This window comes from Globicephala melas, chromosome 1 (genome assembly GCF_963455315.2).
Source record: "Globicephala melas chromosome 1, mGloMel1.2, whole genome shotgun sequence".
Taxonomy (NCBI): Eukaryota; Metazoa; Chordata; class Mammalia; order Artiodactyla; family Delphinidae; genus Globicephala; species Globicephala melas.
This window is the reverse complement of record NC_083314.1, coordinates 104,276,670-104,398,565: the sequence shown is the minus strand read 5'-3', so window position 1 is coordinate 104,398,565 and position 121,896 is coordinate 104,276,670. Positions and strand designations below refer to the sequence as shown.

Sequence of the window (121,896 nt, the reverse complement as noted above, 5' to 3'; positions counted from 1 at the left end):
TGAAAGGGACTACTGGCTCCTGCTTCCACAGGATTAGTTCTGCGTCTGGATCGTCTCACTACTTGAAGTACCGTGTTCATCCTGCACTGTGTGCTGTAAGTGTCACCCATAAGCTCATGCTTCATGAGGGAGGGAGCCGGTATTTGAGCTGTATCTGATCAGACACCTATTTAGAACTCTCCTTTAAACAAACAAGCTAAAAACTTTCTTCTGTTTGGATGGATTCAGGAAGCTCCATTGTTTAGTATAAATGTTTAATATGTAATAAAATTAAATACAGGCACATCTTGTTCTATTGTGCTTCACTTTTTTTGCACTTGCAGATACTGCGTTTTTTACAAATTGAAAGTTTCTGGAAACCCTGTGTCAAGCAATTTTCTATCGGTACCATTTTTCCAACAGCATTTGCTCACTTTGTGTCTCTGTGTCCCATTTTGGTAAGTCTCACAATATTTCAAACTTTTTCCTCGTTATAGTTGTTATAGTGATCTTTGATGTTTGATGTGATCTTTGATGTTCCTATTGCAAAAAGATTATGACTCACTGAAGGCTCAAATGATGGTTTAGCATTTTTTAGCAATAAAGTATTTTAAAATTAAGATATGTACATTTTTTACACATAATGCTATTGCACACTTAATAGACTACAGCATGGTATAAACATAACTTTTATATGCACTGAGAAATGAAAAAAATTTGTGTGACTCGCTTTATTGCAATATTTATTTCATTATGATGGTCTGGAACTGAACTGACAATATCTCCAAGATATGCTGTTAATATTAAAAAAAACAGTGAAATGATAAGACTAATAGACAACATAAAGCAATGCTTAATTAGTTGGTAAATGCTGGATCTATACCAATGGACAGGTCAAACATCAGGTGTTCGTAACTTCTTGTCATTCTTAGAGTCACATAAGCACATAAGCAATAATATAAATACTTTTAGTATTTTACTTAGATATAGGAAAAAATATTGCCAATGCCCTCCAGCCAAAGACCACCAGGAACATACTTGTGGTTGAACAAGGAAGGTGGGTTTATTACTCATGGCAGAAAGGAAGAATGTACACCACGGGGAACTGTGCATCTCAGTAAGATGGTGTTAGAAAGGGTTTATTGTAGGATTGGGGTTCGGGTTAAGTGATTTCAGGAGAGTTTGAGGAAGTGGGGCTTTGCTTAGCATTAAATGTCAGAAAACAGGTAATTCTATGATTGAGTATGATTAATAAATCTTAACTCAAAGGAGAGAAGACTAGTTGGAGGCTAGCCTGTAATGGGTAAAGAAGCAGCAGTCACTCATATCAGCCAGGATAGGAGGATGTTTGGCCATTTTTGTGGTTTGGACACTGTTCATGTTATGTCTCTGTGCAGACATGTTTATGGAGTGGCCTTGTTTTTGTCCTGACCCATCACAGTCAAAGAGCAGCCTTGTCTCTTCCTGATGGTCTGTGAAACTGTTTGCGTTCAACAGTAGAGTCTTAAGGCATAGCTGATAGTAGCAGGCCAGCTCCTGGAGGTTGAGAGCTGCTTTTCTTTTTCTCAATAAATTTTAGAAGCAAAATATCATTAGCCTTGCTTTTTTTCTCAGAGCAGTGTAACATGGAACACTGTTTCAGATACACTACTTTGAACAATAGGAAAATAAATGATGAGTTTTAAGCTGTAGAGTAACATGATGTTTTAGAATCACATGTGGAGAATGGACTGTGGCGGATGGACTGGAGGGGGAAGACTAAAAGGCAGGAGCAAAAGTTAATGTTTATTCATTTATTTATTCATCAAATTATTAGATACCTACTGAGTGCTAGGCACTGTGCTGGACTTTGGGGCTGCCATGGTGAATGAGACAACCCCTCCCTCAGGAGCCCACAGTCTCCCAAGGACGATAAACAAGAACCGGGTACAGCGTGATAAGCACTGTGATAGGACATCTCACAAGAGAGGCCGCTAATCCTGACTTGGGACGTGAAGGAAGCCTTCTGGAGAAACCAATTATGAGTTGGAAAAGACAGATGCACACAGTGGGAAAATGGGAAGCATGTTTCAAATTGAGGAATTAGCATGCTTGGGGAAGTGTAAGACATCAAGAGGCAATTGCAAAGTCCAGGCAAGAAGAAGTGAGGGTCTGGATTAGTGCAAAGAAGGTGGCGAACAAGAGAAGGTGGTAAGAAGAGGAGAGATTAGATGTGGGAGGTGATGGAAAGGAGGCAACTAAGAAGAATCCCATATTTCTGTTTGGAGTAATGCCACTAGTAAGGGTAGGGGAATATGTTTTTTATGGGTGTGTGGGTGCACTTTGGGGAAGTACAATCATTTGTGGACAGGCTGCATTTGCAGTCCTATGGAACACCCAGATAAAGTTAAGAAGGCAGTTGGAGGTAATACATAGCTCAGAATCCTTTTTTCTAGATAGAGATATGGGAGACATTGGATAAAGGAGGTAATAAAGATACAGACTGGATGGAATTATCCAGGTGGAGTACAAAATTTTCAAAAATAGCAATATTTAAGGGTTAGGTAGAGTGAGCAGAACTTGTGTGGCTGGTGTGAACTTCAGAAATTTAGGGTACAAATATGATCACATCTTTTGTTTAACAAATTGACTGAGTCCATATTAGCAAGGTTTCATAATTTCCTTCCTCAAAAATGTCCATTAATGGCAGGTACTGATTCAGCCCAAGGATTGGGAGCTTTGTTGGTCAGTCTTCTTCCAAGCGTCAGGTGGAGAGAGCACTGGAGCCTGGTAAGTCCATTGCCTTTGTTTCTTGAGTCCACAGGGTATTACCATTGAAGACTAATCCTGCAGTTTGATGGATGGTGTTGGGATGCCCTTGCTGGCCTGTTAGATGACTGTGCAGACCACAGCGGTGGGTATTAGGGTCACAGCTACCCTTAATTCACACTTATGCGCAGCAATTTTCCCCCAACATGCAACAGCAATGGCAGGATGGTTGGGGAGGTAATTCTGCCACTGTGTGCTGAAAACAATGTACCCACTTTCCACCCCCATGAATTCTGGGGTCTTTGTGCTGCTGTATCTTATTTTCCTGGTATATTCAGCTCTTGGAATCCTTGGTCACTTCTCCCCTAGCAGACTTTACTCAGGACTCCTTGATGGATCCTTAACAGGCTTCCCTGACGTTGAACCATGGAGTCTGGAGTTTGGGGCTCTGATGTCTTTTCCTCAAGCAGGCCTTCAGTTCCTTGTAGGGACTGAGTCACCTCCTCCCCAGTGTCTAGCTCTGCACACCAATGGGAGAGACAGTTTTTGCTAAGACAAAAAAGTAAGTCATGCATGTCTACTTGCCCTATATCTGCACAACTAAATGACCCTTCTCCAGACCAAGAAGCTCAAGTTCTATCAGATTTAAAAAGAGATCAGCTTGGTGCTTTGTGACCACCTAGAGGGGTGGGATAGGGAGGGTGGGAGGGAGATGCAAGTGGGAGGGGATATGGGGATATATGTATATGTATAGCTGATTCACTTTGTTGTACAGCAGAAACTAACACACCATTGCAAAGCAATTATAGTCCAATAAAGACGTTAAAAAAAAAATAGTGGAGGGTGGATAGGCAGCTTTTTTAGCCAAGGAGAAGGAAAGTTAAGAGAACAGGAGAGACTGTGGCAAGGAAACTGGGAGTTATAAAGAAGTGAGTGATCAATACTTTCAATCTTTATCAGATTAAATAAGTGAAAACTGAGAAGGATCCACTGAATTTCGACTTGGAGTTATGGCTGGCTAGTCACATGACTGCAGTGGTTTGAAGAGTGAATGAAAGGTGGAGTAGAGGCGGTAAGTCTACACTCTTCTTACAAGAACCTTGGCTGTGAAACCAAAGTAGGATAAAGTAGGGGTGGTGGTGATGTAGGAGGTGGGCTTCCTGAGAACCAGCAAGGGTAGCTCCGAGGAATTCCAGCCTCATCTTATCTGCTTCTTTAGGAATTTTGAATTAACTGAAGGCCTGGTGTAGTGCGATCACCTACTGAAGTGTCAAAATGATAAATGAGTTATTTTCTTAAAATAAACTTCATTCTTTAGAACAATTTCAGATTGATAAAAAAAAGATTGCAAAGATAGTACAGAAGTTTTCCATGTACCTCACAAGATTTCCCCTATTATTAACATCTTTCGTTAGTATTGGTATATTTGTTACAATTAATGAACCAGTGTTCGTACATTATTATTAACTAAAGTTCCTACAATATTCAGATTTCCTTAGCATCTACCTCATATTTTTTTGTTGTTACAGGCTCCCATCCAAGATACATAACATTTAGTCATCATGTCTCCTTAGACTTCTCTTGGCTTTGACAATTTCTCAGACTTCCCTAGATTTTGATGACCGCAACCATTTTGAGCAGTACTGGTCAGGGTATTTTTTTGTAGAATGCCCCTCAACTGGGATTTGTCTAATGCTTTTCATGATTAGACTAGGGTTGTGAGTTTTGGAGGGGAAGACCCCAGAATGCCGGTTTTTGTTTTTTTGTTTTTCTTTTTTTTAAGGCAAGTAAAGCCGGCAGACCGAGAAGATGGCAGACTGGTGCCTCTGAGAAACCATGTTATCGGGGTTTGGATGCCAGTTTCTTTTATAGCACAGAGAGGGGGAGGAGATGAGGAAGTAAAGTAAAAAGGCCAGAAGTTTTGCAAATATCCCCTGGAATGGCCAGCCTCAGGGAGGGGATGTGTTAATTTCTTCTTTCTTGAAGCCATCCACAGGTGGGTGGGGTCGGATCCTCTCCCTGTGAGCTGAACAAAGGCACTTTAACATTCAGGCAGAGGGGCAGGGTTCCCTGAGGCAGGCCATTATGTATGATTAAAATAACAAGAGCAATGAAAAGGAAAGGTTAAAGTCAAAGAAACAGATTGAACATGGAGTCTGATTTAGCTCTTTCCTGTTACAATTCCCCACTGTCAATGTCCATTCCACAATCTTGTGGAAAAAGGGGTGACAACGTTTTAACTCTTCCGTCTGATGGATCTTTCTGGGAGTGTCCACCGTCGGGTGTCAGTGATCCAAATGTTGAGATTCGTGTTACACTTTGGAAGTGTCTACTCTATGCCTGTAGAGTTGAAAATATTTATAACCTAAAAGTTGAGAGTTATCAGGAATTTTGAGGTCTTCAAGCCCAGGAGGCCACATCTCAAGTTAAGGAATTTAGCATTTTTCTATGTATGGGAAGATGCAAGAGTCTGGGCTCACTGAAATCATTTCTTTGATATGCACCACAGCTATCTGGGGCCTGTATCCTGGATTTTCATATCTTGAGTTTCCTCAGAGCTCACCATAGGGAGTGGCTGCAGTCTGATGGCTGCTAGATGGCAGGTATTCTTCTCCTTCCTGCGTTTCCTCAGGGCTCACCGGCTCAGGTTGGAGGGCTGCGATCGCTGATGACTGATCCTCTCCTCTTGGTCACGAATTTGACCAATAGTTGGGAGACATTTCATGATCAAATTTTGTCCCACTGTGCTGGGAGGCTCATCGCAGGTCAGGCGAAAATTCTTGATATGTCACTCCAAGTGCTAATTTTCGGATTAGGCCCTATTGATAATTAAAGATTCTCTGGATCCTCTGTTTAATTATGATCCAGGAGACATTTTCCCTTGTTGCTTCTTCCTATACCTAGAATCGCATTATTACAATTATGTTATAAAAGTGATCTATTTCCTTAAGATGTTTAGCCATAGAAGTTTTGTTGGAGGCCTGGTTACACACTTGGTACTGCAAGAGACAACACTCATAAAATAGACAGGATATAAGTAATGCAGCTAGTAACATTGACAAAGACACAGTGCAGCAGGGAGATACAAAGCACAAACAATTTGGAAATAAAGAACTAATTAAAACAATGATTAGCATAGTATGAAGTCCACAGGAGAGCCAGCTGGAGAAAACAAATTCTGGCAGGGTCAGGTAGAGAGAAAAAGATAAACATTTCCTCTTTGTTTACAAAGGCATACTTTATCAACTGTTGTAGGTCACAGCATAAGAGAAAAGATTTTTCCGAAAAACAAAGATTAAAGCCAGAATATTTCCCAAAGTCATAAAATTATAAATCATGTTTACCAGTTCATTCATTCCCACGTAATTAATTCCCATTGATCTGGATGAAATAATCAGGTTTCCCTTTAGTTTTGTCATTTGTTACCCAGTCCAGTGATATTATCTAAAGGCTATCAGAAACTTATATTTGTTAAAAAGTTCCTTTTTATCAGTCTTCTTGAAGAATCTTCATTTTGTAAAAGCATCAGGACAAAAAACTTAAAATAGCATGGTTAAAGATTTGAGTACAATGTAATTTTGGATATAACATTTTAGAATAACTAGTATTATGATTGATAACATATCAGGACATATCAAATGTTAGGGACTCCATATAAAATTTGGAATATCTATATAAATGACATTTATCCATACTCTGTAATCTAAGGTTCATCTCCAGTCACTTGACAATGTTTTTGAAGTAATTTAACATACGAAATAAACTTAGTTTGACATCTCTCTCTGAGATGTTTCAGAGATGTTCTTTCGAAGTATACCGGGGTCAGATGGAGGCTAAAAAGCTTTAGTCAGATTTTGATATTTGGGAATTTTGTTAAAAATATCAGAAAGGTTTCAAAATACAACAGGATCGTAGGTCACTGTGAAAGAGTACTTATTCATTTAACCAAAGTCACAAAACGATTAAAAGAAAACAAATATGGATCACTTAAGGGCACAGAAACTTACATAATCTGATATCGAAAGAAGCACTTCTAACACAGAGAGATCAAATTCCAGTCTTGTATTAGCTTATCTAAAAAAAAAAAAATCCATTTACTTAGTTAACATCAATCTTAGTTAATCCTGATCATGTACAAAACTTTCTCAGCAAAATGTAATTCCATTCCTCATACATTCTTAACTGAAAACACACATTCTACCGTACTGAAATGTTTTATTATTTTCAGTAGCTTTAATTATATATTTAAATTAGAATCCCCAACTCTTGAAAACCTTAATTTCTAGTGACAACCAAGAGGCAAGTAATAGTTACCAAAATCTGGAGAACCTATTTTAGATGATTTTTAGAACACAATTATTCTTATAGTTTACCTAAAATCTCTTATTTTTATTTACTTTAAAGTTTCATCATATCAAGTTATTTTTCTTGCTGACAAATTTGCAACAGATCTAACAAGATTTCATTTAACTTCTATTAAACCTAGGTGCAGTGAAAGTACTATACTTAATGTTGATGGCTCTAAAGACATGTCTCTATTAATTAGATCAACAAACTTAAACATGAATACCAGGCATTAATTTAATACTAAATATTTCCCAGTTCACATGAACCTGAAACTCATTTAGCTTAATTTCTCTCGTATTTAGAATTGTTTGGTTTGTAAGCACTTTTCTTTAAGCCAGTTAAATAGAGCTCATTTACAGACTAACCTCAGCAATGTTACCCAAAGACAAAAACACATACAAACACACAAACAGACATCATAGTTCTCATTTCAAAATTCCAGCCCGAGTCAGGTACAGCAATGTAAACCCCATCAGTTTACAAAAGAGGTTGGATTAAAGTTGGGTTTCTGGCAGATGGAAAAAATTAAGCTCACTTGTTCAGATGGTTAAACCCTTTCTACTAATACTTATGGAAAACAAGTCAAGCTCTAAACTACTTTTTATTTAGTACCCTCTTTTTCAAAATTTGCATTTTAAAAAGATGGCAGAAATAAGTGTTTTTGAGAAGACCAGTTAGGACATTTGTATCTCAAAGATATAGGCAAGTTTCTCCTAGGATGACTTTGTTTCCCCTTTGTTTAATATTTATAAGTCTCTTAAGATCACCCGTATTTATTAGAAAATCAGTCACCTTGTTCCCCACTGTCAATGTTACCTGGGGCTCCTGTGGGGAAATCAGAATCGGACGCCTTAAGTCCAAGGGAGTCCCCTGGCCTTTTACAGGATATCGGGGCACGGGAAATTGCCTTGCTGCAGAAGTGGCCCCGGTCCAAATTGGGTGCCCTGTTGGGTCTTAGATGGTGATTCTAAACCAGGTCCCTGTGTCCTGGGGGTTACCATAGAAACTTGTATTTGATCCCCACAGGTAGGGGAAACAGGAGGTGGTGAATCTGTTGGCGGCACGGGGTGGGAGGGGGCGGGGTCAGTTGGAACAGCGGCCGGTGCAGCCTGCTCGGCCACTGGGGAGATGAACAGGCTGGGTTGGGGGGTTAAGTTTTGAAATAACATGTCCCCAGTCGCATTTTCTTTTTCTTTTCCCTTGTAGAACAGGTTTCCCTTTGTGTTTCCTTTCAGACCACTGCACCATAAGGTGGCAGCCCTCTGACTCCTTTTCCTCCTGATGCAATAGCATAAATGCTCCTACATATGGAATCTTATCTCTTTTCCCTGCTCTTTTGCAGAACATTTCTAACTGCGAGATTGTATAATAATTGAGTGAGCCATTCAGGGGCCATCGTTCTTCTGATCCTAACATATATTGGGTCCACATCTTATTACAATAGTATATCATGTCTTTCTTAGTTATAGGCTCACGGCTATGTTTTGCCCATTTATGTAATATATTCCCCAAAGGCCTCTCCTTAGGGATAGATGGAGTATTTTCCACCTTTAAAAGTTTGATAACACCAAGACACAAAAGACGCAGACAAATTCCAACACAAAAGGCACAAATTCTAGCCTCGATGCACACAAAACCAAGACAAAACCAATGAACTAGTTCCCAGATCGGGTAGACTTACCCTACAAAACCAACGAACTAGTTCCCAGCGAACCAGTTCCCAGGATCAGGTAGAGTCCAACAATTACCCCCTCCAACAGGGTACCCCAACCAGATTGGTTTGGTCCGTAAAGGAAAAGCCCAGATTATGGGGGGAATATGTTCCCGGCATGCACGCCGGTTCGACTTACCCTCCAGAATCAAATCGAGTCCATCGACTCATAGCCACAAACTGAAGTTTGTCGGTTCCTTGCTTCAACTGCCAAGCTCTGGGGTAGCCAGTGCCGCTGCAGGGAACTTTGGAGGGAAGATCCTCAGGACAAATGGTCCTGGCAGCTGCTAGGGCCTTGCCCCAGTATTCCCCTGACCGGGGCCAGTTAGCCAGGAGCAGCAAGGCTCCTGGCTGGCTAAGCCGAATTTGTTACTGAGTCCAAGCTCCCTCTGCTGGCCGCACGATAGACCAGTGAATCGGAGACAAGGTGTTGAGGCAAGGAGTAGGACTTTATTTGGAAAGCTGGCAGACCGGGAAGATCTGCGAGTCTCTGAAAAACCATCTTGCAGAATGCCATGTTAATCACATCATGTCAAAGGTACATACCATTAATGTGACTTATCACTTTTTTTAAAATACATTTATTTATTTTATTTATTTATTTTTGGCTGTGTTGGGTCTTTGTTGCTGCGCGCGGGCTTCCTCTAGTTGCAGCGAGCAGGGCCTACTCTTCTTTGCAGGCTTCTCACTGCGGTGGCTTCTTTCGTTGTGGAACATGGGCTCCAGGCGTGTGGGCTTCAGTAGTTGTGGCACGCAGGCTCAGTAGTGTCTCATGGGCTCTCGAGCACAGGCTCAGTAGCTGTGGTGCATGGGCTTAGTTGCTCCGCGGCATGTGGGATCTTCCCAGACCAGGGATCGAACCCGTGTCCCCTGCATTGGCAGGCAGATTCTCAACCACTGGGCCACCAGAGAAGCCCGACTTATCACTTTTGATTTTGACCTTGATCACCCGGATGAAATATTATTTGTCAGGTTTCTCCACTGTAAAGTTACTCCCTGCACACCAGCCTCCCCCATTCTGCCCTCTTTGGATGGAAATTACTATGCACAGCCTACACTCAAGGAATCAGGAGACAGGCTTCGCCTCTGTGAGGGTGGAGTATCTACATAGTTTTTGTGGAAGTCTTCTGAACCACAGCCTTTTCTTTCTAGGGTAAGTGAATTTTTAATCCTCCTATAAAAGACTCAATGACTTCATGCCTTGCTTTCTAAGATTAAACCTGTAGCATAAATTTCATCCAGGAAGTTAGCTATTTGGTTCATATTTTTCGATACAGATTAACATGCTGACAGTAGCAGAAGATGAGAGCAGTGAAGAAGAGCCTCACAAAAATATCACTGAAAGTGTCTTATGCACGTATTTCTTGTACTAGTCGTTAACATTTCCATAGGCCAAGAAAAAAGTCATTTAATAAGAACTGCTGGTAACTGAGTGACTTGAATAACATGAAGCTGAAGTACCGAATCAACATTTTTTGTCACTTTTTATTTTCTAATTTCTCAATAGATAGAACAGCTTAAAAAAAGTCAACGTTAGTGAGTTTCATGTCCTTATAATTAGCCCTAAGAATGAAAGAGAAACCACAGAATAAAACAAACTGGTTGTGTTAAGCAGCCGTAGGTAGTTTATCTAGGCTCTTTCCCTTACTAGTTGTGTGAGCTATGGCAAATTACTTAACTTCCGTAAGCCTCAATTTTCTAACCTATAAGTTAGAATGATAGTAATGCCTACATAACATAATTTTTGAGGATTAAGTGACATAATGTATTTCAAACTATATTTGTAACCTATAAAGCTGCACTAGTCACTCAAGCTACTATTCCTGGGGTGACACTCAGCCAGGGTGCACTGCTGCAGCCAGTATAGATCTTTATGCCTAATGTTTGTTAGATTGGTCAGAGCCCAAGCTGCATTAGTGTTTAACATTTTGATGATCACTGCTGCTAGCTGCTTGTGAGCTGCACGGAGAGCCTGCTTCCTCCTGGCCCTCACAGTCATTTACTTATGTACTGTTGGGACTAGCACAGTACCTGGGCCTCTCTACATGTGAATAATTAAGATGCTGTGATGCTTGGAGATCTGGGGTTGGGGAATTTGAAAGGCAATCTTTCCTCTTGCAGAATGTGTACTTGCGATGGCTGAGTCAGCAAGCCAGGTTGGTACAGCCCTTCCCAGTGTGTGGTCCTGTGGACCCCCATCTGTTGCTGTGAACATTTAAGGCTGTGTAGATTTAGTATTTAGTAAAGGTAGGTTTGTTTTTTCCTTGATTTCTTTTATTAAAATGCTACCCAAAGTACTGATCAAATGAGAGAAATTATGCCCCTGAATAATTTCTTGAGTATAAGAAAGTTAGGTATCATAGAAAGCGATAAAAAATTCCAAACCATAGTTGAACTGAGTTAGGAAATAGCTGCTCCAGGGAATTACATGACACCACAAATAAGAATAACATTGAGGAGTATCTCCTCAAATACATTATATATAACTTGAAGTTACTTTATTGAATCACTTCCACTTTTGCTGGAAAAAAATGCTTAGTGCTTTTGGAAGAAATATTTAATAATATAATTTTCCAATCACATTTCATGTTTTGTTTTTCCAAGTCACAATTTTGACTGAAGAGTTTAATTTTTGATTTATAAAATTGTACTGATTGTCTGAGATTGAATACACAAATATTTTTTAACAATTGCAAATCACTTATTAATATGTTTTTGTCCTGGCAGTGAAAGCTCCGAGTCCTAACCATTGGACCACCAGGAAATTCCCTTAATGTGCTTTTTTAAGGGCATCACTTTGGGAAAAAAGTCATCATATATTGTATTTTGTGCACATAATTGAAGGAAGAACTGTATCACCAGATCAAGGATGAAGCTGTCTTCAAGAACAACCTGAACAGAAACTGAATGATGCCCGGATTCTCATCTCTCTCTCTCTCCACCTTCTGTAAGCTTTCACTTTGAACTTATGGTGATGGTGGGGTGGGGGGAGAGGCAAGGGAAGAATCTACTATACAAAGATCAAGAACTTTGGGGGTCATTCAAAACTAGGTTCAGATTCGGTTTTGCAGACTTAACTTGGACATGTTATTTAATGGCTCAGAAGGGATAAAGGTCTGCTCAGTAACAACTCTCTCTCAGGCTTTTTGGGGAGAATTACATGTAATGATATACATAGGCACTTCGCATAGCAGCTGCCCATAGTAGCCACTCAGTACAAAGTATTGTTATTATTATAAATTTAAGATATTATTTGATGACAAGTCTTTCTTGCCTGCTCTTCTATCATCCCCCTGGCTGAAAAGCAAGCAGGCAAAAAGTGCAAAGATCAGCTTTAATAGATTCTAAGACGCCATCAGTTGTAAGATGGGTCATTATTTTATGTACCACTGCAAAACAAAACAAAATATGCTGCCAATTGTACTGTGGCTCACTTTCTTATCACTTGAAGTTTCTATTTTACACTTCTTGAAAAAGCTTTTTTAGACTTATGTAGATGTACATTATCAAATATCACTCTTGTGCACACATAAACAGGAAGATATAACCAAAATAACTAAAGTAGTCCTAAAACAACTTCACATTCTGTGTCTGTCGACTGTGAATCATACATCAACTCGGAGGCACTGGTGTCTGTTTTTTCACTGGTGTCTGTTTTTGTCATCCTTTGTTCCAACGAAAGCATCAGTGAGACAGTATTTCTTAAAAAAAAAAGATGCTCCACTAATGCTAGAGTTCTAGAACTTTTTCCAAGTTGCTGATACCCATTCTGCCATTCTGCAAATTTTGATGCTGCTATTTTCATGATCTCACCAGAAATCAAGTCATCAAGGAAAACAACCAAATTAATGCACGTGCAAGCCACATCAGTCTTCTCTGCTGCCTGGCCAATGGCCAATAGAAGGTACCATCCATGGTATAAAGCTTTTCAATTCCAGAGATGTTAAAATGTAAAAAACTATGTGCATCTAAGAATTGATGTACAAATGGTAGATGGTCTATGTCATTACACATTCCTCACCTAGCAGAAAAGTCATCATAAAATTATTTGTAATAGTGAGCTCATCTAGTGCATTAATAATATTTGAATAATTGCTCTTTAGTTTGTATAAAATGAGGTGTACTTGTATCGGTCTTTTTTTTTTTTTTTTTTTTTACATCAACAGACAATGGTAGGCTGAGCTTTTAGGCGAAAAACAACTTGCCCTGAGTGAAGGGATGGTCTTCCTCATTTGTATTAACATCTTACTCACAGAGAGACAAGTTGGTGCCATTTGAAGATACTTGAAACCTGCAGCTTTTTCTTGCCAAGATTTGTTGTTATACATAAAAATCAAGCAGCAGCAAGGTTTCAATATTTCAGTTATTTCAAGAATAATTCCCTTCAGCTTTCAAGTCGAGGGCATACTCAGGTCAAATTCAGAAAAATGAAGAAATCTTATAAAAATATTATATACTTTCTGTTCCCACCAATACTCTTTTTAAAAAATTGAGATATATTATACATAAAATAAAATGCACAGTTCTTAAAAGTATGGTTAAATGGCATAAACTCATGCAACTACCACCCCAATCAAGAAATAGAATGTTTCTATCGTGACAAAAAGTTCCCTGGGCCTCTCTCCCATCAATCCCCCATCCCTTCAACATAATCTATCTTTTAACTTAAATCATGGGTCAACAACATGTTGAAGTATCAGAAAAAGAAAAGAGAAAAGAAAAGAATCTTTTTAAATGATCATGAGTTACACAGTGGAAAATCTGAGTCCCATAACTTCGAATTAATTACTACAGCTGCATTGTTATATATAATACCCTGTTGTCAAGTGACATTTTTATTTTTAAAATAATGAGTATTGGGCTTTCCTGGTGGCGCAGTGGTTGAGGGTCCGCCTGCTGATGCAGGGGACACGGCTTCGTGCCCCGGTCCAGGAAGATCCCACATGCCACGGAGCAGCTGGGCCCGTGAGCCATGGCCGCTGAGCCTGCGCGTCCAGAGCCTGTGCTCCGCAACGGGAGAGGCCACAACAGTGAGAGGCCCGTGTACCGCAAAAAACAAAAAAAAACAAAAAAACTAAGGCTTAAAATGATGAGTATTAACCTGAATAATAAATAAAATATATACCCCAGTCACATATTCAGGTGGAAATGTGATATATTTCTAGCCAGACTGGATCATGTACCATGTGGGCTCCCATTTCAGTTTGGGACATAGACACTATATAGATTTACCTACCACGTGACTTCCCAACTTAGTATTGTGTATTAGCTGTAATAATTACTTTAAAATTCATTTTTTCTTTGTTCATAATATAGTCAAGCAAAATGATAACTGTGGACTACTGTTACTCACAGGTTAAAAGTTACTGTAAATGTGACAATATACTTCATCTCCCTTTTCACTCCCCTGTATGAAACTGTGGGGCTTCGTTAGGAGTAATCCACTCTTTCCTTTGCCCATTCATGCTTTCTTCATTCCTCTGAATGTGATTCAAGTAAAGACATCGGTAGTAATCTGCTTGCTTGATGTTGATGTGTATCAACATATTCAAGGGTGAAAAAAACTGGTGGGAATCAGAGTAGAGGTAACAAGAAAAACAAAGCACAGTCTATTTACTTTGACACTATGACCATGCATTCACTCATTTTCGATTTATTCTACAAATATCGAGTTCCTTTTGTATGCCAGTCACTGTGCTAAGAGTCGGAGATACTTTCAAAGATGGAAGAGAGACATCCCCTCCTCTCATGAAAGTCATACCCTACCAGGATTGTAGACGCATGAGCAACTATAATGCAGCCTGACAGGTGTGTAAATATGATAGGTGGAGGGGAAGTAGAGGAGGGGTCTTCAACTCAGACTCAGAAGGATGGGTGGGATTCAGACATGAAGAATGAATAAGAATTCACCAGGCAAAGATGTGGGAAAATATCTTACGAAAAAGGAGAATTGGAGCTAAGGACAAAGTATTTGGTAATATGATCCCAATAGTAGGAACCCTGGTTCTGCCTATTCCAGAAGTATAATGTTCCTTTTAAAAGTAATGAAGCTATCAATGAAGAAATTTCTGGCCAATTAATGTTTCAAAGGGCACTAAGAATCACATAAATATAGCAGGATTTTATCTGAAACAACAATAGACAAAGTATTCTAGCCCAGTGTTTTATTCTCAGATAGCTTTTATATTCCAAAGGAGAGAGAGACAGAGACCCTTCCAAGTGCTAATAGTGCCACAAAGGAAACTTTTTTCTGTTTTCTCGGCTTGATTTTTCTCCTCACTAAACACAGAGTAAAACAAATAAATGAAAACAACGGGGAAATACATAGACACTACCACAAAGCAACTATCGTTCTGACGCAGATTGTGTTAGAAACTGGCAAACCAGTGTTTCTCTGTTCCAACTGCTGAGAAATAACATCACCTTCATTGTGAAATTCTTGAGATGTGGGCAGGCAATCTCATCTACTCCATGATTTCAACAGGCTGCCCATTGCCAAATATGTGGTCTTTTAAGACCTGTCTCCCTCACTTCACTGCAACCACAGTTTCACCAGGACCCAGTGTAATACTCAGCACGTAGTAAGGCGCTCAATAAAGGCTTGTTAAGAATGAAAGCGGAGATCTCTCTCCAGCCATCTTTCCCTGTAGTTTTCCTCCTCCTCCCCTGGCCCTGTGATGGGGAACCTCTAACACAATAGCCAAACCAGGCTTTTCCTTGGCCTCCTCTGATGGCCTTCCGTTCACCTGGTAGGACACTCATCACCCCACCCCAGGAAAGGTTGATGTCTCCTAGACGATTTGGAGCTCCTGGAGGGCAGTGATGTCTTATTTAATAGTCTTGAATGCCTGAGTCCTCACGAAGTCACTAGCATATGGTAGGCACTGCGTGATCCAGTTGAATACGCAATTGTTATGAAGAGTTTATAAACTTTGCAGTGAGTTTATTTGTATTAAAATATATGTTTAGTGCATTCCTGATTTGCCAGGTGCTGTTTTAGACGTGGAGGATACCGAGGTGATAGGGCTCCTGGCTTCGTGGGAGTTAGAATGCTAGTGGAGATAGACAGTAGACATGCCTGACTCTGTTTTTGATGTTAGACTGCCCACAGCTTTCAAGCACCCCCCCACCCCACCTTTCCCCTCTGTCTCGCCTCTGGGAAAGTGGGTAAGAAAGTCTGGGCACTCCCTCTCTCCTTCAGACCACAGAAACCCCTGTGGTGCCGAGGAGAGCTCCAGCCCAGCCCCGCCCTTAACCAGATGAACCCCAGAGCCAATGGCCCCTGCCTTCATTCAGGCCCTGCTCTTCCCAGAAAATCTCAGCTTGTGAGTAACAGACCCTCTCAGACCCTTTTGGGGCCTGTGTGTCCTCGTCACTCTGGACATCTGAACCAATTTGGTGGTACTGGTGGGAGGCCATCCTGCTCTCTCTGGGGCAACCATGAGATGCTTGTCAGCAAATAAACGAGATTTCAGGTAATGGTAAATGTTGTGGGAAAAATAGAATGGGACAGTGAGACAAGGAGTAAAGGTGGGGGTCGAGGGACACGGAAAGGGTGAGCTCTACAGAATTATGGTATGTGACTACTTAACCTCTTGGTCAAAACTTGACTTCATGCGGGGACTGCCAGCTGTCTCCTGGTGCTGTTTTCCCTCTCTCCATAATAAGAAAGAAATAATGACGAGAATACTTCATTTCTTCCTCCACCTTTAGCTGGGTACATGGCCTCCAAGAATAAAAATGACATTTCCTGGCCCCCCTTTTAGCTGGGAGCACTCATGCGACTAAATTTCAGCCAGTGGGGTGTGCCTGAGCCCCATTCTCCTGACCACATGTAGACTTGGTGGTTGGGGCCCCAGTGGCCACCCCAGACCATGGCATGACCGAGGGGGTCCCAGCTGTGGGGAGCAGAGCCACAGAAGAAGAGTTTGGACAAATGAACTTATTTACAAAACAGGAGTCACAGATGTAGAAAACAAACTTATGGTTACCAGGGGATGGGCAGGGGGAGGGATAAGTTGGGAGATTGGGACTGACATATACACACTACTATATATAAAATAGATCACTAACCAGGACCTACTGTATAGCACAGGGAACTCTACTCAATACTCTGTAATGGCCAAATGGGAAAAGAATCTAAAGAAAGAGTGGATATATGTATATGTGTGACTGATTCACTTTGCTGTACACCTCAAACTAACACAACATCGTAAATCAAATATACTCCAATAAAAATTAAAAAACATTAAAATTAAGTCAATCCAAAAAACAAGAGGAGTTTGGAGCCTCACACGGAGGGGCCCAGCAGCTCTGCCTGCCTCCCTCTATTTGAAGGTCTAAGAGAAAACCACTTGTATCTTGTGAAAGACACCGAAGTTTTAGGTTCTGTGCTTCTCTCACCTGAACAAATTCTGAAGTCATGCATTTGTTGAACATATCACTTTAGAACCTGTTATCTTCTCTCTTCATGTCCTTCACCAACTCTGTTCTCTCTACTTAGCTCCAGTTCTTTTCTTCTTTTCCCTTCGCTCCTATTTATCCCTTTTACTTCTGTCCTTTTTTCCTTAATTGAGTACTGTGCAAATTTCAAGTATCTTGATATATTATCTACCAATCACATTTTAAAAATTAACTTTTATTATAGAGAGTATAAAATATACAAAAATAGAATAAAATGCCAAATCCTGTACCCACAACTCTGCCTCACCAATTATTTACCTACGGTCAAGTCAGCTCCATCCATTCCCCACCTTCTTCCCCCTTCCTATGTTATTATTTTATTTTATTTTATTTATTTATTCTTGGCTGCATTGGGTCTTTGTTGCTGCGCGCAGGCTTTCTCTAGTTGCAGTGAGCGGGGGCTACTCTTCGTTGTGGTGTGTGGGCTTCTCATTGTGGTGGCTTCTCTTGTTGCGGAGCACAGGGTCTAGGCACGTGGGCTTCCATAGTTGTGGCGTGCGGGCTCAGTAGTTGTGGCTCGCGGGCTCTAGAGCACAGGCTCAGTGTTTGTGGTGCATGGGCTTAGTTGCTCCGCGGCATGTGGGATCTTCCTGGACCAGGGCTCGAACCCGTGTCCCCTGCATTAGCAGGGAGATTCTTAACCACTGCGCCACCAGGGAGCCCCTTCCTACGTTATTTTGAAGCAAACCTCAGGCCTTGTATTATTACTGAATAAAGTTTCAGGTCTCTCTATGTGTAAAAAGCTGATAAATCAATCTTCTTCTAGAAATAAAGTCGAATTCCTAAATCCTGGTTTCCTTCACTTCATAAAAATCATCCTTTTCACATCACCTTCTAAAGCGTTCATCTTCCTAGTTCTCCTCTTTGCCCCTCCCCCTTCCTTCTTTTTTCCCTTTCTCTCTCCCTTTTCCCCTCCCTCTCTCTGTAGCTAATACATCTTCTGCTTATGGGGCCCCCACTCTTTTTTTTTTTAAGGAGATCCAGGTCTAATTTTCCCAGTCACAGTTTTGATTTTTTGATATACTCCCTTTTAATTGTCAACCACTGAGAATCTATTTTGCCAAAATGGCAGCATTTACTCATTTATAGTCCCTTTACGAGTTTGGAGAAAAAGATTTTTTATAAAATTCACATAGTCCCCAGCCCTGCGGACCCCCTCCCCCCATCCCGCCAGATAATAAAAACTCGCTAAACTAGTAATATGCACTGGCAAAATACAATGAATACAAAGGATACACTTACAGTAGTAATCAAAATTAACTATTGGGCATTAGACAAAGTCTAAATCCCTAATGATACTGAAGACTTGTTTTTATAACATTGATAAGGCATTGAACTTTTATGTCAGTGAACCTGGGCCATGTGGATGTTTTCCCACAAAGCAAGCTGAAACTGTTTTGGTATCACTCATGTGTGAGAATCAAGCATGTTTCTCCCAGGCAGAATGTGACCAATTTTTTGGAGGGAGTACAGATTACTTGGACAAGGTGGAGGCAGATCTTTCCACAAAAGGGTATGATTACAGTGTCAGTATCAAATTCTTACACATTTGACTTGCTTTTATTTTGTTATCTGGGTGAAAAATAAATTTGTGACTCGCACACGGTAACGGAACACAAATAACTAGGACCAATCAACACCACTGACTTTTTTGTCCTTTTGGAAACCTACTATGCTCCTGAGCATTACAGACATATTTCTCCTCTGGGAAGTTGTCAGAGTTACATGTCACGCAGCATCCCTTCGCTTTCACCTCTACCATGATAGTGAGCGTCACACCAGTCAGGGAATGTGGAAATTCTTGTAGCCTCAGCAGGATGAAAGAACTTGCAATTGCTGCATGTTGGGTTTACTTGTCTAGACCAAAGACTGAAGAGAGCAAAGGCTTGCTGCTTTCCTCTCTGTATCTTTTTTTTTTTTTTTTGCGTTACGCGGGCCTCTCTCTGTTGCAGCCTCTACCGTTGCGGAGCACAGGCTCCACACGCGCAGGCTCAGCGGCCATGGCCCACGGGCCCAGCCGCTCCGCGGCATGTGGGATCTTCCCGGACCGGGGCACGAACCCGTGTCCCCTGCATCAGCAGGCGGACTCTCAACCACTGCGCCACCAGGGAAGCCCCTCCTCTCTGTATCTTAAAACAGCTTGTCGAGCCGACCAACAGTCAACGAGCGCCCAAGAGCACTTATGAAGTGAGTAAATACAGAAAGCCTTTAGACAAAACCAGTAGCACACAGCTTATTGGAGTTCAGGTTCATTTGGCAAATGGGCATTTAATGCCTTTCTTGTTCTTTACTCTTAGTGGTTCTTATTTATTTATTTATTTTTGGCTGTGTCGGGTCTTAGCTGTGGCATGCGGGATCTTTTCGTGGCGGGGCTTTTTGTTGTGGCGCAGGGGCTTCTCTCTAGCTGTGGTGCATGGGCTCCAGAGCATGCAGGCTCAGTACTTGCGGCACGTGGGCTTAGTTGCCCCACAGCATGTGGGATCTCAGCTCTTCAACCAGGGATCGAACCCACGTCCCCTGCACTGGAAGGCAGATTCTCAACCACTGGACCACCAGGGAAGTCCCCTACTCGTAGTGGTTCCCCCCTCCAATTTATTTATTTATTTATTTTTGGCTGCGTTGGGTCTTCGTTGCTGCGTGTGGGCTTTCTCTAGCTGCGGCGAGCAGGGGGGCTACTCTTCGTTGTGGTGCGTGGGCTTTCATGGCGGTGGCTTCTTTTGTTGCAGACCACGGGCTATAGGCACTCGGGCTTCAGTAGTTGTGGTGCACGGGCTTAGTTGCTCTGCAGCATGTGGGATCTTCCTGGACCAGGGCTCGAACCCGTGTCCCCTGCACTGGGATTCTTAACCACTGGGATTCTTAACCACTGTGCCACCAGGGAAGCCCTCTTAGTGGTTCTTGAAGGCATTTTTACTTGCCTCATGGTCTTAATATGATCACTTTTCTTATCACACCCCCACTCACTTCAGAATTAGGATTCTCAGCTTTTTTGACATGATACTAACACTTAACCTCTCTTAATACTCTTAAAATTGTGTGTTCTCATGTCTATGCCCAATTCTACAAGGTTTGACTTAAAATTGCAGACAGAGTTGAATATTTAAGTCTACATACTACACATGATAAAGTGAGTAGAAACGTTTTCCTAGAAAAGTTAAAATAACTCTCTTGGGCAAGTGGTTTTAACTGCAGGTGAGAGATTTAAAGCTACTCCTTTGTATGGTCTTGGGAAAGCAACTATTTAGAAAAGTTGCATGTATAAATAATATTGTTCTAGGAAACCATACACTACTGGGGGCAGGTGAGTGGAGAGAGAAAGAGAAATGTTCTAACCAGACATTCATCCACATGTCTAGACATCATAGCACATTTAGATATTTAGAATTTTCAGTAGCTTATGAATACAAGAAAACTTATTGCTTTAAGGTAGGCTTTAGATATTTGACATGTAGCTGATATTTTCATAGTGTGAGAAATATCAAGCTGACATTATGCTTTCTCTGTGTTGATTACTTCCAAATGTCAGAGAGTAGTAACTTATTCATGGGACTTCAGGGCCTTAGGATAGTATCAATTTAAAAGACATTCATATCGACTTCTTTTTTATTTAAACATACTAAATGGAGTATGAGAAGCAGGTTAAGAAATCAATGAAGAAAGGAAGAGCAAAGAAGAAACCTACTGACAAGAAAATTTTAAATAGATTGAGGTACTCTTACATCACCTTGGTGACAGCAGGCTTTAGGGACTGCCTCCAAATATTTCTGACGGCTGTAGTCTTACTGTTCACATTATTTCACTCATACCACTTATACTGAATTTGGGAAATTAAAAATAAGAAATGAACTACTTGATTTTTGGTCAATCTTTAAAATTTGGTCAATCAACAACTAAATTAATATTTTCCTACCACTTTTTTTTTTTTTTGCAGTACGCGGGCCTCTCACTGTTGCGGCCTCTCCCGTTGCGGAGCACAGGCTCCGGACGCACAGGCTCAGCGGCCATGGCTCACGGGCCCAGCCGCTCCGCGGCATGTGGGATCTTCCCAGACCGGGGCATGAACCCTTGTCCCCTGCATCGGCAGGCGGACTCTCAACCACTGCGCCACCAGGGAAGCCCTTTCCTACCACTTTTAATACTAACATTGGACTTCAAGCTAAAATCAAAAAGAATTTAATGATATTTTAAATTAAAAATTTATTCTTTTGTTCACCAAACTCTTTAGCAGCTAATTATGAACCTACTGAACTGCTATTTTGGAAATAACTCAAAGGAGTTATTATTATTATTAAACAAAAATTGGCCACATCAGAGACAATTATGCGTTTAAATAAACCTTTGTCTTTCCAGTTATGTACACAGCAGTGCTCTTAATTGCTTGGGGTCACTGAAATCCCATGGCATCCTCTGAGAAGCATTTCTCCTGCAGTTTATCTTGTTGGATTTCCTTTCTGTTCTCGGAAGCCAGTATCTTTTCCTTTTTAAAACCTCTTTTTAGTAACAGTGGGAATGATGCTGATGATGGTAACATGAATCCAGTCTTCAAATCAGCCCCATTTTCCTGACTTCTGTAGGTCAATGTCAGGAGTCACTGTGTAGCCATCTACATCCCTTATTTATCTCAGAAAATGTTATCTCTGATACAAACAAAAAATTGTAGGACCTCCATGAGCTAGACCAGCTACTATCTGAGGCTGCAAAATTTTAAATTGTTACCTGACAAACAAAAGGACAAGCCAAAGATGCTGACTGACAGAACTATCACACACAATCACTGTAACCTTGTTCACGAAATCAAAGTTGAAACAGAATGGATTGATAATTCTGTTACCCTATTGGAACTGCAAACAATCTTAAATTTAAGTGCTGAGTTCAAGGATGAGCATTTCATTATTGATCTTCAAGAATCACATTGCTTTGTATGCATCAAATATCACAAAATAAGTAATACTGAAAAGCTAGCGTTTGCTACATTTTCATACTTTTTGTACCCCTAAAGGCCCAGGAGTTCTCCTGGCCGATTTCAGCAGGTCTGTCCCCTGTGAAGGCGGGAGACAAATGGGAAATTACGTCGTTGCTCCCAGCACCCGGGTGCATAGCTCCTCCAAAGGTTCTGGGTCACCCCAGTCACATCCTTAGAATGCCAGAGGTGGTAGGTCCAACCCTCCCCTTCTGCAATCGTTGTTAGGAGAAGGACGTCCCAGAAACCCGGTTCTGGTCCAGAGTCCGAGCTTCAGTTGCCTCTCAGCATCTGGAGGTTGCTCCTACCCCGGACGTTTTCTGGGTGTCCCAGACCGCCTGGGTCGCTAGTGCCTCCAAGAGGGCGGAGAATCTCGTCTGTTCTGTTAACTGCAGTACCCCCAACACCTAGTTTAGTTCTGAGCCAGACAGAGGCTAACCTCTTCTGGTCACTTCGCTGCTTGTTTTCTCCTCTTAACCTCCAAGTTCCTTTCAAGGCCAAGTCTGGGCGGGAAGGGCTAGTGTTCAAAGCCCGAGCTAAAGTTAGAGAATTTCGGGCTTTGCTGCGAGGCCTCCCTCCGTCAGGAAAGCAGCGGGTGAGCTGCACGGTGACCTCTGGCAGACACCACGGGGCCTTCGCCCTCGGACAGAAACCCCCCGAGAGGGCGCGGAGCCTCGCGTCTGGAGTAAGTGAGCGGGAGCTTGTGGGCGGGGCTTCTCGGGGCCTCCCGCCCGCCGCGCGCTGCGGAGACGCGGGGCGCCCCCCGGTGGCAGCCCTGCAGCGCTGCTCGGGGCCGGCGGGGGCGGCGGCGGCGGCGGCGGCGGAAGGCGGAAGGGGAGGTATTGAGCCAGCCGAGCGGCGCGGCCATGGCGGAGCCGGTGCGGGAGGAGCTCTCGGCCCTGGGTGCGATTTTCTGCGGGCCCGGCGAGTGGGAAGTGCTGAGTCGCTCAGGTGACTACCCCCGCGCCAGACGGACTGGGCGCCCTCTGCTCCCCACCACCAAGGCTGGGCTCCCCGCCCCGGGCCCACACTTGGGGGCCGGGGTAGTTGAATGAGGGAACGACACGCCCCGGGACTGGGCGTGTGTGGAAGCTAGCGGGAGAGTGCGGCGACCCCCAAAACGTGAATAGTATCGCGCCCCTGCTCGCTCCTCTGCAGTGAACGGACCGCATAATGCTCAGGCTCTTGCGGCCCGTGGACCGGTTCCTGCTTCCCGCGCCGCTCCACCCACTCGTCCGTCCCACCCTCCACTCTCCCGTCGCACTCGCACTCGCCCTTCCCCCTCCATCCGCCGTTACCCCCCGTCCCCACTCTGCCGTTGCACCCTCTGACTCGCCTGTCTCCTCAACTCGCTGAGCGCTACGAGCCAGCCGCGCCCTCCTGGAAAGCGTCCCCCCCCCCCCCCACGCTTTCCCTGGCCGTCCTGTACTTACCCGTCAGATCTGACCGTGAAAAGAGGTTTCTCCTGACACCCCTAGTTTAAATCCAGCTTCCCCAAATTGAACTACGTGCTTTGTAAGCACCACGCATTATGTCCTTCAGGGCACCCACCACAGTTTAACTATATGGGTATTTGGTTGTTTCAAGTTGCAAGAGGGCAGGGACCCTGTCCGTTTTGTAATCACAAAACTCCAGGAACCTACGACAGTGCCAGGCACGTGGTAGGTATGCAGTAAATGTTTGTTAAATGAATTTTTGAATTCGACCAGTGCTCAGTCAGGACTCTCAGTTTGATTGCTTTTCTCCTGCTTTTTCTAGTCGGCTGAAAGGTGGTTGCCAACTACAGGCTCTTGGGGGCGCATTAATCATTCAACAGGGTTTCAAAGACACTGACTGCTCAGGGCCTCTAGGAGCTTACAGTCTAGAACGGTTCTTTTGGCTATATTTTCATGATAGTGAAAACTTCTTCTCTGCCTGTCTATGGCGTCTATTAAGTAAAAACCAAAACTTCAGTTTATGAAAAAGTGCAGTGATGCACATAATTTTCAGTTTTTACTTAGCTTTCAAATACATTCTGTGAATTTTTTGGCATAGCTTTCAAATACATTCTGTGAATTTTTTGGCATAAGATTTAAACTTCTGTTATGTTTCAGCTACTATTAAAATTGTCCTTCTGACCATAAATTGGTTGACCTTTAAGAAGGTAGTCTAAAATGTTCTGAATGTTGTGAGAAAGCCATCAAGGGTTAGGATCCATTCCTGGTATCTACGTGGTGTGTTATTCACCTACAGAGCAGGAGTTGGCTCCTTTTCATTTATTCTTTCTTGATCACCCGTGTCTATACGTTCATTGAGCACTGTTATGTTCTGGGCACTGTGAACCAATTCATGTAATGAAGCCGCTTTCTTTTCAGTGCCTAGCCTGTCTTGTAGCTTTCTGAAACAATTGTTTAAAATCCATATGAAAGGATTTACTCACTTTTAGTATTTTCTCGTCACCTCTCTTCTGATTGGATAGCATTTGTTATTCTTCATCATCTTACTTTGCTGTCTCTGGCTCTCTTTATTGATAATTACTTCTGCTTGAGGCAGGCTGTTTGAAGAGATCATCAGTTTTCTTAAATTCCTTTATTATGGCTCAACTAGGAATATCCTGGGAAAATGAACCTATGATTTCCCATTACACCTGAAAGAGGATGGAATGGTGGTGGTCTGGGTCATGAGTATGGTTGAGCATACGACACTGCTGACAGGTCAGAGAAAACCCAAAAAAGTAAGCATAGAAAGAAAGAGCAATTTCTTAATATGAAGAGCACTGTGGACCCTTTATCTGCTGTTAAATTGAGCATGACTTTCAAGCCATGCCTCCTAATTAATTTAATTCAGTGTTTTGGCATCAATAAGTAATTGAATTATAAAAGAATTCAGTGTAACAACTTAGGACATTTTGTTGCTGAAAGGTTCATTGGAGAATAGAACAATTCAGTGATTGAAATTGGGACGTTTGATGTTCACATCTGGGAATTAAGGGTAAGGTAAGGACTTCTTTAATAGACCTCAGTAAATATACAGTGGGCTGCTGGCTACCACTGTCATGGTCACTGTCAGCTTGGGTTGGAGGATGTAAGAACATTCTGAACACCATCAGTTCCTTCCTGGCCTTCCCCTCAAATAAGCTGCTCCTTGTTGCCACTGGAATCAGGTTAACATTGGGTAGGATTGCACTTCTGGTACGAGATAGCCCAGGCAGGCTCAGGCTGCTAACCCTAGGGTCATCTATGAAGGTCATAAGATTGAAGAGTTTGAATAGTTGGATTCTTTTAGCTGGACTAATTTGTGCTGAGAATTTCAGGGGACTTACATACACTGTGGCCTCTTTGTGATGGTTGTAGAAAGCTCATAAGAGGCATCAGGTGTAACTGTCTCTGATGGGTGCAAGTTATGTAAGCTCCTATTCCTGTCCACTAGGGAGGGCTGTGGGCAGATCAAACCAGGGGTATTCTGCTTCTCCCTGTGCAGTGCAGTCAGACAGGGTGCCAGGTTTAATGGGGTCACCTACCACAGACCTGATACTTTAAATGCATCTTACTTGATGAGGGGTATTCTTTTTTTTTTTTTTTTTTTTGCGGTACGCAGGCCTCTCACTGCTGTGGCCTCTCCCGTTGCGGAGCACAGGCTACGGACACGCAGGCTCAGCGGCCATGGCTCACGGGCCCAGCCGCTCCGCGGCATGTGGGATCTTCCCGGACCGGGTCACGGACCCGTGTCCCCTGCATCGGCAGGCAGACTCTCAACCACTGAGCCACCAGGGAAGCCCGATGAGGGGTATTCTTAACTTTATTTTATAAAGAAGGTAACAGATGCTCAGGCTGGTTGAGTAACCACCAGGCTCCAGAGTATATGGACTCTTGCATTGCGTCATGCTGCTTAACAGAGATGCGGCCATTGCGTCAGGAAAACAGTTCTTAGAGAGCAAGGATGACACCTGTCCAGGAAGAAGAGAGCAAGAAGAGCACCCAGAGCAGAGAAACGGGGATGACCCCACTTATGTTCAGAATAGTTCTGAAGGGGAGTGTGTGTGCATGCCTGTGTAGGTACCTATGCGGTAGATGGGATTTGGTATTGTTATAAATCTTCATTTTCCTGATGAGGTAATTGAAGGTCACAGAGATTATATTGCCATAGTTAGTGCTCATTATATGTGGAGTTGTGTTTCTGGAAATCATCTTACAGATAAAACAGTTATAAAATGGGAGGTGTGTAAGACTCAATATCATATGATATGTTCGCACAGTAGCTTCAGAGTAGCTTTTTGTATTCTGCTAACACTAATGCTCAGATTGGATTGGGCCGTCTTGCAAAACGAACCATGACTGTCACCCACTGGCCCCTCTGAATCTGCTCAGCCCTGTGTCCTGCTGATGGTCAGTACTGAGGTCGTCTCTAAAAACAAATCAGCCTTGAACTTCACGTCTAAAGGATGGGATCGCCACTTTTAGCTTCACTTATTTTTCGTTTATTTTTTTTTCTGTAACCACGTTTAACATGTATAAAATTCCAGCTGTAACATAAAAAGAAGCACTGGTGGATGTATACTTGTGGGGAGCCACCTGAGAGCGAGAGGAAAAAAATCCTGTGCAGTGAGGTAAGAGAGGGTGTTGGGGGCTTTTTAGTGGTTTTCTGAACAAAGTCTTACCCTGAGGACATATAAAACTGCAAAAAAGAAAAAAAAAAAGCAAGTATAGGGAAATTCAGTTGTATATGGTATATAAATGATTTCTTAATGGGCTCTAAATGAATCTTGAAGAACTCATCCTCTTAAATTTTGTTTACATTTTCCACTATCTTCTGTTATTGGACAGCATTTATTGAATTTTTATTGTGTGGGATTATGAAGTAGAATGAAGTCTTAAAAATAACAGTATGGAATTTGAGGTTCAGTTCAGTTTCTCTCGTTTGAATTTCTGTTGTTTGGAGTGTGGTTAGGAGCATAATTTCCTTCATGTACTTGTAAGGAAGAATAAGGTTTGAAACTAACCTATTTTAGTTATGAAATTGATATACTTATTTTAAGGTACAATGACTTATTTAAAAAAACCAAAAAAACCCAAACTAGGGAATATGTATGCAAGCTTCAACCAGAGGCAAAACTTACATCTTTTGGTAGGATCTTTAGAACAGATGAAAATAGTCTTGGAACTCATGAAAATTTCAGATTTGTAGGGCAGGCATAAATTTTCTAGGGCATAGATTTTATTGAGAATGATGAGTTTGTGAGTTAAACTTAATGACTAGAGTTTTTTGGTGCCAGGGAAGGCCAGAGATTAGCATTAGATGTAGAACACCATTATTTTTCTGTTAATCACTCTGTTTCTAAGCTGTTAATAAAGTAGATAGGGACAACCTTGTTTTCTTTTTTTAATGGAAAAAAACCCCCCAAAATCAGACTGACAGTACATGTGATTACATGAAAAATTCTGAGGAAAAAAGAGCCAGTTTAATTGCATGTACAAACCAAGGCAGATGAGAAATGGAAGGGTAATATACATACTTCTAGAGTTTTAGGGAGAAAATGAGTTTTTAAAAGAATACGTAATTTTATTCCTGCATTAAGTATCAGCAGAATGGGGTATGTTGTTGGGATTTTCATTTTCTTACAGAGATAGCATCATTTTGTGTAATTTCAGCTTGCAGCTCCTGTGTGTGTGTGTGTGTGTGTCTGTGTGTGTGTGTGTGTGTAGCTACGGAGGGAGTCAAAGAGAAGACCAAGTAGGAAGGTTGTTAATCCTTTCCAATTCTTGATAAAATTAAAGCAGTTTTCCTTCTAAGCTTATAACTAATAATTTCACGGTTTTCTAAGGCGGAAGTCAGGATTTTCTCCTGTTGCTTTTCTCTTTGCTGACTAGGGCCAGAAAATCACTAAGAGAGAAGAATGAAAGTTGGTAAGGATTTGAAGAGCCAGCTCAGTAGGCTTTCCAGACCTTCTCCCTGGACTGCCTGTTTCTGTCAGTTAGGTCACTGCCCTGGGGAGGAATAGGTGGCTGTTTAGGTGGCAGAGATTGGAGAACACTCTAGGTTTCAGGGTTTTTACCAGAAAGGGAGCCTTGCTTGCGGGGAAAACCTTGCTTTGTGAGCACAGATACTGTGTTAGTTTCTTGTGGCTGCTGTGACAAATAACCACGAATGTGGTGTCTTAGAACAACACATATTTATTCTCTTACAGTTCTGGAGGTCAGAAGTCTGAAATCATTTTCACGGGGCTGTAGTCAAGTTGTCAGCAGGGAGGCACCTTTTGTTCAGAAAACATTAAAAAATGCTATTCCCATGGAGAGTTATCTCCATGGAAATAAAAAAAATATATAAAATACAGGTTTATAGAAATTATATGTATGTATGTTTATAAGTAAAGACATTTTTAGGTGTAGAAGAGAAGTTGAGGAAGATCACTTTGGCTCTGTCCACTGTTTCATGTTATGAAACTGGATTGACTTAAGAGGACAGGATCTGTGTCTTACCCGTTGTTTTCTCTCAGACTAGAACAGTGCCTTGGGCCTAGTAGGTACTCAGTAAATGTTTGTTGAATGATGAATGAAGAGCTTTAAAAGTTATACCTCCCCCTTGAGAGGGAAAGTGGACCCTCTAGATGATTTCTGGAGGGTTTTTTTAGCCTAGTGGTCACATGTCTGTAGGTCTATTTATAATGCCCATTTTATCTAGTGAAGTGCAGTGATCTAACTGACATCTAGGGAGCTTACTTTAATAATAAAATATTTTTTACAAAGGATAAGTAACAGGATAGAAGAAAGAAGGGTTTCGAGAAGCTGGTGATGGATTTTAGAGGAATGTACTAAGTTGTTTGGAAAATCTTCCTTTATGCAGCGTATATTTTACTTATGTAATACAAATTTAAGTTACATCACTTTAATATGATCTTTTTTTTAAAATAAACTTATTTATTTTATTTATTTATTTTTGTGTTGGATCTTCGTTGCTGCGCGCGGGCTTTCTCTAGTTGCGGCGAGCGGGGGCTACTCTTCGTTGCGGTGCACGGGTTTCTCATTGCGGTGGCTTCTCATTGCAGAGCACAGGCTCTAGGCACGCGGGCTTCAGTAGTTGTGGCACACGGGCTCAGTAGTTGTGGCTTGCAAGTTCTAGAGCGCAGGCTCAGTAGTTGTGGCGCACGGGCTTAGTTGCTCCATGGCACGTGGGACCTTCCCGGACCAGGGCTCGAACCCGTGTCCCCTGCATTGGCAGGTGGATTCTTAACCCCTGCGCCACCAGGGAAGCCCTAATGTGATCTTTTTTTTTTTTTTTTTTTTTTTTTTGTGGTATGCAGGCCTCTCGCTGTTGTGGCCTGTCCCGTTGCAGAGCACAGGCTCCGGACGCACAGGCTCCGCGGCCATGGCTCACAGGCCCAGCCGCTCCGCGGCATGTGGGATCTTCCCGGACTGGGGTACAAACCCTTGTCCCCTGCATCGGCAGGCGGACTCTCAACCACTGCGCCACCAGGGAAGCCGCCTAATGTGATCTTTGTAATGGTTACTGCCTGGGTTTCGGGGTGGTGTCCTAAAACGGCAGTGCTTTGCAGCTGATACTGAAGGTTCTATTAAAGAAAAACCTGGTGTAATGGATGTGTTTGGTCCTATATGAATCCATGTCTGTAACAACAGCTTCTGTATAAATGGAATTGGATGGCTAGAGAGCCATTTTAATGTTCTGTTAGGTTCTTTAAAATGGGAATGCACTCAGGTTTCCATTGTTGAGGGTGTTGAGCAGCGATCCAGGTATGAAAATTAGAACAATCTGACTGCCTGTCTTGTGAAGGAGAATGAAACAAGGGCTGTGGAGAAAGAAGTAGGGTAGACGGAGGCAAGTTAGCTTCAAAGAGCCTCGTCAGCACCCAGTTCGGTTCTACTCTGCTCTTCTGATCTGTGTGCTTCTGCCCCCTGCAGAATGAATCAGCCTGACGTTTTATCAACTTTTGAAAAGTGGGGTGAAGTGGTGTGGAACACATCAGAGGGGTGAAGTGGAGCAAATCTGAAAGAGAGCAGAGTGTTTCATCTCGTATCCTGTGTGCGCTTTCCCCTTTCCCCCTCCTCCTTATGGAGCCAGAAACAGCTGAACTGATGTCTGCCCAATTTTAGTTCCTCCCGCTGCCTTCATGTTACACTGATACGAATATATTTGAAGTGAAAAAGAGCGGGTCCAGGCAGTTACTGTGTATGCACAGTCATGGTTTGCTCTGTACCCCTGCAACCACACGGGATCCAGTATTTGGTTTGATTCAGACTCACTGCAACATGACTTTCACCGGATTTAGTGTATAACTTTTAAACTAATCACTGATTTTATAAATACACAATACTGTTTCTTTGAATGTTCATATGAGTTTATTAGGAATTTCTGAATTATCAACTAAGTCTGGGGAGGAAGAACATCATATGATGAGAAACCTTTCTGGTAACCTTAATAAAAATGGGATAATGGCAATTATAAATGCCAGTGAAATCCTGGGTGCTGGTGAGCATGATTCTATGACTATATATGTATGGCTGAAAGTAAGAATCTGTAAATCATGGCTTTCTTAGTGTGATGTATCTCTTCATAAAATAACTTAGTTTTCACATGAAAAATAAATTGACACTTGAAACAAAAATTCTAACTTGTTAGTGTTCCATTCAAATTGAATTAGGTACAGCTAATCATTATTTTTGGATGCTTTCCAGAGACAGATGGAACTGTGTTCAGAATTCTCACAAGAGCAGAAGGATTTATGGATGCTGATATACCCTTACGATTGGTGTTCCATTTACCGGTTAATTACCCGTCGTGTCTGCCTGGTATTGTGGTTAACTCCGAACACCTGACCAGGGCTGAGCGTGAGATTGTGAAGGAGAAGTTACTGCAGCAAGCAGAGACCCTTTTGTCGGAACCTATGGTTCATGAGCTAGTTCTCTGGATTCAGCAGAATCTCAGGCACATCCTCAAGCGGCCAGAAGCTGGAGGTGGCAGTGAAAAGTGCACTTCTGCAGCAAGCACGACTGTGGATGATGGATTGTGGATGACTCTTTTGCATTTAGATCATATGAGAGCAAAGACCAAATATGTCAAAAGTGTGGAGAAGTGGGCTTCCGATTTAAGGCTGACAGGAAGACTGATGTTCATGGGTAAAGTAATACTGATTTTACTGCAGGGAGACAGAAACAACATCAAGGTGCCGAAAAGTTTTAATGTTGAATATGAATTTGGCTATTTTCTGCTAAAATGGTGTGTCTATAAGTGTGTTTGATAACAATGGGACAGATTAATCATTAAGATGTTTCTGCTTTCACTCTTACCATGTTAATGGATCTTTCTTTTTAAAGACTGTCTTTAACTTCTAATTACAACTACAGACTTGAAAAGTTTGAAGAATAAGTAGAAGATTATGTTTTAAAAATCATGCCACTTAATGAAAGTGATAGGTTATTAAAAAAATCTCTGGTACATGAGTGTTTGTTTCCGTAATCAGCTTTGAGCCTAAATTTTATAAATTTGCACTAAAAGTTTATGTGTATTTATAGTTCTTTCCTTAGTTAGGCACACAGCAAGGTGTATATTTGTGGGTAGCCTGCAAAAATTTTAACTTTTTGGAAGTTAAAGATATGTTCTGACGCTTGAACTTGGTATCTGTTATACCTGAAAAGAGGAGCTGTTCCCTCCTAACCAGGATTTAGTGTGAGTGGAAGTAGAATCATTAGGGCTGTCAGCTTGTCACCTCCTCCCTAACTTTTGCTTTCCACCTGACTTGTCTCAGCAGCTGCTTTCAAAATCATCGTCTTCTTCAGAGTTTTCAAGTTCTCATTCTAAACTCATCTAACCTGCTTTATGTGGGACCAGACAAAGAAAGCTGCTTATTATATTTTAAATCTTAAAAGAGCTGCAAATCACTTAATAGGTTTTATGCTTTCAAGTGGGTTGGGTCAAGAATAATTACAATGGAATTTATTTGAAACAGATTTATCTTGCATAACCTATCATCTTGATTTGTAGTATAACTACCTAGCTTTTTGTTATGGGCTCTTATCCCAAAACTTGTTGGTTAATAACTTCAGTTGACCAGAGTAGTGCTGGGTTATAGTGTATAGGTACAGCAGATTTTCAGATTTAATAAAGATATTGGGTTGGGGTCTGACCAAGGAACCACATATATTTTTTAAAATTTAATTAATTAATTTTTGGCTGCATTGGGTCTTTGTTGCTGTGTGTGGGCTTTCTCTAGTTGCGGTGAGCGGGGGCTGCTCTTTGTTATGGTGTGTGGGCTTCTCATTGCTATGGCTTCTCTTGTTGTGGACCACGGGCTCTAGGCGCGCGGGCTCAGTAGTTGTGGCACACGGGCTTAGTTGCTCCTTGGCATGCGGGATCTTCCCGGACCAGGGCTCGAACCTGTGTCCCCTGCATTGGCAGGCAGATTCTTAACCACTGTGCCACCAGGGAAGCCCCGGAACCACAAATTTTAAGGTGATTTACAGTATATCTATAAAGTTTGATCCTTTTGGATAAAATACTGGCTGACAAAATGAATACAAATTAATTTCTTTGCTCATATATCCCCAAAAGGCTCAGATTTTTCTTTAAGCCAGCTCAGGCATATTAGGCTAAGTGTAGCTGTTTTGCAGATGTTGTTTCTCAGATTGGATCCATCAGTTAATTAATTTATTTAATCATATGGCTTGACCTCTGGTAATGTAGAGTACTTTTTAAGGAGTTCTTTCTTTTTTATTAGCTGTCCCTAAAATGTCATTTAATGTAAATATCCCTTAAATTTTTATAAGACTGTATATCAGGATTGAGAACTACAGGTACATATTTATAGATGCCATCAATTTGGAATGTTCGGTACTGTGTGCCTGTTAACTTCATTCTGACCTTGAGGAAGTGATAATAATGAGAGTAGCTGGTACTATATTAAGCACTATTGTGCCAAGCACTCCTCTAAGTGCTTTATATGTATGAACTCATTTAATTATCACAACTTTCCCATAAGGTAGATGTTATGAGTACCATTTTATGGAATAGGTTAGTGAGGCACAGAAGATCTAGATAACTAACCCCAGAATCAGATCTAGTTTAGATTTAAGCCTACGTAGTTCGATTAGACCCTTCTTTACTCCAGCATTCACCAGAATGTTATGCTTCAAAGTATGTGAAAACACTGTGTAACTCTCTTACTGCTTGATTCAGAAAGTGAGTACTCTGTAAGCGTGGAAATAAGCCTATAGGTTTATGGCTCCTTTCAAACTAGGACTTTGAGATTCAGAGTAAGATACGTATTTAACGTACTGATTTGTCATTTAGGAGTACCTGATTCTTCAGAAAACCTGCAAAGTAGATGTGGACTCAAGTGGAAAGAAATGCAAAGAGAAAATGATTAGTGTACTCTTTGAAACAAAAGTACAGACAGAACACAAAAGGTATAATTTAGTACTATTGCAGATGGAAAAGCAACTGAATCGATAATTATACTCTGACAAATTTAGGCATATTCATGAGTTTCTCTTGTATAATACAGGTTTCTGGCATTTGAAGTCAAAGAGTATTCATCGTTGGATGAGTTACAAAAGGAATTTGAAACTGCAGGACTTAAGAAGCTTTTCTCCGAATTTGTACTTAGGCTGGTAAAGTGAAGTGGAAGACAGGTATCTTTTAGTGAAACAACAGCGTTTTTTGTTTTGTTTTGTTTTTGTTTTTTGCGTTGGATTTTGAGAGTGGCTGATTGAAATACTCATAAGGGAACAATTTTAGAGTTTTCTCTGAAGCAAAATGACAGACACCATCATAACTTAAGGACAGAAGCCAGTTCTGTTTATGGAATATTAAACAGTAAAAATATCCATGTATTCTAATTTTGCCAGTGTAGGTTGGGTTCAATAGATGGAATGTTATTTGAGAGATAAATACAAAAAGATGATGGTGAATGAGCCCTTGTGTTTATACAGAGGATTTGTTTGGAACTGTGCAATTTTCTGCCTAATTTTCTTGTAATTAAATGAATTTTTAAAAAGAGATTTGTTTTCATGTTTACTTCCTTCATGTTTACATTTTTAGCATTTGATAATGATTTTTCCTCCATTCAGATTATTCTGTCTAATGTTTTAAGTTGAATGTTAAGAAAATTATAACACTGATTTCATTGTGGAATTGGATAAATGGTTAGTTTAAATACAAACTAAAGAAGTTCTACAGAACTTGATTTACAATTGCTTTCTTTGGGGTCCCAGAATTGCATGATACTTACTAGTGATAGGACTGGAGAGTCAAATTAAAATAAAATTCTTCAATTTAAGTTAAAACTTACAAGGGAAGAAGTGTTTTACACAAAATGAACTTGGCTTACCAGAGGAAGAAATCATATGGAGATACTTTTTTTTATTTCTGATGAAATTTGTTAAAGTCTGATAATCTCAGAATATATTTATTATGACATAAGGAGAGAAGCCATAAAATAAAAGCTTGTGTTAAAATTTGTACCAAAAGTATAGACAGGCATTTATGTTTGAGAAAGGATATTTGTGTTCCTGAAGCCACCTGTGCTCCTAAAATAAGGGGCCAAGTAATAGAAGAAAGGCCAGGCAAATCTCCCTCACTGTAATCTGAGGTACAGTGATGTCATTATAAATTATAACTGATGGGAGAGAGAAATAAGGAGATGCTGTGGCACGCCCAGTAGCGCTTCTTGAAAGTGCTGCTCTGTGACTGTGGCAGTACCGTCTGTCTCATTTTCAGACACCCTTGTAATTAAATTAGACCTACCTCTTGATCATTCCATTAATTAGAGGGGATTTTTTTGTTCGTTTTATGTCATTCTAGGGTGTTGATGATTTTTTCCTGGAGAACTGGTAAATGTAGTTAGGTTGTTCTATGGGAGGGTGATATTCTCAGAGTTCAGAAACTGCTAGGAGCCTGTACCCGCCACTGCACTATTGGAGACTGTTGTAATTGATCCTAGATCTGCTCAAGTGGTACTGCCTGGACCAGAGCTAAGGTTGCTGATAGGTACTATCTGTGGTGTGTTGGCATTCACAGTCACTCCACCCCTGCTGATTGCCAACAACTACCATGGTGCCAGAACCTCTGCTGCCTCTGACTTCCCAGTGGTGCCTCCTATTGACCAAACCTAACAGGAGTCCAGTTGGCAGAGAAGTCGGGAAATGTAGTTTGCATGTGTCCCAACCCCAGGAGAACAGAGCAGAATACAGGACGGTGGGTGTGTAAGTGAGGGAGAGGGAGCTGAGTGCCTATGGCGAGTAACGAGCACGACCTTCCCTTTTAGCTATTAAGCAGCCACGCACAGCCTTCTACCCATATTTAAATTTCTGTACAACAGCAACAGTTTATGCTTCAGTGTATGCAGATTTTACTATCTTTTGTACAAAGGAAAAACTCTCACCTCTCCCCCAAAAGGGGAAAAAGTAAAGTTCCATCAGTTACTATTATCCTTAGCGGTGTTACTTATCCTGGTTCAGTCACAATCCCACCTCAATTAAACTGTCAATGCACTACGACCAACATTTCTTATGTAACTTGATAGGGGGTAGGGGAAGGAAAAAATAGTTAATATGTACAAAAATATCCGCAAACGATGAAGTAGATTTGCTTAAGTACTTGTTTCTATAACTGGTCTTGAAGCTGTAGTTGATATTTATAACTTCTTCCTCTGCTCCATTTGGCTTTGCTCGTGGCTGCCTCTTTACCTAGTAGGGTGGGCGAATCTTCATCCTGGAAGGTCTGAGTCCTTAGGAGTTGGTTGTTTATTAACTTTCACTCTTGAATAAGAGAATATTAAGAGGCAACCCAGAGAACGCCTGGGCTCCTGACATAGTTCTTATTGACCCCATTGTGTAGCAGTAGATCAATTTCCCTGTAATAATGTGGATCAACCACCCCAGCCATTATACGAACCTCCTTTGTTGCTTGTTGGTTTAGTGTCATAGGGACCCTAATATATTCAGGTGTCAGTCTCAACTTCAAATTCACTTGAACCATTTTGTGTGCCCTGGTAGAAATATTTTTTTTCCATGGGAGCTAAGACCACCAAATCAGCATAGCCCCTTTATAGGGACGGTAATAAAAAATTCTGTGAGTGGGTTGTTAAACATAATACTGAGAGAAATCCATCCTATTTTTATTCCGCGATTCCTGGACCCATGTATTCTGGCAGTGGGAGAAATAACATCATATATTGGTGACTGGTTCAAAGTCTTAGTAGGTCATTATATTATTCTATCAAGCCAGCCACTTCTGGGTGATTTGGTACATGGAAAGACCTATGAATTTCATAGCTATGAGCCCATTGCTACATTTCTTTTGTTGTGAAATGAATTTCTCATTTAGAATTTATGTTGTGAGACATAACCATGTCTGTAAGATTATGGTTGGTAGTCTTACAGGAAGAGACTTAGGATTCATATTCAGAATTAATATTTTCATGAGAACAGTTGCTGACCCTTCTACTAGAGAAGAGATCCAATGTAATTAATTAGCCACCAGGTGGCTAGTGTCTCCCAGGAGTGGGGCCCTACTGGTGGCTCAGGATTCGTCTCTGTTCTTAGCAGGTTAGGCACTCAGCAGTGACAATAGTAAGATCAGTATTGGTGAGAAGAATTTCATGTTGCTGAGTCCGTGTATAACGTCTGTCCCTGCTGCCACAGTTACTTTGTACATGAGACTGCTGAGCAAGCACTGGGATGCTAGGGAAAGAGGATGACTACATCCAGAGGATGAGTCAGCCTGTCCGTTTGAGCAAGGAAGACATTCACTGCAGTGGTTGCCCTGTGAACATCACATGGGACACGAATACCCTCACATTTTGTGCTCATCCCGAGAGGTCCATTCACACACTCCTGCCCCAGATTTCCTTGTCATTAGGCTTCTGATCTTATTCTTTCAAAGTCCCTGACTACCTGGCCAACCCATTAGCCACTGCCCATGAAATACTGTAGATCTACGCCTGTGGACATCTCTTTACCTAGATAAGTAGACAGCCAGAAGTACTGCTCAAAGTTCTGCCCACTGAGAAAATTTCTCTTCACTACCTTTCAGAGACACTCTAGATTGCAGTGATAATTGCCAAAGCATATTGTGAAGAACCATCCCTATACCAGGCCTGAGTTCTTTCTTCCGCAGTAAATAAGTTATGGGTATCCCCATGACAGCATAGATGTGGACTAAGGAAGAAGCAGCAGTGCAGGAGTAGTCGCTATAGGCATTTGAGCCACTTGATCATGCAGCTTCATGACCAGGACCTGCTTGAGCCTGATCTTGTACATATCACTTCACTTGTACATGTCCAACTTCATGATTTCATGGATGAAATAATACCTCATTAGTAATCAGGAGAAATGTAACTTAAAACCACAATGACACCTCTAGCCACCCACTAGAATACCTAAAATTTAAAAGATGGACAGTAGCAAGAGCTGACAAAGAAGTAGAGTAATGGCAACACTGATACACCATTGGCAGGACTATAAATCGACCCAAATGCTTTGAACAAGCAGTTTGGCATAATCTAGAAAAACTGACAATTCCATACCTTATAAGCCAGTATTTCTGCTTCTAGGCATTTACCCTACAGATGTGTGCATGTATGTGTGAGGTTACCTGTACAAGAATGTTCATAACAATATTATTTTTAATAGCCCAAAGGAAGCAACCCAAACACCCATCAACATAGAATGGACAAGTAAGTTGTGGTATATTCATGCAATGAAATACTGCACAGCAAACTAAATAAGTGAACTATAGCCAACATGCATTCATCTTTAAAAAGCAATATTGAACAAATGAAGTAAACACGAAAGGTGCCTTATGATTGTAAAAGTTCAAAAGCAAGCAAAATGATATTAAATTATGGATGCATACTCAAGTGCTGAAACTAAAAGACAAGAAAAGAAGTTGGTATAATAAAAGTCAGGATGGCAGTTACCTATAGGGTGAAAGGATGGGTTTGTGGTTGGAAAGAGGGTTTTTTCTGGGGGGTGGGTAGGGAATGGCTATGTTCTACTTCCTGACCAGGGTGCTGTTTCTCAGACGCTTCTTTTATAATAATTCATTATTTTTTATTTTTATTTCTTTGATATATTTGTTTATTTATTTTTGGCTGCATTGGATCTTCGTTGCTGCACGTCGCCTTTGTCTAGTTGTGGCTAGCAGGGGCTACTCTTCGCTACAGTGTGTGGGCTTCTTACTGCAGTGGTTTCTCTTGTTGTGGAGCCTGGGCTCCAGGCATGCGGGCTTCAGTAGTTGTGGCGCACGGGACTAGTTGTTCCGCGGCATGTGGGATCTTCCTGGACCAGGACTCGAACCCGTGTCCCCTGTGTTAGCAGGTGATTCTTAACCACTGTGCCACCAGGGAAGTCCCTATAATAATTCATTAAGCTATAAGTTACTTTAATGCATATTTCTGTATTTCTTCCCCTATAAAAGTAGGCTTGGCTTAAAAAACGCCAGTTATTATATTTTTGGTAAATAAGAAAAATATTGAGGGTAATTCTTAAATCTTTGTAATTAATAGCAATTTCTCTAATCCTGAAGTTTGGTTCAGACAAAATTGTAAGTTACGTGGAGAAGGTAGGTTATTTCAAGCAGAGTGGTTAGGGAAATCTGTAAGGGGATGCCATTGGAACCAATAGCTGAATGAAAGGGACCAACCACAGGAAAAGGAGGCAGCAGGAATTCCAGGCAGTAGGAACAATAAGTGTGAAAGAGCTGAGGCCTGAAGGAGCATGGCCTGTTTGAAATAGTCAAAAACAAGAGTGACCTGTAATGGGAAAGAATGATGTATGAGGTGACATCTACAATCTACATGCACAGTGATAAGTTTGGAGAGAGACAGATAGAGGAGCCTGATCCTGTTGAGTCTTTAAACCCAATATAAGCCTTTTTCTGTTTTGCTAACTGCAGTGGGAGTTAGTTGCACTGGAAACAGGTGTGATATCCAATTTACACTTTAATAAGATCATCTGGCTGTTACAGAGCCAATGAGTAATAGGAGAGCAATAATGGAAGAAAGAAGGCCAGTTAGGAACCTGTTGCAGTGGTCTAGCTGAGGGATGATGGTGGCTTGGTTGTGATGGCATTGGAGAAAAGTGGTCAGATATTAGATACATTTTTGGAGATAGAGCTGAGTATATTTGATGCCAGATTGGATGTAGAAGATGAAGGAGAAAGAAATGAAAGACAATATTTAGGTTTTTGTCTTTAGTAGCTGGGTGAATGATGGTACCACTGACTTGTGAATTAAGGAAGTCTGAGGAAGGAGCCTATTTGAGAGATATATTAGAAAAAGTCATTATATTTCCTTGCCTCTTCTTTGCTGCCATTATAGGTCTATTGGGAAAAAGGATTTTAAAAAATGAATTCCACTAGTGTTGGAGGAGGTCATTGAGAGGATATGAACTGCCGGTTGACCCAAGAGCTGGACCTGGGCAATCAGAGGCTCCTCACCATTCCCCTGTCCTTGGAACGTATATTCTGCCCACCGTTCCTACACTAGGAGCCATTCAGGGATGCAGCCTTGAGACAGTAAGGTGGTTGAGAGCACCTGGACTGAATATGTGACTGAACCCACTTAAGGCCTCTATGTAAACTTTTAAGATTCTGGTGGGGTGCAGAGATTTACTCATATTATGGCCATCCAACACAAGCCTCGTCTGTAAGTTCACTTGCTTATTAAAACCACCACCTCCCAATCTGCAGTGATCTGCCTCTTTCTTGGGTCTCTCCTTGCCCTCCATGTATGGGGGCAAGCTACGAGCCAACAACAAGTTAACAAATGGAAGTTTTGGCAGCAAATGAAATAATTTAAAATAATTTTTCCAAAAGCAGATTGGTTAAAAAAATTGGTTTAAAATCAATTGTTTCGACTGAGTAATATCAGTTACTGGTTTTTCATCTAGTGGTACTTTTGGTGAACCATGGGCGGAGTAATTTTTGCAATGTTTGTATGCACCTTTGAGTGTGAGTCTCCTGTAACCATGCCGCTCATGGTGTGGTTCACAGACACAATCTCATGCACTACCCCAGACCTACGGAACTAGAATCTACAATTTATCAAGACCCCAAGTGTTTTGTATGCACATTGAAGTTTGAGAAGCACTATCCTGTCAACATATCTATGTTCTTAAAATATGTGAGGGGGTCATATGTGAAAAGTTGAATAATAGACATACATGTTGTAAGGGGCATTCCAGTCCTGGAAAGCTAAAAATATTATAAAATTCCTAATTACCTCTGTCTGTCAAACAATATTTGATCATATAAATGTGGCATTTCTTACATATTCTTAATTTTGTTCTCTGTCTCATAATTAACATGCAGTTGAGTAAAGATTAACAATTGTATGACAGAAGCTGTACGTCCACCTTTCTTTGCATGCCAAGTGATCTCCATCTTGTCACAATTGTGCTAACTTTATGAGACCTTTGCTTGCTAGCATTATTTTTGGCCCTTTAATTTGCTGTTTTCCATTTATTTTTAAACAAAAGGGAAAATGTAACATTTATATGATTGTACAAATCCAGCTATATAAAAAGGTGCTGTTGAAATCTTGGAATTGTCATAGGATAGCTGACTTCTTTGTCACTTGATGCGCAAAAGTCTGAATTTGATTGGTCAGGAAAATGAATTTAAAATTAAAAAAAATAGGAGCAAATCCCTCATCTTGTGAAAAAGACAAAAATGTCTAAAGGTTGCAAAACTGCCAGTGATGTATAAAAATTATCAAGAAATAAAAAAGTTGGGGAGTGGCATCTTTATTTTTGATCAGTTTGCCATTTTAACGAATCTAATGCCCCAATCAGTTTGCTTTTCACCATTTGGTTTTTGACTACATTGCTTTTTTCCAGACAACCCGGATCACAGATTTCAGTTTCTCCAGTTTCTTCAGATCACCTGATGTTATGTAGCTTTATTCCTTCTATCCTTCTTGTATTAGGATTCTCCAGAGAAACAGAACCGATAGGATATATATTTATTTATTTTAAGGAATTGGCTCAAGCGATTATGGAGATTGGCAAATCCAAACTTTGCAGTGGGCCAGCAGGCTCAGGAAGAGTCCATGTTGTAGTTAAGGTCCCAGAGCCGTCAGACAGGAGAGCCAGGAAAGAGTCAATGCTGCAGTTCAGGTCTGGAGGCTGAGGCTGGAAGAATGCACTCTTGGTCGGGGGAGGTCAGTCTTTTGTTCAATTCACGTTTTCAACTGATTACATGAGGTCCACCCACGTTATGGAGGGCAATCTACCATAAAGTCTACAAATTTAAATGTAAATCTCACCTAAAAACACCCTCACAGAAACATCCAGAATAATGTCTGACCACATCTCTGGGCAATGTGGTCCAGCCACGCTGACACCTAAAATTAGCCATCACACCTCTAGAGAACTATCCCATCTGTAGCTTTGCTTTTAGAGGTGAGGAATGTGGCTTTCCATTCGTATCTGCTTAACTCATTGCAGTATATTCCTACCATGTTTTCACTGCTACAAAACATTAAATACTGATATGAATCTGTAGCAGCATTGGTAAGAAAGATACCATTTTCACATAAGTTAACAACTCGACAAATTGTAGTTTACCTTGGCTTGAATGACCCTCTTGAGACAGGACTGGCCCCAATAATACACTCCACAGAAAGCTACATTTCTACTAGCCTGGGAGTATAAAAAAATGTAGACTCAGTGACATATATTGATTTTAGAAAAAAGTGAACTCATCTGCTTTGGGGCATCTCAAAATGATGTTTGCTCAGTTCTTTGTTGGCAGCAGATACCCTGAAGTGTTATTAGGAGGGAATTCTGGAATTGTGCTCCTTCCTATAAGAATCTGGTATATTTCTGATACGTCTGACAATGCTGCTTCTCCATCATTAAGAGATGATTAACCTCTGCTAGTGTTCAGCAGTAGACCTTTCGTGCAACTAAGAGAACTATGTAGTAAAGTGCTAGTGATTTCCCAAAATTCTGTGCATGTGTTTTTTCACTTCTATGTTTCTTGGGAATTTCATCCATTTCCATAGCTTTCATTATCCCCTCTATGTGGTTGTCTCAGATTTACACCTCAGGTACTGATCTCTCTCCTGAACTCTGAAACACTCATTTCTAACTGTGTGTAATATCACAACTTAGATGACAACTTAGATGTTCCGCCAACGCCTTAAATCCAATATGATTAGAACAAACTCATTAACGATTCCATTTTCATTGTTGTTGATACTGACTCCCAGGATTTTCCTTTGACTATTTCCTTGCATCCAATTAGCTGCCAGATCTAATTCTCAGTGATTCTTACATTCACCCATCTTTTCCATTCTCATGGCCACCATACTTTACTTGTTTTTCCTAGCCAGGACTATTGGAAGTGCCCAAACTAGTCTTCTCACCTCAGTTCCCCCCTGTCCCATCTTATACATAGCTACAGTTCCTAATATCTAATATTAAAAAATTGGGGTCAGATCTACTTTATTTTAATTAATTAATTTATTTTAGATATATTTTAGAATACAGACTTTTCTTGTTAATTCTTGGAGTTTTAGAAAGGTAATATGGAGAAAATGCTGTATATTATAAAATCCCCCTAATGGAGACTGAGGCAGCATCCTGTAATCAAACACTGTTATTTCTTCAGTGAAATGTATGAATACTCACATTAAGTAGTATAAATAATGATATAATTGGTATAAATAAATGGTGTCTCATTGTTCATGTTAAACTTTAATACCTAATGTGTTCAGATCAGATTGGCTTTTGTCTCCACATACCTTATTAAAAAACCACATAGTTTTGATTTTTAGAACTTTTGGACTTTGGAATTGTGGATAAGGATTGGTAGACCTGAACTAGATAAATCTTCCTCAAATAACCGTATCCTGTTTCCTACTGGATTAGTTGCAAACTCTTCACTCTGCTATTTTCATATGCCTTCTCAATTTGATTACAATCCATTATTTCTAGATTTATCTTCCACTCATCCTCTATATATCCTTTTGCCCTAGCTAAACTGGATAAATACTCTTTTTTTTTTTTTTTTTTTTTCTGCATATGCTCAGGTTCATCCTTCTTGCTGAAAGGTCCTTTCCTCTTGTCCATTTTTCTGTCAGCTATCTGTTGACATTTTTTTCTGTTTCCAGAACTTTTTCCTCTGATCCCCATTTTGGGATCAGTAGTTGTTTTCTGGTCTAAATTCTTGTAGCAAGCTTCAGTTGTCCCATATGTAAAGTAAGAATAATACCACTTTCTTACCTCTGAGACTTGTCACTGGATTAAATAATGTACAAATGCACCTAGCACGGTGTAAGATACATAATAGGAGCTTAATTGAGGTTAGTTCTTTCCTTTTCCTCTCCTCCTCCTCCCGTCCTTTTCCTTAGTATATACTGTACTTTATGTTACAGTTTTTAAAGTACTTTTATTGTCCACACTTCTAGATAAAAGGTTTTTGAGGATAGAACCTTGCTTATTGGAAGCTCAGTAAATATTCAGTTATGCGAAATGAATACAAATGGTGTTACTGGAGGAATTTCAACTCCCCCTCTGGATTCTGGAAAGACTGGTTTGTGTACATAGGAATATATATTTAAAAACTTAAAACAAAACAAAATGAAAAAAAACTATGATCACAGGACCCATCTTGATGCTAAATAGCATAATTTCTGCTTCAGTGGTCCTCTGGCTGTCCTAAGCCATTGTAAGGGAGATTGCTCACCCAGACCATAGCAAGTCTCAGAGCCTAGAGGAGCACATTTATTTTTGGTGCATTAATAGGCCATTGAGCTCTTGGGAAGCTCTTGCCAGAAACCAGTGGGCAGGATGACTAACACAGCTCCTCTGCACTCATGAGTTTGGCGCTCACGTGCATGGAACCTGGATAGTGAGAAAGCACTGACCATGCTCCCACATTGTTCCCTGGGGCTCACTGGTCTGTTCCTGGGCTCACTCTCGGGGGGGGTCTCTGAACACCACTTTTGCTTTCGCCCACTTGGTCCTTTCAGGTTGGTTCCATTTATCTCTAGGCTCTGCTCTCTCTCCCTCACTCAAAACATCTCCTCTAAAGCCCCTTTAACCCCTAGCCCAGAGAATATTATGTCCTCCAGAGAGAGAAAAGCTAGTGGTGTTAGAGATCACTAAGTGTTTACCTAATTTCTATTCTAGCTTGCTTGCTTAGTAGTTTTTCGTTAGTAATTTTCCAAGTAATTTCTTACCTGGGTGCATTGCTATCTAGAATAAAAACTATATTTTACAGCTTTCCTTGAAGCTCGGTATGACCATAAGACTAAATTCTGGGTAAATGGAGGTGTACCATATGTGGTTTCCAGAAGGGCTTCTTGAAGGTGTTGACTCACTGGGAGCTGCTGCCTTTTCCTCCCTTCTACTGCCTGGAATGTGGACAGGAGGGCTGAAACTCCAATGGCAATCTTGGGTTATAAGGTGAGCATGAGGGTGAAGGTGGAGCAGAGAATAGGAGCTACCTTCTGAACGTGTTTTATGTGAAAGAATATACCTTTGTGGCTTTAAGCCACATTGCAAGTTTTCTATCGTATGTCATCAAATCCCGTCCTGATGGATATGAAGTTTGATACCTAGTATAAATAATAGAAGCTAAAATGTGACTGATTATGAATTACTTGAACTCTGTTATTTAAGGCTTAAACTTTTGCTTGGAGCTCTTAGAATTCTAGATTTTCTTAATTCAAAGTAAGCTTTCGAAACATGTTGTCTAAGAATTGAATTATTTTGTTTACCTGTGTCCAGCTTCAACAGCCATTCTCTATTGCAGAGAAAGTGGGACACTCTAATTTTGGGGCTGAGGAAAGGATACAAGAAAATTCCAGGGGAGAAGACATGTAAGTTAGTATTTCTAAATACCATCTCACATCATATCCTATAGATAAATATTCCTTTGACTCTTTGTAGGGGAATAGCAACTTATCACATTCTTAGTTTATGTTCCAGTGTTTCTAATTAAGTACGAGCTAATTTGGCATGCTTTTATTTTTGTTATAATCTTTCTGTTTCCCAGAATTATTACTAATAATTATTGGAAATCTGCATGGTGCTAAGATAGCCAGTAGAGCTAGGATGACTTTAAGCTTTTTGCTTAGAGTTCTCCTGAAAACACAGATTCCTATGAAAATAACACACAGGGGAAAAAATGGAGAAATCTGCTGTGAGTTTAATTTATGTGCACTTCATGGTTTTCATTAAGCCCATTGCTGGATTTACATCCTCAGCCCACACAAATATGAATTCCCAAGAAATCCAAGTAGAAAGAGGAGAGAGAGAAGGGCAAAGTGTATATGAGTTCTTTATGGCTAGAGCTTTGTTCTAAGCCCTCAAGTATGAAGTTATTTATATCTATTTATAAATCATCCATGTATATATATCCATAAATTCACTCCATGTACCAGGGAGCATCTCAGTTAACTTTGGATGGATGAGGTTCCTCACAATCCAAAGTCAGTTCCTTAATTAACAAGACTCTCTTGGAAACATTCTAGAGATGAAAACATTTTAAAGTTGTTGTACACTCATCTGATAAGCAGACCGGATTGAACACATACTAAGCTCGGTGTGTCAGGGTTGTCATCAACACCACGATTTCACTCTGCTGCGGTGGAAGGAAGCCCTCTCCTGGTCTGTGGAGGTGAATGAGCCTCAGCTTCCACCTCTACTAAGGGAACCCTGTTGTTTCATGCTCCAGCACGTGTTTGTTCCTTTCTTTTTGCTCTCTCTGCTCTGTTTCTCTTCTCTCTCTCTCTCTTTTTCTTGCTCACCATTTCTGATGCTTTTTTTAAGTCCTGCCATTGAAGAGATTGGCTGCTTATTGATTTCTTTCCTCTCCTTTCTTCCCTTTGTTTTGCTTTTTTTCTTCTTCGTGGTCTCTTCTCTCCCTTTCTTGCCACTTCTTCCAAATTTTATGACTTTAGGGTCACAGGGCTTAGCTTTTATAGCCATCATCACCCAGTGAGAGTGCATTTTCTTTCCATCAGTATGCCAACTGATCACAATGTGTCCTCTTAGACTTTATCTCTTTTTCCTTTATGTTATTTCCATTGGTACTCGCAATTTCAGGCTTTAAACATTGTTATTAGGTTTATAGTTTGTTCCTGAAGGTCGACAGTGCTTGACTGCATAAGTGGGGCGTCATATATGCAGAAGTAATAGACCTTAGAACCAGAAAGAGCTAAAATGATTTTAATCCAGCTGCTTTTTTTTTTTTTTTTTTTAAAGTGTGATACTGAACTAAGTTACTTACCCAAGGCCATGTATCTGGTAGCAAAACTGGGACTAGGACTTAAGTCTATAAATCTACTTTGAAAGAGAATTGTATTAGCTCTTTCATCTTATATATGATCAAAGAGGACTCAGGGAGCCAAGTGAACAATTGTTGTCCAATTGTTACAGTCTCCTAGGAAAACATCTGCTCCATTCTGTTCTGGCATGTTAGAGAGGAGAGAGGATTTCCTTTATTCTTGATTCGTAAAATTATACTTAAGTTTACACTTACTCATAGTCAATTTTATATGGCTTCCTCACAAATAAAAGATATTTTCTTATGATTGCATTAATTTATGTGTGAATAGGACACACAGGGCCTGTTGCCTGAAACTTGTTATACTTCTTGTTTCATACATTGGATGTTTTAAAGACCAAGTGATTCTTTTTGGTTGGAAGTAAACATTCTGTGTATCACAGAATCTTATATTTATTTTTTAAAATGTAATTGAAGATATTTAGCTGTTAGAGAAATGAGCATATAATAAAAATCTCATTTTGTACTGTGTTTATGTATTTCATTTTATCAAGAAAATTAGAATCTGAGATTTAGAAAGAAACTTAGAGATTTTTAGCCTAATTCTCCACCTGGTATAGTAGTTTTTAAAAATTATAACTCTGACAGGCATCCACTTCTGCTTGAAAACCTCCAGAGATTTGTACTGCCCTCATGAGACTGGTGTTATTTTTATTGGATGGTACAAGCAGATTAAAAGTTCTTTCTTGCATTCAGTCGGAATCTGCCTTCCTTTACTTCCAGCTTTTTATCCTAATTCTAGCCTCTGGAGCAACACAGAATTAGTATACTCATCTCTCCATGACAGCCCTTTGAATATTTGAAAGCTGATATTATGCCTTTCCTTATTCTTCACTTCCCAATTTGCTTGAATAATTTCTCAAAAATTATAGCTTCCGGGCTTCCCTGGTGGCGCAGTGGTTGGGGGTCCGCCTGACGATGCAGGGGACGTGGGTTCGTGCCTCGGTCCGGGAAGATCCCACATGCCGCGGAGCGGCTGGGCCCGTGAGCCGTGGCTGCTGGGCCTGCGCGTCTGGAGCCTGTGCTCTGCGGCGGGAGAGGCCACAACGGTGAGAGGCCCGCGTACCGCAAAAAAAAAAAAAAAAAAAAAAAAAAATTATAGCTTCCCCTATCCACCTGGACATTTGCTTTTTTTAAAAAAATTATTTATTCTTGACTGCGTTGGGTCTTGGTTGCTGCGTGTGGGCTTTCTCTAGTTGCAGCGAGTGGGGGCTACTCTTTGTTGTGGTGCGCGGGCTTCTCATTACGATGGCTTCCCTTGTTGCGGAGCACAGGCTCTAGGCGCACGGGTTTCAGTAGTTTTGGCGTGCGGGCTCAGTAGTTGTGGCTCGCGGGCTCTACAGTGCAGGCTCAGTAGTTGTGGCGCACAGGCGTAGTTGCCCCGCGGCATGTGGGATCTTACAAGACCAGGGCTCGAACTCGTCTCCCCTACATTGACAGGTGGATTCTTAACCACTGAGCCACCAGGGATGCCCCTGGACCTTTGCTTTTCATTACACTCTAATTGGTCAATGTCCCTCTGAAAATGTGGCACCTAGAATTGAATTCTATATTACAGATGTGGTTTAACCAGCTAGAAATACAATAGAACTGTCACAGGTGGTGATCTGTGGGTAGTAATTTCTCAGGGAAGCCTCTTTTAAATCCCTTAAAAGAAGGTGGCTTGTATGAAACACTTGGTAAACTGTAAAGTACTTTATAAGTGAAATACTTTGTTATATTCTATTTAAAAACTTTAAAAATATAAAAAATAATGAAAGAATATGTGTTTTTTTCTTGCCAGTAACAATGCTGATTTCAACGTTTAGGTTAGCAAAATCAGTAGAGTGAGCAAAAAGGCTGATGTTTTTTCCTTGTGGCAAAAATATAAAAACAGTTTTAATCTCAGCCATTATGTTGGAGTACTGGGCCCTTTCTGAGTTGAACGAGTTTTAAATCAGCTAGTCATTTTTGGAACATGCTTTTTGTTGACTCATGATAAATGTAATGACATTTTATCATATAATAAATGTCTGTACATACTTATTTAATGAGGCAATAGCAGAGTCTCCTATTGACAAGACAACTTAATAAGTAAAACCATTTTCACATTCAAAGTAGAGTTTTAAATATGTAATCTGTATTCCTTCCATTTCAAAGTATACTTTTAAACATTTCTGAATTTTATGAATTTTGAGTAGAATGGGAATATGGTTTAATATTGTCATCTAACCATTCACTTATTCTCAATTGCTTATTGAGTATCAATTACATGTTAAGGACTTGAAAAAGACATTGATGAATTGTGTATCCTTCTTTCTTCACTAACTCTAGAAGAGTTTTTGAAAAGGGTAACTTTTTACCTAGTGTGTTTGGCATGAGTTTATAGTCTGAACATTCTGACTAAGAATTTAACACACTGCTAGATAGAATAATCTCAAAACTAGCTGTATCAGGTTATAGTTGGTGAATATGAATGTGAAATATAAATATGAGGCCCAAATGGGATAATGGTAATGCTGGGAAGCCCAACACACTCCCTGGCACATACTAGATTCTTAATCAGTACTTGCCATATGAATACTGCATATTAAGAGAGTACTACTCCTAATCAGGTAGTGAACCTGGTGTTACAGCTGGAGGTTGAGTTCCATATACTGACGTGCCATTGTTCAAATGAATGAGACACATTTGGGACTGCACTGTATTTTAAGACCTCATATCTCTTTTTAAGAAACATTTCTTGGTCGAAAGAAATTACTCCATTTTCTCGAACTTGACAATGTGTTGTGGTGGTTATAGTTTGATTTGCAGCATGGGTCAGATACTCTAAAGAACATAAATTATTTTAAATTATTTAAATATTCAGAATAAAAATCAGTTGTTCTGTACTGTCCACACTGGAAAGAAATTTATTAAAGAAGATAACCCAGTAAATCACTTCCAAGGATTAAAGTATTCTGATATTTATTTAGAGAAAAATAAGAAAAAATTAGAATTCTGGAGAATCATTTATTTGTTGACGTACTTTTTAACTTTATTTAAACTTTATTATCGTTTTCTTGTTACAAGTCTTTGGTGACTGGGGCCATGTAAATTGGAGGGAGCCTGCTTTGTAAATTTAGATTTGGAGTCAGATAATTTAAATTTATACTACTAGATCCAGAATTTCTCTTTTTATTGGATTTTCTTTCTTTTAAATAGTTTTAAAAAGTTACTATACAAATAGGTAAACCTTTCTAGAGAAAGACAGTGTTTTCCCTTTTTATTTTGTACACTTAATCTTCTTAAGCTAGATATTATTTGGTTAAACATACAATTTATAGTCATGCGCAGACTGAAGAAATATAAATATTCTAATAGCACCTAGTTGTTATTGTTTTTGGCTATATAGATGTGTGGGCTTTTATATCAATATTAGTTAGTGTTTTCTAAACTTCATAGTATTTTCCTCCAGGAAAGAACTGTCTCTTTTCTGAGAGGGGGAAAAAACACCCTGCTTATGAAATGAGGCTATTTTGCATATTAATCAGGAGGTCTTTGAACTCTAAGAATAAAATCTGTCAGTGCTTTGGGTATGGAACAATTATGCATTCAAGGACTTTAATTTTATGCTAATAATGCAACAAGCTTTACATTTTTCTTTTTTTTGTTTGCATTTCCTAAAGATAATTTAATGCAAATAATCCATCCATATACTGCACAGAGCACGTAGGATGTTTTCCCTATAGTTAAGATTGTATCAGCACTCCCATTATAAATCTCTATTACCCATGGTTTATAATTTAATTGAAAAAAACCCACTGCAGGCAAAACTCAATACTTAGGGTTTCAGGCTAAAAGTAATATTTCTCTTTTAAAAATTGCCTCCTCTATTTAATTTCATAGTTAATGGAAATATAAGAAGGATCATCCTGGAGCTGATTTTGAACAAAGCCAAACAGATCATTGTCTGTAACTAAAATAATTTCTAAGTTAAAGTAGTTGATATGTTAGAATTGGCCTAATACTACAACGTTTAACAAAATGAGAAAAGACAATGGGATCTGTTTATCCTTTCTCTACACAAAAATATACATAAGGAGAACAGGAAAATTCTGTAAGACCAGACATTTATAAAGTATACATTTGACAATATTGTGTGAAGTGTTATGCTTTATTTTATTTCAAAGTGCACACCTCACTCCTCTCAGTGGATCTGGGCTCAGGCTGTGGAATCTGCTTTTTGTCATACTGAGATAGGAAGGGGCATAGGGTGGGAGAAGCATGCTCTGGGTTCTTTACTTTATCTACGTATAAATCTTATCTTAAATTTATGCTTCAATTACCTTGAGGGGATTGAGGGGTTAATTAACAGGCATAGCAGTCTCAACCTGCTTACACAGTAGAATTGAAAAGATCAGTTTTTAGACACATGGTGGTTTTGTCATCATCTTTTGAACCCAAATCCTGTAGAAGAGAAAGGTTAACCTGCCAGGTAATATGCAATCTCCAATCAAGACTTCACTGTAGCTTTATGAAGCCCAATGAGACAAAGAACATATGAGTGAGTGAGAACAAAATGTTCTCTATTTCTCTCAAACCATCAACCTTTTCCTGTTTAATTCCTACCTGTAATGCTGTTCATGAAATATATGCTATGCTTTCTTAGCCCTAAGCAGTCCTCAGAAGCTTAAAAATGATCTGGCTCTACGTATGAAATGTACTGTGTTTCTAAATCAGTGGTCTTTGAGATCCTAGGGACAATTATTTAGGACAATAGTACAAACTCACATTTCTTACAGCACTTAGTAGTGTGCAGAGGGCTTTAAGAGACATTAATACACACAACCACTCAACAGTAAAGAAAGTGGAGGCTAAGAGATTAAGTAATTTGCCTAAGCGTGCAGCTAACAAGTGGTGGTCACCCCTCTCATTGTGTCTTCAGTCTAGTCCTCCTTCGCTAGTGGCTCAGTGGCTCCTTAGTTCTTTTAGGGGAACTCAGGTTTTTAACCTTGAGAAATAGCGTCTAGTGATACCATGATGAGAATGCCTTGTATTTACTTGACATCTGTTGTCAGAAACTGTAAGGGAATTCATAAAATTTGTAAGCCTAAGTCTTTAAATATTCCATATTAGCTTAGATTCAAGTAAAGAACTTAGAGCCTGGGTAAGAGTCATGTATATCTAAGCTGCACAGTAGATCAGTGAAGAAGTAAAAGGAAGTCATGGATTTACTATTCCATCTCTGAAAAATTATTCTCAATGGTGATGTTTTGATTATATCAGAAACATCGCTTATGTATAAAGGTTATGAGAAAAGATTGTGTGAACACATGTGGTTGTACAGCCTTAAGAGATTTTTGAGAAAATAGTAGACAATTATTTTCCAAGGATGGTGTAATGTAGCAATGGTATAATGAAGCAGGGAGTATATTAGAAACCCCCCTAGGATCGCTTTGAATCTGGAAGTCCATATTTTTTATGTATAGTGAAAAGCAGACTATCTTCTGATATTTACAAACTGATTCAAAGTTTTTTAGCTTTGATTATAAGAATTTTAATAGGTCACTTCTTACCCCCATCCCTTTTATTTTTGTCGCTTTTGGGTGGTGTAAATGTATAATAGTGCAGGGTTTACGTCTAAATTTTTTATTACAAAAAGTTTCCTACCCCACTAGGTGTTGTGAATAATATGTGATACTGAGTTCAGGCATTCAACTTGACAGTGTGCTGTCAGTGGATGGTCGCTCCATGTGGGAACCGGTAACCTTGTTTCTTTCCCCTACTCTGTCCTGAGCAGATGTCATCATTTGGTGCAGTTTTTACCTCCTGTACAAGTACTAACAGGCCCCGACCTTGCTTAGTTTTTTTTTTTTTTTTAATTTTATTTATTGATTGATTGATTGATTGATTTATGGCTGCATTGGGTCTTCGTTCCTGCATACGGGCTTTCTCTACTTGCAGCGAGCGGGGGCTACTCTTCATTGCGGTGTGCGGGCTTCTCATTGTGGTGGCTTCTCTTGTTGCGGAGCATGAGCTCTAGGCACGCGGACTTTGGTAGTTGCAGCACGCGGGCTCAGTAGTTGTGCCGCACGTGCTTAGTTGCTCCTTGGTGTGTGGGGTCTTCCCGGACCAGGGATCGAACCTGTGTCCCCTGCATTGGCAGGCAGATTCTTAACCACTGCGCTACCAGGGAGGCCCCCCTTGCTTAGCTTTTGAGAACTGGTGCATTTAGGGTGGTATGGCTGCAGACGCTCTTTTGCCTCCTTTTTCTCTCTGCATTCCCCACAAGATGAATTGCTCATGCTCTTCTGTTTTCTTGCACTGAAATTCTCTTGTTTGGGCCACCGGAGATTCCTAATGACAGCATCCAACAGATAATTTTTAGGCACTATCAAGGAGAGGCAGTGAGATGTACTTGAAAGACAGTGGATTTTGGATTTCGACCAGGGTTGGCACACTTTTTTTGTAAAGGACCAGATAGTAAATATTTTAGGCTTTGTGGGCCGTGTGATCTCTGTCCCAGCTACTTCCTTCTGCCACTGCAGCACTAGAGCAGCCATAGAGAGATGAGAACAAATGGGTGTGACTGTGTTCCACCAAAACATTACTTATGGACACTGAAATTTGAGGTTCATTTAATGTTCATATGTCACAAAGTATTTATTTCATTTGTTTTGACAGTTAAAAAGTGGAAAAGCCATTCTTAGTTCATGGGCCATAGAAAAACAGGTGGCAGGTGGGATTTGGCCCACAGGTTGTAGTTTGCAGACCCCTTTAGACAATCCTGAGTTTACCCAGCAGCTCTGTTAATTACTGGTCTGTGTCCTTGGTGTATGGTCAGACCACTCAAGATGGCAGTCCTCTTGCTTTCTGTGCATCCCCTGCCTGACGAGTGCCTGCTGCGCCTACACCCTATGCACCTGACTGACCTTCCTGAGTACTTGCCCCAGGCCCCAGTGAGTGATTGTTCTTATCAAAGTGGGGGTGAGGGGCGTGCCCCTCTGCTGGTTTCCCTGGTAACTGATGAGCCAACCTGACATCAACTGCCCCTATAACTGGTAACCTCTCCTTCCCCAAAGACTGCCACCATATCCTGACAACAGTCTGCCGCACACGATGGGGTGTTGCTCCAGGACCTTGCTTCAGACGTGTAAGCTCCCCCATCCTTTAAACCACTGATATCTCTGTCGCTGACTCCCCACTCTTTCTTCCATCTTGAAACTGGGCAAGTACAAGCCTTGTAGGCCGGAGGGGTGCAGCCCAACACTTGGGTAAGTTACTTCTTTGAGTTTCAGTTTGGTCACTAAAATGGGAATTGTACCTACTTCATGGAGTGATTGTGAGAATTAAACTTGATAATGTAAAACACAGAATGTGGTAACTGTAATGACAGTTACATTGTAAATGGTAGATATAAAACGCAAATTTTAAATAATTAATGATTAACTTGCCTGTTGGCTTTTCCTTAATTATACTGTTGAACTCTCTTCTCAAAATGGAAATAGCTTTCTTATTCGTAAATAAAAGTACTACATGTTCTTTTAAAAAATAAAATAATATGGAAATACAAAGATAAAGAGAATGATAAAGTAATAAGAATAAAATTAACCCACAATGTTAATCCCACAACAAACCTATGATATAGGTACCATCACCTCCTTCATTTTATCCATACATATGAGGAAACTGAGGTTCAGAGATGTTAAGTAATTTGTCCAAGGTTACTATATATGTAGTGTTTATTTACCTTTTTATTGTCCAGAAGAATATTTCTCTTTTGGGGAGATCGTGTTTCCTCTATCTGATACCTGTAGTTGCGGTGAGGGCCAAACAGAATGCTTCCGTCCTTTGGCCACAGAGTTGACATTGTGCCAGACAGGGCCACTCGTCATGCCTTGTTGCCCTGGCTTGCCGTATGATTCATTCTTTTCTTTTTAACATTTATTTATTTATTTTTGGCTGCATTGGGTCTTGGTGGCTGCGGACGGGCTTTCTCTAGTCGCGGTGAGCAGGGGCTACTCTTTGTTGTGATGCGCGGGCTTCTCATTGCGGTGGCTTCCCTCGTTGTGGAGCACGGGCTCTAGGCGTGCAGGCTTTGGTAGTTGCGGCATGCGGGCTTCAGTAGTTGCGGCATGCGGGCTCAGTAGTTGTGGCTCACGGGCTCTAGAGCGCAGGCTCAGTAGTTGTCGCGCACAGGCTTAGCAGCTCCGTGGTATGTGGGATCTTCCCGGACCAGGGATCGAACCCGTGTCTACTGCATTGGCAGGCGGATTCTCAACCACTGCGCCACCAGGGAGGGAAGCCCTGATGATTCATTCTTGGTTGGCCATGTGATCCAGGCTTGTCTGACCAGTGCCATTTCCTGAGACAGTTTCAATTGAAGCACCAGGAAGCTCTTTTTTCTCTGGCCATGAAACTTGAAGAATATATTTTTAGTATTGCCAGTGACCATGGATTGAACTTGTGGGAACAGAGGGCCTGAGAGAATGAAACCAACTCTAAGGAGCAGAGCTGGTAGACTCTGGGAGGGGACAGTCAGTAGGTGGGGGGAAGAGAAAGAAAGAACCTGATGAGGTTCCATTCTCTGGATCCAGGTGTTTCTGAAGGCTTACTCATGGTTTGGTGGTGTGAGTCTTGACCAAAACATTTTTCTCAGGTCAGTTTGATTTTCTTTCTGTTTTTTGCAGTCAAAAGAACACTGACTGAGCAAGTCAATGGGATACAAACCCAGACCTGGCTGACCCTGGAGCCCTGAGCTTTCTTCCCAATCCTCCTCATAGAGAAACACAGCTAATAGTTTGAACTTTTCGTACCAACTTCTTTTCTTTTTTTAAACGACTAAACCAATATTATAGTATATGTGAATATTTATATATATATTAATTTTTTTAATTGAAGTGTAGTGAATGTACAATATTATATGTTATAGGTGTACAATATAGTGATTCACAATTTTTAAAGGTTTTACTTCATTTTTAGGTATTATAAAATATTGGCTATATTCCCTGTGTTGTACAATATATCCATGTAGCTTATTTTATACGTAACAGTTTGTACCTCTTAATCCCCTACCCCTATCTTGCTCCCCCTCATCCCCCCACTGGTAACCACTAGTTTTGTTCTCTATATCTGTGAGTCTGTTTCTTTTTTTGTTATATTCACTAGTTTGTTGTATTTTTTAGATTCCACATATAAGTGATACTGTACAGTGTTTGCCTTTCTCTGTCTTATTTCACTTAGCATAATACCCTCCAAGTCCATCCATGTTGTTGCAAATGGCAAAATTTCATTCTTTGTAATGGCTGAGTAATATTCCATCGTATATATATATATACCACATCTTCGTTATCCATTCATCTGTTGGATAAACACTTAGGTTGCTTCCCTATCTTGGCAATTGTAAATAAAGCTACTATGAACATTGGGGTGCATTAGTGTTTTTGTTTTTTTTGGATATATCCCCACGAGTAGAATTGCTGGGTCATGTGGTGGTTCCATTTGTAGTTTTTTGAGAAACTTCCATACTGGTTTTCCACAGTGGCTGCACCAACTTACATTCCCACCAAGAGAGTACGAGGATTCCCTTTTCTCCACATCCTCACCAAAATTTGTTATTTGTGTTCTTTTTGATGACAGCCATTCTGACAGGTGTAAGGTGATATCTCATTGTGGTTTTGATTTGTATTTCCCTGGTGATTAGCAATGTTGAATCTTTTTATGTGTCTGTTGGTCATGTGCATGTCCTCTCGGGACAAATGTCTATTTAGGTCTTCTGCCCATTTTTTAAATCAGGTTTTTTTTTGATGTTAAGTTGCATGAACTGTTTATGTATTTTGGATATTAACCCCTTATCGGTCATATTATTTGCAAGTATTTTCTCCCATTCAGTAGGTTGTCTGTTGGTTTTGTCGATGGTTTCCTTTGCTGTGCAAAAGCTTTTTAGTTTAATTAGGTCCAATTTGTTTATTTTTGCGTTTATTTCCTTTGCTTTGGGAGACAGATCTAAAAAAAATATTGCTATGATTTATGTCAAAGAGTGTTCTATGTTTTCCTCTAGCAGTTTTATGGTTTCCAGCCTTACATTTAGGTCTTTAATCCACTTCGAATTTATTTTTGTATATGGTGTTAGAGAATGAGGCTGACCTGGGAGTACGGGTCCCTTGGTTTCTGGCTTTTGGTAGGGCTGGGTCGACTGATGGAAGGGTTGCAGGGTGGGGCCGTGGCAGGAGGTGAGAGGGAAGGAGAATTCAGCTGAGATACTGCTTCTCCTGGTCCTCCCTGTGGGATTGCTGAGGGATGGCTGCCTCCCTAGACCCAAGGTCACAGTTCTGGTAGGTGAGCCTCTCTGCTCAACTTCGTTGCTCCAGCCTTGGGGACTGCCTTATCCCTTTTGGGTTCCCTCCACCCTGCCCACACCCTTATGAATAATCCTTTTATTAAATGCTCTTCAAATTTCCCAATTTGAGCGTGCTGTTTATTTCCTGTGTGGATTCTGGGTAATATTACTTGTATAAGCGTGGCTCTTCCTTCCACATTTCATGTCAAGATAGGGTATTACCCGTGTTTTTAATCATTTCAGTCCTCATAAGGGGAAAATGATATCTTGTTTTAATTTATATATTTTTGATTATTATTGAGTTTGAACATCTGTTCACATGTTAATTGGCTATTTGCATATTTGTCTTAATTGCTTGTTAACATTCTTTGCCCATTTTTCTTTTGGGTGATCTCCTCCCTCCCTTTTAAATTCTTATTTTGAGTGGAATATTTTTTCTATTATATTTTCCAACTGATTGTTGTTAGTGTAAGTGAAAATTATTGCTTTCGTATTTTGCCATTCCTCTGAACTCTTTTGTTTTAATGGATTTTAGCTGATTCTCTTGGATTTTCCAATAACATTTGCAAAGAATGATAATGCCATATCTTCCTTTCTGATTTATGCCGCATTTCTTTACCCTGTTTTACTACATTGGCTAGATCCTCCAAATCACTATTGAACAATAGTGGCGGTGGTGCTAATCTTTGTCTGATTCCTGACTCTAATCCAGAGTGTGTTTCACAGAACTCTTAACACTGAGGGATACCCCTTGAGGAAAGTTCAGACTCATGCGGGAAGCATTGTACGCTCTTAGAGAGTCCCAGTGCATGTGAGTGTGTTAAGGGCTCTGCGTCTTTTTGTTTTTGGTTCTTGCTTAATATAGCTCTGGTACTGAATTTTATGCAGTTCATTATCAGCTCAATAATTTGCATAGGTCCTGGAGAGCCAAAACACAAACAAAATATTTTGTAACAATATAGTTAAACCACTGTGGTTTTATGTAAAAATTCTGAATTATTCTAAGGCTCAATGCTTATTAGTCTAGATACTTAAGCCACTGTATTTTGTATTTAAGGGGTCATATGACTCATCCTCCACTTTGGCATGTTTTGCTCTCAGAAGAAACAATTGAGATTTAAAAACCTAACTTAAATGGAAGGACGGATATCAGGAAATCATACTGTTCTTTCTCCCTCTCTTTCTTCTCTGTGTATGTGTTTTATACACACATACACATATACACAAACAACCAAACAAATAAAAAATTCCAAGAACCAACAGACCTCAAGTTACTATTTTCTTACAATGTCCATGCTTCTTTATTGGCCCCTTACCCCTTCCCTCCAATTCTTTTTTTTTTTTTTCCCCAATACTTTTTCATTGTTCCTTACTCCCTCCTTTCCTTTCTTCCAATGTATGTTTAGTTATCTCCAGAAAAATCTTTCTCCATCATTGCTCTTTTTCCATTCCGATTATTAATTAACAATTACTCTTACTGTTGATGAAAATCAAGTTAATATTAAAGAATACCTGCAACAAGAGAAGGGAAAGGCACTCGTTATTAAACTTATCTTAACTGCCCAAGTAATACATGTTGTTATGTGTTCACATGAAATTAAGCCCTGAAACAGAATTGATGACAACAACCTCCAAAGACCTTGAAAAAGCTCAGAAGTCGCCTTCAGAATTCTGATAAATGTCTCATCTACATTTGCTTTCTCTTCAAATTAAATCTATTATTCTCAGAGCATTTAAGAATAATAAACTATCTTTAATTCAATTTAACTTTCCATTTTCTTTAATTACGAGTATTGAAACAGTATTGCTTCCTGCTATATTTCATTGTAAGTCTTTCAGCTATGCTATAAGGCTAAATTAAGCTTTTATAGATTTTTTTAGGCTAAACCTAATCCCTATTTATTGCTTCTAGGGTAATATTCATCCTTAGTTTTAAAAATACTGACATGTAAATAAAGTCTTAGAAAATAACTCACTTACAAATTGGCAACTCCTGTGTGGTGAATTAAAAAAAAAAAAAAGAACAAAACCAAAAGATGGACTCTCCTATTTTTACAGAATTTCTTTTGTTAGTTCAGTAAGGTCAAATTTTGGGGGTGTGAATCTAAATCATGTTTCTAGGTTAATACAGAATTAGAGAAATTCAGTGGTACTTCAACTTAATTGCTCTCCCATCATTTTAGTCATATGTTTATTTTTCATTTTTAATAAAATTTCTTTAATTTCTGAAGTTGGAATTCCAATGTTTAAGAGAATAGATCCATGATTTTATGCCAATGGAATGGCATACTGGTTTTTGCTTTTTTGTTTTTTGTTTTGACAGGGCAGGGGGTGGTGTCTGGCAAAATGCCTTTTCCATTAAATAGATCTATAAGGAAAAAAAGTCATTATTGCTAATGAATTCAGGGATTTTACTTACTGGAAGTAGTCAAGTAGTCTGGTACAAAAATGCACATTGCATTATGAACCATAACACTGCAAGGTTTGTAATATAAGAGCTGCTAAATATATTTTGAACATCACAAAGGCTGTGTTTCTTGCATGGAGCTTGCTCTTTGTTATACTCTGCATCTCATATTCTTATCTTTTTCATGAGGAGTAGTGAATCTCAATAAAGTCTATGGATTGTGTTATGTTTAAAGGCTACTCACTGAACCAATATTTTCACAGATAAGATCAATAATATATGTGTAAATCTTTGAAATTTAGATTGGAGAGGAAGCTGCCTAATAAAACTCTGCTATTGAATTTTATACAACATCTTACCAGCCTTTTAATTTTATATTCAGGTCCCAAAGGACCAAAAGACAAACTGAACACATCTGCAATTATCTGGATTAAACCATGATGGTTTTATGCAAAAACTCTGAATGCATTTAAGGTTTATGTATTGTGAAGGCATTGTGTAATGGTTATTCATTTCATTTCTTTGTTAAGAACACTTGCCTAATGTTAAAATTTTGAATTACAAGTTTTACGTTTATACCTATTTAGTTGGACCATTAGTTCAAGATGCAGACTAAGGAAGCACTATAGTTGTAAAGTATGCTTCATCCAAAGATTTATTTTTTTATAGAGTTGGTTATCTAATGCTATATTTGTAAGGCCATCAGTTATCAAACCATGTAGGTGCTAAATTCCTTTTGAAGATTTCAAGAGGTATTTTAATTAAGTTTTCAAAATTGCTTTTGGATCATCTTCACAATTCTTTAGTGCTTTATTTCCATTAACAAAATAGTAATTAAAATTAAATTTTAAAGGAAATAACCACAGTAGGTCATACTTCTATTAACTTGAGGTAGATAATGAACCTGTCCTATATAAAGACTGAGCTAAATCTGCTGAGAGGCTGGGGATAGTGTATTTTAATTAAGGAAATCCTTATTTGCATCTAACAAACAGCATTGCTACTTATAAATTTAAGATCTTAGTGATGCATATTAGTACCTTACCTCGACAAATCTAATAGAGATTTAATACTTGTGTTTTAAGGAGCAATTTGTCATAAATTAAGAGCATTTGCATAGTAAATTTCAAGGATGTTATTCTTTGCAGAGTTTTCTATAATTAAGGAACACATCAAACATTAAAATTGTATAATATTTGTAGTACTAGGAAAGCTTGCTTTGTTATTAAACTGAGGCTCATTTTCAGCTGCACATAACCCTATGGAAAAGTCCATCTTTAATAAAGACATAATGAATGTACCGTCACTAAGATTTTTTTTCCCTCTTAAATCTTGAGCAAGGCTTATGTGTTTAAAGAAGGTTTTAGCATGCAAAATGCAACTCCGAAGTCATCTATTCACTTGGATGGAGAGTATTTAATCATTTAAAAAGTAGACCAAAGAGCTAACCCCAGCCACACTGCTAAATACTTATAAGCTGCCTCATGTATAAATTAAGTGTTCTCTAACTGGGGGTGTGGGTAGAATCCTTCTTTAGTCAGTTAAGTGTTTATAGTATTAATATCTACTTTAGTTATTTAGAGTAAAGAAATTAAAAAGCTCATTTTAATTAAGAATGACAACTTAATTCTCAAGTTTCTTTTTATTTTGATGGTACTACAAGATAATTTTAGCATTTGCATTTCATTGATCCAGAGAGAGTATTTTTATGAAATATAGCTTAGGATAAGGCTCAACAAACCCAGTTCACCTGTGGTCATATGGCTTTTTGACTTGTGGTCAGAGTGTCACTTAGACATTTTCACCTGGGGGTGACGTAGGATATGAAGAGCTGGGCTTCTCAGGAAAGAATGAATGTATACTTTATTCAGTTTACGTTAGATTGCTGTGTATCCTTATTATCTTCTTCCATAAACTAAGTCCCCTTGCTTTTTCCAACCAAGAGGAAAGAATCAAGAGAGTGATCGCCAGCAGTTATCTACAGAGTTCATGGGTTCCTCTAGCTTGTAGTAATTTTAAAGTTTCCCCTTGGCAGGGAATGCAAGTGTTTATTCAACATTCATTCAATGAATATCATGTTTCAAAGGACTACTTCAGGTTATATGGGTGTGGGCACTGAACGACTCATGATTTTTAATTCAGCATTGCATCAGTTCTAATAAAAACTATAAAATACTTGGGTACTTAGTTTTATCATATTGGAGCCCATATGGAAGGTGGCGTTTCAAGCTAGTCTCAGAATTTAGATATTTCTATGCTGTCAATATTTTTTATTATTATTATATAATCGGCTAAAAGAGTCAAATAGTTATAATGTGTTAAAACGAGTTGTATCTAAGAAATAATAGCAATGAAAGAGGATGTTTGAATTCTTTTATTAGAAGGGCAGGTTAAAGCTATAGAAATAGCAGGCATCTGTTGTGGGCTCAAATCTCAAAATTGTAATGACTGCCTGGGTGATCTGGGTTGCAAGGTTAAGTATGAGGTCCCTATTTCCTCAATGTTAAAAGAATAGATTAATTTGAAAGCTTTAGTGATTTTATAGACAAAATTTATGAAAACTATTCCCTCTTATTCTGTTTTCACTACCACTTGCTCATCTGTGTGGTATGGAACACAGCGTTATACCACAGGGACTTAGGGAGGACTTGCCAAATTGTCCATTATGTCAAAGAATTTACAACCTAATGTCTTGGATGAGAACTACTTTCAGGCTCTTTTGTTGTTTAGGTTGCAATGTATTAGATGCTCAATAAAACTTGGTGTTTGGAAGCTGGTCAACTAACTTGCTGAATTGTGGATATGCAATGTCCAAATGTCCATTGCATTATGGCCAAAAGAACTAAAAATAACAGCCAACTTTATTCAGCACTTTATGTGTGCCAGGCAGCAAGCACTTCACATGTATTAACTCATTTAATTATCACTATAACCTCACAATATTGGCATTATTACCACTTCCGTTTTATTTAGAAGAAAACCAAGGCACAAAGAAGGTAAGAAAATGGCCTGTGCAAGGAAGGTATAGAACAGGGAAGCTAATCTAAGCCATCCATGCCATGGCCTACACTGTTAACTTCTTTGCTATTCTGCCACTTACATTTTGTGGCCTGTCTAAGGAGAATTGGTACAAGGATATGTATGGGACTCAGATCTTTTCTTCAGTGATTAATTTCTAGGTTTGAGATGGTGCTAGTGGAGGGCACACAAGGGAAAATGTCTGAGAGAAGAGCGGCAGCACAGAGCATAGTCATGTCCCAGGGGCTTTGGAGCCAGACATGATTTTTCGCGTTGGCTCAGTGACTCCCTGGCGTGACCTCAGGTGAGCTGCTGAAGTGCTTTGAATTTCCTGCTCAGTAAAGTGGTGATGCTGATGTCTACATGATGGGATTGTTGTTTCATTCCACCCACAAAGCAGATGCCTGTTCCCGAGCACGGGCTTTCTACACTGTAGTCATTATTACAATTTTCCCACTTACTTCACCTTAGAGAAGTATGGTGTCTCAGCAGAACTCTTCTGCCCAAAGTGCTTCCACTCAGAAGTTAAGCTCTGCTCCATTTTTGTTAATCTTGGTGGCCTACAATGTCCCTAGTTTCTATGATACGAGTTTTACAATTGTGTTTTCAAATAAATATCGCTTTCTCTGCAGGTGTATCCATTTTCCCACGTGAGAGAGTAATAAGCATCTGCATGGCATTGGAGGCTCACTGCAAAAATACAAAATACTTTGATCAGGCGCTTATTTGTAGTTAATCTCTATGATAACACTTCGTGGGGATTAGTGGTGGTTAAATTGATTTTGGAAAAACAGCCCTAACATAGCATGTTTTCATTTGGAAAGAGGAGAGGGAGTTTCATTTTTTCATTTCAGCAAATACTTACGGAGTCCTTACTATGTGCCAGGTACTGTACCCGGGTAGAGGGAATAGATTTCATTTTAAGTGATCACTGAGTGATTGATGGAGGCCGTTTGTAATGCTGTGTTAAGATGGATTGTGATCTTGAGCTGGCAGAAAAGATTGCCAGGGATTGAGAGAGGGGGACGACAAAATTGGAACGTGTACGTGCTGCTTAGGATGTAACTACAACAACACAAGCAAAATCCACACTTGAGTCGCTGCGTTAGACACTCCCTGTATTTATAAAGTGTTTTGAATATGTTGACTCTTTTGGACTTTATTATATATGCGTATAATAATGTATTATACATGTATGATCATTTGGTATATTTTGTCTCACCCATAACATCATTCTGTACCATCTTGGTATAACTTCAAAGAGAAGTTATTCATTATCTTCAGATATACAACAAAGACATAGTCCCTTCCCTTTAGGAATTTACAGTTTAAAATAGACACTACTAAGACCAAAACACCCTATAAATATCAAACGGGTACCTACATTGAATAAAACATTTTGTATTTCCAGAAATGTTACTTACCTACCTTAATCAGCATGTGTGCTAGTAATTTTTGCTTCTGTTTCTGCAAAAACAGAAAGAACTAATGGTTCGGTCCTAATGGGGAACGAGAATAGATGTCACAAAATCATACAGTTCTTTAAATGAGTTTTCCCCATCCTTCTTATTATTGTTATGCTCTTTATCTCTGTTTGCTGCTCTAAAATATTAACCTTTAAGAAAAATTCATTGCACAGTTGGTTGCAGCACTGTGATCTGCCAAATTAGAGCATTCTGAATGTTTATGTCTTTGGGAATCCCCAGCAGGTCTGCCTAAATTCCCTGAAGAGAGAGAAAAATTCAAATCATTGTTTCCCCCTTCTTGCTTTTGTTCACAGAACGGACCTGCTCATGAAAAGCAAGAGCACAGAGGTGAGGGATCAGGAAATTGTAGGACAAGGCAGCTGAGTTCTGCTTTGTGGAGCATTATCAGAAGTGAGCCCTACTGTCAGTCACCATGAGGTGTCTCGGTGACTGAGGCGGATTTGTGTGAACTGTCAGTTGAAAGCATTGACAGTGTTCCATTAGTAATGAATTATGGGAGTAATTTCATTAATTTCTTTACCTCAGTCAGTAGATGTTAGTGTAAGTTGCTCAACCAAACATCAAAAGAACCATTGCATTTTAACCTTTTAGTCTTTTACTGTGTAACCAGGAACAGCAAAGAAATAAATTAGCGTAACATTCCCTAAAAAAAAAAACAAAAAACGACTGAAGATAAGCAGTGGACATAATTTTTCCTGTTTTTAATTTAATAGCAAGTTTATGGTTTTATGCAAAACCATTCACATTACATTTGACCCTCTGGGAGCTGCCTTTTTTTTCTGTGGGTATAATTTTGATCTTTAATAATCTGTTGTTAAATCCAGTCTGAGTTTGATTAATGAATTGTGATGAGCCGGTGCATTAATTTGCAGGTTTGGTCTAATGCCCTAAAAGGCTGCTTTGTTGTGGATGTTATTAATGCTAAACTCTTCAGGAGGAGCCATGGGATGGCAGTGTGCTCCAAATAATGGACTAGCTACTTCTTTGGGAAATCCCAGTGATGGAGCCGAAGCTCTAGAAGTGACTGTGGAGCCATGTGATTGAAAGCAGAAATCCTGATTTAGCTTTATGTTCCAGAACAGGGGGCTGCAGTCTGCAAGGGGTCTCTGGATGGAATTCAGGGGAGTCTGTGAATTTAGATAGTAAAAAAATTCTGTACTTTCATTAACCGCTACTGAAATTTAACATTCTGTTCAATTATAAACATAGGCAACAGACCACAGTATTATTAATAGTAGCTGTGACTTTGTCATCAATAGAAACCACAGGTATTTTCATAACACATTATAAGGTTGTAAGTACCTCAACATGTCATTTATGCTCCCCGCTGCTTCAAAGTTACCAGTCGTTATTATGACAGCCACTCCATCTGGTTATTTACTGTGTTAGTAAAGAAGCAGACATACATTACTATATCACAAATTTTACAATTGATAACTGTATTTTAATATAATTGGTTTCATTTATAATCTTATTTTAGACATGATTCAGAGAAGGGGTCTATGGCCCCCAAACGGTTAAGAAAACCCCCTTTTTTGAGTGACTGTGTCTGTGCTGCCATCTTTCCCCCTGGTAAGTCCATCCTTCTATTCCTCAGACTCTGTTGTCAGGAATAGGTCTAAGGTTCAAACATGTTACCCACATGGCCAGATGCTAGCAGTGACTGAGGTGTGCTAACATTATCAACTTCTCAGTTACTCCCCTGCTTTTCTACCCTAGACTCCTGGAAGCTGTGAACTGTTTGTCTTATTCACTGATAATTTCCCAAGCACATATGGTACTTTTTGACACACAGTAGGCACTTAGTAACTGCCAAATGAACGAATGATAGTTCAAAAGGAGATAGTTTTTTGCCCCATTTGAATGAATCTGTGTTTTAAAATCTTTTTTTTCCCACATGAAATAAAATCTAGTATCCACATTCTAAAGAGTTTATGGCATTATAAAAGGTATTTACAAGGCATTAGGAATGTTTATAGGAACTGATATTGACCAGTTTATTGTCCAGCAGCTCAGCTTATCAGGGAACTGTACACTCTTGTAGCCGATTTTTAAAAGGATTGTTATAATTAAACAAAGAGAACTGTTAATCTCCAAAGGCGAATATAGCTGCAGAGAGATAGGAAAATTAGATTATCGAAATAGATTAACATGTGTGTTGGGAGTATGAAGAAGTGTATGGATATGTTTTATGTGTGTTTCTGTGTGTAAAGAGACCCAGCCCAGGTGAGAGAGTCTTTAGAGCTGTAAGTTGCCTTGGAGATTATTTTTCAATTTCATTTAACAAGTATTGAAACTGAAGTGCAAAGAGGTTAAATGATCAGTGACCTCCTAATTGCTAAATCCAATAAAGCCTGCCCGGACCTTATCTTACTCGGCCACTCTATTGCATTTTGTGTTGCTCACCTTTTCCTTTTACTCGAAGCCTGTGCATATGCTGTTTCCACCAACCCAGAATGCTTTCCTTTTTGCTCCTTTCTATCCCTGCCCCCTACTCTTTCTTATTCCAGAAGAACACATCGTTTAAACCTTCCTGGTCTCCATCTCTCAAGTAGAGCTTCGTTCTAGTTAAGTGCTTATCCTTAAAAAAAAAAAAATTCCAACCTTCCTAAGTAGCCTTTCCTGCCGTGGAGCACAGGCTCCGGACGCGCAGGCTCAGCGGCCACGGCTCACGGGCCCGGCCGCTCCGCGGCATGTGGGATCTTCCCGGACCGGGGCATGAACCCGTGTCCCCTGCATCAGCAGGCGGACTCTCAACCACTGCGCCACCAGGGAAGCCCCCTAAGTAGCCTTTTTAGACACTTTTAAAACTCTCCTGGCTGTTCCCCGTGCCCACTCTCCATCCTCTGGTGTACTTTTAGTACCATAGATAGACTGTACATCTGTTTATGTATTACAGCCTTTGGAGGGCAACAAACCATTATAATACCTAAGATATTTTCACCCCAAGAACCAATTTCACCTCCCTGGGGGTAAGATCACCCCTGTTGAGAATGCATGCTCTTGTAGAACTTGAATGTCACCAGACTCTCCCTGTCTTCTGTGGGTTCAAACAAAGTTACAAATGGCACCAACCTCCCATTCTGTGAACAGAAATTCCAGTCTTTTCTATGCAGTTTCTTCCCTCCTCAAACTCCTCAGGAGTGTTTACCTGTTTTTATGAAATTAGTCTTTGTCCCGTCTTCCTGTTTCTGCCTGCAGGCGAACTGGGAACACAGACACTACCTTCAAGGATGAACTGTAGAGGAACTGACCTCCATTTTGCCCTTGGTCTTGATGGTCAAGCCTGACGAAGTGCTATTGGTGGGTAGTGAATCTCGGAACCCTCTGCTGTTGCTGCCACCGCAGCTGTCTGGTGGGTGGGGAGGATGGTGGCCATCGCTGCTCTTGCTGCTGGCTGCAGGTGCCTGTGTTTGCTGGCCTTGGCTGGGATCTCTGGTAGAGTCATTGCTCAGCCAAGTGTGTTTTTTGGTGACATAACTCCTTCAATTCCCATCTGACACAGATATGTTCTCTAGGGTACAGCTAAGATACCAGGTGAATTTGCAACTTCCTGGGTAGTGCATGGTCCCTCTGGCCTCCAAGTTTGGGTCATGCTGTTCCATCTTCCTGAAATGCCCTTCTCCCTTTCAAGTAGATAACTTGACTCTTGGTTACAATATTACAATACCACTTCTTTCAGGAAGCTTCTCGAATTCCCCTTCAGAGTCTATGTGTGATACCCCTCCTGCACACTCCCATGGTGTCCTGGATTCCTAGAGTTATTGTATGCAGACTGTTTATTTGTCTGTATATCCCATTATACTCTAAGCTCCTTACAGGTAGAAAACATACAGGGTCTAGCCTAGCACGGTTCCAGTCATCTAGAAGGCACTCCATAAATGCTTATGGAACAGATAAATTGATTCTAGATACCTGCGATATAGCGGTGAACAAAGTAAACAAGTCTTTGCCCTCTTGGAGGTTACATTCCAGTGGGTAAACATAGATAATAAACAAGTAAATATGTACAATGTATAGTATGTCAATGTTGATAAGAGCTATGGAGGAAAATTAAGCAGAAAATGCCTAATGCGGAACTGATTTTTTTTCTTCTTTGAACTTGCTGTATGTTCAGTCTCTCTTATCCTAGCAGATGGCAACTCCATTCTTCTAGCTGTTTGAATCAAAACCCTGGAAGTCATCCTTCGTCTTTCTCTTACACTCGTTCAATCTGTTATTGTCTCCTCCTGCTAGAATGTAAGTCCCATGAGGGCAGGAATCATGCCTCTTTTGTTTACTAATTTGTCCTCGGCACTAGACCAGTACCTGCTCATATTGACACTGGATTCATGTTTGGTGAATTGAACTGAAGAGGAATTGGAAGTTGTTGGTGGAGGGAATTGCAATGATAATGGTCAGGGACAAAGGTGATTTTTATGCAGAGACCTGAGTAAATGAGCTTTGTGAATCTAGGGGGAGAAACATCCAGGCAGAGGACACAGCGAGTGCAAATGTCATGGGGCAGGAATGTCCCTGGTGTGTTCTGTGAAGAGTAAAGAGGTGGTTAAGACTGGAGTAGAGTGAATCAGCGGTGGGGTGGGGGTGGGTAGGAGATGAAGTAAGGGGATGGTAGTGCAGATCATTCAGAGATGAAGGTCATGACAATTATTTGGCTTTTATTGTGAATGAAATGAGAAGGCAGTTGGACAATTTTGTGGAGTAGTAAGATGATCTGATTCAGCTTGAACAGTTCACTGTGGTGACTGAATTGACAATAGACTATAGGGAGCGAGGGCAGAAGCAGGAAGACTGACATAAAACTCTGAAATAAATCAAGAAAGAGATGCTGTTGGTTTACACAAGATTAGCAGCTGGGAGGTAGTGAGAAATGGCCAGATTTTGTATTAATTTTGAATTAAAGCCAACAGGACATGCTGATGATCTAGATGTGAGGTGTGAGAAAAAGAGGAGCCAGGAATAGTTTCTGTTTATTTTTTAAGTAAAATTTTTTTACAATATAACAGGCATGTAGAAAAATGCCCAAATCATAAATGTACAGCTTGGTGAATTTTTCACAGAGGGACAAGACTCAAGTAGTCACCTTCTCCAGTAAGACCTAGAACATTACCAGCCCCCAAGAGGCCCCTACTAGGCTGCTTCTCAGTCATTTTCCCTCATTCTCAGTGTAACCACTGTCATTGAGTTTTCCCACTGAACCTGTATTCACAAGTTTTGATAGATCATATTTTCATTATTATTTAGTTCAAAATATTTTCTAATTTCCATTTTGATTTCTTCTTTAACCAATTTCCAAATATTTGGTGGATGTTCTAGTTATTTTGTTACTGATTTCTAGCTTAATTCCACTGGGGTCAGAGAATACATTAATGCTTTCAATATTTTGAAATTTTGGGGAATGTGGAGACTTGTTTTATGGCCCAGCATATAGTCAGTTTTGGTAAATGTCTTATGTCCCTTTAATACATTAGAGGCAGAATTTTTTTTTTTTTTTTTCGCGGTACACGGGCCTCTAACTGTTGTGGCCTATCCCGTTGCGGAGCACAGGTTCCGGACGTGCAGGCTCAGTGACCATGGCTCACGGGCCCAGCCGCTCTGCGGCATGTGGGATATTCCCAGACCGGGGCACGAACCCATGTCCCCTGCATTGGCAGGCGGACTCTCAACCACTGCGCCACCAGGGAAGCCCCTAGAGGCAGAATTTTATATATGTCAATTAAGGCAAGTTTATTAATATATAATGCTTTGTATTTCTGTGGTGTCTGTTGTAACTTCTCCTTTTTCATTTCTAATTTTATTGATTTGAGTCCTCTCTTTTTCTTGATGAGTTTGGCTAATGGTTTATCAATTTTGTTTATCTTCTCAAAGAACCAGCTTTTAGTTTTATTGATTTGTGCTATTGTTTCCTTTGTTCCTATTTCATTTATTTCTGCTCTGATCTTTATGATTTCTTTCCTTCTGCTAACTTTGGGTTTTGTTTGTTCTTCTTTCTCTAGTTCCTTTAAGTGTAAGGTTAGATTGTTTATTTGAGACTTTTCTTATTTCTTGAGGTAGGCTTATATAGCTATAAACTTCCCTCTTAGAACTGCTTTTGCTGCATCGCATAGGTTTTTTTTTTTTTTTTTTTTGCGGTACGCGGGCCTCTCACTGCTGTGGCCTCTCCCGTTGCGGAGCACAGGCTCTGGATGCGCAGGCTCAGCGGCCATGGCTCACGGGCGCAGCCGCTCCGCGGCATGTGGGATCTTCCCGGACCGGGGCACGAACCCGCGTCCCCTGCATCGGCAGGCGGACTCCCAACCACTGCGCCACCAGGGAAACCCCATCCCATAGGTTTTGGATCATCGTGTTTTCATTGTCATTTGTCTGTAGGTATTTTTTGATTTTCTCTTTGATTTCTTCAGTGATCTCTTGGTTATTTTGTAGCGTATTGTTTAGCCTCCATGTGTTTGTGTTTTTTACATTTTTTCCTTGTAATTCATTTCTAATCTCATAGCGTCGTGGTCAGAAAAGATGCTTGATATGATTTCAATTTTCTTAAATTTACTGAGGCTTGATTTGTGACCCAAGATGTGATCTATCCTGGAGAATGTTCCGTGTGCACTTGAGAAGAAAGTGTAATCTGCTGTTTTTGGATGGAATGTCCTATAAACATCTATTAAATCTCTGGTCTATTGTGTCATTTAAAGCTTCTGTTTCCTTATTTATTTTCATTTTGGATGATCTGTCCATTGCTGTAAGTGAGGTATTAAAGTCCCCCACTATTATTGTGTTACTGTTGATTTCCTCTTTTATAGCTGTTAGCAGTTGCCTTATGTATTGAGGTGCTCCTATGTTGGGTGCATATATATTTATAATTGTTATATCTTCTTTTTGGATTGATCCCTTGATCATTATATAGTGTCCTTCCTTGTCTCTTGTAACATTCTTTATTTATTTATTTATTTATTTTTTGTGGTACGCGGGCCTTTCACTGTTGTGGCCTCTCCCATCGTGGAGCACAGGCTCTGGGCTCACAGGCTCAGCGGCCATGGCTCATGGGCCCAGCTGCTCCGTGGCATGTGGGATCTTCCTGGACCGGGGCACGGACCCGTGTCCCCTGCATCGGCAGGTGGACTCCCAACTGCTCGTCACCAGGGAAGACCAACATTCTTTATTTTAAAGTCTATTTTACCTGATATGAGTATTGCTACTCCAGCTTTCTTTTGATTTCCATTTGCATGGAATATCTTTTTCCAGCCCCTCACTTTCAGTCTGTATGTGTCCCTAGGTCTGAAGTTGGTCTTTTGTAGACAGCATATATATGGGTCTTGTTTTTGTATCCATTCAGCAAGCCTGTGTCTTTTGGTTGGAACATTTAATCCATTCACGTTTAAGGTAACTATCGATATGTATGTTCCTATGACCATTTTCTTAATTGTTTTGGGTTTGTTTTTGTAAGTCCTTTTCTGCTCTTGTGTTTCCCACTTAGAGAAGTTCCTTTAGCATTTGTTGTAGAGTTGGTTTGGTGGTGCTGAATTCTCTTAGCTTTTGCTTGTCTGTAAAGCTTTTGATTTCTCCATCGAATCTCCATGAATGAGATCCTTGCTGGGTAGAGTAATCTTGGTTGTAGGTTCTTCCCTTTCATCACTTTAAGTATGTCATGCCACTCCCTTCTGGCTTGTAGAGTTTCTGCTGAGAAATCAGCTGTTAACCTTATGGGAGTTCCCTTGTATGTTGTTTGTTGTTTTTCCCTTGCTGCTTTCAATAATTTTTCTTTGTCTTTAATTTTTGCCAATTTGATTACTATGTGTCTCGGCATGGTTCTCCTTGGGTTTATCCTGCCTGGGACTCTCTGCACTTCCTGGACTTGGGTGGCTATTTCCTTTCCCATGTTAGGGAAGTTTTTGACTATAATCTCTTCAAATATTTTCTCTGGTCCTTTCTCTCTCTCTTCTCCTTCTGGACCCCTATAATGCGAATGTTGTTGCATTTAATGTTGTCCCAGAGGTCTCCTAGGCTGTCTTCATTTCTTTTCATTCTTTTTTCTTTATTCTGTTCCACAGCAGTGAATTCCAGCTTTCTGTCTTCCAGGTCACTTATCTGTTCTTCTGCCTCAGTTATTCTGCTATTTATTCCTTCTAGTGTAGTTTTCATTTCAGTTATTTTATCGTTCATCTCTGTTTGTTTGTTCTTTAATTCTTCTAGGTCTTTGTTAAATGTTTCTTGCATCTTCTCGATCTTTGCCTCCATTCTTTTTCCGAGGTCCTGGATCATCTTCACTATCATTATTCTGAATTCTTTTTCTGGAAGTTTGCCTATATCCACTTCATTTAGTTGTTTTTCTTAGGTTTTATCTTGTTCCTTCATCTGGTACATAGCCCTCTGCCTTTTCATCTTGTCTATCTTTCTGTGAATGTGATTCTTGTTCCACAGGCTGCAGGATTGTAGTTCTTGCTTCTGTTGTCTGCCCTCTGGTGGATGAGGCTATCTAAGAGGCTTGTTGTTTTTACTATTTAAAAAGTGATTTTATTATAACATAAAGCATACACTCCAAAGAGAGATAATGTATCACATATGTGTACAGTTTAAAGAATAATAGCAGCCGGCTGGGAGGAGCTGACAGGCGGCCCCGGGGAGGCCAAGGCGTTGGCCCGAGTGCAATGGCAGGGTGCATGGCCGAAGTGAGCTGGAAGGGCTTGGAGCGAAGAGCCCAGACCAATTGCTATAGTTTAGCCTGTGATGCTTATGATTAGAGTCAACAATTTGAAATGGCCAGCTCACCTGATGCAGTTGTCTCTTCTCTACCAGCTTTCTTAAGGTCTGGCTCAGTTTATGAACCTCTTAAAACCATTAATGTTCCAAGACCTGATAATGAAACTGTGGGATAAATTGGGTCACTAGTACAGAATTGTCAAGTCAACACTGCTGCTGTATCGAAGCCCAGCTGCAGGTCTCTTTCCCACAAAAACATGTGGTGATGATCAGGAGGCCAAGATCCATGACAGTCTATACTGCCCTGCTGTGCCCTGGGCTTTGGCTCTTGTATCAGTCGCATTGATGATGACAAGGGAAGGACCCGTGAGTTGGAGCACTTGGCTATAAAATGTATGAGAGGAATTGTCTACTGCTATATGCGTCAGGCCGATAAGGTCCAGCAGTTTAAGCAGGATCCGTGCCCAACACGTTGTCTTCACTCTGTTCTCAATGTACATACAGGGATGAGATTCTCTCCTATCAGGATTATGGTCATCTTCAGATAAATGCAGCATCACTCTATCTCCTTTACCTTGTGGAAATGATTTCCTCAGGACTCCAGATTATCTATAACACTGATGAGGTCTCTTTCATTCAGAACCTTGTATTTTGTGTGGAAAGAGTTTACTGTGTGCCTGACTTTGGTGTCTGGGAGAGAGGAAGCGAGTATAATAATGGCAGCACGGAGCTGCATTCGAGCTCTGTTGTCTTAGCAAAAGCAGCTGTAGAAGCAATTAATGGAGTCAACCTCTTTGGCAACCAGGCCTGTTCTTGGTCGGTTATATTTGTGGATCTCGATGCTCACAATCGCAACTGGCAAACTTTGTGCTCACTGTTACCCAGAGAATCAAGATCTCATAACACAGATGTTGCCCTGCTCCCCTGCATCAGTTATCCTACGTTTGCCTTGGACGATGAGGTTCTGTTTAGCCAGACACTCAATAAAGTGGTTAGAAAATTAAAAGGGAGATATGGATTTAAGCATTTCTTGAGAGATGGGTATAGAACATCATTGGAAGATCCTAATAGACGCTACTGCAGACCAGCTGAAATTAAGCTGTTTGATGGCATTGAATGTGAATTTCCCATATTTTTCCTTTACATGATGATTGATGGTGTTTTTAGAGGCAATCCCAAGCAAGTAAAAGAATATCAGGATCTTCTGACTCCAGTACTTCATCAGACCACAGAAGGTTATCCTGTCATACCAAAGTACTACTGTGTTCCAGCTGATTTTGTAGAATATGAAAAAAGAAACCCTGGTAGTCAGAAGGGATTTCCTAGCAACTGTGGCCGTGATGGAAAACTATTACTTGGGGGACAAGCCCTTTATGTCATCACAAAACTCCTGGCTGATGAATTAATTAGTCCTAAAGACATTGATCCTGTTCAGTGTTATGTCCCACTACAGAATCAATGTAATGTAAGCATGAGGTTTTCCAATCAGGGCCCACTGGAAAATGATTTGGTTGTTTATGTAGCGCTTATAGCAGAAAGCCAATGCCTTCCAGTTTTCCTCAACACATATGGTATTCAGACTCAAACTCCTCAACAGGTAGAACCCATTCAGATCTGGGCCCAGCAGGAGCTTGTGAAAGCTTATTTCCATCTGGGGGTCAATGAAAAATCAGGACTCTGCGGAAGGCCAGATAGGCCCATTGGCTGCCTCCATACATCAAAGATTTATTGCATTCTAGGAAAGACTGTGGTTTGTTACCCTATCATCTTTGACCTAAGTGATTTCTAAATGTCTCAAGATGTTTTACTGCTGGTAGATGACATAAAGAATGCACTACAGTTTATTAAGCAATACTGGAAAATGCATGGGCATCCACTTTTCCTTGTTCTCATCCAGGAAGACAGTATAAGAGGTAGCCAATTCAATCCCATATTAGATATGCTGGCAGCTTTTAAGAAAGGAGTGGTTGGAGGAGTTAAAGTTCACGTTGATCATCTACAGACACTAATATCTGGAGCTGTGGTAGAACAACTTCTTACGAATCAGTGACACAGAAGAGCTTCCAGAATTTAAGAGTTTTGAGGAACTAGAAGTTCCCAAACATTCAAAAGTCAAATGACAAAGCAGCACCTCCAGTGCTCCTAAACAAGAACAGCAGCCAGATGTTACCATTACTGAATGGAAAAACAAACCCACCCATGAAATTCTTCAAAAACTGAATGACTATAGTTGTCTGCTTAGCCAAGTCATCCTGCTGGGTATACTGCTCAAAAGAGAAGGACCCAACTTTAACACAAAGGAAGGTACTGTTTCTGATCACATTGAGAGAGTCTATAGAAGAGCTGGCAGCAAAAAATGTCAGTTGGTGGTGCGCCATACAGCAAGCCTTTTAAGTAAACTAGTGGACAGCCTGGCCCCATCCATTACTAATGCTTTAGTGCAGGGCCAACAGGTAACTCTGGGTGCCTTTGGACACGAAGAAGAGGTTATCTCTAATCCTTTGTCTCCAAGAGTGATTAAGAACATCATCTATTACAAGTGTAATACCCATGATGAGAGGGAGGTGGTCATTCAGCAAGAACTGGTCATTCATATTGGCTGGATCATCTCCAATAACCCGGAGTTATTCCGTGGCATGCTGAAAATACGAATTGGCATTGTGTGAGGCAGTGCAGTAAGGCACATGACCAGGCTCTAGCATCCAGCAGAACTGAGTGCAAGTCCTGACCGCCACTCATCATCTCAGTGGCCTGAGGCCAGTGGCTGAACCTCCCTTCTGCTTTCATACCAGCTTCATTGTTTTGTGTGAGATGAAACAAGATAATATGTTTAAAAGGCCTGCCACAACTGAGTAAAGTATAAGTGCTTCTTTTCATTTTTTTAAACATATTTTTGATTGTATTGAATACAGGTATCACGTAAATATGTTCTAATTGTAAAAAAGTCAACAAAAAACAATAATTGAGCATATAGAGTAACCTAATATGTGGCCAATTTGGGGGATGTTCAAGTGTTTGAAAAGAATATGTAGCCTGTCAGGTGCAAATACATGTGAATGTGTGTGAGTGTGAATAAGTGTTTAGCTTGCTAATTGTATAATTAGATCATCGGTATCTTTACTATTTCTGTCCTACTTGACCTTCGATTGCTGATAAATTGTAAAATGTTCTCCTGATTATGAATTTGTCAGTTTCTCCTTGCATTTTTATCCATTTTGCTTTATATATTTTAAAGCTTTGTTTCTGTCCATGTTACCATGTTTTAACAATATATCTTTCCTTATGTCATTTATTTTGTAATTGAATTATTTTTAAAAAATTATTTTTAATTTCAAACATCTACAAAAGTATAGAAAATAGTATAATAAAGCCCATACTATTACTCAGCTTCAACAATAATAAAAAAAAAAGAATAATAGAAAAACAAGCACTGTACAACTTAAAGATACAGAAGCCCCTTAATCTCCTCATTTGTGTTGCTACCTAGTACACTCTCATACTTCTATCCTGAATTTTTTGTTACTCGCCCTTACTTTTAATAACTTTTTCATTAATGTAAGCATCGCTAAATTATTGTTTAGTTTTACCAGTTTTCATCTCCATATCTAGTAGATTAACTTTTAAGCATCAGTTTTAAATGTCCTTTTTTATGTTTAATCATGGTATTTACATGATATATCTCCATTCTTTTACTGTCAACCTTTCTGTATCCTTATATTTAAGATGTCCTTATTTAGGCAACATATAATTAAATTTTTATTTTTTCATCTAGTTGGACAAACTTTGTCTTTCAATCGAAGTATTTAGTCCATGTACATTTAATATAATTACTGATATATTTGGAATTCTATTTACTGGATATAACAACAGCCTTAACCTAATAAAGTCTAATGTAAATTATAGTTTTACCACTTCCCAGACAATGCTAGGATTTAAGAACACATTAAATCCATTTATCCCTTTCTGCTGTTTGATTTATTTATACTGACAGCATAAATCTGACAGCAGATTTATACTGCTGTCATACATTTATTTTAATTTTATATGTATGTAAACTTCACCACATGTTATTATTGTCATTTATATATTTGACTCCTGTTGCTCTTCATTCTTTCCTGCATTTCTGTCTTTCCATCTGGGATCATTTTCATCTTGTCTAAACTCCTTCAGCATTTCTTTTAATAGGGATCTGCTGACAACAAACTTTTTTTGATGCCTTTATGTTTGAAGGATATTTTCATTGTGTATAGACTTCTAAGTCGTCAATAATTTCTTCCAGCACTTCATGATATCATTCTGTTTTCTTCTGGCTCCTATGGTTTCTGTTGAGAACTTAGTTATCATTGTTGTAGTTTCTTTGAAGGTACTATGCTTTTTTGTCTGGCTGTTCTTATGGCTTATTCTTTGTCTTTGTCATTTGGCAGTTTTACTATGATGAGACTAGTAATGTCTGTATCCTTCTTGGGATTTGATATTGTTCATCTGTTTGGAAATTTCTCAGACATTACCTATTCCAACAATGCTTTTGCCTCCATTTCTCCTCTAATCTATTTCTGTACTTCTGGAGCTCCAGTTACACTTAGAACTTTGCCGTCTCCCATGTGTCTCTTTCACTTTTTTCTATATTTCCTTCTTTTTTTTTTTTTTTTTTGTCCTTTGGTCTGAATATTCTCTGCCAACAGAGAATACTAGTATTTAGTATCTTACAGTACTAATCCTGTTCTTATTTGTGTTTAATCTGCTAGTAAGCTCATCTGTTGAGTTCTTAGTTTTAATTACTGTATTTTTCAGTTTTAGAATTTCCACTTGATTCTCTTCTTATGGATTCTATTTCTCTGGTAAGGGTATCTTTTCATCTATTTTTTAAAAACATATTAATCCATGTTTCTGGATCATCTATGGCCTATTTTTTTTTTTTTTTAATAAATTTATTTATTTATTTTTGGCTGCGTTGGGTCTTCGCCGCTGCACGCGGGCTTTCTCCAGTTGCCAGAGTGGGGGCTACTCTTTTTTGCGGTGCGCGGGCCCCTCATTGCAGTGGTTTCTCTTGCTGTAGAGCACCGGCTATAGAGCGCAGGCTCAGCAGCTGTGGCGCACGGGCTCAGCTGCTCCGTGGCATGTGGGATCTTCCCGGACCAGGGCTCGAACCCGTATCCCCTGCATCGGCAGGCGGACTCCCAACCACTGCGCCACCAGGGAAGTCCCTGGCCTATTTTTACTTTCTTTCTTTCTTTTCTTTTTGATCTGATTTCTTGGTATATCTGGTAATTTTTTTATTGAATGCCAGACATTTTGCATGAAAAATTGTAGAGGCTCTGGATGACGCTATTTTTCTCTAGAGGAAAATACATTTTATAAAATGGTAGGCAGCTAGAATAGGAACAGAACAACTCAGTCCAATCAGTATATGACTGAAAAGTCTGGGTTTCAGAATTTTTAAGGTTCTAGAGTCATCTGCCTGGGTTCAACTTGCAGGCTGGATAATCTTGGGCAAGTTTTATAATATTTCTGTTCATCAATTTTCTCATTGATAGCACAGGGTAAATAATAGTACTTTCCTCACAGCATAGTTAAGAAGATTAAATGAGTTAATATATAAAAAGTACTTAAACTAGTACCCAACACATAGAAAGTGTCCATTAAGTGTTTGCTAGTGTAGGTATTAATTTTTGCCTAAGGCCAAAATCATCTCCTTCTGTTACTGCATTTAACAAATATTAATTGGAGTGGCTACTGGTAGAACTCAAAATGTGGAGAAAGATTAGACCTTGTTAGAGGATAGGATCAGGAAATAGGGTAGAATTAAAAGCTCTTGCTATATTGAAAACAGAGTCAAAGAGGTAATGTAAGCATCTCAGTGTTGGTCTATGGTTAGCTCAGATCATTTCCTACATGTAATTCAGTCAGTTCCCACAGTGCTAGGTGAAGTTTCAAGGTGCAAGTCTATTTCAAGAACTGGTCAGTTTTTTACTTGCTGTCTCTGGAGTGGACTTGAGGGGTGGTTAGAGTCAGCAAAGCTCAGGAAGAGGGAGTGAATAGCCTCTAATATTCTCCCCATTCTACCTCTCAGGCTTTGACTTCATTTCCTTTTGGAGTGGTGCATTCTTGATCTAGGAACTAGGAAAAATGTTCTATCAAACCACAAATTAGACACAGTTTCATCAGAGAAGTTCCTAACTGATGTTTCGTCCTTGCTCTTACAAGAATCGTCCTAGTAGGATCATTCCAGTTTGATCGGATTCAAGGTACATGATTATGCCACAGACACTGTACCTGAAGCAATCTGTGTTGTTTTTGTTTTTTTTTTCAATTTGTGTTTTGACTGGCGATAAATTGATAATCACCTAGCCGGCTAAGCCAGTCCAGAGAGGCAGTTAATATGGTGAAACTTCAATAAAGTCGGCTGTCAATGCGATAGATGTTACAGGTGAACTACTTGATCTCTCACTGCAATCCTTTGAATCTCTGTTATCCATCACTCTATAATACATGTGTTTAGCAGGGAAATAGGCTTCTGAAATCTCACCATCCAAGTAAGCCTCCACAATAACATTTCTAAGTCTGACACGCAAGTCTCAACAACACTATCAGAACGCTAGTTAGCTCTCAGATTTAGTGAGGTGGGCTTCCCTGGTGGCGCAGTGGTTGAGAGTCCACCTGCCGATGCAGGGGACACGGGTTCGTGCCCCGGTCCGGGAAGATCCCACATGCCGCGGAGCGGCTGGGCCCGTGAGCCATGGCCGCTGAGCCTGCGCGTCCGTAGCCTGTGCTCCGCAATGGGAGAGGCCACAACGGTGAGAGGCCCGTGTACCGCAAAAAAAAAAAAAAAATTTAGTGAGGTGACGTAAATTTACAGAAGGGTGGCAAGAAACTGAAGAGTGTTCCTCTTTGTGCTCTTGGACAGTAAAAAAATTTTAGAAGCATAGCCTCCGCAGTCCCCTTACCAGTTGGACTTTTGAGTAGCAGGTTTTGGTACAAAGTTTCTGAGATTTTCCTTTTGCTAAGTCTTAAGTGGTACAAAGTGGAGTAGATGAGGTTACAGAAGGTACAGCTTTATTGCATGAATAGAAGCAAAACTTTGACGAAGCAAATAATACTGAAAGATATTTTTTATTTAGGAAAAAGGATTTCTTTTTTTTTAGTTATCCTGTACTTGGTTTCATTGTCAAAATGAGTTATCACCTCAGTAATTCTTCCTGGAGAACTTGTAACACACAAAGGCCAAAACTCAAGACTAAAAACCAGTCATGGCCCTCCTTAGCATTTCTAGGGTGTTACTTTTTATGAAGAAGACACTCTTCCTGTGGCATATTTTGAATTTATATGAACATTCTAATGAATGATCTTATTGTGTGTGGTTCAATTTCCTGAGGAAAGAATTTTCTTCTGTTTAATCTCAGGAAATAGGATCAGTTCTGCCAAAGTTATTATAGAGCCCAAGGAAACATTTCCTATATTTAAATTAAGCAACTTTAAAATTGCTTAAAGGGGTCTTACTAATTAGAATTCCAGTAGAGAAAGCTTGGGAAGGTTTCAGAGTGCTGTATCTGAATCCACTTCTCTTCTACTCCTGATGGGAATTTTGAAGGGATTTTGCATAGTTTCCCTAGGTGGTCAGTTACAGACCTACCTTACCCAATAATTTTTTTTTTTCCGGTACGCGGGCCTGTCTCTCACTGTTGTGGCCTCTCCCGTTGCGGAGCACATGCTCCGGATGCGCAGGCTCAGCAGCCATGGCTCACGGGCCCAGCCGCTCCGCGGCATGTGGGATCCTCCCGGACCGGGGCACGAACTCCTGTCCCCTGCGTCGGCAGGCGGACTCTCAACCACTGCGCCACCAGGGAAGCCCCCCCAATAATTTTTGAATTCATTGTTCTCAAATATCAAAACGCACGAAGGAAAATATATTCTTTAAGCTACGGTATACGACAGTGATTCAACCAAAGGTTTCTTACAGTTTAGGAAAAAAAAAAAAAAGGCTCTCCTCATCTTTATTCAGAATAGTCTGGAAGAAGTGTGTAATCAAAACCTTCTGAAGAAGTGAACTCTTTATGACAGCAAGCTCCATGAGGACAGGCACCCGCATGGTACTTCCTAACTTCTCTCAGAGCAACATGCATGATATTTTGTGCAAAATTAATGTTCATTGAATGTGTGATTAAATCTACTGATTTATATTTCTTAGAGAAATACTTCTCAGGTATTCCAGAGCGTTCTGATGATTTTGAAAAAGATGGATTGTTTCACGCAATCTTTAGGCTGATCGACTTGTAGTTGACTTCTCATAACAGTAGGACTTTCCTCGTGTCAGTAGAATGCAGCTAGCTAACAGACTGTTTGCTTTGGTTTCTGACCCTATCCTAACTAAACTTAATATAAGGTCTGAGAAGCAGGGGAGGCAAGAATAGATTTAAAAAAATTTTTTTTTAACATAAAATGCATTATTATTTCTAAAAGTAAAATTATATCTAACATGGTAATTAAAGCAAATTTTTACAGACTTATTAGCGTCATTGTATAATATTTTTAATCACACTAATAAGCAGTAAGTTGAAATGTTCAGAAGAGAAATAGTAATAACAGCTAATACTTATTGACTATTTAGATGAGCCATATCTTAGACACTGGAAATATTACCTTTTAAAACTTGTTCACATTTTCCATTTTTTATTCAACAGTTTGCTTTCTCATAAAGTGACCAACTATGTTTTAGGCCCAGCTTAATCTCTTTCAGTCCTAGGTATGTGGGCCTATGCTAATTTTCATAGTCATATTAGCATCTACCTTATGTTTCTAAGCCACATTCAGTTCTCCATTCCAGAACCTCTTCAGTCATTGGACTCTGAGGAATCTGAAGAGCTCATCAAGACACTTCATTTTGTTAAATGTTCCCAGTGAGCCTTCATGTGCTCTGTGGAATTCCATTAATTTGGAACTCAATGTCATGCCATTCAAACAGGGCCAGCTCAGAGGGCAGTCAGAGGAATTCACAGAAAGAAAGAAGCTAGAACACCCAAACACAGAGGAACATAGAGGGGTAACTAAACCAGTATTGTTAATTTACCAGAGAGGATGGACTTAAAGGGATATTTAAACCATTTTAAACCTCTTTGTATGAAAAAGCTGATAGACAAATTTATTGGATTTGGGGAAGAAATATGGTTCCTGCATCATGACTGCACAGTGACAAAGTGGTGAGCAGATAAGCAAGAGAGCAAAAGAATGCTCTTTCTTCATACTATCTAGGGCTGGTGCACAGTGAGCTTCCAGTAACTTTTGTTGAGTGAATGAAAGCAATTTCTATGAAGGGAGACGTTTTAGGACACTAGACCAAAATACCATAAACACGATTATCTCAGAAGACCATTAACTCTGGATTTACTTGTGCAAATGAGAAGTGAGAGGTCAAAGGGGATAAGTGATAACCGAATGTTTGCTCTGTCTGGATTCAGTGTGTACACCCACTAGCATACTTTACAACATGAAGGAGGCTGGTATAAATAGGTGCCTGTAGAGCCAATTAGGCTTTTGTTTGATCCTTAAAACTGTTTTGTTTGTCCTATACCCAGTAATACCACTATATGGGAACAGTCACGTGGCATAATCTTAGACAAGTCACTTGACTTGGATTTTTCACCTGGAAAGAAATGGGGTTGTAACAGGTGAGCCTTGAAATCTTTTTGAGCTATAATCTTGGATTTTCTCCTTTCTTTCCCCTTTTCTGTTGCTTGCAACCCACCTCCACTAACTGGGTTTTGTGTATATTGGTGTATACAGAGTTTCTGATTTTTTTTTTTTTTTTTGCGGTACGCGGGCCTCTCACCGCTGTGGCCTCTCTTCTTGCGGAGCACAGGCTCCGGACGCGCAGGCTCAGCGGCCATGGCTCACAGGCCCAGCCGCTCCGCGGCATGTGGGATCTTCCCGGACCGGGGCACGAACCCGCGTCCCCTGCATCGGCAGGCGGACTCTCAACCACTGTGCCATCAGGGAAGCCCCCGAGTTTCTGATTTTAAAATGATCTGCAAATGGAAGGAGTAGAGAAAGAAAATGAGAGATCGATTTGGGTTAGGTGGTGAAGTATAAAGGGGCAGTTGAAGGAAGACTGATTCCCTGTTCCCTTATTTTAAGGAGTTTAATAAAGTGGAGAATAGATTTCCCAACAGGAAAGACAGAGCAATGGTTTCCTTTCTGCCTCCAGGATCTTACATAATGTTTCTGGAAAGGCCTGTGTGCATCTCATCTCTGGCAGCCCTTGAGCGGGAGGGCATTCCCCAGCTGGTTCCTGTTCCCCACCTGGACTCACACACTTGACAAAGGGGCCGCCCACTGCTCTCTTCTAGGAGGCCTGGGACAAATTTTTTAAGGTGGGATGATCTTTGAGAAAGGGAACAGTAGGCTGCTGTAACCCCTCAGCTAACATTTGCCTCTATTTATTTATTCCTCTAGGTTAAACAAAGATTTGCTTTTCCTTATTTTACGAATTACGCTATTGGTTCCGAGTTAGTATGACAGGGAGGAGGGGTTATTGAGTATATTGGCTTGAATTCTCACTTTTTGAAAGCAATCTATCCTGTAATTATTTCATATATCAGTGAGTTTTTTGCATCATTATTTCCAGTGAACACTGGAATGTGTATGGAAAAATTAGTGTACATCTGAAAACTAATTCTTTAAAAATTATGACTAGCACCTTACTGTACTTTAGGAGCTTCATGGATTTTAAAAAGTGGATTTTTAAAAATTAGATTAAAAATGTAAATTAGCTATAACCTCCAGTAAATTAGGAAACCCATGCCTCTGATAATACTGTTTACTTGGGACTAAAATAAAGCCTAGTATACCTATCTACTTCTTGGGTCATAAGACATCCAGTCACAGTCGAATACCAATTGGGGACACCATTAGAACTCTACTAAAGAATCAAAAACTATAACTGGGGATCCAATAAAAATGCACAGGTGATCTCAGTAAAAGAAGTCTTGGCATGTGGAAGATGGTCAATAAATATTTACTGACAGAATAAAACTGAAGAAACTGATAACTGCGTGCTGGGGATAAGGTTTGTGATGCTAACTCTGTAAAGCACAGCAAAAAGTAGACAAATACTTGTTTAGGAAACCACAGTGTAGAGAACATGTGGACTTGAACTAAGTGTCATAGATTAGCTCAGCCTCTGCTACAGACGTGTGTCTGTAGACAAGTTATTTCACCTCCGTGGGTTTCATTTTCCTCTCTGTAAAAGGAAGAGGTTGTCTGGTTTTCAACCTGTGGTTTTCTTTTTTCAAATTACATCTTCTGAAGAATTCTAATATACACAGTAGGTAAAAGCAGACTGTCTTGGGTTGAATCAGGGGAGTCAGCCTGGAGCCCTGCCTGCTCTGCCCCCCATCCCACCAAGACCCCCACCACACACAGTTTGAAAGCGATTGGGCTTAAAGACCTGTCCTCTCCAGCTGGGACATTTGTGTGTTAATAATCAGTGTTACAAATAACGTCTGGAGGCCAGTGGAGGGTATTTGAGGGCATATTTTGAGAAGTACTTCTTTAGCGTGTCGTCTTCGACCCTCAAACTTATCCTGGCCCCGGTGTCTGTAACTCACTTGGTGGCCTCAGTCTACGTTGTCTCCTACACCTGAACCCTGAGAGTGAAGCAAGCCCCCCCCTCACTGCCCATATCCAATGTCACTAATTGCTCTCTGTTGGTGCCTCTGACTATTTCTGACCCTTTCTTCTTCAACCCCATTTCCACCACCAGGATCCAGGTCCTTATCCTCTTTCTCTTGGACAATCACAACAAATCCCTGACCAGTCTCATTCTTCCCCAGCTGTGTCAGTCCTTAAATAAGTCTTTTCATTGTTCCCCGTGGCCTATAGGACCATTCCAGTCTCCTTAGGAGGGCAGACAAGGCTCTCCATGGCTGTCCTTACCCTCCTCTCCAGCCTCTACCATTCTACCATGTCATTCACCACCTTGTACTTTATGCTCTGGCAGTATCAAGCTGCCTGTAGTTCTTTGAATACACCTCGGAGTTTTACACTTTCACCCTTGGGTCAGTGCTTCTCCTCCAACATTGCCCTCTAACCCTCTTTTCTGTAGCTAATTTCTAATATTTCTGTAAGATTTCATGCAAGGGTCACTCCTATAGAAAGCCAGCTAAGTGCCCCACTGTGTCTTTTAGGACTCTGCACGCTGCTACCACAATCTGTTAAAATTATCTAGGCAGATCTGTCTCCGTCACTAGATTGTAACTCATTGGAGACCAAGTATTATTTCTTCTTATACCTCTTATTCCCCAGTGTCAAATACAGTGCTTGGAGTCCATTAGGTAGTCATTAAGTGACCTACATGGGATGATCTACGGTCTTAACACATTAGCTCACTCATTCAGTTTCACCTGAGATCACCCAAGAGATCCAAGTGACCTCGGGGACAAGTGACAGGCTACTGTGAAGCACAATACTTTCAATATTTAAAAACCACTTTTCATATAAATTCATATTTATCTATTCCAGTATTTATCATAGAGCTATTTTAAGCTTTAATAATACCATTTGCTTTTCCTTTTAATAAACTGCATCATTTAAGAAAAGTCAAAATACACAAGTGACAGATGTTGACTAAATTTACTCAAGTAAACTTTTGGGTCTTTTGAGTTAATTTCCAATTGTTCCTTTGTCCTAACATGAGCCTCATGCAGGGTGAATGCTCACCAGGTCCCCCAGCCCTGGCACACTTGAGAATCTCAGCCAGGAATGCAAACTTCTTCAGGATATCATTCTCCCTCTGCTTGCCTAGCACCAGGGCCACCTGGAGCCGTTACGGCATCTTTGTGTGAATTAGGAAAAAGCAACCTCTCTGCAGTGATGCAGCCCCAAAGGCACAGGGCTTTAGCAACAGAGCCATGCCTTTGCGCTAAGAAAAGGTGACTGTGTTCTAGGCAGAGGGCCCCATAGGAAGGGGAGCCGGATTTGAGCCCCTCTATCAGGTACCTTTGTGAAGCAAAGACTTACCCTGCCTATGCAAGGAGCCACCTGGCTCCCCTTGGCCCCCAAGTGATAATCTGTGGCTGCCAACTAAGCAGGAAAAGGAATATCACGGTCTCTCTGAAGGGCATTTTCTGGGCTCTCTTGTTAAGTCCAGCTTGCATTTTGATGGGGCCAGACAGTGGCTTTATGAGCTCCTACCAAGAGAACTCCTTCCTTTGCACACAATTGTCACTTTGTATAGCTCATTTTGCTAAGTGACAAGGCTGAATCTGTCACAACAGGAGCCAAACAAAATGGTGATCGCCGGCTTGCGTGTGTGGAGCCTCCTCGTTTCACGCACGCACTGTGTGGTAAGCATTCTTCACGAGCAGTTAATTATTGGTCTTCTTGCATAAAATGAATGTGACATTTGAGACAGATGTTTATTGTTTGTGACATATATATATTTTTCAAAACTCCAGCTACTGAAATTGGCCTAAATTACCATCATAAAACACAGCATTTGTACATTCAGGGTCTTTTCTGATCTCTGACCCGTGGGAACAGCATGCAGATGTGGTAATATACACATGGATATACTTTTCTTTTTATTGACAGAATGGATGGAGTTTCTTTAACAACTGTGCTCAGGCTGAAACAACTGCTGAGTTCCACCAGGGGCTGCTGTTGAACTTCTAAAAAAACCCCATATTTTGGAGGAGAAGGGGGGTGGTAGTGGATGGGGAGGGAGGGATGGGAATGGGGGAAGAGGAATAGGAAAAAAAAAAAAAAAGTCTTGGAAGAAAACCTGACATTTCTGTCTGAGGTGGAGCATGCTTTGCTGATGCCACACATGGAATGTTTCGGAAGTGTCAGTAATAAATACTTCTCTCAGAAATCTTCATATTCTAAATCTCTGCATATCATACCCCAAGGAGAGTCATACAAAGACATAGCTGTCAGGGTCTAATTTTGGATCTGAAAACTATGGCGGTTGTCAGGCATCTTTTCCCATGAGTGATATTTATCTTCTCTCACAAACAAACTGAGTGCAGCGTTTTTAATTAATTTCCAGTGTGTCCCGTGATAATTTCCCCCCCTACTATATTAATATGATGATTTAAACCTTCATTCAGAGGCAGACTTTCAGTTGAAAATCACTAAAGGTTTAGTGTTATCAATAAGCTACATGTACATTGGTTTGTAGGGAGTCAATAAAGTTGCCCTTTCCTTCATTTTTATTTTTAGAGGCATCAGTGGGATTTTATCTCTTTTAAGTATATTAAGGAAATCACGAGTGAGCTGATTTTGTAATTTTTCTTCTTTTGATTGGAGGCAGTACTTAGGCTGTTTCTCTTATTGCGTGTGGAAGACTTACTTTAAGAAAACTTCTCAATTTGATGATGAGGAGTGAATTTTCTTCTTTAAAGTATTCCCATCAGAGAAACTTAATTTCTTTTTTATATAAAGGAACCAGAAATAGACCATTGAAAGGGGCATATCCCTGAAATATACAAATCAGATGGGGACAGCAAGTGAATAAATCTCTTCTTTCCTTGTCCAATATCCCTCTTAATAGAAAATGTGGAATAAAAAGCATGCCATCATAAAAATTCTAAGGATAGGAGTAAGATGAAGTTATGATGCATGTTTCTTAAATAGCATATTTTTTAAACAAATGGAAATGAAAGTTATGTCTTCCATAATAAGAAGTCATGTTGGGAAGAATTTTATTTATTTTTGGCGATGCTTATATCTTTATTCAATATTATTATACTCTTAGATTAAAGGTTGCCTCAAATTTCATAACAATTTTTTTCTCAATTCACCTTTAAGATATTTGATTACTGGGGTGATAGGGCAGTTCTTAAAGAAATATTTATCTTTCTCTGGAAAGGACATTCAAACACCATTGGAAAATCATGGCAATAAAAGGTAAATTCCTACAGTATTATATAAGACTTTTAATTATTGGCAATCAGAATATTAAATCCTTGGAAATGCATGAAACTCCTTATAGGACTGGAGCTTACATTTGTGACTTTTTTTTTTAATGTATTTGGATGTGTTTCTTGCCTTCTCTCTCCAAATCCCAGCATCCACTATATAAATGCTTTTCCTAGATCCATTAGGAACATTTAATAACCAAATATCTATGTAGTGAGAATGGAATTTTTAAGGTTCAATTGTTCTGTTAATAATCTGTATTTTTTTCCTGTCTTGCAAGTTGTCTTTAAGCACCACAAAAATCAACCTTTAAACACAGATTGATTCTGACAGCTTTTATTTTACTTGATTTCCAAGAATTGTTATAGAAATGCTTCTTAATTGAAATAGTTCTCCTTTTTGGCTTTTATTTTATTGTCCTTTACTACTTGACATCTTGTACATTAAATCAGAGGCTGTTTTAGAGACATGAAATGACAGCTTTTTCAGAGCCCGATTCTGGATCCTGATAGATCTGCACTTCTCAAAGCAGACAGGCTGCTCTCGACAGCCTCCGAGAAGATTCCTGCATGATGGGCACGTCACCTGGAAACACAACCATAAACTGCAGGTTAATCACTAAGGACCAACTTGTGTCAATTCCCCATTGCCCTGCTCCCCGTCTAAGAGGAATAAAGCCAAGAACTATTTTTTCTTTGCTATTTAATTTAACAGAATCTGGGCTCAACTTTAGTTTGATATTATATTTTCATCCAGGATGGAAAGGCTACTCACGTAATTTAGTAGTGTGTTGTAAAGAAAAATCAAAGTGTCCTCATGGAATATTTTCCCCCATCGTATCTCCTGTGACGAGAGAACACATAAAGTGAATGAGATGTGACACAGGCGTGCACGGAGAGCACATTTGTTACACTGAAATTCTGAGGAAAATGCTATTTGTGTTACTGTTGATGTTTTGGAGTTAGAAAAGGGTTATTTGGGAAAAGATATATATTCATATCAGTCAGTAGGAATGAAATGAGACAAGATGCAAAAATATGAGAGTGCAGGGAAGAGCCGTGCGACAGACCAGACCAGTCCTCTTCCGAGATAGAAAGCAAACATTTGATAATGGGAACGCTAACAAGATGAGTATTCTAGATTTGTTTTTTAGTTCTACCTAACTCTTTGTAACTTTACAATGTAAGAGTCAGAAATTGGAGCCAATTACCATAATATGTGGTGGTTTGGTGGGAGCATGTTCTACATCAGACAGTTAAAAGGTTTTATTGCTATTAGGAGCATGTTAATGCTCTTGATAATGTCTCTACTTGCATTGTAATGTCTCTTGTTGAAGTATGGAATTCTTTTATCTTCTTATTACATTATGCAAAAACTTGAATTGAAAAGATATTTGTAGGAACATTTAAAGTAGTGCATCAATCAGCTTCAAAGAAGAGCAAATGTTCTCGGAATAGCTTATAAAAGGATAACTGTCAATTTTATTTTGGATGAACAAAGGCGGCAACGTAAAAAGCACTTTATTGTAAAAGCATACTGTGCAATTCAATAAATATGCAATATAAATATAAGAGAGAAGAAAGTTCATAGTTATTAGATGACTTAAATGTAATTTAAGTAATACTTTTAAAATGCAACTAGCAGTGAAGTACTCTTTTTCTACTTGTTCCGAGTTCTAGCCTCTGAGGCCCCGTTAGGTGATAACTTAACTCTCTCTGATAACGTAAGAATTGGAATAGATTAGTCATGGTCCTGTTTTTAATATATCTTGGGAAGATACAGAAAAGAGCATGTGTGGAAAGGGTTAGAAAAAATTTTAACAACTACTTAATGATGCAAGCTTTTCAAAATGATTTGTTCTTATCTGCATGGTGTTCAGTTGTTTCTCATTCTGTCTTTGCTGCTATAAGACAATTTTGCATTTGAACGTAATGCTATCGTGACTTGAAATAGCATTCCCAAGTGTTTTATGTTTGTTAGAAAAATCCTTTAGCAGACTAATTTCTGGACTTTCTAAATTAGGGGTGCTTTGTTACCTTTTATATAAGGGTGCTTACATCTTTTCTTATAATTAGAAATATTTTTCTTATTTTAGATAGATGGATTTTTAACTGTAAGCGCTAAACATATAACCTTGTTTTCAAACGTGTTTCTAAGGTAATAAACTTTAGCCTGATAAGTGCTGCAGAGATGACTCTTTTTGATAAGGTTTAAGAATCTTCAAAATGAACTATTCAAAAAAATAGATCCAGCATACAGAAAACATTACATAAGCTTTCAGAGTAGAAAAAAATCATCTACAGAGGGCTTCCCTGGTAGCACAGTGGTTGAGAGTCCGCCTGCCGATGCAGGGGACACGGGTTCGTGCCCCGGTCCGGGAGGATCCCACATGCCGCGGAGCGGCTGGGCCCGTGAGCCATGGCTGCTGAGCTTGCGCGTCTGGAGCCTGTGCTCCGCAACGGGAGAGGCCACAGTAGTGAGAGGCCCTAGTACCGCAAAAAAAAAAAAAAAAAAAAAAAAATCATCTGAAGAACTCAGTTTTTCTATGATTTCTGTTTAGATACATACCTATACGCACCTAATTATGGACAGGCAGCTCCTTGCACGTGGAAGGCACTTGATAAATATTTGTTGATTAAGGTTAAAATTTAAAGAGAAAAAATTCCAGTCATTAAGTATGTCTTTTATTTTGTAACCTGACAAAGGGATGCTAATTCCTTGTTAAATATAGCAATATAAAATTTCTCCCAGACTCAGGCCTTTTCGAGATTCAGAAAACTTCATTTGAAGTCAAGTAACCAGGTGAATTCACTCCCCACACCATTGTAGCTTGTAAAATTATATTAATGCTTGTTATATGTCTAAGAAATAATCTTCTTTTTTTTTTTTTTTTTGCGGTACGCGGGCCTCTCACTGTTGTGGCCTCTCCCGTTGCGGAGCACAGGCTCCGGACGCGCAGGCTCAGCGGCCATGGCTCACGGGCCCAGCCGCTCCGCGGCACGTGGGATCCTCGCGGACTGGGGCAGGAACCCGCATCCCCTGCATCGGCAGGCGGACTCCCAACCACTGCGCCACCAGGGAAGCCCGATCTTCATTTATTTTAAAACTGCAAATATGGCACCTTGTAATAAGAAATCAGTTCATAACTTTATTTGTAACATCATTTTACTAGTGACTTATTTCTCATTGCTGTTGTACGTGACGCCTAATTAATTCAAATAATTTTCTCCTCCTTTCAGTGGGTTTCATCCAGACTCTTTGTAGAAAACTGTACTCAGTCTGCTGCCACTTTCTGATATGCCCCGTTTTCTCATGCTTCCATTCTCTTGGCCTGTTTGGGAACACTCTCATTTTGAAAGTACAAGGAAAATTATCTCATAAAATTATCTCATAAAAAATTATCTCATAAAAGGAGAATTATCTCATAAAGAAATTTAATAACAACAGAACTTCGGAGATTTCGAAAATGTAGAATTCTTAAGTTACTGAACTATGGGAAAAGCTGTAATTTATAACCAGCAAGTTAGTATGTTGTACACATCTGTGTACTGTTTCAGAAAATAAAGGTTGTTACCATAGCAACTCCACATAATATGGAACATACGTTATTTGTGAGATGCCAGGCTTCGTGTTGCAAAAAAAAAGAAATCTCCCTCCTCATGGCTGCTCTCTGATGTTTCAGGGGTTTCTACCTTTTCTTTACCATTACAAGGGATTCTCTTCTTTCATGTCCTGTTATTTTAAATATTTTTGTTATTTTCAGTTTCCCATACTTTTAGAGTTTGTCAGCTAAATTGATAAGTTTGCAGAGTACTGCTATGATTTGGTGACCACCACTGAGATATTTTGTCATCTAGTCTTTTTTAATTTTAAAGAAATTCTGGTTAATTTTTTAGATATAGCAACAAGTGCATATTAAAGACACATGTAGCTACTGTGAATACAACAGGTAATGTAACATTTAGTTTGAGTTGACCCATTTAGGGTTTTATAATTTTGTATTGCAAAACCATTATGGTATTTAATCTCTTTTAAAAAAATAAAAATGTCACAAAATATGTACCTACTTATGGATGTCATATTTCATTTGAAAATTTGCATGTCATATTTAATTTCATTTGAAATAATTGTTTAGACAGTATTGATCATTTTATGATGAGAAAATTGAACTCCTTTATGAAGGAGAGGTTTCCAGTCTTTCTTGTTAAGTGGTAGTGTCGAAGAATAAGAGAGTTGCAAAAATTTCTGCAATCTCAATTATAGGTAGAATAGTGAATCAATAAAAGAAACAAGGTAATAATAAAAAATAGGGTACCCTTCAATATGGCTGGACAAGGGATCAGAATGTCCAACTAGTTAGAAATAAATGTCTAAAAACAACTTAACACTTTCAAACAATCCAGAGATTTTTTTTATATGTAGAAGCATCTGACATGATTGAATTTCTTGTGCGTGGTGACTTTTTAGTCTAGCTTTAATATATAATCGCGATCACTGACATATTTTATCAGGTTAGAGGTTTCCTGGGGAGCAGCATCTGAGTTTCCCTTTGCAACAGACAGGATGCAGGGTACTAGCTCTCCTTAGCTACAACTACCTCTGTATCTTCAGAATAATGTGTCATAAAAATGTTCCATATCAATCCTAAAAGCAAAACACTTCTGGTGAAAAATAGCAGAATGAATAATGCCTTTCCTTTCTTCAAAAAAACCTTAATAGTTAAATCAATACAAATTTATTAAACATCTACCATGTGCCAGGCACAGTTTTGGGGATGTAAAGATGAATAAATACTTCCCTGTCTCCAGGGAATGCGCCAATCTGGTCAGAGAGAGAAGGGCACCACCGACCCAGTGCAGCATGTGCTGTGACCTAGTTCTCCGTGGGCCTCACCTGTCAACAACAACCAACAGCAGCAACAATAACAGCCAACATTTATTGAACACATTTTTTGACAGGTACCTCGGGTGCATTTTGTAATTTAATCCACACAATAGTGCTCTGAGGGTTTTACTCACAAGGAACTGAGGCTTAAAGAATTTGAGTAGTAACTTGCCTAAGGTTATACAGTTGAGTTGGGATCCTTGAACCTGTTATACCTGAGATAATACATCTTGACTACTTGTCCCCATCTGCACCGCTGCCATCCTCAGCCACGGCACCTTCCTCTCTCCCTGGGCTCTATGGCATCTGTCTAGTTGGTTTCCCTGCTGCCACGTCAACCCTATGGTCCATCTCCGCACAGCTCCCAGAGTGGAGAATATAAATCAGATCGCATGTCTCCCTTGCTTGGACAATGGCTTTCCATTACACGTCGAATATAACCCAAGTTCTTTGCCATGGTTTGTAGTGTCCTACAGTTTGCTACCCCTCAGCACCCCTTAACTTTAGTTCCCACTGCTCTCTCTCAAGCTCATTGGCTAGGCTGTAGACCGGCAATCAGCACACTTTTTCTGGAAAGGACCAGATAGTAAATATTATAGGTTTTTCAGGCCATACAGTTTGTGTTGTAACTACTCAACTTTGCTATTACAGCACAAACGCAGCTGCAGATAATAGATGAACAAATGTTCCAATAAAACTTTATTTATATAAACAGGCAGCAGGCTGGATTTGGCCCACAGACCAGAGTTCGCTGACCCCCGTTTGGGACTTACTCTGCTACTTTTTCTTCCTCCAATATGCCAAGTCTCCAAACCTTAGGGTCCCACTCTCTGTCTCCATATCTCCCCTGAACTGCCATCAGCCCTCACTCTGAACGAGAGGTTTTACTTGACTGCCATATTTAAGGAGCTCCCTCTACCCCACCTGTACGCCAGATCATCTGTTTCACTGCCTCGCAGCTCTCAAACAGGGAAGATCTCATTAACTTGATTTCTTACTTGTTTACTGTCTACATTCCCTCTATAAGGTAGACTGTGTGTGAGGAGGAATTTTTTGGCCTCGCTCACTGTGGTACTTCCACCAACGAGAGCAGAGCCTGAGGCACAAATAGATGCTCAGTAAATATCTTCAGTTGCATGGAGCAAAAGCCTGTCTGAAACCAAAGCTTGTGCTTTTCATGTTGTCTCAGTATTCCCCTTCTGAAAAAAAGTGGTCATGCCAATGACAATTTGACTCATTACATTGGAATCCTAGAGGGTCTCTGCACCCTGGCAAAGCACCCCTCTGCCCCCATATTCCTGGTCAACCTCAGGGAATGTGTTCCACAGACATCAGCTCAAGGCGTCCACTGAATATGACTCCTCTTATGCTATCATCACTGCCTTTGCTGACACTGTTACCGTGTCCACTGGATGTCCTCACTTCAACCAGGCTCCTCTGTCACATCTACTGCATTGCTCTGCACCCTCCAGACACCTTGGATGTCTTGTAACACCACTTCTGGGTACCACAGAGACCACACGGCGACAGCCATTGCTCATGCCTGGCCCTGCTGCCATCTCTGCAGAGGATGGACCTCTCTGAGCGTTGCTGCCTCAGTCAAGCACCCAAGCCTTCTGCTGGGGTTACAGTTGCTTCTAGTCCCTCTAGATGCCACCACACTGCCTCTGGTCCATGGTGGAGTTGGGAAGAACACCCTCTTTTTGTTTTCTCTCAACTCAGAGGTTCTGAATTTGTGCTGCATGTGCCCCAAGGCCTTACAGCATTTTCAGTTTTTACTTAACTGCCATCTCGCTTCCTAAGTATAATAGCTGACGCTTGTTATATGATGCTTTATTGTGTGACACTTACTTGTATAATCCCTATGACACATGAGGTAGGAACTCTGTTATTATCATCTCCACCGAGGCTGGAGAGGTTAACTAACTCGTTCAAGGCAACTAGTAAGTGACAGAACTGTGATTTGAATCCAGGCACTGAATTTTAGAATTCATGCTCTTAATCATCAGTCTATAAACATCTGGACATGTGTCCATGGGGTTAGACTGGGGACAAATGCAAGAGACCAATACCACATGGTACTCCAAATCTCCCTTCCCCTGTCATCGGGGGGCTTGTTACCCAGTCAGCTACCCCCTCAGTGCCCTATGTGCAGAGATTCCTGGATGCACACCATTGGTTTTCTAGATCTGTGCATATATGTCTGACCTCAGACTCAGGGGAGAACTGCTTTCCCCAAGTAAGATGCTAAAGTAGATGCCCGAACAGTGTCTGTAACACAAAGGAGTCATGAATTCATCAGGGAAGGAGGTGAGATTTGAACTGGATTCTGAAAGATGAATGTGATTTTGCCATTCAGAGAATTTGGAAAAAAGGACATACCTAAACCAACGGGCCAGTACAGACTGGCCTGTAAGATGCAACAGGCTAAGTTGTGGGGAGAGGTAAGGCTGGGAAAGGAGAATGGGTTGGATCTTGAAGGGCCTTGATGCATGTTAAGGAATTTGGATGTTTTTTGTAGGCAAGGGTAGGGGTGAAAGTGTAGGGGAAACTAGCAGCAGCTTAAACATGTGAGTGCTAGACAGCAAAGAGCATTCTAATATTCCTGTCAAGTGGAGATTTGCAACCTGTGGTTCAAAGTCTACTTGATGTCTGCTTAGCCTCTGGGTATTTTGCTGACTAACTTCTTATAATATTGATGGGGACAGGACTCAGTCTTCATGGTTCTAATATGAACTAAATACCTATAATGCCCTATATTAAAATGTTTCATTTTCCTCATTCCTTTTTTTTTTTTTTTTTTTTTTTGCGGTGCGCGGGCCTCTCACTGTCGTGGCCTCTCCCGTTGCGGAGCACAGGCTCCGGACGCGCAGGCTCGGCGGCCATGGCTCACGGGCCCAGCCGCTCCGCGGCATGTGGGATCTTCCCGGACCGGGGCATGAACCCGTGTCCCCTGCATCGGCAGGCGGACTCTCAACCACTGTGCCACCAGGGAAGCCCCTTCATTCCTTTTTTTGAAATTGAAGTATAGTTGATTTACAATATTAATTTCAGATATATAGCATAGTGATCCAGTATTTTTACAGATACTCTACTGAAAGTTCTTACAAGATAATGGCTATAATTCCCTCTGCTATACAATATATCTTTGTTGCATATCTATTTTATACATAGTAGTTTGTATCTCTTAATCCCATACACCTAATTTGCCCCTCCCCCTTCCGTAACGAGTAGCTTGTTTTATACATCTGTGAGCCTGTTTCTGTGTTGTATATACATTCATTTGTATTATTTTTTAGATTTCACATATAAGTGATCTACAGTATTCGTTTTTCTCAGTCTGACATTTTACAATAAGCATAATATTTTCTAGGTCCATCCACATTGCTGCAAATGGCAGAATTTCATTCCTTCTTACAGCTGAGTAACATTCCATTTATATATATATATATTACACTTGGGTTGCTTCCATATCTTGGCTATTGTAAATAGTGCTGCTATGAACATTGGGATGCATGTATCTTTTCGAATTAGTGGGGTTTTTGGGGGATATATCCCTAGAAGTGGAATTGCTAGGTCATATGGAGTTCTATTTTTAGTGTTTTGGGGAACCTCCATACTGTTTTTCATAGTGGTTGTACCAATTTACATTTCCACCAACAGTACAGGAAGGGTCCATTTTCTCCGCATCCTCTTCAACATTTGTTATTTGCAGACTTTTGGTTGATAGCCACTCTGACAGGTGTGAGGAGGTATTTCATTGTTTTGGTTTGCATTTCTTTAGTCATTAACGATGTTGAGCATCTTTTCATGTGCTTCTTAGCCATCTGTATGTCTTCTTTGGAAAAACATCTGTTCAGGTCTTCTGCCCATTTTTTGATTGGGTTGTTCGGGTTTTTTTGATATTGGGTTGTATGAGCTGTTTATTTATATGACCTTGTAGGTCATAGTGTTTTCTCTCATTCTGTAGGTTGCCTTTTTGTTTCGGTGATGGTTTCTTTTGCTGTGCAAAAGCTTTAAAGTTTAATTAAGTTCCATTTGTTTATTTTTATTTCTTTTGCCTTTGGAGACAGATCCAAAAAATATTGCTGCGATTTATGTCAAACAGTGTTCTGCTTATGTTCTCTTCTACTTTTATGGTTTCAGGTCTTACATCCACTCTGAGTTTATTTTGGTATATGGTGTGAGGGAATGTTCTAATCTCATTGTTGTATATGTAGCTGTCCAGTTTCCTCACTCCTTCTGATAAAGTTTTCTCTCTCTATGCCTGCTCCCACCCCTTGCCTCAGCAGTAGAGGTGATTCCTAAATATTTTGTTCTACCGGAGTGGCCTCAAGAAGTTCTGGAACTACTGCTCTAGAGGACCCCAACCATGTGGACGAAGTTACACCTAATTGTCTTGAATGCTTCATCCAGGTCAACCTGTCTTCTGGGGACCTATGTGGAGTCTCCCAGCCACCTTCCAGCTGTTATGGAAGGTTATGACAGCACTAACCCTCAGTCTAAGGAGCTGCCAGCCAAGCATGCTCATATCTAACGACTTTGGAGACTCTCCAGTTTCCATGCACACCTAATTAAGCAGTTATTTACATTTCATTTTACTTAACTCTCATGACTCCTTTCTAATTGGCAGACTGATGAAGTTCCTCTGTGACATCACAATGCTCCGACTGATGATGTATGTCTTCCCTTTGGGACTCAAACGCCTGTTTGAAACTAATGAGTCTCTTTCACCCAAACTACTTTTGAATTTTGTCAGCTCTGTCTGTGAGAAGTGTTTAGACTTACCTGGCTCTTGTCAGGACAGAGATCTTAGTTATTTGACAAATTTACATAAAACTGTAGAGGGAGAGTAACCCAATCAATCTGCTCTTTGTGACTCCCTCCCCACCACAAGGAGTAGGAGGTAGGAGGAGTAGGGAGTACTTTCCAAGGTCACAGAAGAGCAGGATATAACTTAATGAGTCTTTTGAAGAATTAAAAAGAAACTGTTAGTCTGAAGAAGCGCTCACCATCTTTATACCTTTTCCATTTTCCCAGGGTCGATGCAGGCACATGAATTTTTATTCCCATGACTTCCCAAATTTTAAGAACAGTGGAATCCTTTTTATGTTTTTTTTAGGTGAAATCTTCAATGATTCCCATATATAAAACAGGTAACAGCAGAGCTGCTGTAGGTGAAGGGGGTGGAGGAGCCTGGAGAACTTTCCACATAATGTTCCTTCCCTTCCCCCTCAGCTCCTCACCCTGCACCCCAGCCCTGCAGGGCTCTGAGGAATTTAGTGTGAAAATCCCTGCTCCATCCCACTTATTCATTCTGACATTTGCTCTAGGAGGTATAGTTTACATGAAAAAGGGTATAAAGAAACATTTTTAAAGCATGATCTATTTTCTCTTAATAGTGAATTACACTAGACTTCCCTTGATTACTGTTCAAAATGGCATGACTTCTTCAGGATACTACAAAGAGCAACAAAACACAATGGTTCTTCCACCCCATTAGTTATTCTTAAGTTACATGTATTACTCTTCCTACCAAGAGGGGAAAATTGGTCCCTTTGCTTCAGCTCTGATTATCGCTCTACTTTCAATCTTGGTGGTGGGAGTGGGCACTGAATCATACAAACTATCTATCTTAGAACCACATACAAGTGAAAACCAACCTAGGGCTATTTTTTTAAGTCTGATTCTAGGCTTTTTGGGGAACTGGAAATATAAAACTTTGAAATCACACACATTTAAAACTCAAGAGAAACCAAAAAGGTGTATATAAAGACATTCAATAATGAAAAAACAGATTTCCATGCTGTTAATAGTTAGTTCAGTTGGTGAAAGAGAGAAGAGGAAGAAAGAAGGGCAGGGAAGGTGCAGGGGGAAGGGAGGGGAGAGCAAGAGATGTGGAGCGGCCAGAGCTGGGGAGGGAAGGGGGGCTCCGAGGCTCCAGTGTTTGCCTCCACCTCTGGGAGCTCCGTTCAGGGTCTCTTTCTGGGGCAGCCCTCACCTGCTGGTGAGCATCACTGCGTTCCTGCCCTGCTGTGGCCTGAGCCTCGAGGAGCAACCCGCACCATGTCCGCAGCTCGGCATAGGCTCTTCTTTATCCCGTCAGGTCTTGGCTTGTGGTGAGGTCCCTTCGGGAAAATTCCCACATTTTCCTGAGAGTGCCTGTTCTGAATTTACTCTCTGCATTCAAGGAAAGCCACTGTGCTGGGGTGTTTTTACTCTATTTGAGAAATGTCTTCCATAAATCAAGGAGAAGAGTAAAAATTAAAAATAATTCTCTCTTCCTTGGGGTTTTAATTTCCTTCCAAAAATTTTTTTGGGAAATTCTTTTTTTTTTTTCTTAAAAAAATTAAGAACTCAGTCCCTGATGGAAAGGTGATTTTTTTTTCCCAGATTTTTATTCATATGATGACAGGGGTCAGAAAGACAAACATTTGAGTAGAATTTCAATCAGCCAGGCATCTCAGCTATGAGTTCTGTGTACAGTCACTTAATCACTATAATAACCCTGTTGCATAATCTGAGGCTCAAAGACTTGGCTTATGTAACAAGTGGAGAGTCATACCTAGATCTGTCTCACTTCAAAGTTACAGGTCAGGTTACTTGTACCGACTTCAGAAATTACTAACCTTAAAGGTTGGATGATTAAAAAGCATTTTCCAGTGTTATTTCCTAATACTGGTTCGTACTACGTACCTTGGACACCTAGAATAAGTCATGAACCCCTGCTTTAGTACTTTTTTTTTTTGCGCTATGTGGGCCTCTCACTGTTGTGGCCTCTCCCACTGCGGAGCACAGGCTCCGGACGCGCAGGATCAGCGGCCATGGCTCACGGGCTCAGCTGCTCCACGGCATGTGGGATCATCCCGGACCCGGGCACGAACCCGTGTCCCCTGTATCGACAGGCGGACGCTCAACCACTGAGCCACCAGGGAAGCCCAAGTTCTTTTGAACCAGTTGTTCTCACTGCTTGCAAGTCCCATCCTCCACAGAGTTGCTCATTAAGACCCTAAAAGCCCATTACAAATCCACCTGTTTACTTATATAAGCCGTGATAGGATTGGCCTTTCATCTTAAAGGTTTTTCCAGTTCAAAGGTTTAGTGGTTCTGCAACTGAAAACATGAGCCAAGGAGTGTTATTCTCTACTGCAAATGGTTAACAACTGTAGTCGCAAAGAGTAGAAAAACTTGTTTCTTAAGATTTTTACTTCAATACCTAAAATATGTTTAAACACCAATATAAGGAATGAGACAGATGATAATATATTATTTCATGTTTATTTTGATCTTTGTTTATATCATCCCTACCAGTTTTTTTTTTTTTTTTTTTTTTTTGCGGTACGCGGGCCTCTCACTGTTGTGGCCTCTCCCGTTGAGGAGCACAGGCTCCGGACGCGCAGGCCCAGCGGCCATGGCTCACGGGCCCAGCCGCTCCGCGGCATGTGGGATCTTCCCGGACCCGGGCACGAACCCGTGTCCCCTGCATCGGCAGGCGGACTCCCAACCACTGAGCCACCAGGGAAGCCCCCTACCAGTTTTTGAACCTCTTTAGTTACTATCCTGTTTAATTGGTAAGATATCTAAGGCATTAAAGTAATATTCCCATTTAAAATAACTTCATAATTGAAGGAACTAAATTATTCATGATTTCCAGTCACACTTATTCAGATCTACAGTGATCATATAATAGGAAACATTTGTATAGTACTTACTGAGTGTTAGACACCTGTCTAAATGTTTCACCTATATTAACTACAATGAGGTATTACCTCACACCAGTCAGAATGGCAATCATCAAAAAATCTACAAACAGTAAATGCTGGAGAGGGTGTGGAGAAAAGGGAACCCTCTTGCACTGTTGGTGGGAATGTAAATTGATACAGCCACTATGGAGAACAGTACGGAGGTTCCTCAAAAAACTAAAAATAGAGCTACCATATGACCCAGCAATCCCACTCCTGGGCATATATACCCAGAGAAAACCATAATTCAAAAAGATACATGCACCCCAGTGTTCATTGCAGCACTATTTACAACAGCCAGGACATAGAAGCAACCTAAATGTCCATCAACAGACGAATGGAAAAAGATGTGGTACATATATATACAATGGAATATTACTCAGCCATAAAAAGGAATGAAATAGTTCCATTTGCAGAGACATGGATAGACCTAGAGACTGTCATGCACGGTGAAATAAGTCAGAAAGAGAAAACAAATATCATATAATAGTGCTTATATGTGGAATCTAGAAAAATGGTACAGATGAACTTATTTGCAAAGCAGAAATAGAGTCACAGATGTAGAGAACAAACTTATGGATACCAAGCGGGGAAGGGGGGTGGGATGAATTGGGAGATTGGGATTGACATATATACACTACTATGTATAAGGTAGATAACTAATGAGAACCTATTGTATAGCACAGGGAACTCTACTCAGTGCTCCGTGGTGACCTAAATGGGAAGGAAATCTAAAAAAGAGTTATACATATGTATATGTATAACTGATTCACTTTGCTGTACAGCAGAAACTAACACAACATTGTAGAGCAACTATAATCCTATAAACATTTAAAAAAAAAAATCTCACACCGCTACTGTGAGGATATGTTAATATAGAGAAGTGATTTTTTTTAGGATACTGTTTCCTAAACTTTAGTCATTTCTGTACCTCTTTCATGACTTTGCTATGCCTGCATACCATCTGTGATATTTTTCCTCAATATAATTCTAAGTAATAAAATTGGTGAGAATACAAGTTTGATGTAATATTCTATTTTTTAAAAATAAATAGATAGCAATGAAAATATTTGGAATATGGCAACTAAAATTATCTCACCAGTGGTAAAAATGTTCCACCGTTTGGGAAATACCATTTATTCTAGGAAATGGTCTGCTTCTGGCTTATGACTCTGAATGTAAACTTAGGGTCTGATACAGTTATCCACAGTGCATCAAAGAGAAAAGAAATGAGCACGCTGGTGGGCCAGGAGGTTGACAGGTGCCTATAGGCCCCAGGATAAAGCTTATTAAAATCTTGGAAGTTTTTCAATAAAAATAAAATGTATATGTATTTATCATATATATGTATTCAATTTATATCCCAGTTTTGAATGATGAAGTTATTGTAGGCTTGTTGCACAAAAGATGACTATCCACAGGGCCATCATTTAAGTAGTTTCCTTGTTAGTTTCAGCAAGTCATTCTAAGCAGCAGTGCATTTTCCTGAAGGTGGTGTGGTGCTGCTGTCATTGTCCTGTATTTTTATTCCATAAATAAACAGGGTTTCTGTGATTTAAAAAAATGATGCTACGTAATAACACTCTCAATCAGATGACCACCTTTGTGGTTTCTCAGGAAAAAGGTGAAATGAGGTTATATTATTACTTTATATTTTTCTGTTTCCCACAGAATTTCCTTTTCAGATTCCAGGGCAAATAGAACAAAGGATCAGTTTTTACAATTGAGTTTTTTCCCAAGAGTATGTTCTGATGTCTCATTATTTGGAGATAGCTGTGGAAAGAAGGATCAGGAAAATAGAAAGGCATAGTTAATTGTGTAATTCAAAATAATAGCAATTTTTTTCATTTATGTGTCTTTTTCGATCCATTTTTTTTTTCTGAGAAAGATTGAATGGAGTCATTTTCTCTTTTTTGTCTCTTTTTCAAAACTCATTGATGCCACACAATGCACGTTACATAATAATCACATTTATCTGACTTTGGGGAAGCAGGGTTTCAAGTAAACATGCTGTACAAAATATTTTATGAAAAGTTTGATTCTCGTGTTTGAGGATAATAAAAGGATTCCTTTGTTTCTTAGAAAAGAAATCCTGAAAACAAATGAACAAATGGACTTGGTGCATGGACACCTAGCCGAGCCTGTGTCTGAGAAGAATGACATGCCTTCAGCATGAAGTCGCTACAAGAAAAAGACATGTAATTAACGGGGGAAAAAAAATCAGAAGCTGGAGCCATTAAAGAGACTGTGATATGAGGAAAACATTATACAGGAGATGTGACCAAAGATCTCAGATCTGAGAGCTGAAAGGGAATGAAACTAGTTAAAATTCCACTGCTCATTCGCTCCATGGGAGAAATAACATTACTGTTGGATGTCACTTGCCACTTCATTTTTAGAAACAATTAAAAGATGCAAATATTTATGAATTGCTGTGTATGTTGTAATCCTATTCAAAACAAACAGTGCCTTGTACCTTAGATTCTCAATGCTGGTTAGTGTTGGGATTCAGGGGTTAAAGCAAACCATTCAAAATGAGTTCACTACTGATACTCAGACAAAGGGATGCAACTCCGAGAGCGTGTTCTTTCCCTGCAAGCTGTTGCCTATGCCAAATGAGTATTTTAAAAACCATTCAAATTAAGTTGAAAATTGGTAATTATATTTTCTCTTTTAATTGTAACTTATGCAAATGTTATATTCCAGCTGTACAAATAATTTTCGCTTCAGACTACAACATCCACATTAAATCTAGCACGTAATGCCCTGATACGAGATTCTTCCCAGGCTTGCAGATTTAGAAGGCTGGGGCTGTTAGTTATGGCTTCTGTTGCTGTTACTCTGCAGTTAAGTATAGATCGCAGAGTGGCAATAGAGAAGGGAGACACCTTTGCTATAATTTGCTGGAGACAATTGATGAATAAAACAGGTAGAAAGAAAAGAGAAATGCAAACAAACGAAAAAGGCACAAAGTCTAGGAAACCTGGGTGTTTGGTAAAGTGGATATTCTATCCTTGCTGTAATTGATGAATCCAGCTTGCAGTGCATTAGTTACAGGAAGAGGCTGCCTGTGACTCATTTGTTAATTGTCATGTGTTTTAAACCACTTAGTGAAAACAGAAATTGAGTATTTTCCATTTTCAATAAAAATTTCACTTGGGGAAATCATGTACAAAACCATTACAATTTTTAATCAAGAGTGAAAGAAGCATGGATTATTTTAAATACACACACATACACATACACACACACAAGGGAGCACACATATGTGAGAAATAAAAGAGAAGGAAAAAAACACCAAATACAGCATGTTGTTTTGATTATTGAAGTGTTTCTTTACATACATTTGGAAAGGTTTTCATGTTGATAGTTTTTGGAAGGCAAACGTGGGGAACCTTGATTTACTTCAATCCAGTTGACGGCTGATTAGCTTTTTGTGTTTAACAGTGTCTGGAAGCAATGGAAGAGATGAAAGAAGAAAGTTTATGACACATCCTCAAGTAACTCACAACCTCAATGATAAACAAGGTGAACTTATGGAATAAGATAGACTATAATAAATGTCATGTGTGTGTTTATAGATCTAGCAGAGAGTTCAACACTTCATTTTTCAATGGGACAAACAGATCCAGTGTGACAGTGATTTACTCAAGTTCACACATCTAATAGTGGTGAAAACATGTTTCAAACCTAGGAGGTCTAACTTCTTGTCCTTTTTGTTTTTTCCATCATGAAGGCATCTGTCGATTGAAAGCTGCAATAAATAGAAAGACTCTGTTTATTAAATGTGAGTCCTTCCTATGTTTGCCCATGAAATGAACTTCAACTCAGCTGGAAAACTGTACGGTTTTTTTTTTTTTTTTTTAATACTTTCATGGCCCCTGGATAGAGGTTGGAAGGTTTTGTTGATCTCAAATTAGCTCCAGTTAGTTAAGATTAAACTTTAAACAATGGAAAATCCGAGACAAAGATCCCATAGCTCTGAAAAGTGTGCTGTAAATCCATATACTTTAGGTCAAAGAGCAAGTGATTAAAAGTTCAGATTGATTCTTGTAGTAAAAGGGCAGTGCAAAGAAATGCTAAAAAATAATGGCCATGGACAGAAACCCTGGTGCTGTGTGAGTCGTCAGCCTGGAAATGCTCATGGCCTGAGTCTCATTTATTTACTGCTTTTGCCACAGTCTGTTACATAAGCAGCTGTGACTATGACTATACCCTCTTTACTTGTACAGAAGCTTGGGGACCAATGTCTGGCAAAAAGGATTGATGATGGTGGGGTTGCTGTGCTGGTCTGTGTGCAATGATTTTCTACAAGTGAATATGGGGATGCGTATTTCTTTGAACACTGATTCATCCATTCACCAGTTCATATATTTATTTACTCATTCATCAGGCATTTACTGGGCACTTACCATATGCCAGGCAATACTGTGTTTACACTGGGAATACAGATTGACAAAGTCAAAATTAAATAATTAATTGAATGAATATCCATTGTCTACGTATAAGTCTGATGGAACCAGGAATTCTTTTTTTTATAAATTTACTGTTTTAAATTTATTGGCTGCATTGGGTCTTGTTGCTGCACGCAGGCTTTCTCTAGTTGCAGCGAGCTGGGGCTACTCTTCATTGTGGTGCGCGTGCTTCTCACTGCGGTGGCTTATCTTGTTGCAGAGCCCGGGCTCTAGGCGCGCGGGCTTCAGTAGTTGTGGTGCATGGACTTAGTTACTCTGCGGCATGTGGGAATCTTCCCGGACCAGGGCTCGAACACATGTCCCCTGCATTGGCAGGTGGATTCTTAACCACTGCACCACCAGGGAAGTCCCAGGAATTCTTGACTTCTGATCTCATCCCTCATCCAGAAAGTCAACTGTGCTGCCATGTCCAAAGCCATGTTAGTTTCCTTATACCTCGCAGCGTCTCTCATTTAGCCAAATTGAGTGTAGATTCACAGATGCAGACTCTTCCTCCTGTGTATCTTACCAGAATGGCAGCTTTCAAGCCTATACCACTAAAGGGATCCAGCGTCTTTCATAGTAGGATTGTGGTTTAAAGCATGGACCTTGGAGTTAGATGTGTATCCTGCCTGGCTCCACTACTCCCTAGATGAGTGTCCTTATTACATATTTAGTTTCCTCATCAGTAAAATGAGTGTCATCTGGAAAGGTTGCAGTGAGGGTTAAATTTAAATAAATAAATGCTTGACAATAAAGCCTGGCACATGGTGGCTACTTTTGCTCTACTTTAGTAACACTTTGCTAAAATTTGCTCTTCTCTCAATACCCGTTTCCATTTGCAAGTGACGCCCCTTGTCTGCAATGTATTAGCCCCGTGTGCCCATGACATTTTGAGCAGTAATTTAGGCATCTGGAGTTTGCAAGAATCCTCCGGCTCCCTGTGATTACTTTGATATGCTGCTAATTGTTTGATTTTCTAGTGGTAACCATGGGTAGGGCTACTGAGCTTATCTGTGGAAACTTTCTGGAGGAAGACCTGAGGTGCAGCCTGGGAGAAAGCCAGGCCAGGCTGGCTTCCCTCCACTGCAGCAGAATGGTTTCTGGGATGTAAATTGAGTCAGAGTTCCTTGGTATTTTCTCCTGGTCCCCTCCCCCACCTTCATTATCTACCTTCATGGGTCCCTCCCTACCTCCTCTTTCCATCTAGTCTTGAGACATTTACAAATATACATTAACTCCACAGTTCCTGACTAGGGCATTATCTTTATTAATGTTTGCAATTTGTGTGGATTATAGATCTCTTCGTGACCTCTGCAATGCCTCAGGATATGCCACCGCCATTTATTTGTATAGTCTTCTACTTTGATGAAATGCAGATAAATTGAAAAATCTACCAAGAATCATTGTCCTTGGGATATTGGGAAACAAGCACTTCCACGGTTAATTGTGTGTGTGTTTTTAATCATAGCCTAATAAATTGGCTTTTCTTTTTTATTCCTTTAGATTTGCTCTCAGAAAAATCTCAGAATATTAACGTTTCTGCTTCACATGTGGTCAACTGCTCATCCTCAGAGTGCACGCTGAATTGGGCAGAGCAACAAAAGCAGCAGAATCAGGTGGAGGAGGATGAGATTTGTTTTGTAATTTAGAAGTAGGAGGAATTCTTTCCTTCAAGTCTTGGAAGCATATTAGGCACGTGAGGTAAGGAAAATCCACACACAAAGTGATAGAGTTCTAGTGGACTAGGATTCACAACATAATATTTTCCCCATCTTGCTGACTTTTTTTCTGGGCAAGAGGTCTCCATCCAGAGCTTCTCAGTCTTTAGGGCGCATAGGAAACACTGGGATGCCCATCAAAATGCTGATTCCCAGGTGCCACCATCCAGGGATTCTGATTCACTAGATGAGCTGGAGCCTGGCATCTTGCATTTAAAACCATCGCGATGCATGGAGTCTGCTTTGGTTTCTACTCTTGGCTCTGCCTATTTTTCCGGGCTTGGCTAAGAAAGCTGGTGCAAGAGGAGGTGCCTGGCAAAAACAGATGGAGCTGTGTCAGAGCTTTTTATTCAGAGCTCACAGTACTGCCTAATACACAGTGCCAGCAGTTTGTTGCTGAGGGAGACACCTATGATTCCATTAATTATTTAGGGATCCAAAGTAGTCATCATTAATGAATCTGAATGTATTACAATGATCCTAATCAGAGTAACAGATGCAAAATGACAATACGATACACACAATTTTCCCCCAGCGAGTTACACACTATTAAGGTCTGTTGCAGTCAATGAATCCAGATGCTTCCTCACTCTTACTGACCATGAAAGATCCTGGTTTCATTACATGAAAGAAAATAAGTTCATTCTGTCATCTTGCAGAGTTAAAGCGGGATCCAGTTCAGCAGCTGGTAAGGCATCGTAAGTTGGTTTGCAATAATCCTGCTTCCATTTCAGGATTGACTGAGTGGAAGAATTCTGTTGCAACTGGGCTTATCATTCCCTTTACATTATTTTTCTGCTTTCCCAGATGAGATGGTTTACTCTTGCTCAGAAAGCCTCAGTGTGTGTATAAAACTAAGCACGTTTTATACACACACTGAGTGAGAAGAAAGCAAACTGTTTTTATAGAGGGTAAATTCATTAAAATCAGAGTAACAAAACCAAAGTCAACCACGATAAAATGGGAGGCATAAAGCTTCTCAAGAGTGTCTCCCTAATAACGTCGTCAGACTTCTGGTATGCATGAGGCTGTGCATGACAGCATTTGCCCTCTTCGTGTCCTAGGGATCATACAAAAGGAAAAAAAGAAAAGGAAGAATCTCTGCCATTTTCAGAAAAACCAGGAGACAAATATAAACCATAGGCTCTGTAACACCTGTAAGAACTGCCAAGAGAAGCTGAACCTGTGTAGCAGCTGCAGAGGACGAAACAAAAAGAAGTAGCACAGAGAGTGCAAAGAGTCAGGGATGGCCGATCACAGCAAGTGTCCGTGAAAATACCATCCTGAAGGGGAAGGGTTCACTTGAAGTGCTAAAGTGAACACAGTTGCCTAGGAATTCAGGTTAGCAGGGCTGGTGCAGGAGTGTGCCTTTCCTGGTTTGGTGCCAAGAAATAGAGTAACCAGCTGAACCAAGAATCCGAAGATGAGCTGTATTTGCAGGGAACAATCTAATTCGTGGGGCAGCAGAGGAGAATGTAGCCTGGAAGGCCACTCTGGCCACTCCCCAGTCAGAGAACTGCTTGAAAATAGCTGGTTTGGGAAAGTGCAACTCATTTTTTTTTTTTTTTTTTTTTGCGGTACGCGGGCCTCTAACTGCTGTGGCCTCTCCCGTTGCGGAGCACAGGCTCCGGATGCGCAGGCTCAGCGGCCATGGTTCACGGGCCCAGCCGCTCCGCGGCATGTGGGATCTTCCCGGACCGGGGCACGAGCCCGTGTCCCCTGCATCGGCAGGCGGACTCTCAACCATTGCGCCACCAGGGAAGCCCAGTGCAACTCATTGAATGATGACAAGTTGAAAAAAGAAGGCATTGATAGAAAGATCCTATTGGAAAAAAACGTGGGAAAGAGCAGCAAAGCTACCCGGCAGATGGAGAACACTCCCAAGCAGATGAAAATCTCATCCTGACAATTCGCTATGAATTAAAATAAAAGTATACTCGATGAAGCAATTACCTTGATGAATGAAGACCACAAAGAAAAAATTGAAGAACACAGAGGAGAAGTGGGGGGGTAAGTGGAAAATATAAAAGATGAGCTGAAATGCAGGGAATAAATAATTACAGAATGAAGACACAATTGGAAGAAACGTGAGGCAAAGAGCCACGATAAAAACAGTGATGGAAATAATGGACATAAAAGACAAGAAAAGGACATTCTGGATACATACAATTGAGTTCTAGGAGAAAAACATAAAGAATGAAAGAAAACCCAAACATTTAATGATATAATTCAGGGAAACTCGCTGATAATAAAATGTGACTCTACAAACTGAAAAAACTGTGTGTATCAGGGAATATTGACCCAGCTCATCATAACCAGAAATCTCACCAGAAATATCCTGGTGAGAGTGAACTCTAAAAATGAAGGAAGAATACTTCCGGCAGTAAAAGGCTGAAGTACAATGACTTAGAGAGGTAAAAATATCAGGCTGACTTCATACTCGTATCCACAGCCACACTGAGCACCAGGAGCCGGAGGGGCAGTACCTCTCAGATTCTCAGGGAGAGAAAGTGTGAGCCAAGGATGTTATATCCACCTCAACAGCGTGCGGAAAATCTCAGGGATGACCGTTGCCACAAGCCTTTATTGAATAAACTACTCATGGGAGAAGTTCTGCCAATCAAGCGATGGCTGGCATGTCTGGGGCAAAAGTACTGGCAGTGAACTTTTTTTTTCTTTCTGAAACTGAAATTTTTTATTAGGAAAAATTTCAAAGTAAACAGAAGTAGAGAGAATAGTATAATGAACTCCCATGTACCCACTACCCAGCTTCAACAGTTATCATGGCCAATCTTTTCTCATCTATACCCCTAATCATTTTCTCCCTATCCTCCAGCTGGGAAATAATCCATTATGTCATTTCATCCATAAAAATTTTAGTAGTATCTCGTAAACAAAAGAGATGTAAGGAATATTTAAAATATACAACCCCAGTACCACTATCACACCAAAAAATAAATGACAATAATTCTTTAATGCCATCAAATATCTAGTGTTCATATTTTGTGATTATCTCATAGATATTTAGAAATAAATTTTAAAAGTAGTTGATTTGTTCAAATTGAGCTCCAGATAGGGGTTATACATTGCAGTTGATATGTCTTTGAGTTCCTTTTCATATATATGTTTTTTTCCTCTATTTTCAAACATTTTATTTTTAATTGCAGTAAAATACACATAACATAAAATGTACAATCTTAACCAATTTTTAAGTGTACAGTTCAATAGTGTTAAGTGTGTTCACATTGTTGTACAACCAATTTCAAACTCTTTTCATCTTGCAGAACTAAAACTTTATACGCATTAAACAGCTCCCCATTTCTTTTTCCCTCATCCCTTGGCAACTACCATTCTATTTTGTATGAATTTGACTATTCTAAGTATCCTGTTTAAGTGGAATTGTACAGTATTTGTCTTTTTGTGACTGGCTTATTTCACTGAGCCTAGTAATTTTTTTGAACTTTAAATGCTTTGTTAAGCTTTATTGTAATAGACTAAATTTTTGATTTCATAGAGTCAGTGATACTAAATTGGCTATTGGATTTAGTGACTTCTTGCATCAGCTCCTGCAACTGTCCAATTTGTTCAGCACCAAAGTCATTACGTTTTTCTTCTGGGAGGACGGTTCCAAAACATGCTTTTTCAGTTGAATTTTGTGTTTTCTTTAGCTTGTTGCCATAGCACTGTGGCATATACCTCCCCTTCCTGCAAGAAACACTGAGCCTTGTCAGAACCAAAGGTCTTATGCCTCTTAAATTCATCCTTCACATACTCCTTGCCTAGGGCTTTCATGTCCAGGGGAAGAACCCCGTGCAGCAACAAGATGCCCGATTAAGGTCGGGGAACAAAAAAAACGAGCTAGCCTAGCATAGCGCAGGCGTGGACCATAGACTGCACCTGTGCAAAGGTTCATCCATGTCATAGTATGTGTCAGAATTTCCTTCCTTTTTAAGTCTGAATAATAAGGGCATACATTGTCTTATTCTGCTTCACAGATACTGCGTTTCTTACAGGTTGAAGGTTTGTGGCAACCGTGGGCTGAGTGAGTCCATGGGAGCCATTTTCCCAACAGCATTTGCTCGCTTCATGTCTTTGTGTGACTTTTCATCATTATTATTATATTTGTTATGGTGATCTGTGATCAGTGATTTTTGATATTACTTATTGTAATTGTTTTGGCATTTTTTAGCAGTATTTTTAAATTAAGGTAAGTACATTATTTTTTAGACGTATGTTATTGCATACTTAGTAGATTACAGTATGGTGTAAACATAACTTTATATACACTGGGAAACAAAAATTTCTTGTGCCTCGCTTACTGTGATGATATTCATTTCATTGCAGTGGTCTAGAACCGAACCTGCAACGTCTCCGAGGTATGTCTATATTTCATTGTATGTATATGACACACTTTGTTTACCCAGTCATCTATTGATGAGCATTTGGGTTACGTCCACCTTTTGGCTATTGTGAATAAAGCTGCTATGAACGTGGATATACAAATATCTCTAAGAGATGTGGCTTTCAATTCTTTGGGGTTATACCCAGAAGAGAAATTGCTGGATCATGTGGTAGTTCTCTTTTTAATTTTTTGGGGACCAGTCACACTTTTTTCCACAGTGGCTTCACCATTTTACATTCCCACCAACAGTGCAACAAGCGTTCCAAATTCTTGCTATTTTCTGTTTATTTGCTAGTAGCCATCCTAATGTGTGTGATGTGGTATCTCGTGTGTTTTTTTTTTTTTTTTTGCGGTACGCGGGCCTCTCACTGTTGCGGCCTCTCCCGTTGCGGAGCACAGGCTCTGGACGCGCAGGCCCAGCGGCCATGGCTCACAGGCCCAGCCTCTCCGCGGCATGTGGGATCTTCCTGGACCTGGGCACGAACCCGTGTCCCCTGCATCGGCAGGCAGACTCTCAACCACTGCGCCACCAGGGAAGCCCTCTCATGTGATTTTGATTTGCATTTCCTTAGTGATTAGTAATGTTGAGCACCTTTTCATGTGTGTCTTAAAAATTGACCAGCTGTATGTCTTTTTGGAGAATGTCTATCCAAATTCCCTGCCCATTTTAAAATTGAGCTTTTGTTGTTGTTTATTTAGTTGTTGTTGTTTAGGAGTTCTCTGTGTATCTGGTATCAACTCCTTATATGTGATGTGCAAATATTTTCTCTTATTCCAGTGGTTGTCTTCTTACATTATTATGTCTTTGATGCATTGTTTTAAATTTTGATATAGTCCGATTTATCTGTTGTATCCAATACAATAAATTATTGCTAAACCCAGTGTTGCTAAGCTTTCCCCCTGTTTCCTTTTAAGAGTGTTATAGTTTTAGCTTTTACATTTAGGTCTTGATTCATTTTGAGTTAATTTTTCTGTGTGGTACAATGTAAGGGTCCTACTTCATTCTTTCGTGGTAGTGAGTTTAAATGTATTTAAAAATGGAGCCAAGACTAAGACAATTGTGGAAATTAGGATGAGAGAACAGAATGCAAGTATTATATGCATGACTATGCAGGAGTGACACGACTAACTACAGTGCAGAAAAGAAGGGGGAAAAGAAGGTAAGAGGTGGAATAAGTTTGCTGAATCCTCATTGGTAGTGACTGACAAACGATTTCATATAAAGCTGCCAAATGAAGTAATAAAAGTGAAATGCTTATTTAGCACTCCAGAGATAAAAATTAGAAAGATAATAATATACCACTGGGTGGCGGAGGAGAGAAAGAGTGGTGTGAAGAGGAGGAAGAAGAGGAGAGAGAGAAAGAGGAAGAAACTAATAGCTACTATTTAAAAACAGAAGACTGAGAGTATTTTATAAAGTTTTAATTATAGATGTAACTCATGGAATAAAAACATAAACTTTTCTGAAGAGAATAACTACGCACACATAAACACACACCATCTTTCTTTCTCTCTCTCAAAGTTGACCACATGGTGGGCTTCCCTGGTGGCACAGTGGTTGAGAGTCTGCCTGCCGATGCAGGGGACACGGGTTCGTGCCCCGATCTGGGAGGATCCCGCATGCCATGGAGCGGCTGGGCCTGTGAGCCATGGCCACTGGGCCTGTGTGTCCGGAGCCTGTGCTCCTCAACGGGAGAGGCCACAGCAGTGAGAGGCCTGCGTACCGAAAAAAAAAAAAAAAAGAGGTAGAGTAGCCATATATGTATGCCTGACTCTTATGGCTCCTCTTTTCCTGTTTTACTTCTCTTAAGGATTCTCGAAATGTTTTCTTCTTCTTTAATCATACCTATACCTGGGTTTTTCCACTATAGGGGGCATTTTCAAGAAAAGATATTTGCAAAATTCCAATAAGAAACAAAAAAAATTGTAGAAACTTTATATGGCACAAGAACAGTTAATTTAAAAAAGATAGATTTACAAATTTGACAATTATACGAAAGAAGTATAGTCTTACTTAGGATAGCTAGCCTTGGTTGAGATGATGTGGCTTGTCACCAGTGCAGTGAGTATGGGAAGAGTGAAGTAAGGAGAGATTTGTGAGATACTTATTGGAGGTGGGGCTGTGATTCATTGGCTAGGCCAATGAAGGCCAGGGAGAAGCTGGAGATGACTCCAAGGTGACTCACTTGGGCAACTGAGTGAATGGTGATGATATTAATCAAAACGAAGGATGTAGTAAAAGGAATTCATGTTGTAGGGAGGGTAATGAGTTTGGTTTGGGACATTTTGAGTTTAAGCTACTAATAGGATATTTGGAAATATGAGTATGGGGACCATATTATTGGTTTGGCCCGAAAGTTCATTTGGATTTTTCGTTAACATTGTACAGGGAACCCGAACGAACTTTTTGGCCAGCCCAATATTAAAAGGTGTCTTGGCATTTTTTCCTCATTGACAATAGAATAAGACCTCATCCATCTTCTTGGCTTTAACTATTGTCTTCATGACTGTGATTCCTATGGCCATCATTAGTGCTGTTCAAACAATACTTTGGATTCTGCTTCCCAGCCACATCATAGGATTGTCCTTGCTGCCTTTTTGAAGTTAGATGTGACCACATGGTTTGCTTTGCTAATGAAACATGGGAAATGACATGTGTAACTTCAATGTGGCAGCTTAAGAGACAATAAAATATGTTCCATGTTCCCTCCTCAGTGTCATAGTGATTGTGAAAGTACTTTTCCAGGCAGAGCCAGGGGCCCTAGTGAGTATGACACAGAACACCTGAACTTGCACGGTTTTGAGAAATAAACCTTTGTGATTTTAGGTTAGGTGTTTGTTACCACACCATCGCCAACTATTCTAACTGATATAATTCCTAAAAGCTTATCTCTAGCCCTCTCCTCTACATAGTGATCATAAAAACACTAAATTTTCAGGACAGAACTGATTTTGGGTAATTTTATTATTTAAAAAAGGGTCAGTTACTGGATGTAAAACTAAATGTGATTTGCTTTTTTATATACCTTTATAAGATCTCAGAACAATGGCTTTAAAACTCTTCAACCATGATATATAGTAAGAAATAATTTTACACTGGGACCCAGTAGACACATAAATCAGAAAAGCCTCATGAAATAATATTTAGTGTTACTGTAGGTGAAGGATGATCGTTTATTCTATTTAATCTTATTTCACTTAAAAGTAATTATTATAAGCCACTAATTGGATGTTATGATTCAATAATGGGTCTTAACCTACAGTTTGCAAAACCACAACTTAGGGTGTGAGCTTTGGGGTTGGAATGCCTAGTTTAGTCCTGGCTCCTCCACCTACTACTGCTATGTAACATTCAGTAAGATGTGTAATCACCGAGTCTGTTACCTCTTCTATAAAGTGGGATACTAATTCCTACCTAATTTCCTATTTTGTAATTGAATAATGAGATTAAAAATAATTGGATTGAATATTAATCTAAAATTAATTTATATTTATATAAAGGCTTTCACTCTCTTTCTATATATATATTTATTTTTTTGGTTGGGAAGATAAGACCTGGCATAACTGAAAGATCAGAGTATCTAACTTTTCAGGAGCTGTGGTGGAACAGATACATCATTCACTGATGTATCAAAGCTCCCTGGCCCACCTGTCCCCATGGCCCTGTGACCTCCCCACCACAGCCTCACCTGGGACATTCTTTCTACGCAAGCTCCCTATGTGTGTGAGGCTTGGACACAGGGATCCTGTGCATGATGGGAACAGAATTTGTAGTGCATTTGGGAACAGTCTGCTCTTATTATCATATTATATTGTTTCTCAGCCTTCTTCTTGCCTATCTGAGTGACTTTGTTATGGAAGAGCACTGCCTTGCCTCAGTTCACATGATTAACCCTGATACCAGTCAACATCACGTGTGCTCTTACTGATGGCCTGTTGTCTTGTCTTCGCAAACGATTATAAGCTTGTAGCGGTTGCTCAATAAATATTTATTTATGGAGTCTGCCTATAATGCACTTTACCCTTTTTGTTTTCCTGGACATCTTCTATTAATCTTTCAGTTCTCTGCTTAAAAATCACTTCCCTTGTGTGCTCCTATCCTGAATGCCTAAGGTATTCCTTTGTTTTCTCATTTTAATATTTCCAACTTAATACTTTCTAAGCAGTTATGAAATTTCTTATATAATTTTTTGTCTTTCCTGCTACAGTACGAGCTCTGAGAGGGCAGGAACTGTTCTGACTGGTTGTAACCTAGGACCATTCACAGCACTTTTTTAAAAAAGAGCATTTCAGTATGCCATTTTAGGCCAGACATCACACACCTGAATGTTTGTATGAACCAGACAGCTCACATAGGTGAGTCGAGCCAGCCAGCTGAGATTTGGGCAAGTAGAGATTGCAGGCCTTAATAAGGGGGCAGCTGCTACTTAGCCTCACTAGGACATTACCCAAAGGAAGTGGCCTCTCATTGCTAAAGCTTCTTTTTTTTCTTTAATTTGAAATCTCCTGGGTTTTAAATACTGACAACTAAAGCTTTTTTTTTTAATTAAAAAAACCTATAGGGGGCTTCCCTGGTGGCGCAGTGGTTGAGAGTCCACCTGCCGATGCAGGGGACACGGGTTCGTGCCCCGGTCTGGGAAGATCCCACATGCCGCGGAGCAGCTGGGCCCGTGTGCCACAACTACCGAGCCTGCACTCTAGAGCCCACAAGCCACAACTGCTGAGCCTGTGTGCCGCAATTCCTGAAGCCCACATGCCTAGAGTCCGTGCTCCGTAACAAGAGAAGCCACTGCAATGAGAAGCCCGCGCACCGCAACGAAGAGTCGCCCCCGCTCGCTGCAACTAGAGAAAGCCCGCGCGCAGCAACAAAGACCCAACGCAGCCAAAAATAAATAAATAAAATATAAATAAATTTGCTTAAAAAAACACACAAAAAACCTATAGCCTGCTAGTTAACAATCTTTATTCTAGACTATATATAATAAACATATGCATATATTTATAATCTGATTTTTTTCACTTATTTGTGAGCTTCTTTCTCAGTCAATTTTACATATATTTTTCAGTTCCCTTATCTGTTAGATGGGGATAACAAGATATTATTTCACAGGATTGTTGTGAAGATTAAATGAAATTGTACATGAAAGCCCAGAGAGCAAAGCTAGGCCCCACAGCAGGTGATCCATGAATGGAGTCCCTCTTCCCTCTCTCTTGTTTAACCTTCATTTCAGAGAATCAGTAGCCCTAGAAATGGCTAAAGAGAGTGTGTTCCCTAGAATGCTTTGTGAGGTGTTAATAGATATGGGGAGGGTCCTCTGGGCAAATAAATCTGGAGATTATGACTTAAACCAGTTTAAGCATACATCTTTACAAAAGACTTCTTAGAGACTTTAATATGCTAATATGCCTTGTGACTCTTCAAAAAGGGGATAAAGATGCAATATTTCTAAAATTTAATTGACCTGAATGAGTATCTCATAAAGCACACTTTGGAAAATGCCTGAATCCTAATGTCTGAATCCACTGAACTCTGGCTTTAAGGTGTCCTTGGAAGCAGTGGTCAGAGCCCAGGAAACAAGCTCCTGCCATGAGGGCCTGCATTTCCATGCTGTCTACCTCAGCAGCCCACGTGGGACTGGTACTAGTAGCTGTACAGGTTAAGAAATCTGGGGCAACTTCATTGATCCTGCAATGCTTTAGTAGCAAAGCCATAAACAAATGCACCCACTGAACAGCAATAAGTTGATCCTTGCTAACAAAACGACCCCTCTTGCTAGCATTGATTTTTATCTTTAACTAGCTATTCTCCCAGAAGAACCAAAAGAGGCAATTTTATTTCTGTTGATTCCATTCTTGAGATCGTTATGTTGATTATGTGTATTCTCTTTTCTTGTGTAGATGTTTGAAATTTCCCTAGGAAACATTTTCTTCTGCCTAAGATTGCATAGAACATCATTTTAACACACAGTAAATGTTGCTGGGTAGAAAAATGCATGCATTACCACGTATTTTTGCAAAGTAAGAGATTTATATCTTTGTAATTATTTTCAATGTGTGTTTATTGATTTTTATAATACAGGGATATTAACTTGAAAGGGAACAAATTACATACAACAAATTAAGCACTTGCATGGATTAGAAAATCGAGGTAGTGCACTCAAGGCATGACTAATACGAGAGTGCTGCACGATAGAACTATGTGGTTTTACATCACATCTGGGAGAATTTCATCCAGCCACTTGTCTGAAAGAATGTTTAACTGAAATGCAGGTGCGGGATGACATGCATTTGTAGAACTGTAGGATTTTAGAGAAGGGAACCTTATACGAGGAAACCAAGGACCAAAAGAATTAAGAATCGTAGTCAAGGTCATTGAACTTTAGTGGCATGGCCAGGGCTAGAACCTAGCTTCCTAGACACCAGTCCAGACACCAGTCTGTTGACTTCCCAACCACATCCAGTGTCTTCCTGAGTTCCAGTGTCACTATTTATCAGCTTTGCGTCCTTGGGCAAGTAACTCTTTTCCTCATTCATAAAGTAAGAATGACTCCAAACTGATGCGCTAATGCGCATGGGCACATCATTGGGTTTGGCGCTAATTAACGCTCTCTAAATAACACTTCATTCATTCATTTGAAATGTATTTATTCAGTCCCTCCTAAATTTCAGGCACTTATTTCTTTGAGAACGGATTCTTCCTTCCAGTACATATATTTACTGTAAGTTTCAACATAATTTATATGGCATATTTTTAAGTCTGTAGGCGTAATGCTTCACAACTGAATTAAAAACAAACAAACCGGGCTTCCCTGGTGGTGCAGTGGTTGAGAGTCCGCCTGCCGATGCAGGGGACACGGGTTCGTGCCCCGGTCCGGGAAGATCCCACATGCCACGGAGCAGCTGGGCCCGTGAGCCATGGCCGCTGAGCCTGCGCGTCCGGAGCCTGTGCTCTGCAACGGGAGAGGCCACAGCAGTGAGAGGCCCGCGTACCGCAAAAAACAAAACAAAACAAAACAAACAAACCCCCCCTCCACAAAGCCGGCGCTGCAGGAGCGTCAGGGCAGGCGGGCGGCGGGCTGGCTCCTTGTGTGTGTGTGTGTGTGTGTGTGTTGGGGGGGGTGGGGGGTGGGGGTGGGTGGTCACCGCCGGATCGCACTTCCGGACTTCCGCTCCCAGGGGACGCTGCGGGCCGGACAACTGGTCGCGCGAAGGCTCCTGGGTACGGGCCTGGCTGGCGGTGGAGAGGCGGGCCCGAGTAAGCGGGCGGTCCCGGGCTCCTAGGGAGAGGATGCGCTAGAAGGGTGCAGTGGGTGGCGGCCCCAGCCAGGTGAGCGGGTGGGTGGAGGGAGGATTGCGGGCCGGAGGGGTGTGGAGAGGGGTTGTCCCAGGGGCGTGGGCTTTGGGCCCGGGGTGTCCTCTCCGGGCTCCAGAAGCTGGCCCTTCTGAGATCCACCTGGGGAACTCCCGCCTCCTCCTTCCCCCGCGCCACCGGGTGTACGGCTTGAAGTAATAGTCTGAGAACGCTTGGCACTTGTCTTGTCACAGCATGATTATGGTGTATTGGGGCTGGGAGGGCGGGAGTTAATGCCATGCTCAGCATAACATTAAAAATGCACCACAATTTTTGTAAAAAACAAACCCCCAACCCAAACACACAAAGGGTAAAATCAATAATCCCCAAACTCTAAAATCCAGTGATTTGTAGTATGATCCTGGAGCTCATTGGACTAAAGTGGCTATATAAATTAACTTCTTATTGTTATTACCATGACCACCCCCTGATGTCGTTTTTTAAAAGGGCAGTGATAAGTGATTCTCACCGTCTTGAGTAATGGATCAAAAGCTCCAGGAAGGTGGCAATGCAGCTAGTCCAGTGGGGCAGGGCTTACAAATGATGGAGTAGCTGAAAGGGTTTGGGCATCTCCTGCTTGTCCTGCATCACAGGCTTTTTCTTTTGATTTGTTTTCTTCCCAGTTCAGTGACCTTGTTTGATTTATATATGAGGCTTTTGGGAAAGATGATTTCAAAATGGGTGATGATAATTCGTCAGGATCCTGGGAAGATTCAGTTCGTCGTGCCCATACCCTGGTTCTGCTTCTCTCTAGATGTTGGAGTTGAAATTTGCAGGAATAGAAAGCATGGTGAGTAGCGATCATGTATCATTTGTTGATCAGGGCTGGACACTTCCTCCAAAGATGTCTTTAGATACGCTAGTAGTTTTTAAGAACTTGAAAGTGGGGTTGGAAGGAGTAGGGTAATAAACAGTAATAGATTTATTTGAACATCCTCTTCAGCAGGACCTGATGTGTCCTTTAGTTTTCTAGTGTGACAGGTGGTCTGTGACATATCTTGGCTAGCTCTGGGCAGGGGAAGGTCTGCTCCAGGACTGCAAGAGTCCTTGGAATTGCCTTATCATTTCAGATTAAGAACTGGGGGTTTTTGAGCAGAACACATCTTCTCTTTAGGGGAAAGTCATCTCTAGATCTCTGTGGTTGCTTTCTTGTATCTTTCCTTTTGGTTGGTTTTCCTTGGTTCTAAATGTTACAGAAATAGTGTTGGTTCCTAGAATATATTTTTTAAAAAGTTGTTTTGAATGAGTGTCAACTTTTCTAAGAAGTAGGATAGATTTATTCAATTCATATTTGGAAACCCTGGCATTACAATGAAGTTTTCCTCTTTCATGTAGAATCCAATAATTATACATTGGTACTTGCTGTCATCTGACCCTTGTGTATCTCTCTCTCCCCCTTTGTAAAAATTTCTAAATTTAATTATATTGCCTCAAATCTTAAATATTATGTTGGTAAATGTGATGTCTTTTGCAGGATAGTCACCAACTTACAGGTAATTTCTTCCCTATAAGTTTATTTTTCAAAAAAATTGCTTATTTGGATCTCATAAAACACTTTTCCCAAAGAAATATTATGAAATGGTTAGTTTCCCACACAACTCTTTTCATCCATGATGCGCCTGAAATGTTGTATATTTATATTGAAAAGTAAAGAGAAAAACAATTGCTGAAATAGCAAATAAGACTAAATATGTGAAGACTGAAAAATAAGCCAATATTTATTTATAATATATTAATTGCTAGATGTTGGGAAAAACAATTTTAATTAGCAGAATTTTTTTTTGCGGTATGCGGGCCTCTCACTGTTGTGGCCTCTCCTGTTGCGGAGCACAGGCTCCGGACAAGCAGGCTCAGTGGCCATGGCTCACAGGCCCAGCCGCCCCGCAGCATGTGGGATCCTCCCGGACCGGGGCACGAACCCATGTCCCCTGCATCGGCAGGCGGACTCCCAACCACTGCGCCACCAGGCAAGCCCAGCAGAGAATTTTTAAAACTTTAGGGGAACACTTGAAGGGGTTTTCAGGATCATTAAAAGGGTTTGTTATATGGGCTCTTTAATACATCAGCTTTTGTCTTTCTGTTCTTTTATACAGGTGTATGGTAACATTATTCTTATATATATGATCTCAGCTATTACCAGGGCAATTCTTTGGCTTTATATATAAAGTCTTGTCTTGTCATAGGGGGTATGACAAGACTGAGTGAAAGAATTGCTGTTGAGCACTGCTGAGGATATACATCAAATGTTAGAAATGGGGCTGCTGCGGACTCAATTGTGCAAAGCCCCCCCACCCCCCACCAAATTCGTATGTTGAAGCCCCAACCTCCAATGTGATGGTATTTAGAGATGGGGCCTTTTGGAGATAATTAGATTTAGATGAGGTCATGAGGGTAGGGCCCTCATGATAGGATTAGTGCCATTATAAGAAGATGAAGCGACTCCAGAGGTGTCTCCTCCATGTGAGGACAAAGTGAGAAGGGAGCTATCTGAAAACCAGGAAGAGGACCCTCACCTGAAACTGAATTGTCCAGCACCTTGACCTTGGACTTCCCAGCTTCCAGATCTGTGAGAAATAAATGTCTGTTGTGTAAGCCACTCAATCTGTGCTGTTTTGTTACAGCAGCATGAGCAGACTAATACAGGGGCCAATTTATGCATTTCTGTGATCTTTTTCACAGGTGAAAAATGTGGATTGTGGCATGGCTCCACGGTTGAGTTTTCATCATATGGTAAAAGGGAAGGACAAGTGTACTATGAAGTTGAAGGCAGGAGAGAGACAATGATTTAGATATCAAATTTGGAGTCCAAGCTACGGGGGAGGGAAAGGGTCAAGAAGAGCTCGTCTTGGGAGGGCGTGGAGTTTTGAGAGAACTGGAGGCTGGTTATTGGATGTTCATATCTGGGAGAGCACGGTATTGAGCAGGTTAAGGCTGTTATTGTGTAGCATTGTGAGTAAATGTTGCTTTACTGTGATATTCAGATATGGAATTTGAAGCTTTATGTGGGTTTTTTTTTCTAAGTAATACCCAAGGATTTTCAATTTCTTTATTTTTTACATTAGAACATTATGAAATATTTTTTAAGACCTCATAATTGGACACTGTTCTTTGGTTTCATGGTATTTACAAGCTTTGGTTCATCTCTCTGAATAGTTTTCATGTTTGGTGCATCACAGAGTCTTGTGCAATCATCTAATAAACTAGCTTAATTTAATTAATTTAATAAACTAGCCTATTTGTATTAAAAGAAAAAAAGTCAAACACAGGGAATATTTATTGTGGTCAAATGCATATATGTTGGGTTTAGGGCAAGATATTGCTGAAACACATCCCTCCCACGACTCCACTCTAATTTTGAAAGGGAGTGGATGTGGATGGGTGCTCAGACTTTTTCTCAACATTTTACAGATGTTTCCAAATGTCCTTTTGCTGCTGTAACACAGGAATGCTTTTCTCCATTTATCTCCTGAGGTTCCTTTAAGGATCAAGTGAGATATTGCTCCTGTAAGCACCTTGTAAACAGTCAGGTTCTATGCATGTGTTAATTCTTCTCTGCCTTGTACTTAGATACAATGGCTGTACTCAAAGAAATGCATTGAGGACAACTTCCAGGACCACGAGTTACAACTTTGCACTCTTCCCTGCTGCACTGCTTACTTCTTAGTGAATGCTAAATGCATGTGGCAGGACCCTGACCCCAAATCATTACAATGGATAGACTGTGTGCGCAGAGCTTAAACTATATGTGTGCTTGCTGCAACATGATGGATATAACTGCTTGCTGAGAATTTGATTTATTTTCCAATAGTTTAGCATCCCTCTGCTTTTATCTGATGACCATTTTACAAGCATGTGTACCAAGCATGGCTTCAAAATTGCAGGTTATGAAATACAGAAAATGGAACAATTGCCATGCATAGCAGAAATCTTCCTGTTCAGTCTGTGTGCTCTATATTTTAAAGTAAGATGGACTGCTGAATGGTGATGGGGGCTTGCCTTGGGTTTCATCATTTTTTCCCCTACAGGTGAA

At 40.2% G+C, this 121,896-nt stretch overlaps 1 protein-coding gene and 1 pseudogene across 7 annotated transcripts; both read left to right on the top strand.

Moving 5' to 3' along the window:
• Positions 1 to 23,031: 23,031 nt before the first annotated feature.
• On the top strand, positions 23,032 to 102,348 carry RWDD3 (RWD domain containing 3). Of its 7 annotated transcripts, none has more exons than XM_060302485.2 (5): positions 23,032 to 23,159; positions 30,875 to 31,362; positions 33,486 to 33,601; positions 33,700 to 33,826; positions 102,021 to 102,348. In XM_060302485.2, the coding sequence occupies exons 1-4, from the start codon at positions 23,075 to 23,077 to the stop codon at positions 33,812 to 33,814; spliced, it is 804 nt and encodes a 267-aa protein (XP_060158468.1). In that variant the 5' UTR covers positions 23,032 to 23,074; the 3' UTR covers positions 33,815 to 33,826; positions 102,021 to 102,348. The 7 variants fall into 7 exon arrangements, with proteins under 7 accessions (XP_060158468.1, XP_030724614.1, XP_060158484.1 ...); XM_030868754.3 differs by lacking the exon at positions 102,021 to 102,348 and adding an exon at positions 55,148 to 55,272; XM_060302501.2 differs by lacking the exon at positions 102,021 to 102,348 and adding an exon at positions 44,427 to 44,547.
• LOC115859614 (phosphorylase b kinase regulatory subunit beta pseudogene) lies at positions 72,348 to 75,065 on the top strand (annotated as a pseudogene).
• Positions 102,349 to 121,896: the final 19,548 nt, after the last annotated feature.

What these genes read in the sequence shown, in the direction of transcription:
- RWDD3 (XM_060302485.2), top strand. Translation starts at nt 23,075, where the DNA reads ATGGCGGAGCCGGTGCGGGAGGAGCTCTCGGCCCTGGGTGCGATTTTC. An exon ending in GGAAGTGCTGAGTCGCTCAG is followed by an intron (nt 23,160 to 30,874) that starts GTGACTACCCCC and finishes GATGCTTTCCAG; the next exon opens with AGACAGATGGAACTGTGTTC. An exon ending in GAGACAGAAACAACATCAAG is followed by an intron (nt 31,363 to 33,485) that starts GTGCCGAAAAGT and finishes TTTGTCATTTAG; the next exon opens with GAGTACCTGATTCTTCAGAA.